Raw genomic sequence first — 144,179 nt, forward strand, 5'->3', positions numbered from 1 at the left:
TCTGGGGATTTTAACTTTCTAAGATTTCATGAATTTCTGATGGGGAATAGCCCCTACCCTATCCATTGTTCTGACAGACAAGCATCTTCCCTAGTCACCCGGACTTCACTGCATATGTGCCCATCTCCCCCTTTGTTCGATCCCTTCCCCCAGTGATCTGCAGAGAATGGACCTGTGGTTCCCTGGGGAGCATGAAGATGTAGCTTCCTGGTGAAGCTACCCAGATGACCATGCTTGTAATGTCTGGCCTCCTCTTTGCTCTCTCCCTATATTTATATTAACTAGCTAATTGTGACTATAGGAGGAAGACTGTTATTAAGATGTGTCTTATTATTAATGTATTCTTATGGACTTACTGTCAGATACTATATTTTATTATTAAGTCTTTATAATGATTTAAAAAATAACTTGTAACTGTAAAATAGGATTGTCTATGTTTCAAATCTTGTTTATTTCATAATGTTCAGGCATTCATCCTATTCACCAGTTAATTTTTCCTTATTTAAATTTAGCATATTAAACCTTCTCAGTCTCTAAAGGAGAATTCTCCTGCCTGAGAATGACCATTATTCTATTTTTGAAATGTATTGTCCTTTTCAACTACATCCAGAAATTTGCAAACCAGAAAATTTTTGCCCTAAGAGTAAACTACCTTAGTATTTTACTTACCTTGGTAGCTTACTTGGCTTGGGCTTGCTATCAAAATCTAGGTCAAGCAATCCTGACTCCTAGTTTTCTCAAACTGAACAAACTACTTCTAATAACCTTCTGCACTAGACATCTGTTTATTTTACAATTAACAGAGGTTTTAAGAGGCCTTACAGGCATTTTTGCTTCAGGTCACAGAATGCAAATCAAGTACAGTGCTGTCTTTATGCCACCTTGGTTGATGTACACTAAGGATACCCTTTAAGGAAAGAAAGTCATGAATGAAAATACTTCCTGCGATTGTCACAAAGCAAATTATAGAAATAAATTAAGTATATCTTAGAACTCTCATGGGTTACTCCCTGGTCACCAATTATTTAAAGAAAGTGACCATGATCTTTTCCCAAAGTTAGAAACCTCCTATGATTCACATAGACAGACATTCAGAGGGACTTCTCCTGAGTCCTTGAGCGATACAGCAACGTCATCAGTGATGTTGGTTCCGTGAAAGAGGCACACAGCTTAGGAGACTCAACACTGGCAATTCTTCTACTTGAATATGAACCTGAGTAGCGGTCATCAAACTTGAGAACTGAGGAACTCAGAGTGTGTTAAGGAGATCAATTCTAGGCCTTTAACTTCTATTCATACTCCCTCCTAAATCTGATTTACCCGAGAACCAGTGTAGTTGAGTGGCTTTCATGGTTCCTAATCCCCACCTTCTCTTCCTCCCACTTTAAAAGAGAAAGGTGTAGGTCTCTCCTTCTGAATGCTAAAACAATTTACTTCCCCAAAGTGTAAAAACCTGCAAGGAGCTAAAGAGACAATCTGAAATAGTGATGTTAATGTTGAAAAGCTGAGTGATACTACTGAGTAACAATCCCTTTTGAAAGTTAGATTGTTTAACATTACTAGTTTTCTAGTAAATTGAGGGAAAGCCTATTCAAATGGTCCACTAATAAATCATTGAAAATGAGATCACTAAGTGTTGTATAGCATATATTTTGGAAAGCTTTCAACTAAATAAATGACATCACTAAAACAATTCCTTTCAATTGTCATCTACTTACTTCTGGAAATAATATTCCTCAGTGTTTACAATATAAAGCAAAACCTAAGGATAAACGGATGCTGAATCTACCTCCTAGAAATAAATAAAATTCATTTATGATATACAAACCAATTTCTTCAAAGCACCATTGATATTTTCATGTTAAATGTTTGTCAATATTTTAAAATATTTAACTGATCAATTATGAATTAGGAATAATTGATGATAACTCTATTCAGAAGAATTGTTAACAGTAGTATGGTCTAAGGCAGTGGTTCTCAACCTTCCTAATGCCTCGACCCTTTAATACAGTTCTTCATGTTGTGGTGACCCCCAACCATAAAATTATTTTTGTTGCTACTTCATAACTGTAATTTTGCTACTGTTATGAATCGTAATGTAAATATCTGATATGCAGGATGTATTTTCATTGTTACAAATTGAACATAATTAAAGCATAGTGATTAATCACAAAAACAATATATAATTATATATGTCTTTTCCGATCGTCTTAGGCAACCCCTGTGAAAGGGTCATTCGACCCCCAGAGGGGTCGCGACCCACGGGTTGAGAACCATTTATCTAAGGGATTTTACATAATTTAATTTAAATTTCTATATAAAATTTGTTGCAGAAAAGTATGATTGATCAGATAGTCACACATAATGTATGTTACATTTAGATAAAAATTTGTGGCAGAAGTATGAAGAAAATTCAAGTCCAAAGAAAAAAGGGAGGGATGAAAATTTCTCACTGTAAGCGAAGAGCTTGTTTATGTTGTTAATATTTTGATGGATGATGATGAGTCTCAAATCACTATGATATTTATATTCCATTGGATGCCTTTAAGAATTCTACTTTTAAATGTTAATGTTTACATTATAAGGAAATTACTTCCTTAATAACTACTTAAGTTTATGATTCAAAAGTTTTATTCTAATTCTAAAATGTGTAAGGAGAAAAGGTTCTTCCAAATTGTTTGCTAACAAAAAAAGTTTAAAGACCCCTGTGCTAGTGGAACTTCCATACATGTGCATAAGAAAACATATATATGAATGTTCATGGCAACATTATTTTCAATAGCAAAAAGTTAGAAAGAACCTAAATGTCCATCAATATGATATATAAAAAAATGTAATATTTTCATGTGGTGGAATATTATATACCAGGTTGAAAGGAATAAATTAGATCAATTTATCCATATGGAAATATCTCAAGATTACTAGACCCTAGTTAGAAATCTCATCCTCAGAATTACAGTGAGTCCATCTTTCTCTCATATTGTATCCTCTCACAACAAAGAAACCAGTCCAGGAAGCAGGAAGTCCACAGGCTCTGTGACATCACCCATACCTTGGCCCTGAAGCAGAGAACTTTGAATGGGTGTGTAATATGATCATATCACAGTTATGATCATGAACTCTCCACAGTTGTCTGAGGCATTTTAATGACTACCCCAGCTGGGAGTAGAGGGAAGATTAAAAAGGCCAAAGGACCAACGAGAAGAAAAAGATTTCCTCATTATCTTTTTGAAGTCTCTACTTATGTAGAAAGAGCAATTAGGTATTTATTTACCTTTCTAGGAAGGATAGATAGAGGAAATAATCTAGCAAATATCCAATGCTGAGATAAGCAGAAAGTGACTCTTGGAAAGAAATTAAGTCTATGATAATAAAATCAGGATTCAGGAGTTTATTTCTATAAGAAAGCAAAATCATAAAGCCCAGTAATGACAATTAAGTTCATTGCCCATACATATGAATTTCATTCTTCTCTTTCTGTTTAGAGAAATCTACTTAAATATTTGAATACTTTGAAGATTAAATCCTATTTTCTCACTGATCCCAATATAAAAATTAGAGATAAAAAAATGGAGAGGTAATAAGAGCAATGATGTTATCATTTCTGCAATTTTCCACCTCCAGGAATTTTCTCCCTAAGTTCCCAGTATTCTGCAAGGACTTTCCCAGAAGATTCATCCCATCTGTTCACCAGACATGTCCACACAGGTCCAAACCTCCCTGGTGAAGCAGCCTTCATACAAGTACTTCCACCAAACTGGGAAAGGAAATGTTGTCCGATGGGTTGTATTCATCGACCCTCATAATGTGTATGTCAAAGGAGGATGCAGGGTGGTAGCCCTGGACATAAAATTAAACTGGATTGCTATCAGTTGATAAATATTTCCAAGTTTTTGCTTCATTTAATACTTTCCTGTTAGGCTGCGGGGCCGGCCGTGCCACCATGGCGAAAACTGCCAAAACCGGTTTGGCTCAGTGGATAGAGCGTCAGCCTGCGGACTGAAAGGTCCCAGGTTCGATTCCGGTCAAGGACATGTACCTGGGTTGCGTGCACATCCCCAGTGGGGGATGTGTAGGAGGCAGCTGATCGATGTTTCTCTCTCATCGATGTTTCTAGCTCTCTATGTCTCTCCCTTCCTCTCTGTAAAAAATCAATAAAATACATTTTTTAAAAAAATACTTTCCTGTTACTCCATTCTTCTCTTTTGAGCACACACTAAAGCATTTCTTGAGTTAATTTATAAGAAACACTTAATCTGAGTCACTTTTAACTTCTCTGTACACTACTCCCCCACTGCCTTGCCCTGAAAGAAAGGTACTTCACTATGTATATTCAAATCATAAATTCCTAGAGAGGCTATTTAGCATGGAGGCTAAAAGCACCATTTCTGGAGCCAGATTGTCTGCTTTCAAATTTTGCTCTGCCACTTACCAATTGTGAGGTCTTTAGCAAGTTATTTCATCTTTTTGTATCGGAGCGTCCCCACCTGTAAAATGAGGATAATAATAGTGCCTACCTCATGGAGTTGTAATGGGGATTGAGGATTATGTTACTTAGAACAAGCCTAGCACATAGTAAACACTTTATAGGTACAAGTTAGCTGTTTGTGAATGCAGATACTAAATCTTATTCTATTTTTTTTCCTTGTTACCATCTCTGATACCTTGCATATTGTTCGACATATGATAAGCTTTTAAATAAAAGCTGAATGAATGCTGAAGCACTATCAACAACTGCAAGATAGAAGAGGGTAGGAAAATAAGGATCTCCCAGTCCTTCAAGATGTCACCAATAAACAGTACTTTTTGAATAATTTTATGGATATAATCTTATGTCATACCAGTGTTTTCAGTTAAGCATTTTTAAAAGCTGCAATAGCCTCTGAGTCCCTCTAGACAAGACTTGGTAATGAAATGGTCCAATCACATTGACCTGCCTCATGTTTCTCTTAAGTCACATGTTCAACATTGTGACATGGGCAAGAATGCACACAACCTTCCTTTTCCACCTAGTCAAAGTTCTCTGATGGGGGCCAGGTTCAGGAGATGTCACCTCCCCCATGGACTAGATAGCTTCCTGGATAATGTCCCCTGCAAATTAGAAGGATGCTAGTCCCAACTGAACTCTGCAAAGAGCAAATCAATGCTGGCTTCTCAAGAACCAGCCTTATTCACCATTGTCAGAAGGTACAGTAACATTTGGGACCAAAACTTCATCTAGACTCTCTGAACAACTCCTAACTATATCTCAGTCTTCGCTTAGTGAAGCCACACACACTTCCCCCTGAAATTTCTTAGCGGTTAAAAACAAACAAAAAAACCCCTTTGTCCTTTGCACAATGCCTAGCAGTTTTTTACATATCAGATAAACATTCAGTTAAGTATTCATAAACTCAATGACTAAAAGACTACACAAGCTTTCAAACACATTCTTAAATATACAAAGATAACTTACCAGCTGGAAATAATACGATCCTTAGATAATATCATACATATATTACATTACATTAGCATGTCATGTTATATAATCCTTTTCTTTCTATACTTTGTTATGGGATATTATCTGGAAAGACTTTAATCACAATTTCCATCTTTTGTTTCCCCCACCCAAAAAAATCAAAAGAGGAAATGTCAGACTTAGTTCATATTTTGTGCCCTGAAGTGGGGGTTAGAGAGGTTAGGGGGTGGGGCTGGAAGAGTAAAGAGGGAGAGGGAGTTATAAGGCCTTTTTAATTACAAAGCAAAGACAGGAATGTACCTTTTCCTCAGTAGCAGCATAAATAACCAAAATTCCCCAGAATGTGGACTCCTAATTTTAGATGAGGTGAACTTTTCTTTTTTAAACAAGTTTTGATGGAATTATCATTTTCTAGTATTTCTCTTTTAATTTTCTCTAAGATGAAAATAGCCAAATCACCACTGAGGTTTAATTTCACAAATTATTCTTATTAACTCTGGAACAATATGATGCTTTAATGAAACTCTAGTGTGGGAGGGGAAATTACTTATTCTAGAATAAGTAATAACCTTTTGATTCCTAAGTGAGCCAAGCAGCATTAAGCCGTGTCTTCTGGTCAGCAGTAGCGGAGCTAAAGCACCGCTCTGAGGAGGACAATATGGAGAGGTGTCATAGAAAAGAATGAAGCAAGCACACTAGGAAAAGATGGGAGACTGTGGTCCATAAAGGGATCAGCAGCTTCTTGAAATCCTGCTCTATTGATTAACCCAAGCTCATAGATGTAAAAAAAAAAAAAAAAAAAAAAAAAAAAAAAAAAAAAAAAGTGAAGAAGAGAAAAAGAAAAGGGAATGGATGAGATGGAAAAGATTAGTGGGGGGAAAAGAGAAAAAGAAATCCATTTGGTAGAGAGCAATAGATCATAACACAAAATTGCCTTAGGTAACAAAGCTCACTGATTATTCTAGAGTCTTCAGCCCACTTGAGACAATAGCCTAGTTCTAGCCTTATTCCACTCCAATTATGAGAACTTGTCCTTTTTTTAAAGTTTCCAAGTACTCATTTATTGAAAGTATTAAAATATCTCACCTCTTATCTAAATCATTCAAATCATATAAATAAATTATTACAAGAATGCCACGCAACTTATGTGGACACAAGCTATCATATTCTAATTATTCTAGAAAAGCTATTTTAAAAAAGCAGAATGACTGCATATATTTGGCTAATAAAATAACTTATACTTTAAAACTTTAAAAATTCATAACAAACAATTTTGCAACAGGATAATTAGAGCATACTTCATGATGCTGTCATGGTAGGCTATGAAGTTAGCTTTAGGTAAAACTGCCGTACCCTTTCCTCGGCAACCTGGGCTTTTGATCTTTCAACATGTTTCTTTTGAAACAAAAACAGCTCCTTGAGTTTGCTGACACCAATAGTATCCAGATCAATCAGGTAGATGTGGGAGAACCCAGAGAGCAGGAGGATCTTGGGGTGCTGAAAGCCGATGCCGCCCAGGCCCACCACCAGCACCCAGCCCGGCCACGGTCTCAGCCAGCTCCCCACGACAGAGCCATGGCAGGATGACCACTTGTCCTTCATTTTTGGTGGTCAAGAATTACTTGTGTTTTGCTTACTTTCACATATGAATTTATTTAAAACTATTATCTGCAAAAGATAAGCTAAAGTCCTTTATTTTCCTTGGGGCAATAGTATTTACTCAGTACTACTCTCCTTTCATATATATATAGTTTGTTTGTAGATTTTTTTCCTTTAATATATTTTTATTGATTTCAGAGAAGAAGGGAGAGGGAGAGGGAGATAGAAACATCAATGATGAGAATCATTGATCAGCTGTCTCCTGCATGCCCACACTGGGGATTGAGCCTGCAACCTGGGCATATGCCCTAACCGGAAATCGAACCGTGACCTCCTGGTTCATAGGTTGATGTTCAACCACTGGGCCATGCCGGCTGGGCTCATTTCAGATATTTAGCATGCTGTAAGTGAAAGAAATACTAGACTGTGGGCTTCTAACCATGTGTTTTATGAAGTAAGCCTCTCAAAGACAAAAAAAATTTTTTAAATGGCCCAAATAGAAATTAGGTCACTTAGCCTTGAGATTTGTGCAGTGAAACATTAAGAAAATTTAGTCAAGGGGACCAAGACCAAACAATCAATTAGTAAATTAATTCAAAACATAGACATATCAAAAGATATATTGGAGGTGTCATAACTAAACATAAAAAAATTATTTGGATTACTAAAGCTACCAATCTAGTTTGGGGGAATTGTTTTTATTGTTGTTTTGGTTTGTGTATTCAGCTAGTATAATTGTTAATAAATCTTGTGGAAAATATATTCAGGTAGAACTATGGGGAAAAGTGGTGGTTGAATTGGGAATATGTAAAGTCATGAATTTTTTTCATGACTATTTTGGCAATTGTCTTTGTCTATGCCATATAATACCATAGACTAGGTGGCTTAAACATCAGAAATTTATTTTCTCATAGTTCTGTAAAGTGTGAAGTCCAAGATGAAGGTGCTGGCCTATTCAGTTCTTGGTAAGAGCTCTCTTACTGGCTTCAGATGGCCACCTTCTCATGTGTCCTCATGTGGCAAGAAGGGAGGTTGGGAGGGAGGGAGAGAGTGAGTGAGAGCTCTTGTGTCTCTCTCTCTCTCTCTTTTTTAAAATATGTTTTTATTGATTTCAGAGAGAGGAAGGGAGAGATAGAAAGGGATAGAAACATCAATGAGAGAGAATCATTGATCAGCTGCCTCTTGCACTCCCCCTACTGGGGATCCAGTCTGCAACCCTGGCATGTGCCCTGACTGGGAATCAAACCATGACCTCCTGGTTCATAGGTTGATGCTCAACCACTGAACCACACCGACTGGGCACTGTGTCTCTTTTTATAAAGGCATTAATACCACCACGAGGGCCCATCTTCATGACCTCATCTAACTCTAGTTACCTCCAAGAGGCTTCATTTCCAAATACCATCATATTAGAAGGTAGGGCTTCAACATATGAATTTTGTCCATAATAGCAATTAAGACATGACATATTATTCTAGTTCTAGGTAAGAGGATAAAAGCATACTCTACCCTGTCTTTCTCATTGAATGTAACTATAAAAGTTGAATGAAACACATGGAACAGCTGTATGAGGACTCTGGAAGGTTAATAGTAGCAGGTGGACTAGGGAAGACGAAGACAAAAACACCACTGAATCAGCAACGAGTTTTTTGTCTGTGTGTGTTTCTTCCCACCAGCAACCCCTGGTCTAGACCAATGGTCGGCACACTGCGGCTCACGAGCCACATGCGGCTCTTTGGCCCCTTGAGCGTGGCTTTTCCACAAAATACCACGTGTGGGCGCGCATGTACAGTGTGATTGAAACTTCGTGGCCCATGCACAGAAGTCGGTATTTTGTGGAAGAGCCACACTCAAGGGGCCAAAGAGCCGTATGTGGCTCGCGAGCCACAGTTTGCCTACCACTGGCTCTAGACTGAAGGTACCCTGAAACTCAGAATGGACACAAGGGCACAGACAGAGAAAGCTCCAAGAGAAGCCTTCCAGTTCTGGCTCAAGGAACAGGGAAAGCATCTCCTAATGCTCAGAGAGTATCATGGAAATCTGATAGTTTTTGTTCTTTTCAGGAGAAAAGATGCATGTGTCTCTCCTTACTCAATGTTGATTTGTTACTTCTCTGAGAGAGATTAGTTCCAAACTAACTAACTAGGCTAGCAATAGACAATGAAATTAACAGTAAGTTGGACTATGCAGAATAGAAGTGGAGTTTCTTACTCCTGAATTTACTTCCCAGAGAGTGACATATAAAAAACAAAAAAAGGAGGCAAAATGTTTTTCTCTCTCTTTTTTAAAAAAAATATATTTCTTTATTGATTTCAGAGAGGAAGGGAGAAGGAGAGAGAGAGAGAGAGAAACATCAATGATAAGAGAGAATCATTGATCAGCTGCCTCCTGCACGCCCCCTACTGGGGATCGAGCCCGAAACCCAGGCATGTGCCCTTGGCCGGAATCGAACCTGGGATCCTTCAGTCCCCAGGCTGACGCTCTATCCACTGAGCCAAGCCGGCTAGGGCAAAATGTTTTTTCTCTTAATAAAAATAGCAAATAATCACATTAGTACCTCCCCATTCTTCCTCTTTGGCTAACTCACAATTAAAAGATGATTCCTGAGAATCTATGTGAGTATTTTCAGAATTTGTTACAGTAATCTCTCACCAACTAGAAGTAGTGTCGGTTATATTCCTGAAAAGTGCTATGTTACATAAAATCTTCATTGGCAAGTTCAAGGTTTCACAGAAAATAGGGAATTTACAAGAAAATAAGACAATAAAATTGCCAATTAAGCAGAAAAGAATCATTTCCCTCAGTTGTTCATTAGCTCATGTTCTGAAAGCCATGATCTGCTGTGGAAGATGGGGCTTATCTTATATTAACCACACTTCTTTTTGTAAAGTTCTTGATGCAGCCCTTTCTGTATTGGTAAATAATGCTTTCTTGCATTTGCTTTCTCATTTGTATCATTTTTGCAAACTTTGATACATCCTTAGTAGCCATTTGGTCTTTCCAGAAGAGAAGGTCATGGTTTTTCTAGGCCTGATCTCTTACTGGTACTCTTTATTTAGAATAGCAGAACTCTACCATCTGACCATAAGATTTGGGTGGGGGTGAAGATGAGGGTAGGGATAACTGTACTTAAGTTCTCTGAGATCACAAATTTTTAAATTTAGGCGTATGAATATGAAGCCATATTGTGACAAAACTATGATTGGCAAAATGATAGTTGACAAGGGATTATTACATGTAAGTTCTTAGAAAGCTTTATACCTTTTTAATATTGTAACGTATACTCGGAAACCTAGAGTTCAAATTCAGCATTCGTTTGTAGGATTCTAAAAGGAAGGGGAAAATCGAAAGTCCTCCCATGCTCAGGTCAGAAGGAACAAATCATAGAATCATGAAATTATGAAGGTGGTAGAACTATCCCAATCTCAGAGGAGGAAACCCAAAAAGGCTACCTAACGTGACAGTCACAGAGCCGGCCTTCTCAGTTAGTACTATCTTAATTGAGAATTTCTCAAATACTGTCCTCAACTATTTTGACAGAGGCTGTTTGTTCGTCACCTACCTGGCACGCTACACTTGGCAACACTCTTCTGTGTTGGGTACAGAAACAGAATTTGGGGATGATCATTAAAATGGAGAGTCATGGACCCCACCTTCCTATGGAAGGAGGAGGAAATGTTGTCCACCAGTAGAGACTTCTAGTTTTTGTCTGTTGTTGGCCTATGAGTGTGAGTTCATGTGCTGGAAATCCTTAAGATTCACTCAACTGAAGAAATATGCTTATTCACTCTCTTCTCCCACTTCCCTCAAAACAACAATAACAACAACAACACAAAACAAAACAATTACTGTATTTCATGACTTTAGACACCATTCACTTAAACTATTCCCTTTTACTTCCAAAATTCCCAAGGAAAGAGTAGGAGAAGGCTCTTTGAATGCTAATGTGCAAAGATAACATGATAATAAAGTATAGAAAGCCAGTTTATAGCATAAGTAGGAATGAATGATAGATAGATTGGACAGTGGAAGACATAAAGCTGTCCAGCATTCTAATGCTGCTTTTATCTGGTTAAGAATCATTAGCATCTCCAGCTTTTTGCAAAACACCCTAGACCCGTGGTCGGCAAACTGCGGCTCGTGAGCCACATGACGCTCTTTGGCCCCTTGAGTGTGGCTCTTCCTAAGCCTTAGGAGTACCCTAATTAAGTTAATAACAATGTACCTACCTATATAGTTTAAGTTTAAAAAATTTGGCTCTCAAAAGAAATTTCAATCGTTGTACTGTTGATATTTGGCTCTGTTGACTAATGAGTTTGCCGACCACTGCCTAGAGAATGAAAACACCTCAACCTCTTTGTCTCCTTTTCTTTACCATCCCCTTTTCTGAACCCTCTTTTACCTGAGAACTCAGAAGACATAAAGAAATGGGTGTGGAGCATGCCTCTGGCACTGGGCCTTATGTGGCATTGAAAGCTCTCAGAATGGGTCTGCTATTTAAAGTTAATAAGCAGCAGACTAGAAAGTGGAAAGGTTTGTGAAACTCTATCACACATACTATTGTGAAGTTGAATGGAACTTTGAGCACTGCCAACTTAGTATATTTGATTTGTTTCCTGCACCTCTGTAACTCAAGTTACTAGCTTTTCTTTTTCTTTTCTTTCTTTTTCTTTTTCTTCCTTTCTCTCTACCTCCCCCTCCCCCTTTGTTTTGCTTTTCTGTTTCCTAAAAGGTAGGGAGAGTGATTTTAATGTTAGCTTGCTAGTGCACTACTTCTGGGCCTCTCTCTAAGGTGAAAGAAGGAGGTCTAGTAGATATTTCATTCTTAAAGTTCTAAAAACAGCAAGTTTTGCTCTTGCCTTTGCCTTGGAAGCCTGTACTCAGTCTCTGAATAGGATATATCATTTCTTTTGCTCAGTAAAACTCCTTCAATGTTAGGAGCATTTCCATGAGTGGCACATAGTAAATATTTTTAAAGATGTGTTGTGCTCAAATGAATTAAATCTTATATGAGGAATTGCAGTTCTGTTGTTACGATAGTCATGTGTTGTCCCCACCATCACATGGAATCTATAGGAATGGGTCCTGAAAGACCCCATTAGATATGTCAGATTGGGGGGAGACAATTAATTAAAATATTTGTTAAGCCCCTCCTATGTCCTAGGCATCATCTTTTCTCAAGAAGTTCACATCTGATAGAAGAGTAGAGAAACTTAGACCCCAATTATAATTCTGTGAGATGAGTACTATGCCAATGCTAAGAAGAGTGAGTTATGGAAGCTAACAGAATGGACACAGATTTTAGTGTGCTTAGAAAATAAAAGAGCTCTAATTTTTATTGTACATTTTAGTTTTACTTATGCTTCAAGGTTACGAGTTATTCTGGTTACTAGAGAAACAGGGAGGAAACAGGTTTTCTGCAATCTTAATTTTTAAAATGTTAAGCACCAGCACACATCATTTTCCAAATACTTTCAAGGGCATTTTTCTAGAATCAGGTAAATGAGAGCAAGCAAGTGACCTACTTACAGTAAAAAATGCTCCAGGTAATAAAGGATGGGAAGCCAAGTGCATCCTGGAAACCACAGCATCTGGTCTTGTTTTATGCTTCATCTATCAATCTGCTGTTACAAGAATTGAGAATTAATTTTTCAACTACAGTACTGTTTCTTCTATTTCAGCTGATGAATTTATATCATTGTTATTCTTACCCAATACCTCCCATCCCATCTTCTCTCCCATTAAAAAAATAACAACAAAAACAAACCATTTGTGAAGGTCCCAAACAAATCCTAGGGAGGTTACTCTTTATCTACTCCTTAAAACTTTTGATGATAAGCTACACTATAGTAAGGTTAGCAATTCCCTGTTTTGATCAATCCTGACTTTCTATAGATGTTATCATTTGAACTGTGTATTTTCAGAACTGTATTAAAGCTAAACAACAAAATGTTACAGATTTAAAATAAATATGTTCAAAAACTGTTTATTGCCCTCGCTGGCTTGGCGCAGTGGATAGAGCATCAGCTTGCGGACTGAAGGGTCCCAGGTTCCATTCCAGCCAAGGGCACATGCCTGGGTTGCGGGCTTAATCCCCAGTAGGGGGCGTGCAGGAGGCAGCCAATTAATGACTCTGTCATCATTGATGTTTCTAGCTCTCTCTCCTTCTCCCTTCCTCTCTGAAATCAATAAAGAAATATATTTTTAAAACATGTTTATTGGTAGCATTAACTGTAAAAGATATACAATTGGCAGCAGTGCCTGAGAAAAGAATTATGTAGCAATGTAAGAGTGTAAATTAGAGCTATCCAGATGACATGAGAAAATTACATACATGCTCATTTGTACATAAGCATTTTAAATTATATGTAAAGTTTAAAAACATAAAAGCATGAAAAGTAGATTTACAACAGTATGTTCTTTGAACTTTGCTGTTGCATCTCTTCGCTCTCTGTGCTTTTTATAGAATGGAGCTATAATTCATCTTTCACTACTTTCAATCTGTTGAAATTTTAATTTTCCATTATTTTTGCCTTATTTCATCTTATTTCAATGGAAGCTTCAAGCATTTAATCTTGGTCTTTCTTAATGCTTTCATGGCTTCACGTACAGCTTCATATTCTTGCTTTACTTTCTTTCTCCTCCCATTCTATTCAATAACTTGTCAAAATACTAATTAAGGTTATTCTTTTCTGATGAAATATTTTAAAAAGAACCAAGGTTACCAAGTGACTATTATACTGGCATAATTACTGCTATATAATTTTACCTATTTGTTGCAGTTCTACTCTTTCTAAATCACTGTCAAGTGAATCAGTTCTAATGAGTAATGAATAGGGTCCAAAAATTTCAGATTTGTTTTTCCTTCCAGAGATTTTATTCCCATCATGAGTCTTCCATGCTTTGATTTCCAGATGTATCCCAGCTGGCTTGATGGTTTAGCTGACCACATAGGCTTTGGAGCCTGGGGCAATAGAGATTTTTGTAAAAATACACCTGAAATCACTGACTAGGGGAGGATTATCCAAAGTGTAGTCCAAAACTATCTTTATCCAAATCATCTCAGGGGCTTATTCAAAATGTAAATCCCTAGGCCAGTGATGGCGAACCTTTTGAGCTCGGCGTGTCAGCATTTTGAAAAACCCTAACTTAACTATGGTGCCGTGTCACATATAGAAATTTTTTGATATTTGCAACCATAGTAAAAGAAAGACTTATATTTTTGATATTTATTTTATATGTTTAAATGCCATTTAACAAAGAAAAATCAACAAAAAAATGAGTTCGCATGTCACCTCTGACACGTGTGTCATAGGCTCACCATCACTGCCCTAGGCCCAAACCTAGAGTAGTTAAATGGGAACCTCTAAGGCACGGACCTGGAGATCTGCCTTTTTCCAAGTTGTCCAAGTCTGTATAGATCCATGGTGAAATGTGAGAACCCCTAAATCTAAGGAATCCTTTCCCATTCGGGGTCCAGTGCATTGAATGACCTTGGCTACAGAGCAAACTAACCACACTCTCACCCAACTAACAAAAGCAAAGAAGAATTTACTTCTGTGGGGAAATGGGGGGGGGGGGGGGTGAGGTGGGGGGAGATAATCTTCCATAAACTGTTTTAAGAGGCATTAGTTTTTTAAAAAAACTTTCTACAATAAATATAATAATTATTTTTAATATCTTGATTCTAACAATCACAGAGGGAAGGCTCAGAAAGCCTACAAAAAAAATCTGTTGTTATAATTTCCTGATTAATATTACACCTAATGAATTATTTATTGAGCCCCTACTGTGGGCCAAATATGGTGTTTTGTGCTGCCAGTGATTATATAAAGCTATCCTGGGATGAAAAGCATATGCTCACTCTGTTCTATTCTAAAAGAACCTACTTGATTTAGTGATTGCTGAAAATGAACATGTACGGTATGTGGAAAGGCAGTAATTTGATGTCTTTGGGCCTAGGCATAGGAGGCTTCCTAAGGATTTGCTAAATGAAATTTAGGTCCAAAAGGTATAGCTCTAGGCCCTTGGTTTATAACCAAGCCACTGAAAAAGGAATGAGAAGCAGCATTTATTTGGGGACAGGTAGACTATTTAGGGTCAGTTGTGATGACTTAATCCAACAATTTCCTTTCCTATGTAATCATACCCCAGTATTAGGCAGATGCAATCATATTGGAAGTTCCAACTCATTCTAGAACTCATTTAGCATGTCCCTAGTAGGGCAACCTACCCCTCATGGTTTGCCTGAAACTTTTTCTGTTTTAGCATTGAAAGTCCAATGTCTCAGAAACCCCCTTAATGTCAAACAAACTGGGTAGGTTGGTCATGTGGTCCTTAGAGCAAGACAGGTTAAGGTTCTTAGTTGACCTAGTTTCACTCAGGGTATGATTACCTTAGTGGGCCACAAAACATAATGTTCTTTCCTTCAGTAACTTCTACCTTTTAGCTCTGTCCAGGCATGTTCCCATGAGCATTCCAAGCAATGATTCAGATTGAGGATAATTTCAGGGGCCCAGATGAGAGTATCTTCTAAGACTGACTGACAAACTGGCTTATATTTTTTTGTAAACATTGTTCGGATCTCCTAATCATTCTGTTTTCCTCAAGGTTCTATCTTCCTCTGTAAGTAATCAGTTTAGTAGTACTCCAAACATAGTTTCATATCATTATAAAAATTTACACTATGATTGTAGATACCCATATAGACAAGAAGCCTGGATATAAAACATGAACCACTTACAATAAATTCCATTCTGATGGTCAGTGACGCCAATCAGTTTTTAAACTTTCACTCACCCACATGGCCGGCCAGTGTGCCTCTGTAGTTGAGCGCAGACCTATGGACCAGGAGGTCACTCTTCAATTTCCAAGTCAGAGCACATGGCTGAGTTGCAGGCCCTTCTCCAGTAGAGAATGTGCAGGGGGCAGCCTATCAATGATTCTCTCTCATCATTGATGTTTCTCTCTCTCTCTCCCCCTCTCCCTTCCTATCTGATATCAATAAAAATATACTTAAGAAAAATAAACATCCACACATCCCTATCATTCCATCCTCTCCCTTTAAAGCCTCACGATTTTGTCATTTCATTTTAACTCTTTCATCTAGATTTTAAAATTTAACTGGTATTACATTACTATCTCTAAGACAATATATAAGTGTAGGGTTTGAATTAGACAGCTCTGTTCCAAGGAAATTTTGCCCCTTTTTAGATACACAAACTTAGGAAAGTTTAAGTTTTAAAATTTGCTCAGCTATAAAAAAGAAGAAACTGATGGCTATTTTAGAGGATTGGTTTTTGTTGTTTTGTTTTTGGGGAGTTTAGATTCGGGATGTGAATATTGCCTGACACCTAGGGCTGTCATTCAATAAACTGTAGCTATTATCCTCACTACAGTATCACGAGCTTGTAACAATGGCAGCATTCACTAACTTCAACAATCAGGCTGCAGAATTTTAAGCCATCCAAGACAACGCCTAAAACAGAGGGGCACAAGCGGCCTTCCTTAGGAAGGTAGGGAGAGGAGCGGTCTCACGGCCTCTATCTGAACAAGTGATGCTTCTCATACCCGAGGACAGTGTCTCATGTCGTCTCGCCCCCTGGCAGTCTGTTGAGGAGGCTCTGGCTTTCAGGTCTGCTCCCTTGGGACCTCTGGGGTCACGCCTCTCATTCTGGAAAGGGGAAGGGGGAAAGAAAAAGGGAAGTCACCCAAATGCAAAACCTGTCACCAGATGCCCGATTCCGTCCTGACTACCGGGCCCGCCTGGGTGGGCTGCACAGTCGTTCCGCTGTCAGGTTTGCAGGCGCCACCCGCAGGTGGCAGGAGGGTGAGCTCACCCTGGAAACCGAAAGGCAGATGGCGAGGTTTGGCCGTGCGCGTCAGCGCAGGCACCGAGCAGTGGCGAGCGGGCTTGCACGGGGGTGAGGGGAGAGAAGGGCGGGAGTTGGCGTTCAGCGGGACTCAGGGAAGAACTTCTTAGAGGATGACACGGAGCATTTCTTTGCCCGCTCATGAAGGCGCCCCTATTTCTCTGTGCTGCGCCCGGAGCCCGCGAGCAGTGGAAGGTCTTTATGGGACCAGCACCTTCCCCAGTTCCACATCCGAGACTCATTGGATAAACGCAGCGCCTTGGCAGACACACCGGCTTCGCGGAAAGCCTCTGGCCGGCAGTGAGCAGGTTAAGCAGCGTCGGCGCGACCTCGCTGCGGCCCGAGCCGCGTACCATGCCTAAAACCCGGAAGCGCGTCCCTCCCGGCTGACAGCCCGGACTGCGCATGCTCGGCGCGAGGGGGCGGGCCGCGTCCTGCCGGAAGTGTTCTCTGCCAGGCGGCGTTTCCTTCCCGGGTGACACTAGCTGAGGACTCCTGCTGCCGGTGTTTTTGCACGGGAGGGAGTAGCGGGTTCCGGCGGAGCCTCGTGGTGCGGGCGCGGGATCCCAGTGAGCTCCTTCAAGGACCGGCTCGGAGCTGGGAAGCCCAGCGAGAAAGGTCAGCTCTCCTTCCTCCATGTCCCACCTCCATGTCGCCCCCTAGCCTCCCCCAACCCTGGGTCTCCAGCGGATTCACCTCCAAGGGCGTCCCCGGCCTCGCCTTGGCTTCCCGCCCGGCCTAGGCCCTCGGGTCTCGGCGAGAACTGCTCCCGAGAGTTACGCCGTTTCCTGCAGGGAATCTGTAAGGCATCGGGGTCGCTGCTTGGGCTTGGGGTCGTCCCGGGCCACCTCAGAACCGGGGTCTTCGCCAAGGCGGCCCGAGTGAACGGGGTGTGATTGTTGCAGTGGCACGGATCCCACCTAGTGCAGAAGCGGAGGTGATTCTTACGGCCGGGGCACACTTTCGCGGAGGATGATGTTAATTATAACCTGTCCTTTATGTGAAGGTTGGCAGTCTTTCATTGACGGACATAGCCTCGTGTTCATTGGACCTTGATGTCTGCGAAACTGGGACTTTGGGGTTAAGAAAAACTTTGTAAAAACACTGCCCTGAATCAGGAGAGAAATACTACAGGGTGAACACTAGACTCAGTCCTTAACCTGTCGGTACACTGGTCATTGACAAGGTAGTGCGATTTCAGAGTTTTCTGCCCTGAAATGGAGAAGAACTCTTTGAAATGAACAACTATCTGGTGTCATGTTTCTCTAACAAATAACAGCGTGACAGTGTTTTGCGGTATTTCTTAGTTGTACAGAGCACCATCTATATTGTACATAAGTGTGTGTCATGTCGTTGATCCTCATGTTTTATAAAAGGTTGAAATACATTCCCTACTGCCGTATGCATATGCAGCTTTCATTGCAAATTGTGCTGTAATGGTGGTGTTACTGTAACGACCTTACATTGCAGGCATATCAATGTCATATGAATGATAGATAAGTGTGCAATAAAGTATATACAGTTACAACCTACAAGTAGAAGTTTCAGTTTCATTTCAGGATTTTGAGGTCATTTTAAAAGATGGAGTTACTATTTTAGAAATGACCGTAGGTCTGGACTACTGTATTACAGCTAATGATTTAATTATAGGAAATAATGTAGTTAACAGAGGTCTTGCATCTTAATATTTTTTATAGAATTAAAATTGTTACTATCTTGATTGGGATGTACTCGGAATAACTGTAGTTATTCATGTAGTTCAGTGAACATCCAGTAGATGGCAGTTTTTTCACTACTAAAACTTTAAATAAATGAAAACCTTTTATTCAAACATCTCTAGTTTTCAAAGATTGTTAAGTTAAAACCCTTATTTTGCCTACCGGTTTATTTTCGTCAATGAATAGTGTCCCTCATAATGATACTACATATCCTATCCAACTGCATTTTCAAATTTACTCTGTTGGAATAAAGGCTAAAGAAGTCAAATTTTCACATCCTATGAGAAGTGGAATATTCTTAACCTATTTATAGAAATTTATGCTGATGGAAGAAAGCACACTTTGATTTATTATAAGAGGAGACATTTTAATTAGGTGGCTTCTCCCTAGCTCCATTAAAAAAAAACAATTAATATAAGACTGCGTTCCTTGTGTAAAGTAATTGTATCTTAGCCATTATTGTATGTCCAGTATATAGTAGGCATTATATACATTTAATAAGTGCTTTATGGTATGAATTAAATAAATCATTTAGTACTTCTAGGCCCCAGTTTCTTCCCCCACAATGAAGGCTTTTAATTTTTTTAGTTAAGTTTAAATGAAATAATGTCATATTGTAAAGTGAATGGCTTCTAGTAATGGAGAAGTCAAGTCAGTGGAACCTTTGACTTTTCTTTGAAGCCATTAAGAAATTGGACAGCAATTGTGTTGGAATGATTGAATGGGAGGTTTTCTGCAGTTCCAATTTATTTGTTAAATAATTATTGAATAGCCTCTTTTTTTGTATGTGACAGTTATAAAAATGGGTAAAATATAAATCTTGTTTATAAGGATTTAAACTCTAGTTGAGCAGACTCAATATCACATAAGTTAAATAATACAACCAAATGAATAATATAGAGGATTAGTGTGATCTGAAAGCCTTCATGGAGCATGTAAAGCTTTTAAAATTTGGATAGAATTTGACTAATCCTAGATGAATGGGGAGAAATGGCCCATCCAGGGCAGATAGGCTAGAGCAGTGGTCGGCAAACTGCGGCTCGCGAGCCACCACATGCGGCTCTTTGGCCCCTTGAGTGTGGCTCTTCCTAAGCCTTAGGAGTATCCTAATTAAGTTAATAACAATGTACCTACCTATATAGTTTAAGTTTAAAAAATTTGGCTCTCAAAAGAAGTTTCAATCATTGTACTGTTGATATTTGGCTCTGTTGACTAAGTTTGCCAACTACTGGGCTAGAGGGATAATACTTAAGGCATTTTCCGATCCTAGTGACACCAACTATTGAGAATTCCTACTAAGAAGTGGTGAGAAGTAAAATGCTTAAGTTACTCTTTTGGGGCTAGGTTAGAATAGTCTTTAATAGTTGGGATTCCTGTAAATAAAGGGAAAGATTTGAGGTCTTTTTATTAGGGAGGGGTATATATACTCTTGAATGGAGGGGAGGTATCTAAAAGGAATTTCAAAATTGTGGGCACTATTTTAGAGGGAGGGACATGAAGAGGATCTTTAATTGAGTAGTAATAGTGAGAAGAGAAATAATTTTTAGAGCTGGAGTGACCTGCAGTACCTAATTTTTACCTGTTGCTGAGCCATTTGTACAAATCCTGATTTGTTCCCTTTCACATTAGTGCAAAATGTATATTCTCTTTGTTTTTTTCCCCCTGGTCATATAGCACTCAACACATTTCTGTGCTATCTATACTAATAAAAGCATAATATGCTAATTAGACTGGGCAGCCAAATGACCTTCTGAACGTCCTTTCAGACAAAGCCACAGTGGCGGGGGCTGAGGCAGAGGCATTTAGGGGCGATCAGGCAGGTAGGCTGAGCGGTTAGGAGCGATCAGGCTGACAGGGGAGAGCGATTAGGGGCAATCAGGCCCGCAGGCAGAGGTGGTTAGGGATGATCAGGCAGGCAGGCAGGTGAGCAGTTAGGAGCCAGTGGTCCCGATTGCAAGAGGGATGTCCGACTGCCGGTTTAGGCCCCATCCCTGCGGGGTCCCAGATTGGAGAGGGTGCAGGCTGGGCAAAGGGGACTCGCCCCCCACCCCTCCCGTGCACAAATTTTGTGCACCGGGGCCTCTAGTGAGAGTATTAAGTGTTATTTGAAGCTGAGATTCCATCTCCCAAAATGTGATAATCACATTGTCCCTAATAAGGTTGTTATTCTGGGTAGGCATTGCCTTGGACAGGAGTGTGCATGCCTTCTGTAAGCCTAACTATGACTGATGTAGCTATTCAGAAATATATGTAAAAATAGGCTCATTGCCTTTTTTTAGCCCTCTCTCTCTTGGGTGTGGGCTGTATTTTTGTGGTTCAAAAATATTTGAAGATTCTGTTGCTTCAGATTTAGCTGGGTTGTAGGAAACAATAGTATATATAGCTCAAAAAATGACACTTATTAAGGAAATGGCATGCTTAAATTTAAGCAGGCCTTGAGGACCTTTAAAAGTAAATATTAGGAAGTAGTGAGTTCACAATTTGAATTTTACTCAAAAATTACCTGGTTTACTTTACACTTAATAGAAGAAATTCTTACCATCACATTAGTAAAGTATCTCATTGTTGGGCTGCCTTTCTTCGGTTAGATGAGTGTTAGAGTCATTATTTTTCTAGACTCTGAAATTGTAGTTATTTTAAAGCTGTTTGAAGAGTAAATAAATAGCTTAAAATGTTTTGTATTTTTCAAATAGAATTATTCTCTACTTAAATTATATGAGCTTTTAGGAAGTTCATTAAAAATTCTAGTAAATTAACCTCAGTTTCTAATTTGTCCCTTCAGTTACCAAGGGGAGCTTAAAATGTGTTTGTTTACCTGACACTTAAAAATCCATTTCTCCTCAAAATAAAACACTTTTTAAAGGTAGGTAATGTTGAATTTGACTAGCAGTTCTTGTTGCTTAATATAAGGTTCTTACCAGCCTCCCAGTTTTTATGACTAGTTATTACTTAGTGACATTTCTGTTTGTTTTTTAAGGGTTAACTGTCAAGATGGTACATGCTGAAGCCTTTTCTCGTCCCTTGAGTCGGAATGAAGTTGTTGGGTTAATTTTCCGTTTGACAATATTTGGTGCAGTAACATACTTTACAATCAAATGGATGGTAGATGCAATTGATCCAACCAGAAAGCAAAAAGTAGAAGCTCAGAAACAGGTATGAATAAAATATTTGAGGATCATTTTTCTTGTAGTTAGCAAATATTTTTCCATAAAACTAAGGATGTAGTAGAATTATAAGTTAATGAGAAATTCTGTAAGATTTACATTAAAATGTTTTTGTCATATTTCATTATTCCTAAAAATAATTGTTTCTCAAATACTTTTTGATATATAAGCAACTTTAGAATAGAAAATGATGAATAAAAACATTATAGCATTTGGTTCTGAACTTTCTCATTAGATTATTTTTTGTCAGCTATTTGTTTCTGAAGGAATCTAGGTAAAATTTTTTAACAGATTAAACAAAATTTATCTTTAATAAGGTGTACATTTTGCTTTGTTTGACATTTGAAATGTGGAAAATACTGACAGGTATTCAGTCATAAATTTACAAACTACCCGAATTTCTAATTAAGGAATTGCTTTAAAAATGTTAATATAAGTTGTAATTTTATTTTTCACCTATTGCCTCTTGTGGTCCTTTTCTCATCAGATGATATATTTGTTTTGGTTCCTGTTTTTCTTTAAAAAAACAAAGCCTTCAAGGAGTCTATCAAATTTTTCTTGCTGCTTGAGGGCAAGATGTTTTTTATTCATGGATTTTTAGATTTCTGTGAATTGTGACCCTGTTGCATTCAATAAATCTTTATTGAGCTCCTAGCAAATGCTTGGTGCCAAGAATAAAAGATGAATAAATCTTGTTCTTTCAAATGCTGTAGGCTGGTGTGAGAAATTGGGATATAAAGAAATGACTGTTTTATAGTGCTATGCATAGCTCTTAAATCAATGAAAACTATACTTTTATAATTACTGCTTATTGTATATGTCTGAAAAGCAATTTGGACACTTGTGAGTTTGTTCCTCGAATATGATTATAAACTAATTGACTCAATGTCTAGATTATATCATCATATCAGTCAACTCATAGCTCTCTAGGAAGTCTGACTAGTATGGATTTTTAAAAAAAATGAATTTGTGTATGCCCACATGTACCCACATGTCAACCTAAGTGCAGCCCCACTCCCGCCACCTGAATCATGAAAGTCAATTTAAATCTGAGGTCAAATTATTGATAACGTCATGTTATTTAAAAATTTTTAAAGAGCAGAATGTGACTTTGAACACAATTTTGTCATTTATTTTCTTGGTTTCTAAGAGTGCTGGGATACACATGTGGAAGACATGTAGAAAGCCAAATATAGATACTTAAGTAATACATGAACACATTAAGCCTTTATTGAAAACTGCGTATATAGTATTGGTCAAAATATCAGGTACGTGAAGTATCTAATACCATATTTGTCATCATCGTGCCATGTAGGGAGAAAAGACTTGTTCATGACAATATAAATTATAATCATAAGTAGATCATTCTAATTTCCTACTGAGTAGTGAAGACAGAAACTATGGCATTCACAGAAAGCATTCACTGATGACTGAGGCAATTGAGGATGACTTCATGAAAGATCTTGGCCTTGAATAGGCAAGGACAGTTTTAAGTAGAAAATCATGAACAGAATCATGATGGGGGTAGGAATAACAACACCTGTTAAAGAAACAGTAAATAGACTACATGGGTTGGAATAGAGTGTTTATGCAACTAACTAGTAGAATTTGGAGGGAAAATTAAGGGACTAAATGATGAAGGACTCTTGAGTATAAAGTTAGAGAACAGAGCTCTGCTTTTTTTTTACTCAGTCTTTTTAATATTTTGTTGGGTGAGCAGAGGCTGATAAATGCCACAGCAGTTTAGAAGTTCATCAACTAAGAAGGAGGCGTGCTTTCTGTTTGGCCAGGAGATATAGTTCTCTGTTACCCTTCCTTTTTCCCTGCCTTATCTCCCTGGCTATTGAAGTACGCTATTGACCAGTTGGAGTCTTCTGTACAGTCAGTGGTAAGCCATTAAAAACTTTCGAGTCGGTGGATGATATGGAAACAGTTCTGGCAAAGACCTAGTAGATAGAGTAAGGGAGTGAGAAAAGGAATGTAATGCGCAGAAAGAGTAATAATAATGGATGTTGGAAGGACTTTGTGATAATCTGGGAAAAGAAAAAAGACATCTTACAAATAAATTCAAGATTTCTCTGGTGTCTTCAAAGACTCATAATATCTTTTTAAAAATTTTTATTGATTTTGGAGAGAGAGAGAAACATCAATTTGTTGTTCCACTTATTTATGCATTCATTGGTTGCTGCTTGTATGTGTCCTGACCCGGGGATCCAACCCGCAACTTTCACATATTGGGATAACGCTCTAATTTTTTTTTTAATTTAAATTCTTTATTGTTTAAAGTATTATATAAGTCTCCTTTTTCCCCCATTGACCTCTCCCCGGCCGCCCCCACCCCTAGCACATACCCTCAAATGCTCTAATTTTTATTGAATTCAGAGAGGAAGGGAGAGGGAGAGAGAGATAGAAACATCAATGATGATGCGAATCATTGATCAGCTGCCTCTTGCAAGCCCCACACTTGGGATCGATCCCACAACCTGAGCAAATGCCCTGACCAGGAAATGAACCTTGAACCCCCCAGGTTCATAGGTCGATACTCATCCACTGAGCCACACTGGCTGGGTGACTCATAATATCTTTATAGAGGTTTAGAAACTGGTAGGGCAAGTTTATGGGAAGATGACATTTGATTTGGGCATTTTACCCAATAACTTTCAGAATACATATGGTAAAATCAGAAGGAAGAGATGTAAGTGCACTTTCCCTAAGATGATGGTCTTCACATATCTAGAAAAGTACATTTTCTAGAATTTTAATGTATGTTGGTGGTAAGAGCTTGCACCTAATAGATAAAGATAATTACTCAAATTCTTTGCTATTTTCTAATTAAGTACATTTTTAAAAGCTCTGTATCAGTGATTTCCTCTTTCTACACTTAAATTGGATTATGTCCTTTAGCCGTGACCTCAGTAAAAGGTGTATTTTTTAAAATATATTTTTATTTCAGAGAGGAAGAGAGAGGGAGAGATAGAAACATCAATGATGAGAAAGAATCACTGATTGGCTGCCTCCTGCATGCCCCCTACTGGGGATTGAGCCTGCAACCCAGGCATGTGCCCTTGACTAGAATCGAATCTGGGACCCTTTAGTCCGTAGTCCAGTGCTCTATCCACTGAGCCAAACCAGCTAGGGCAGTAAAAGGTTTTTAACCTACATTTAATTAGTTCATCTCTCTTTTTTATTCTTTATTTGGTAATGCTATCTCTTTCTAAAATTATTCTTCCAAAAGAACAAACAACTTTAGTGATCTTTCAGAATCTGAATGAAATGAGTGTTTCTTCTCCTTTTCTCCATTTCTTCTTTCCCTGTTTAAGGCAAAAATATTAGTTTACTATTTCCTACCCCACTTCTTAATTTTTAAAATCAGAATGTGACTTTAATGGAGAAAAAGGCAGGTTTCCCAACTCGGTAGTAATGACATTTGGGGCCAGATAATTTGGTGGGAGGGTAAGGAGACAGGCTATCCTGTGCCTTCTGAAATGTTTAGCAGCATCCCCATCTCTGCTGACTGGATACCAGTAGCACTCTTCCCTTCAAGTTGTCACAACCCAAAACTTAGCCAAATGTCCTTTCGGATGCAAAATCACCCCCCGTTGAGAACCAACTATTTTAGAGCATGGCCTAAAAAAGAACACATGTGGGATGGCTTTACATTTATAGAATCATAATGAAAAGGAAGAGTTAATATTGTTATAGATAGCACAATAGGATACCTTTCATAACTGACACATAAAAGATTTAAAGGCAGTGAAAGAGAAGATATTTATAAGAAAGAGGTAAAAGGGATCTGGGAAAGGCTGCTTTATCCATTGAGTAATTTTACAGGGGGATACAGAATAGGAATAATGATGTGGTTCATAGCACTTTTAAAAAATGCTATTATTACTAGGACATGATCAACACACATTTATACTAATCCTTTAACCACTCTATAACTAGAATGCTGTGTGATTTGAATTTCCTTGTAGAGCAGCGATACCCCTGACAAACAGCAAGATTTAATATAATCACAAGTATTTTAGGAAAATGTAACAAAAATTTAGGTAAATTCATGACTTAGCAGAGCACCTTCATTTCTAAAAATGCTAACTTATTTGAAATTTGAATGTTATTTGTAGATTATTTAAGACTCCTTAGTAATCACAAACTTTTATATAATTGGGGAAACCAAGGTAATATGTTTGGTGGTTAGAGTATGGGTTCTAGTGTTGGACTGCCAGGATTTGAATATTGCCTCTTTCATTGGCTCACTTTAACCTAAGGCAATTACTTAGTCTGAGCTAAATTTCGGTTTCTTTTTCCATTATGGAGAAAAATTGTGTCTAGCCCATAGGCTCACTCTGAAGATTCAATGAGTTAATCTATTTATGGTATTTTGACATAATATTTGGCACACTCAGTAAATGTTTATCTGGTTGCCTAGCATCAGGAATTGACTTTATGGGAGAGCATCTCAGAACAATTTGAAATTAGATAGGTATGAACACCTATTGTAAATACCTGAGTAATTTGAAGGAAGCTAGGCACCTGTTTTCAGATACTCTGTTAATTTAAATAAATTCCATTTGTCTATTTCTTGATATCTTTAATTCCTCAGTCTTTCATCTTGAGGTTTCGTCTGTACCTGTCATGATCATCCTACTAGGAAAGAGATATCAAGTTGGACCTTAGAGTCTCATTGCAGCAGTGTGAGGCCCTGTATTTATCTCTTTAAAATATGTACCCTATTTTCTCATTTCCCCTCATTTTTCACGAGCTAGTTTAAATTGCTCTTGTTTCTGTAGAGTAGACCCTCAAATTTTTCTTTACCTAAGGACTTACAACGGGCAAGGATGAAGTCAAGGGGCCTAGAATATTCTTGGAAAATTCTTGTGTTCATTGCTTTTTATATTTCACAGATGCCTCTTTTGAAGTGCCCATATCTAAATATCAAACTAAAGAAGGTTGCTTGTTCCCTTCCCCCCTAGGCGGAGAAGTTAATGAAGCAAATTGGTGTGAAAAATGTGAAGCTTTCAGAATATGAAATGAGTATTGCTGCTCATCTTGTAGACCCTCTTAACATGCATGTATGTACCTTTAATCTTATTTAATATTTTGGGGGGTCTAGAATTTTGTGTCAGTGGTCCCAAAGGCCATAACCAGGTCTGATGATTCTGTAGGAGGAATCAGAGCATTCAGCATAGGGGTCCCCACAGACATGGCTTATTACAGCCAAAGGATACAAGGCAAAATCAGCAAGGAAAGAGGGTCATGGGATAAAATGATAAAGTCTGAAGGAAATCAGGCACAAGCGTCCAAGACTCTTCTCCCAGTAAAGTCACACAGGATGCACCTGATTCCTCCTTCAACAAGTTGTGAGAACCCATGTAAAATACTATCCATGGGGAAACTCATTAGAGACTTCATGCCCAGGGTTTTAATCGGTACTGGCTATGTAGACTTTGTTTTTCTCACATATACCAAAGTTCTAAAGGAAAATAGGTATTTGCCATAAACCAAATTGTGTGTACAAATAGTTTAGGCACAGTGAACTGTTCTTACCAGGGAGTGATGGGAACACTCTTAAAACCTAAGTTCCCATACTCCAGCCAAGGGCTTGCCTTGCAAGCATAAGGATAATAATTCCAGTCCTGCTTTGTTAACTTATTTTTGTGCACATTTGTTGAGTTAAATTTGTGCTTTTTTATATTTACCTTTGTGGCATATAAAATATATTGCTTTAAGTCATGTGGATATTTGATGTGGAATTTAAACTTAGATTTTTAAAATGAAGTATGGTAGGCAACACAAGATTCTGAATCCCGGTTTTCCATTCATGGCCTTGGCAAATTATGTCCTCTTTGAGTCTCAGTTCCCTCATGTATAACCCAGGGAATTGTTCTGGATTATACATGTATAATACCTGCTCTATCTACTTAAAAAGGGTTATTTTGAGGACCAGAGTAATGTAAACTCTAAAAATCTTATGTGAATATTTTGTAAGAAGAGGTTTAAGTACATTTTGTAACAAGAGGTTATAAATAAATAGAATGAAATTTGATATCCTATTCCCAAATCTAGAAAATAAAAATCTACAATGTCTGTTATTATCTGTGTGCACAAAGACATACATACCCCCAGAATTAATCCTCTATTTGAATTTGATTTTTAAATTTAAAATAGTACTTTTTTTTAAGTTTTAAAGAAAGTAAGTTTGTTGTAAATACCGCTTCTGACTGGCACCAAATTCAGCCTCTTTACTCAGTTATATTAGAGTTAGGTTGATTTTTTTTTTTTAATGGTCTTTTCAGTTTATTAAAAAAACGTCAGAAGGCTTTAAAATACACAAACTGTGTCTGTTTTATTTTATTTTTTAAAAATATATTTCAGAGAGGAAGAGAGAGGGAGAGAGAGAGATAGAAACATCAATGATGAAAGAGAATCATGGATCGGCTGCCTCCTGCACACCTCACACTGGGGACCGAGCCCACAACCCAGGCATGTGCCCTGACTGGGATTCGAACTGTGACCTCCTGGTTCATAGGTCGATACTCAACCACTGAGCCACACCAGCTGGGCAAACTGTCTATTTTGAAAGTATTTGTCCCCTATTTACTATTTATAAAGATAAGTTTTAATACTATTTTACTTTTGGTTAATAAAATTCAGAAGTCCATTTGGGTGGTATAGGCCTTTTTTCTAAAATTCACTCCTATTATGCTTGACAGCATCATATATGAATTAGGTACACTTCTGGTGAGCTCTTCCAGATCAACAGTGCTGAATTAACTGAGCTGGTTGTCAATCTTCTCGGCTGAGTGAATTCAGCTTTTAAAGTCCCTGCAGTTTTAAGTGCCAGACCTAGTGCTTTTTTCTTTTTTTAATGGTAGGTATTTGACTATTAAATTTCCTTTTTGCAGTGTCATAGTGCTTTAATTTCATTATTACTATGAAATGTCTTTACTCTCAGTAATATATAATTTTAATCTTTTACTGTTTATGTATACTTATCAGAATAAATGTTACCATTTGGGGGAAATTTTTAAAAAAAATATATTTTTATTGCCCTGGCTGGTTTGACTCAGTGGATAGAGCGTCAGCCTGCGGACTGGAGGGTCCCAGGTTCGATTCCAGCCAAGGGCACATGCCCAGGTTGTGGGCTCGATCACCAGTGGGGGGCACGTAGGAGGCAGCCGATCAATGATTCGCTCTCATTATTGATGTTTCTATCTCTATCTCCCTCTCCCTTCCTCCCTGAAATCAACAAAAAATATATATATGTATATGTATATATATTTTTAAAAATATTTTTATTGTTTTTATTGAGGGAGATAGAGCTAGAAACATCAATGATGAAAGAATCATTGATCGGCTGCCTCCTGCATGCCCCCCTCTGGGGATCGAGCCCACAACCTGGGCATGTGCACTTGACTGGAATCGAACCAGGGACCCTTTGGTTTGCAGGCCGACATTCTATCCACTGAGCCAAACCAGCTGGGGCTGGTGGAATTTTTTTTACTTTAGTGAGTATACATCCGTTGTAAAATTCATGTTGACCTTACCTTTTACCAGGTTACTTGGAGTGATATAGCAGGTTTAGATGATGTCATTACGGATCTGAAAGACACTGTCATCTTACCTATCAAAAAGAAGCATTTGTTTGAAAATTCTAGGCTTCTACAGCCTCCAAAAGGTAAAGTATATTTGCTACAGCATTAAAAATCTTAGAACCACTGAAACTTTGTCATTATAGAACTGATGGATTTGAAGTTAGATTTTCTAGAGAATGCTGAGATCCAGTTAACTAACAGTTTTCAAATAATTGCTCATTCTTTTTGTGTGTTTTTTCTTCAGGTATTTAACATATTTATTCTGTCAGTGGGATGTTCTCTCATTCTCCTAAAGTACAGTTAAAGATTAGAGCTCTGGGATATCATACTTCCCTTTGTGCTTCTCAGATAATTTCCTTAGCTCCTCCATGTAGGTCTGATGCAACTTCTCTATCTGCTCCAGGGATTCAGAGTGATGAATCGGAATTGGATGGCCAACAACAGTGTGAATAGGTTTCCAATATAATCGCTCATTCTTTAGCTTCCCAAATTTAGATGAAGTTAACATTGCAAAATAATCCTTTTATTTCAAACTCATTTATTACGTCCAAATAAATGGAAATTGGGAAAATCAAGGTTAAAAAAAACGTCCAAAGTCACAATGTGGTTTTTTTGTTTTGTTTTCGAGATAAGACTTTTTTTAAAAAATTAAATTTATTGGGGCAACATTGGTTAATAGGATTATATAGGTTTCAAGTGTACAATAAGACTTTTTTGTTGTTTCACAATTCTAGTGACTTTTTCCCTTTTAATTATTTCCAATTAATTACTAAATACACATTATTTTTAAGGGAAATGTTTCCTTGTCCTTAGTAATTACTTTGAAAGTCTTGGAATTCAAGAATTGAAAGATGCCCAGCCGTGTCGTGGCTCAGTGGTTGAGCGTTAACCTATGAACCAGGAGGTCATGGTTCAATTCCTAGTCAGTTCACATGCCCACATTTCGGGCTCCATTCCCCAGTAGGGGGCTTATAACTGCATCCTTAAATGTAATGCCTACTGGGGATTGGGCCTGCAATCGGGCATGTGCCCTGACCTGGAATCGAACTGTAACCTCCTGGTTCATAGGTCAATGCTCAACTACTGAGCCATACTGGCAGGCAAAAAAAAAAGTGCCACTTTTAAATAATATTGCTAGAGTCACTGATAACATGTCAGGTGAGAAAACATGAATCTTAGTGAAATTTAACATATATAAGGAAATGGGAATAAAATAGTTGAATGGGTAATTATAACACTAACACTTATGTAATTATCACCCAGGTCAAAAAGTGAACGTTACCTGGCCGGACATTTTTATTGAAGGGAGGAGGCACAAGATTCCATAATCCCAAATACTTGTCATCACTGACACTGAATATAGAATATGGCTTCTTCCTTTTCTACTATTAAAAAATGTGAATAAAAACAAGTGAATATTGGGAAAAATTATACTGTGGCTAGAATTAATATGTTGATTATCACAAACTAAAGCAAGTATCTTGTTCTCTTAAAGGAAATAATAAAAACATGTTTATTTCCAGGTGTTCTTCTCTATGGGCCTCCAGGCTGTGGTAAAACATTGATTGCCAAGGCTACAGCCAAAGAAGCAGGCTGTCGATTTATTAACCTTCAGCCTTCAACACTGACAGATAAGTGGTATGGAGAATCTCAGAAATTAGCTGCTGCTGTTTTTTCTCTTGCCATAAAGCTGCAGCCTTCCATCATCTTTATAGATGAAATAGGTATGCTATGTTTTCTATTGGAGCATTTTAAAATGCCATATTTAAGGTTGGTATTTAGATGACCAAATTGAGTTTTGTTTTTTTAATATATTTTTATTGATTTCAGAGAGGAAGGGAGAAGGAGAGAGAGATAGAAACATCAATGATGAGAGAGAATCAGTGATTGGCTGCCTTCTACACGCCCCCCACTGGGTATCGAGCCCGCAACCCAAGCATGCACCCTGACTGGAATCGAACCATGATCTCCTGGTTCAAAGTGATGCTCAACCACTGAGCCATGCCGGCTGGGCCAAGTTGAGTTTTTAACAATTTTTAGGCCAAATTATTAAAAACAAAAGTGATAACCACCATCCTAATATGCTCTGCATAATTTCTGTGTTGCTGAATGAGTCTGTTCATTATCCTATTGGATAGCTTTTTCTGTTTTCCCTCTTACAAACCGAATGCAGTAGACATCCATTTGCATGTTTCCTTAAGCACATGTTTGTCCAGGGTAGATATCAACTAGTAGTTGAACCATTAGACTGTGTGTTGTGTTCATCTTCAACCGAATGAGGACTACCAGTTCTTCAGAGTGGTTATACCTGTTTTCACTTTCATTGTGTAGTTTGTATCCCTAGAAACTCCCTAAAATTTTTTTTGTCAGATATTATCATTACTTTTTGCCAGTTTAAATAGCATAAATTATCTCATTGTTTTAATTTGGGTTTTCCAGCTTACTATTAAATTCAGGCATCTTTTAACATGTTGATTAGTCATTTGGATTTCCTTGCTTGTATTGTTGGTTTTTTGGGGTGATTTTTTTTTGTTTTGTAATTTTTTAATATATTTTTATTGATTTCAGAGAGGATGGGAGAGGGAGAGAGAGATAGAAACATCAGTGATGAAAGAGAATCATTGACCGGCTGCCTCCTGCACACCCAACATTGGGGATCAAGCCTGCAACCCGGGCATGTGCCCTTCCCCGGAATTGAACCTGGGACCCTTCAGGCCACAGGTTACGCTCTAACTAGCTAGGGCTTTTTGGTAATTCTTGTTGATGTTCATTATGATTGCTGGATCTTATGGTAAAACGATATTTAGCTTTGTAAGAAACTAGCAAACTATCTTCCAAAATGGCTATACCATTTTGCAGTTTCATCAGCAATAAATAAAAGGAATCTGTTGTTCTGCATCTTCTTCAACAGTTTATTGGATTTTATTATAAGTTTTTTTTTATTTTAGCTATTCTAATAAGCTTGTAGCGGTGTCTTATTGTTATATTAATTTGCAATTCCCTAGTGACGTGTTATTGAGCATCTTTTCATACGCTTATTTGCATCTGTATATCTTCTCTGGAGAGGTGAGGTGGGTATCTGTTTAGATCTTTTTGGGTTTTTCTATTGTTGAATTTTAAGAGTTCATTGTATATTTTGGATACAAATCCTTTGTCAAATATATGTTTCGTAAATACTTTTCCCTAGTCTGTGCTTTGGCTTTTCTCTAACAATGTCTTCCACAAGGAAGGACTTTTAATTTTAATGGACTCCAACTCCACTATTTTTTCTTTGATGGATTGTTTTTGGTGTTGTTTGTAAAAACTCATCATCATACCCTGTATGGATTTTCTCCTGTATTCTGGCTTTATAGTTTTGTGTTTTACATTTAGATCTGTGATGCATTTTGAGTTAATTTTTTGTGAAAGGTATAAGGTTTGTGTCTAGATTTTTTTTTTTAGTATATAAAAAATGTTCTAGCAACATTTATCAGATATGTATTAAGTTTTTATAAAAATACTTTATCCAACCTTTCAAATAGTATTTACATGTCGTTTGCCATCCTTTTCACTGTTCTGAGCCCTTATATTTAAGTGTGTCTCTTGTAAGCACTACTACACAGTGGTGGTTAAGTAGGCAGCTGAACTTAATTTATCTTCAAAAAATAAATAATTTTAAATGATTAGATTTTCTTTATCTTTGTCTTTTTTTTTTTTTTTTTTTTGGTGAGTTAGTTTGATACATAGTCCAATAATGGATAGATTGTACAAAATTGGAACTGTATAAGAAAATCCAGGATTTATTTTTACTGTCTTATTTTATTCTTAGGATGTATGACCTTTTAGTTTTTTCATTCTAAAAGGAAAATGCTTCCCCGCTTCTTAAAAGCATTTGATGTTCATTGTAGATAATTTGGAAAACAAAATAATTCAAAACAGGAAATTAAAGTTGTTCTTAAGTATTTCACTGAGCAATAACCAAAGTTATTTGCATTTTGTTTGCTTTTTTACATGTATGCTAGCTTGTAAGTTTTGAACCATTTTCTGTCCTACATTTTCCCACCTAATAGTGTTTTGACATTTTTCTTATGTCATTTTATTTATTACCAAGGAAAGTGAGGAAAAGGTTGTGACCCCATAATTAAGAGCACAAAGGATACAGATAATCTGGAAAGTTAGGGCCAAACTACACAGATTTTCCTCGAAGACACTCCTTGATCTTTTTCTAGCCTCTCAGTACCAGATCCTTTACTTCTTTTATATATGTTAGCATAAATGTATTTTTAGGAAAGAAATGAAGTTTTTGAATTGATTGTGTGTGTGTTTTTCAGTTTGCCCAATAATTTGCCAAAATTGTTATATCAGAATAATGTGTGAAAAGGCATAGTAACCCTTTTTCTTGTAATCTTTCAGGAAGTTATTGGCTTTTGGTTAAATGATTTAAGATTATATAAAGAGTAAATAATTTGTTAATTTCTAACATTAAGGACCTTTTCCTTCTAGACTCCTTTCTACGAAACCGTTCAAGTTCTGACCATGAAGCTACAGCCATGATGAAAGCTCAGTTTATGAGTCTCTGGGATGGATTGGATACTGATCACAGTTGCCAGGTATTTGAAAGAAATGTGCCTTAAACTTGTAGTGTTGAAAAGAAAAATCCAGGGTGAAACCTCTCCTTGGAATTTTTAGGATCATTATGCCAAGAAAGAGGAAGTGACTAGTGGCTCTGGGTCTGTTTTTACCCTTGCTTACCTCCCTAATGCACTGTCTTCATACTGGCCTCAGCTTAATTTCTTTAGTTTTTTTGCAGTTTGTCGATTAATTTATCTGAGTTTTGTAGATACTTTATTATTTGTGTATGTTTTGTAGCCAGAGGGGTAAAGAACCTCCTTTATCCACCATGTTACCATAAATCAAAAGAAAGAGAAGAAAGCACAACAGGTGAATTTAGGTGACATTAATAGAAACGATTTTTATTAATAATTGGTTCTGATAAAGCTCTTCAGTGGGAGTAGTTTACAGGTTTCCCAAACTAGTATTCTCCTAAGCAACAGAATTTAAAATACTTAGATAATTGAGTAGTTTAGGCCAGGTAAAAGGAAATAGCTTAATATGATATTCTATCCTATCATATTATAGTTTCAAAAGCCAAGGAAAGAATGATAATTGGATGAATTTTATACTCCAGAGCCACTTCATTCAGAGCTCCACAGCATGGTTCTGATATACACAACTGAAACAGTTTTCAGAACCAGGATTTCTTATCATGCTAATAGTGCTTACTGTTTTCCTTGACAGATTTTTATTTGAGGGAGCAAATAAAGATGTTACTTTTTAATATAACTCCAGCAACATTTTATTTAACCTTTTTAGTGTTGAGGGTGTTAAAATTGACATTAATTTAAATAACAATTTTAGACATACTCTTCTTTGATCTGAACCAGTTAGCTTTTCTCTAAAATTGTCTGTTCTCTGACTATGGATGGAATCCAGTACCCCAGCTAGCTTTCTTATATGTCTGATATGGCCACAAATGAAACAAAAATAGTAGAATGACACAATTAAATCTGTCACCACTACCAAAAATCCAAGTTAACTGATGACGTTCTTCACCTTGAGATACATGGGACATAAAAGACCATAGTGTTTTTAGGATAGTCATTGACCTAAAGTTTTGAGGAATAAATTTAGATCTGATTATTTTAAATGTGAAATGATAAAAAATGTATCTTGATATTTTGTCTAAAGATTTTTAAAAGTCTTAACTAAATACCTAAAGGTGCATTAATTTTGTTGCTTAAATGCTAAAAAATTACTGTTGCTTTCCATTTTTTATTTTAGTTCATTTACAGTAAATAAAGATAAGTGTAAAGGTCCCCTACCAGTTTTTGCCCCCTAAAATTGCTCCTTAAAATTTGCTGCTTGAAGTGAAACTACAAGTGGTTTCATTCACTCTTGCTTTTTCATCATGAATATTTATTATTATCTTATCGGTATTCTTTAGTCCATGTTATGTTAGATTTATTTGGATTCCTTGATCCTAATTTTTATCATTCCATCTTCCATGGGTTTTTTTTTTTTTTAAATATATTTTATTGATTTTTTACAGAGAGGAAGGGAGAGAGATAGAGAGTCAGAAACATCGATGAGAGAGAAACATCGATCAGCTGCCTCCTGCACATCTCCCACTGGGGATGTGCCCGCAACCCAGGTACATGCCCTTCACCGGAATCGAACCTGGGACCTTTCAGTCCGCAGGCCGACGCTCAATCCACTGAGCCAAACCGATTTCGGCCTTCCATGGGTTTTTTTGTTTCGTATCTCTCTTTTAACACTTAATACTCTATCTTAAAATGTACTTTCTTATATTCATCCTTTATCTTATGCAATTAGTTCATTTGATCACTCTAAGACTTTTTTTTGTTTTAAATGTAGTAAGAAATTTTCCTTTCTTATTAATTTATAAAATTGTAGATAGTCAGTAAAACAAACAAACCACAAAATAAGAGCATTAATATTTTGATTTTTTAAGACCTCTTAACCAAATGCAAAATTGCATTGTAGAACTAACATTTCTCAAATTTGTATTTGTACTTTTTTCCCTCTAGGTGGCAACCTTTCACAGTTAATTGAAAGTAATTTGGCTCATAAATATCATTGAATGTAAAATATAAGATTTAATGGATTTTTCAACATGTTCTGGAGTTAAACTTGTAATTATTTCAGAAATCTAAAACTTCTTAGGCTGAAATAAAATAATATTAAATAAAACTTTCCATTAAAATACCAATAAATTTCATTTTGGATAGCTAATGTGTGCTGTTATTAGGTTATACTGAAATATCAACAGTAATGGTAATATTGAAGCCCTTCAGAAATTAACTTTTGTATATCTTTGTCTTTATTCATGTTGATTTTTCATCTCTACATCCTTTATAAATCAATGACATTGACACAGAGGTTGGCAGGGTCACCAGCATTTTAAAAAAAATTCTACCCAGAATTTTGATGTTTATTTTTATTCTGTTGCCCTTGTTTAAGGTTGAGTTGCTTGAGGTATTACCAGCATTGAAAAGATGTCGCCTGTAGTGCTGACACATGCCATGAGATAATGATGTGAAATGTCGAGGAAAATGTACATATCTATTACTTTTACCAGTATCCTTAGACTTAGGGGAAATGATTCTTTCCTTATTACTATAATATCCCACATATACTCCCAAGCTATAACATAAATGGCTTTTAGTTATTCAACATGTAGCCATTGAGTAACCATATTTTGTAAAATACAGTAATTTTTTTTTAAAAAAAAATCTTACCAGGATTGCTATCACTATTAGGATTAACTTTAATTTGTATGTATAAATATTTGAGTAATACATACTGGATTAATGTCAGATTTCTTATAGAAGATTTAGTTTAAATGCCACTTAATTTTCTATATTTTCTAAGCCCCTTTAATAACAACTTAAAAGCATTATTATTGGTGGATTTAATACCTTTGCTTTCTTTATATATTTAGGTCATAGTGATGGGAGCGACTAATCGTCCTCAGGATCTTGACTCAGCTATAATGAGAAGAATGCCTACAAGATTTCATATCAACCAGCCAGTAGGTGGTTTTGATTGATGTTATGAACAGTTAAATACTCACTTTCTAAAGGTCTTTACCTGTGATTTCAAGAAAGGAATGATTTTTTTAAAATAGCACTTATTTATGACAGGCAGGGGGGGAATAGGGCAAAAATCCACATAATTGTTTCTTTGTTCTTTCTATTCTTGCTTTTCTCTTCTTTCTTTCCTAAGATCCATATGATTTGCTTCTCCTCAATGTATGTAATTACCTTAACTTTGCCTACATACTTTAGTGGTTTTCTTTAGATTGTTGCAAGTTATTTATGGAAGATACATACAAGAATCTAAATTGTAGTTTTAGGATAGGGGTTGGGGTTGAAGATCTGTTCTGTTCAGAAGTCCTGACAGGATAACAGCCGGGATTTATTTGATTAATTATTAGCAGCTGTAATAAGTGCTTTCCTTTGACAGGATTAATGGTTAACCAGTAGTTAAGATATTAGACTTTAACTTAATGGGAATGTGTTGAAACAGTACTATTTGCTTTCCAGCATTCTTTTGTTAAGAAGTACCCTCCAGTAGATAATAATAATTTATTGATACTCTGATTTTTGCACAGAATACTCAGACCCTGAATTTTCTCTGACTTTAGATCAAAGAAAAAAACACCTGTTAGTAACAGAAGATATGTACTATACAATCAGCATGTTACATGTACAGCTATGTAGAGGAACTTTTAGGTTGTTCCTTTCAAATTTTGAAGTAAATAATAATTCACTTACAATCTCTGGCTAAAAGTTCTTTGTCCCACTTAACATTCTGAACTTACCAGGTCAGTTTGTGGCAGTAAACCTGTTTCCTAAAGATTGATGGTTGTAGCCTCTATAAATTTACGCTGATTTGCTACAGCTACAACCTCTGGTTCCTCTGAGAGTATGCATATATTTATCAACTCTTTTAGGAAATTTACCTGATAAATCAGTGAAGAGAATTTTTTTAACCTGATATAGGAGACTATACAATTTATTTTGTATGACCAGTATTCATTGAGCATTAATATGTGTCAAACCCCCGCAAGGCTCTGGTGAAGGGAACATAGCCCCTGTCCTCAAAGAACTCTGTTGCAGTGTAGTCAGACATGTAAATAAATAATGCAAAGTATACTGTACACAGGTATGTTTAAAGAACTGTGAGAACCTGAGATGATGAAGAATACTAATAATTCTGTCTGGGGAGTTGATGAAATGTACAGACTTAGCCCTGGCCAGTAGCTCATTTGGTTAGGCAGCGGTCGCCAACTGGTGGTCCATGAGGTCCGAAAGGTTGGCAACAACTGGGTTAGAGCATCGTCCCGATATGCCATGGTTGTGATTTGGATCTTCCATCAGGGCACATACAAGAAGTAACCAATGAGTGCCTTAGTAAGTGGAACAACAAAGCAATGTTTCTTTCTCCCTCTCTCTCTAAAAAAAATTAATAAGAATTAAAATGTACAGAATCCAGCTGGGCATTGAAGGGTGGTAGGAAATTGTGAGGTAAGAGAAGGCTTTCCTGCCCAAATGAACAAAGGCAAGAAATTTCTGTGTGGAAGCTGTGACTTCTGGGGTACTTCTGTTAGAGCATCAAGGAAAATAGATCATGAGACTGCTGCCAGGTTTGATGAACTTTGTATGCCACACAGAAGAATTTCTGTTTTATTTTGTTAGCTGGACATCCAAACAATTTTATGGAAAATTAGTCTACCTCAGTGGTTTGAAGACAAAGATTATATTGATAGAGTATCTGCTTGTAGTCCAATAGAAAACAAAGTAGAATACAGTAGAATAGAACATAGGATACATAGCATGGGAAGTAGACTCTACTAAAGTTATATTTGTTTTCCCCCCCAAGATTTTTGTATTTTTTATTGATCTTAGAATGGGGGCTGGGGGGGTAGAGAGAAAGAGAGAGAGAGAGAGAGAGAGAGAGAAAGAGCTAGAGAGACAGAGAGAAAGAAACATCATTCGGTTGCCTTCTGTAGGCACCCTGCCTGGGGATCGACTCTGAGACCTTCAGATGCACAGGATGATGCTCCAACCAACTGAGCCATACTGACCAGGGATAAAGTTATACGTTTAATATATTAATTTTTGTGAGTTACCAAAATGAATTGTAATAGATTTACAAATTTGTTATAAATTCAAAGACGGTTAATGTACAAACTGGGATTTTATAACCCTCTTTTCATTCTGTTTTGAGAGAATAGGGTAATTTTTTTTAATTGCGTAACTATGACATCAAAGTGTATGATTAATCTTACCTTAAAACTCCTCTCCAAGTTAAATGTTTATTTTAAAATAAAAAAGTAGTTTTTGGAGATCACCTGACACACCAAATTAACCCTCATACGTAACATCCTTGAATTATAGAAACAGCAGGGTTTGTTGTGTTTTTCGGGTCATTTGATTTTACATTTGTCATCAGGTCTGATTTCTTTCAATGGTTATGGAAATAGGGATGAGTTCAGCCATAATGATTCTTAAAAGCATTTATACTTTCTATATATAAGGCATTTTATACCAGCTTCTTTTCTCTGGTGTAATAGTAAGATGCATCATTGGGGGGAGCATGCAGGCATATGAACAAATGTGCTATCAGCACTAAATAAAATTCACTCATGTAAATTAGTGAACATGGAAGTTATATGTTGAAATGGAGGAACTGAAGGGGTTTTGTTTGCCATCTCTCCAATTACTGGTAAAAATGTTATGGCAGTGGTGTTTTCAGAAGTTTTCTAAATGAAGAAAAGGAGATTTACAGAGTAATAGAGGAAAGTCATTGGTAGTCATAGGTCGTCTACTCAAGAAATATTTAAGGGCATGTTTTCTGCCAGACATTGTGCTAGGCATTGGGGATTCAGAATAAGAAGATATAGTTGAGTAGGACAACCAAGACCTTGTTTTAGTCAGTAGCTTCCATGACCTCTGTCAGAGTTTCTGTCATTTCCTATAGGGATTGTCAGGTAATTTACAGGGAAGAAAGAAATATTAGGAAAACTAGTTGATTTCCCCGCCCCCCCCCCCCCCTTTTTTTAAAGCTAACTGGAAATTATCCTGTTTTAGGCTCTAAAACAAAGAGAAGCAATCCTGAAACTCATTTTGAAAAATGAAAATGTAAGTAAAAAATTACAATTTTTCCCTATCCTATAAATATGTTTATGTCCTTACATCATTTTAGAGAGAAATGAAAAAGAAAGCTGAGAATAGTGTAGCTTTGAACTTGACATAAATTACTCTATAAAACTCTTGGCTGATCATATAACTCAATAATTATGGTATACTTGAACTACAGATTAAAATCCTCAGATATTTTTTACTGTTTTCCAAGTATACAAGATATGTTTATCTTTGTACAGAAAGAAATGTGGGGGGTTTGTTTTTTATTTAATTGTAATGTATTTTATATATATATATTAGAGAGAGGGAGAGGAAGATAGGGATAGAAACATCAGTGATGAGAGAGAATTATTGATCGGCCATCTCTTACACGCCCCCCCAGTGGGGATCTAACCTGCATCCTGGGCACTCGCCCTGACCTGGAATTGAACCGTGACCTCCTGGTTCATGGGTCAGTGCTCAACCACTGAGCCACACCAGGCTACACTTTTTTTTTGTGTGTGCAGTCTAATCTTGTCTTTTGCCAGTCTGGTTTAGTCTGTTTGTATTATGAATACTCATAAATTTAGATTCATTCTTTCTTTCCATGTATCATGCTTTTTCTTTGCTTTCTCTCCACGTACCACACCCCACCCTGTGCTCTTTTACTGTTGCCTTTATATTCTTTATTCCTCTTTTCCCCTTTCCTCTGCTGCTTTAGAAGTGACACATTCTCTTTTAGTGGCACCCTTCAATTTTTTTTTTACATGTATACATAAAGTACAAGTTAATAGGTGTGCCCTCTTTTCAATACTATAATTTTAAGACTTTAAAATGCCTTAACGTAGGTGTCCCTTGTGTATTATATTTTCTTATTATCTAGCATATTAGTTCTACGTGGCTTCTTTACCCCAAATTATTATTAGTTTATGTAGTAAAATTTATATAGATTTATCTATGTGCTTACTTTTTTCTTTGCTTACCATTACTGTTTGCCTCCCACCTACCTTCTGAGTTCACTTTTTTTTTAAATCAAAGAATATGTGATTTCTCTTTAACCCCCACCTTTAGGAATTAGAACACTGTCATGTGAGGTCACAGTTGCAGGGCTGACAGTAGACCCCATGCCCTCTCAACTCCAAGTCTCTCGGCCTTGTGTAAATTTGCTCTTCTTACTTAACACATTGCGGGCGATCACGAGCATTCTCATGTTTTCATATTACACAGTGTTTTACATAAATGTTAAAGGCACGCCTTAAAATTAAATACCCATTGATTTTGAAGTTATTTGTAACATGTTCTTACAAGCTAATATCTTTTTAAAGTATGATATTTTGTAAAACGTTTTTTGTACTCGTTCAGTAGAAACTTATCTGGCCACTGGGTAAAGCTAGCACTAAAACTACTGGTGCGCAATGTGTTAACCTTAGGTCTTCCACAAAAACAAATGGGAACTTAGTAACTAGTAAATGTAGCATTTCAAGTCAATGGGGAAAAGTAAACATTAAGACAAATGGTTAGCTCTGTGGGGGAAAAATATAGCTGGATCTCTGCTACATTGTGTTCAAATCTGGCTTTGGCAATGGTGTGACCTTGGGCAATTTATTTAACCTTTCCAGGTCTCACTATTCTCTGAAAATGAATATGAGAATACTTACCTGACAGGATTAAATGAGAATAATACATGTAAAGTGAATGACACATAATCATTTAATAGATGGTAATTATTATAACTTTCCTTGCTTTTTTTTCTCTTCATCTATGTATACATTTGATATGATTATATTAACCCAAGTCTATTATGTGCCAATACAGTCACTTAATTGGTTTGACTATATAAACTTATGTTGGAGAGCAAAGACTGTAAGTGTTGAATTAATGGTGAGGTAATAGAATACCAAAGGATGTGAGAGTATTTCAATGGAATATATTTTTTGTAATGGACTTGGGACTTAAATAATGTAGGCTGTTTGCTAAATATGTTGACTATAGAAAAGTATTAACTTGGGACCCTTCTAAGAGCTACTGAAGTGATTCCAACATTGTTTGAATGTTTTTTTCACTATCACACCATGATATATCTACTAAGACTTATTGGTCATAATGACACTTAATAAAATTAGATTTCAAATTTTAAGCTTTTATAGTTAAAACTGAAAATACTTTTTAATGATTCTCTTTCCATGCTGTTCCAATATGCTTACCATTCTTTATTTCTAAGATGAGTATTTGGATATATCCTTTGCAGTATATTTTATGTTTGTTTTTAAAGTGTGTTTTATACCTATTTGTTTAAGGTGGACAGGCATGTGGACCTGCTAGAAGTTGCCCAGGAAACTGATGGGTTTTCAGGAAGTGACCTGAAAGAGATGTGTAGAGATGCTGCCCTCCTCTGTGTCAGGGAATATGTTAATTCTACATCAGAGGAAAGGTATGTGTGTATAGAGTTGATCTCTAATATTTACCAAATCCTTTTAGAGCTTTTAGGTTAGTTTCTCTTATTTTGCTTTGTAATATGAACTCTGCGTATGGAATAAAAGGTAAGTTGGAATTAACAATCTCCCCAACTATATTTATTGTCTTTTTTTAAAGGTGAGTTCTGAAGATGATTGTGGGGGAGGGGTGTTTTGAGGAGAGTCTAAAATGAAGAGGTAGAGATAAAAAGCTAAATTTATACTGAAAATCCATGGACTGGTCACAGAAAGCTGACAGAAACTTAGGTTTGCCCATCTTCACTAAGAAAACAGGGTCCTCTAGTGTTCCTGGATTGCTTTGTATCTTAAATTCCTAAATTTCATTTTATATGATAATAGTACCTTGTGTTCCAGAAATTTAATGTGTAAATGGGTGGGCCTTGCTGTGGACTAGATTTCAACTTCTTAATAATAATATATTTACTAAACAAATAAACCATTTGTCATTGCAGCAAATTGCACTTGAAACCAGTTTCAAAGTATGAGCTTGAGAAACCAGTTTTGTACCAACCTTATTCCAGCAAAGATACTGCTGAACTGGAAGCTCAGCTCTCATGAACTATGTCCCTTGGGAAGTTTTCCAAAAGGCTACTTGCCCTGAGCCAGTATAACTCTGCATTCTAAACCCCTGTTCAAAGTATCAAACTTCCTTTTTTTCAATCCTCACCCAAGGATATCTTTCCATTGACTTTTAGAGAGAGTGGAAGGGAGGGGGAGAGACAGAGAGAGAGAAACATCGATGTGAGAGAGAGAGACACATCAGTTGGCTGCCTCCCACACATGCCCTGACCAGGGCCAGGGATTGAGCCTGCAACTGAGGTACGCGTCCTTGATTGGAATGGGACCTGGGACCCTTCAGTCCACAGGCCGATGCTCTACCCACTGAGCCAAACTGGCCAGAGCCAAGTATCAACCTCCTCTTAACGAAGAATTTCTATGACTCTGGCAAGCTAGTGGACTTTGGGGCTTGTGTTGAATGAGTTCTCCAGCTCTTACCCTCTGTTTCTGTCTTTTTTCCTCATGCCCCTGAGGCTTTCACTCCAAGTGACCTGGATTTACCTCTTGTATTGTGTTTAATTATAGTGCATTGCCATAGAAGAAAAAGCTGCTCTTGGTATAGAAAGGTTTGCATGAAAGCTACCCTGTTAACCCTAGCTAGGTATGCACTAGTCCTGGACCTTTCTTCCGTGTTCCCTTGATCCCTGTCATGCAGAGAGCAACTCCCATTTATTTATTGCTCCAGCTGCTCTAGCGCTAAAGTTGGGAATACTTTTGACCGCTGTAGCCAATCTACATGCCAAAGCTTTTTATTCTTATAAATAAGATTAAGAGGAGAAAAAGAAAATAACTTACAAATTTTGCTTAAATAAAATTACATTAATAATGAAAGTTTCTCTGCTGTCCTCAAAGCCATGAAAATTTTAATATTTCAATGTGAAAAATCTGACCAATAGACTTGGATTATCTTAAAATTTTTTCCCAAATGGTTTTTCCTAAGTGTCCGTAAGTTACAAAGGAGACATTATATACTGTGTTTTTCTTATGATTGAAGTTGGGAGGACCTTGATAAGTTGGTTTTTATTAATAGCAAAGAATTTATTTTAGTTTGTCAAAAGCTAAACATACACATGAATTATATCTGTAGGAAAGCTACTTTTTAATTCCAATTTTGATGGGAGTATGTTTGACTCCTTGATTGGAATTAACATTTCACTTTGGTAAATTGGCACACCTTTATAGAACATTTTCACCATATGGTAATATTCTGTACTCATATTCTTAGTGTGAAGTATTTGCTTTTAGTTACCACAGCTATAATGTTTATAGCCAGCCATTTTAGCTTTCTACCTTTTAGCAGTCAGTACTTTTTAAAAATCTCAGCCTAAGACTTGTAATGCATAGATAGCTCCTGAAAAAGTTCGCATGAAGCTTTTAATTGTGGTTGTCTTTGGGGTCTTGGTTGGGAAAGAGATTATTTTTTAATCATGGTAAAAATCTTTTAGGAAGGTATATTCTAAAGTTTTTTAATATCTGGTGGTTTTGTATTTGCATTTTAGTCATGATGAAGATGAAATTCGGCCTGTGCAACAACAGGACCTGCATCGGGCGATTGAAAAGATGAAGAAGTCGAAGGATGCAGCGTTTCAGAATGTTTTAACACATGTTTGTCTAGATTAAGAGTAAACGTCATTTGTGCAGGTCAGTGCAGCCTGGTTGGGTGTGCCCTGTTATCATTAGTGGAAATAGGATGGAAGGAATGGTGTTCTTACACAGTGAGGGAGTTGAATGACACTGGTTTTATACTCTGAATTCTAAGTTATTGAGACATGGTTGTTCTATAAATGGTATTGCCACTTGTCAAAAATCATGAGGAGGAACAATTTAACCCAGCCTGCGTGTGGGTGCTTGTGTTTGGCCTCTTTAGCCATATGTTGCAGCCTTATTACATCTAAGCTTGTCTTAAAGTGACAGGTGAGTCATTGAGTCATTAGTGAGAAATGGAGATGTGGTTAAGTGCTGCTTTCTAGATATGTGAGCGTGTGTGTGTGTATTGAATGTATATAGTCACACATTTTATATTGACATTCTGTAGATATGTTTGAATACAGAAACTTTTTTTTACCCCCAACTACTGAATCAAAAAGTACTAAATGCTATATAGCGAAACTAAGATTGATGGTTCTGTCTATAAGATACAGCGATTCAGCCATTTTCAGTTGTCACTTGTTTCAGCTTTTTTTAAAGTTGAGCATTCTCTGAAGTTGAACAGTTGGAGTCAGCCACATATGAATACTTAGATGTGGCTTAGTTATTATGGTTGTCGGGGTAACCGTATAATACTTGTTCAGAGATCAGCATTGAATGGTTTTCAGACAGTTGCGTGATCAAGACCAATTTCACCTTTCCACAGCACACTGAGTAGAGACATTTATAAATTGATATACGTAAAGGTGATTGAAAGACATTCAAAAGAATAGCTTAGAAAAACCTCAGTGCCATACAACAAACACATGTATGTGACTTCCCCTTTCTTCATCTAATGTTGCCTAGTTCTGTTGTAATTATGATTTTTTAATGTTATTTTATAGTTATGTGTTCTTTATTTATGGTCAAATATAATTTGGTCATCAAAAATAAAATGATAATTTGAAACAAGTAGCTGTTACTAAATATACTTAAAAATACTCATTTTGTAACTGAAATTTAAAGTTTTCTTAGCATATTATAAATTGTGCCCCAGTTAGTACAAATATACACACATCAAAATTCCCATATTGTATCTATAGTCACTTGAGGCTGTGTGTGCTAACATGTCAGCGAAACATTTTTTTTGTCCACAATTTCACTAATTAGAATTCTGTTACGGCACTTAAACACACAGCATGAGGAGCGTGGCACACTGTGACACAGGAACCTTCTGAATCATCAGGAAGATTAAATTATGCTCTTTATGTTTTTGTTTTTATTGTATTTCTTTGAAAACTTTCAATCTTTATTTGTGCATTATTGGAGTAACTTTTTGAGTCTCATTAGAACCTGCTAAATAGTTGGTTCTTCAGTTGTGCTTTGGTGGGTGGGGTATAGGTTCTGGGATAACACTTTGGATAACAAAAATCAAGTTTTGAAAAATTGTGAAGATGATTGAAAAATTGAATGCAAAACACAAGATACCAAAAAAATATAGTCTCCATTTTTAATAATTATACTATTATTTTATAAATGTGTAATAAAGAGGTCCCTCTTAATTGATTTTTCTCTACTTATGGCTTGGTCTTTTTCAGTTATGTAAAATTTTCTGGGTGGTTTTGGTTTATAAAACTTGCCCTCGGACTGGTTTTATCTTGCTGTGCAGCATTCACACTTCTGTAGCTTATATACTAGTATCTAATCATTATTTTTGTTTTAGTAAGAATTTCAGTAATCATTAATTTTAATCTTATGACTTATGATAAAAAATAAGGTGTGATATATTCCTTCTCAGGTCCTTTCTATTTATCTTCTTTTAAATTCAGAATATCCAGTAGTAGTTATTAAATTTATCATAGTTTTAATCATCAAATGAAGTTAGAGAAATACACTAATCCCAGCAATTATGACTCCTTGAAGCATCTTTTTTTTTTTTTTTTTTCCTTGAAGCATCTTAATGCCTTAAAGTAATTGAGGAAACTTTATTATTATTTTGCTTAGAGTTTCTGACTTGAGAAAATGCTTTTTACCTAAGTAATAAACATTGGGAAAGGCCTTTTTTTTTATTAAAGTTTAGTTGAGATGCAATATTATGAATTTCAGGTGTACAACACAGTTATTTAACATTTATATATGTTACGAATTAATCACCATGACAAATCTAGTAACCATCTGTCACTGTACAGTTATTGCAATAGTCTGTATTCCCTTGTGCTGTACATTACATCCCCATAACTTATTTATTTATAACTGGGAGTTTGTACCTCTTATTCCCCTTCACATTTTCCTTCCCTCCCCTCAAGTTAAAGCTTTCCTTACGTGTGTAGGTGAAAATTCTAAGACATGTTCATGAAATTGTATTAAGATGTATAGCAACTAGAAACAAATGAGATCAAAGCTACAAGAAACCATTTAACAATGAAAGTAAAACAAAATATCCTCAGTAACACTGGTGTAAAATTTACACTATTATAACTCAACTAGAGGCCTGATGCACGAAATTCGTGGAAGGGGCTCAGCCCTCACAGCCGCAGTTCCCGGCTTTGTCCTGAAGGTCGTCCGGGCGGTCGTTCTGCTGTTTGGCCATCAGGTCTAATTAGCATATTATGCTTTTATTATTATAGATAGCTCATAAAGGTCTCATTACTGAAACACTGAACTGGGAATGTTTTTGTGATTGTCTAATATTTAGTTATAAATCTGCTTGAGCACACTTTAGTTGTAAGCTTTTGTGCTTTGAAATACAATTGCAATGAATGTGAATTCTGGTGTGGGCACCAAGGACACAGATTTGTGAAGTAGGGCAGCTCGGTTTTAAAACCCAAGCCAAGCATACTGAAGTAATTACTGGCATGCAAAACTTGGAACTGAAATGGAACACAATGGTGTGTGCCTCACTAGCTAATGCTGCGCTATTGTTCCTTCAAACCTTCAGATATAAGAACTGTTGATTGATCTGGTGACCATCTCATTTCCTGATGACCTACCTGTGCTTGACCTAAAAGTTAGTTGATAGAAAGGAGGAAGATGAGGAAAAAGCGAACTCTGCTGTTCTCACGTAGCCAAGAGTTGTTTCTTCTTACAAGGAATATGGTTGGAAAGAAATCTTGTGGCCTGATTCAAGTGTTGATAATATTTATAAGTCCACCAATATCTGACTGAATGGTTTATACACGCCTTCCCAGGACTTTTTCACACTGCCTGTACAGTTTGGCATACTCCCTTGGCACCACTTGCATCTTCATGAACTTACACATTTCCTGCCCTACTTTGTCCTGCTAATTGTCACTAGGGGCCAACAAGTAGGGATCTGGGGAGGGGTAGGGAGGGGGGACAAGTGACACCAGTTTTATTGTAGTGAGGACCAGCAGCAGTCATTTTCATTAAGCCTTCAGGACAGAAAGGAGGCTGGGGGCTCAAGGAGGAAGAGAACCAAAATGCAAGCCTTCCTGGAGGCCCCTGAAAGTACGCGTGGGAACAGGTATCCTTTTTGCATACAGAAGTAGCAATTGCTGAGGTTAGTGGAGGTATGGGAGTTACTGCAGACGAACACAACTGCTTCCAACCCCACTGGTAAAACTCTTTGCGAGCACTTTGAGAAAAAGGGAGCAAGTTAAAAAAAAAGTTTCATTTCGGATCCTCCCAATGAAATCCTGGGGAGAGGTCCCTAAGAAACCCGGTCACCTCTGAAAACATCACTAGTGCTTGTGTCACTCCCGTCTAGAGCAGTTCTTGAAATGACGTGGGTAAGGGCCACCAGCCTCGTAATTATGGTCTGAAAGAGTTGCTGCTGTTTCCAGTTATTTGAAGTCACCGAGCCCTCAACAGTCATGTGGTCAACCCACACTCAGTGTTACAGGCAGAGAAGCCCCGACGTTTATTTTGAGAAATTTATTAACATGAGGACAAGCATCAGTTGTACATACAAATAGTCATTTGCACTGTGTGGTATTAGAGCAGAAGAACAGTTATAAATATATTTAAAAATCACAAACTGTATGGGTTAAGGCACTATATCCTGTCTCATGTTTTCAATAAATATGCTGTTTTTTTAAAAAGGCAATTATGAGTACCTCCAATTAGGTGAATATAGGCACTCTATTATTTTTTTTTTTTTAAATATATTTTTATTGATTTTTTACAGAGAGAAAGGGAGAGAGATAGAGAGTCAGAAACATCGATGAGAGAGAAACATCGACCAGCTGCCTCCTGCACACCTCCCACTGGGGATGTGCCTGCAACCAAGGTACATGCCCTTGACCGGAATCGAACCTGGGACCTTTCAGTCCGCAGGCCGACGCTCTATCCACTGAGCCAAACCGGTCTTGGCAGGCACTCTATTATTAAAGACAGTCAGTTACACTTTGCTGTGACGATTGTATATTATTCTCAAAAGAACTTTCATTAGCTAAGATTAGCATTTAAGAAATCAACACAGAATATTTAAAAAATCACAGTTTTCTCTTTCCAGTTTAAGTCTCTTCCAGAGAGACCCATGTACAAAAGGTACTGTTTCTTCATATATCCCTTAGCACAAGGAATTACACATAAAGTATAAAAAGATTGCCTCCCAGGAAGTAAAGCCATCAGAGGGGCTGGATGTCTCAGAACCAGCAATAAATCTTTGGAAAAAGTTTTTCCTTTTTTTTTTTTTAACTGCAATAAAATCAGCTGAGTTTCAAAAACTCGACCTTTCAGCATCCAAGAAGGCTGCTTTGGAAGTGCCCTCTATTTAAGGAGCTTTACTAAGCAGTTGAGGGGAATCAGACCTGATTATGCCCATTTTCTGTTTTTGCTGCCATGCCCAGCAGCTCACCAAGCATGTGCTCACGCTTTGTCTTAGTTTGGTCACCTGTCAGGGGACAGGGTTGCATTCGATGGTTTCTGTTGTCTTTTCCAGTTTTAGCAGCTCAGTAATCTGATGGCACGAATGGTTTTCAGTTATAGCAGCTGCTGCTGCAGTGTAAAGGCATAGCCTCTTCATAGAGGAGAAAAAGTAACTTTCCACAGTATTTCCTGGGTGGAAATCTCATCAAAGCACTCTATGCTATTTAATGACAAGACACGGTTTCACTGGAGTTATATTATTCACGGAAGTGCATTAAGACTTCTCTTATTAGTTAATAGAACTTTCATGGCAGAAGTAGGTTGCATAGATCTCTGAGAGTAAATTCACATTTTCACACATTCTCCAGTCAGATCATACTTCAGCACCTAAGAGATTGGGTAGTAGGGCTGTATACTACGTGAGGAGAAATATTAGGAAGAATCTTGATGTGAGTCACACCTCATTCAGGGTGAGAAATTATTTTGTTGTATAGAAGAGGCTGCCCATCTGATTTATTCTTGTGTGTAACATTGGTAGAGGGTAGGTTGGTAAAACTTAAGCTGGAAAATGTGTTTTCCTTTTTGGCAAGTAAACTAGACACATGGTCAGAGCTTTAAGAAATCTAGGACCTACCTGTTCAGATGCAGTAGACAATACAATTAATTTCATTCTAAAATGATAATATTGCTGTTAACCTGCTAAGATTTGGTCTTCAGTTTGACTTTTATATATTGAGGTTGACTCTAAATTTTAGACAGAATTATTACCTCATTATAAACCACTAAAACCAGTCATTGAGAAACAATTGGATTCAAAGCATCTAATCACAAAAATAGGAAAGGGAATCAAAAAGCACTTGAGAAAGAAGCTGGAGCCGAGGGCATTTAACTGCTCTTCTCCAGGGACCTATAGTAATCTGTCAGGACTTTCCACGCTTTGGGGGCCATGAAGCCGTCTGGGGGGTTCTCTCCTTCCCGGGCCAGCTTCCTCATGCGGGTTCCCGAGATGAAGTCAAACTCGTTGTGCCTGTCACAGGATAGGAACAAAGAACTCTGCGTAGGTAAATAACATCTTCCTTAAAGATTCTTGGAGTAGCTTATGGGTTCTGAGAACACATTTTTTTTTTTCCTTCTGTAAAATGCTGCACCTTCTAAAATGGCAATTCGTTAATTCTTCAGTTCAGTAAAGGAACTTGCAGAAGAAGGGGACATAATGCAGCTATCCATTCAATATGTACTGTGTCTACTCTGTTCACGGAAGTGTCTTGTATTGCTCTGCCTCCTTCTGTGTGCTCTGAGTATGATTAGTGCCTCATAATGCTCATTAAAAAGATTTTTCTGCCCCAGCCGGCATGGTTCAGTGGTTGAGCATCCACCTATGGACCAGGAGGTCATGGTTCAATTCCCATTCAGGGCACATGCCTGGGTTGCAGGCTCGATCCCCAGTGTGGGGCTTGCAGGAGGCGGCTGATCAATGATTCTTTCTCATCATTAATGTTTCTCTCTCCCTCTTCCTTCCTCTCTGAAATCAATAAAAAAAAAAAAAAAAAAAAGATTTTTCTGGCCCAGCAGGTATGGCTCAGTGGTTGAGCGTCGCCCTATGAACCAAGAGATCCCTGGTTTGATTCCTGATCAAGGGCACATGCCTGAGTTGCAGGCTCGATCCCCTGTGGGGGGCATGCAGGGGGCAGCCAATCAGTGATTCTCATCATTGATGTTTCTATTTCTCTCTCCCTCTCCTTTCCTCTCTGAAATCAATAAAAATATATTTAAAAATATAAAATAAAATTTTAAAGAAAAAGAATTGAGGGTCAGATAAAGAGCTTCACAGACAAGAAAAAGCTAAAGGAGTTCACCACCACCAAACCAATATTACATGAAATGTTGAAAGGTATTCTTTAAGAAAAGGAAAAAGAAGAAGATATAAAAAAATATGAATAACGCCCTGGCCGGTTTGGCTCAGTGGATAGAGCGTCAGCCTGCGGACTGAAGGGTCCCGGGTTCGATTCCGGTCAAGGGCATGTGCCTTGGTTGCGGGCACGTCCCCGGTGGGGAGTGTGCAGGAGGCAGCTGATTGATGTTTCTAACTCTCTATCCCTCTCCCTTCCTCTCTGTAAAAAAATCAATAAAAATATATTTTTTAAAAAATATGAACAACAAAATGGCAATAAATACATATCTATCAATAATTGAATCTAAAAATCAAAATAAATGAACAAGCAATCTAATGAACAAAATAAACTGGTGAATAACAGAATCAGAGGCATGGAAGAATGGAACACACTGACCAATCTAAGAGGTAAGTGGGGAGGGGATGCAGGAAGAGATTAACCAAAGATCTTACCTATGGACATAAACAGGATGGTAAAGGCCGGGGGCAGGGTGGGAACGGGGCGGAGGGGAGTGGGGGGTCAAAAGGGGGACATTTGAAATACTCTCAACAATAAAGATTAAAAACAAAAAACGAATTTTCCTTTGAAAACCTACCTTTTGGGATCATAGAAGTCCATGGCTTTTTTGGCTTTGTTGTAGGCAGCCACTCGGAACGGAATGATTTCCACAGAGGTGAGGCCAGGGGCCATGCTCAGTACCTTGCCCCCGTGAGTGGGCTCATACAGGTCTTTCTTGGTCTCGGGGTGGGGCATTCCTGCAGGGTCCCGGCCCACAATGTAGAAGTTGGCCCCCGCAACCATCCGGGCCCTGCAGTGCCACTGGACCTAGGAAACATCAGGTAAGGGACTTGCTGGTTATCCTTGGCCAATTCTTTACATGCCTTTATTCTGCTTTAAAGGTAATTCAGTAATGTTGGCCAACTAATAATTGCAAGAAAGTCAGTGAGGTATCTAAGACTGCACCCTCTCTTCTTCATCTGCTTGGTTATGTTGGGTGGGACAGCAGTTTTAAAGATAAGAATCCCCCTCTTAGAAGCTGAGGTTATATTTCCTCATCTCTCCAAGGCTAGCAGACCAGGAACACTCAGATCTCACTGCTTTACAGAACTGTGGATTTTACCCTCCAGTCCTCCTCTATTCAGAATAAATCACAGTTAAGGAAATTACAAGCTCCAGTGTCTCTTTCCTGACTGTCAAGAATGAGCCAATTACCTTTCATATGCATTGACTCCAGTTCAACACAGCAATGGGATTTCAAAATGAACTGTCTTCTTTAAAGCTCAGATAGAAACAGAGAGGGTGGAGAGGAGAATTAGGAGGCCTGGAACTTTGATCTGGTTAAAGAGATTTGATTTGTTAAACTCTGGGACATTCCAAAGGGTTGAGATCCTTTCAATTCATCACACTTCCTGCAAACTTGGTTCAAATCCACTACACCGGTGGTGCCGTGGGACAGAGGTCTCTGATAGGCTCGCTGTGTGTTGAGAGGGACATTCTCCATGCGCTTCTAACGTAGCTCACAGAGATTGGAGACTCAGAGTCACTGGAACTTCAGAAACTGAATATTGGGTTAGACACAACTTGCCCTATAACCCAGCTAAGTGGTACGATCTACCTCATTTACATGCCAACTTCATATTCTCAAAGGTGGTGTCTGACAGGTTTGATTTGATGTTTCTAGCACTTTTATATGCACTACATGGAAACATAGGTCAATTGGATAAAAAAGAGAGATCAGAAGATTTTAGAATCTGCTCATGACAAAGGAAGATCACAAAGACTCATTTGCTCTTTAAGTCAAGTTTGAGCCTGCATTTCTGAGTCCCATGGCCCAGCTCAGGGTACCGCTCACCTCTGTGGGGCCAGCATACAGCATGGGAGATGGGAAGATGGCGACGATGGTTGACTTGGGATCCAGGACCCCTTCCTCGAGCACAGCTGCGTGCTGCTTCATCCGCCAGTCCAGGGGCACGTCGTCATCCTTGGTCCAGCCGCCCAGAGGGTGGAGCAGGAGGACCGGGTGTTTGTAGTCCCTCTGTAGGAGGCGACGGCGGGTGTCCTGCATCAACAGAGCGTGGCCATTGTGCACAGGATTGCGCAACTGGAAGGCAAACACCGCATCTGGGCAAGACAACAGGCCAAGGTCAGAGAAATGCAGTGTGGCTTGTCTGCAGGTACAGAAAGATGCAGCTGTGTGTATTGTTCAGTGCATTCACTATAGCTACTTGTTTTTGATAATCAGCTGGAGAATCCACCTGGGCCTCTAGGGGTGTTACTCCAAAGGTGCCAAGGTCAGACTATTTACACAGGGACAGGGTGCAAAGGCAGGAAGCCCAAGAGGGAGAGCCTGATGCAGAAATGAAAGCGTTTGTTGGCAGGACCTTTGCAGCAAACCAGGCTGGGGCAGGTGCCCACGGCAGTCATCAGTTCCTGCTCCGGTCTCACTTCCCCGGAGTGGGGGGGGGGGGGGGGGGGGGAGATAATGAGGGACATTTCCTGGGGCCCCTGCAAGGTATCAACAATCTATTGATATAATTTCAAATCTTCTCTTTAAGGGAAACTTCAAAACTATTTGACTTAGTGATGGATACCTGAGAGCCTTTTTCTTTCTGGTTATGAAATAATATATAGCCATTATGGAAAAGTTGGGAGATACAAAAAAGTCAAAAATATAATATAAAAATCACCCATAACCTTATTGTTTTTTCTCCATCTTTTTCAAAATATGTGATGTGAAAATCTTCCCTCCCGTTGGTCCAATTCCACCCCCAGAGGCAGCTGCTGTTGTCAGCAGGCAGCCTGGTGCTCGCTGCCAGACTGCTGCTTCCAGACACAGAGCTTTGGGTTTTAAAAACAATCATCATATTTTATTTTGTTTTTCAGAATTGTTATATGGTTCTGCAGGTTGCTTTTTCGCTTAATAAATACACTTTGGGTATCTTTCCGTGTCGGTGCATATTTTTAACTGCTGGATAGTGTTCCAGTGTATGGATGTAGTTCAACTTTGTAAACTGTTTCTGTATCAATAGACATACCAGTAGATGTTTCCAGCTTTTTTAAACTATAAACGTGCTGTTGCTGATACCCTTAATTCGGTCATCAGAGGGTGGTAAGGGGTAGAAATGCATCCGAGCCAGCCTACGTACCAGCATTCATCTCTTTACATTTCTGCTTGAGCTCCAGAGGTGTCAGGCGATACTGGTCCAGCCCATCGTTCCACTTTATTCTCTCCAGCACCTGAAGGTCTCCACCAACCAGCCAATCCCCACTTTCCATCACCATCTAGAAAGACAATTATTAGAATTAGTCATTAATATGGACTTCTGTTTACCTGAAAATTTTTCTCTTCGTGGACCAATCTTGGGTTAGCATTGACTACCTTGAACGCTTCAGCAATTCTTGCATGGTATTTATCAAACTTTTGGGTCTCTCAATCCCTTTCCACTCTGAAAATTTATTGAGAACCCCCAAAGGGCTTTTGTTTATTCGCGTTATATCTAGCATTACTTTCCATGTTAGAAATTCAAACAGAAACAAAACAGACAGACCCAGAGGGCCATGATGACATGGGACAAGGCCAAGCACAGAAGAGACGGACCGCTCAGCTCCAGGCCAAGAGCCGGCTCTCTACACGACCATATTCCAGCAGAATCAAGGTGCCTGAATTTGAACCTGGCCTTCCAGATTGTTATCAAAGCATAGCTGTCAAGGTAGAAAGATAAAAATATTTAAATTTATTGAATATATAACTTTTAAAGATGATATGTGGGCTTCTTTTGTATTTCTACTGTGGGACCCACAAATGTGAGGTGTGAGAGTGGTGTGAGGAATGGTCAAAGTAATGAAAAAGGCAACCATGATAGTGTTGGATGAAAGGAGCGAAGGTTAGCACTCCCTTCGACAGGGATGGACAGATGAGGCCCTTGGGCCTGACAACAGGCATGGCTAGGCATCACCACTTGCTTTGTGGCATCTAACCATGGTTTTTACATTGTATATCTTTTTTTAAAAATATATAATTTTTTATTGATTTTTTACAGAGAGGAAGGGAGGGGGATAGAGAGTTAGAAATATCTATGAGAGAGAAACATCAATCAGATGCCTCCTGCACACCCCCCACTGGGGATGTGCCTGCAACCAAGGTACATGCCCTTGACCGGAATCGAACCTGGGACTCTTCAGTCCACAGGCCGACGCTCTAGCCACTGAGCCAAACTGGTCAGGGCTATATTGTATATCTTAAACTTACACAGTGTTATATGTCAATTACATCTCAATAAACTCACAAAAAAAGAAAAACATGACAAACTTTGTTGTTTCAATAAACAAGTATACTGCAATAAAACCAGTGCCAACTTAGAGCCAGTGTCCATCCTCAAGCATTGAGGGGGGGGGAGTCGTTCAGGGACTGTGGGGTTAGAATAGAACCATGATTTTCAACAATGAGTGGTTTTGACAACATCTGAAGACCATTTTAACTGTCACAACCGGGATGGGGAAGTTGTGCTATTGGCATCTAGTATGTAGAGGCCAGAGGTGCTACTCAGTATCCTACATTGCACAGGACAGCCCCACAACAAATAATTCCCAGCCCAAATGTCAATAGTGCTGTGGCTGAGAAGCCCTAGGTAGAGAGAGGGGGGTTGTGCAAGGGATTTGGTTATGTTTTCATGGCCCCTAAACTCTGTGCTCAGGAAAATCACTTAGGAATATTTTCAAATGCCTATACCTATACATTTACTTTCTCTTCATTGCTTAAGTTAGACTGTAGATAAACTTTTGAAAGATTTAAGACCCCCAAATCCCTGGCAGTGTAGTAATTCATTTTGGACGCTAGGGGTCCACCCTATACTGATTCTATTCATAAGGGGGCATTGAACCAATGGTCACTCCCCAGGGTGATTCAATGGTCCCCAAAACTGGCTCTGCCTAATTTTCTATAAGTCCCCACCTCTTGCCAAAGACAGGCCTGGAACCACACAGAGCTAGAGATTTGCAGAACTGCACACACAGAGGAATGAGTAACAGGCTTTAAGAAAGGCTAGTGAAGTAGTGAAAGGGTAATTGGTCTCAGAATCCAGAGAGCAGGAATGCAAAAAGGAGAAGAGGATGACCTCAAACACTAGGATGAAGATTGCGAAAGGTGAATCGGCTCAAAGAGGGCAAGTAGAGGAAGACTTGAAAGAAACAACCTGGAGAGGAAGAGGGAATATGCAAATCAGGAGAGGAGCAGCTGAGGACAGGAAGGTGCAGAGGTCAGAATGAAAAAGGGAAAGGAGAGAAGAGAAAGAAAGCAGAAGGGGAGAAATGGAGAGTTCAGAACAAAGGGTTCAGAGAACAGAATTGAGAAGAAAAAATAACATGTGACACAAGTGGAGAATATATACTCATTTTTGTGATATCTATTGTCATGGAATTCTGGGGCTGTAAGGAACCTGTAAATCACACGGACTCAATGTCCACATTTCCAGAGAAGGCAGTTTCACAGAGAGGAACTGGCGGAGTTCAAGTGAAAAGAGCTGTCAGCTAGGACCCATATCTAGGACTCCTCCAAACCAGGCTCTTCCCACTGCACCACTGCCCCTCATCAGTGGTCTCCATGCTGCTATTTCCACACTGCCTTCAGAGGCATCCTCCATCCATCCTCCACCCAGTCAGCACTTCTCTGGGCCAGGGCCTGGGCTTGCTGCTAGGGAGTTGATGGTGAATAAGATAAATCAAGATGTGGTCCCCCATCTCATGGTTTGGCAGTCTGAGTGGATTGCCAGAAGAGTAAATGGGCAACAATACTGTGGAACAGGACACGGGCAAAGGACTCTGGAGCACAAAGTGATCTGGGAGGACAAAGAAGGGACACCCAGTCAGGCTCATGGGTCATGGGAGTAAGGCCAACTTCTTAAAGGAGAAAGGAGTAACAAATATGGTGAGGAGGCAGGGGTCAAGGAACAGTGTCCTAGGTTGAGGGACTAGCATATGCTAAAGTAAAAGAGAGGATGTTGAGTGGTGAGGATGACTGGAGGAGATAATATGTTGAGTGGTGGTGGTAAGAGATAGTATGAAGTCATATGATCTTTATGAAGAATTCCCAAATAAAGCTTGAATAGTTTGCTGTACCCAAAAAATGGAGAAAGAATCAGAGACGAGTAAGGCAAGAGATAGGGAAAAAATGAAATGTCCTGGCACAGGCTGAAACAGAAGTTCAAGCAATACAAGAGGCAGAAACATTAGGATTGGTGATTGCATGAACAAGGGAGAAGATAGAAAAATGACACCCAGGTTTGGGACATGGTGGAGCTCCCCCCTGAGCTGGGGGGCCGGGGTGGGGGGGACACAGGAAAGGGAACAGGTTTGGGGAGATGTTGCAAATGTTGAATGTGAGGTGCTTGCAGGAAATCTCCACGGGGAGCCATACAGGACAGAGCTCTGGATAATTATCTAATGCAGTGGTTCTCAACCTTCATAGTACATTAGAATCACAGGCAACTTTTACCCCCAACACCCAGAACGGACCCCAAGGCAACCAAAATCTGTGAGGGTGGGATCCAGTCATGGGTAATTTTTTAAGCTCCCCAGGTGATTCTGTTGGTCGAATTGACCATATGATCTTCACTGCAAAGCTAAAGGGAAGTCATACTCTGTTCTCCTGGTTTCCACATCTATAAAAGGGGTCTACTTCACAAGAGCATTGTGGGAAATAATTACTGTCTAGAGAAGCTTTGAGAGTCATGGTGAAAGGCAACAGTGCTCCTCCCAGCACTATTTTATAAGTTTCACCTGCTCCTCCTCATGATTTCATCTGAGATCATGTCACATGGACCCATGTTAGTGACTTGAGAGAGAGGGTGGAGATGACTTGAATGGAAGGTCAAGGTGACTTCAATGAGGAGCAATGCAATAGAGGCAGACCATTTCCTTGGTGACTGTGACCATTTTCCGTGTAACTATCACTCCCAGTGCCACATGGAAATATAAGAAGACCTATGACTACTTTTAGACGAAATTACTTTTGGGAGATTTGGTGTGTGGTTTTTTAAAAAACACATGAGATTAAGTATTACTGTGAATTTCAAGGTGCTAAAAAATACAACTCGAAGAGTTTCTTTCCCAATAAAACCCATGTGTTGTGTGTCTGATAAACACACCTTCAGCATTCCAAGTGTAGTATTTACAGGGTGAGTGTCTTTCTCTGTCTGGTTATCCATGGCCCATTTCTCACCATTAGCTAGCTCACTGGGAATGTTTGCAGAGTTCCTCTAATAACCTAATGGTACAAAGTCACTGACTATAATGTCAAGGTCACAGTTTCATCACCACTCTCCCTGGCTTCTAAGAAATTCTGAGCTCCAACTGCCAACACAGGTAGCAAGATAAGATGAAAAGAAATAATTCCTTAGATTTTGTTTGTTTGGTTGGTTGGTGTGCTGTTGTTGTTTTTTTCCTTTTAATGCTAATCATGTGTATGTGGATGTCAGGCCCAAAGAGTAGAACTACCTGAACTGGCCTGAGAACAAACAACTATTCCTTAGGTCACTGAGTGAAGATGAGATCACAGATCTATATGATTACTATCAGCATAATGAAGGCCCACAACAGAATTCCCCAAATAGCTCTCAGTCTAGCAATTTACAGGACAGTCTGCCAGCCTCTGGGAGAGAAACTGTTTGGATGGCTCTGAGATGGATGTGCATGAAGTTTCCTAGTAAAGAGGATTGCCCTGGCTTGATGTGGCTCAGTGTCCTCCCATGCACCGAGGTTGCCAGTTCAATTTCCCGTCAGGGCACATGCCCAGGTTTCAGGTTCAATCCCTAGCCAGGGTGTGTGTGCGAGGCAACCAATCGATGTTTCTCTCTCCCTCTCTCTCTCTCTTCTCTCTCTCTCTCTCTCCCTCTCTCTCCCTTCCCCCTCTCTCCATCCCTCTCCCTTTCTCTCTCTCTCTCTCTCTCTCTCCTCTCTCTCCTCTCTTTCCTCTCTCTCTCTCCCCCCCATCCCTCTCCCTTTCTCTCTCTCAAATCAATAAAAACATATTTTTAAAAAGATGAAAAGTCAAAACTATTTTTAAAAAAGATTAAAGATGCTTATCTGCAGGGTGGAGAGTTTGGTCCAACAAATGAAAAACTGCTTTGCAGCCGACTGACCTTGTCCATCAGAGGCTGCCACCAGCGGCCTTGGAAAAGCCCTTCCTATCTTGCAACATTTCAGGTAAAAAAATAAAAACATGTTTTCCCAACAGATTGGAACAGATTTATTTAAACATTTTGCAGGGTCTTGGTGCTGAAAAAGATCTTGGAGTTATTTTGAGTCTGGATCCCTCCTTTTATAAATGAAGAAACTGAGGCCCAGAGAGAAGATGTGCTTTTTAAAGTCTCCTGGGCCTCAAATTGCTCTCTATTCTGTAACTTTCTGAAAAGTAGTTACCTCGGCTCCAGAATTGGACAAGTCCAATCTTTTAAAATGTCAACCCTAATGTTTTAACATTGGATGGAGGAATGCTTTTTGTATTCAATTTCACATATTTTTCCTTTATGGGAAATGAACCACCTCTAGCAATTCCATAATACCCTCCACTCCCACCCATCAAACGGAAGTTGTGAGGGAATCTGAGGAGGTTTAGTCTGTTTTGCCTTTAGGCGGGAGAAACTTGAAATGATCCTAATCAGATGAATACATTTTTCAATCTAAAAAATATCCGGTGATGAAAATGTGGTATGTTCCCTCCGGAAACTCTGCCAATATCTGCACTGATTTTTGTTTACTGAAAGGATGTCCCTGACCTCTGCCCTGGCCACAGAGCACGAACTCTGAGTCTCTTCCCAGTGACTGGCTGGACCCATTCTGTAGGAAGAAATTGACTTCCCTTGTGAATGTCGGTTTGGTGCATAGCTACAGTTGCTTATGACGCTAGACCAGCGATGGCGAACCTTTTGAGCTCAGCGTGTCAGCATTTTGAAAAACCCTAACTTAACTCTGGTGCCGTGTCACATATAGAAATTTTTTGATATTTGCAACCATAGTAAAACAAAGACTTATATTTTTGATATTTATTTTATATATTTAAATGCCATTTAACAAAGAAAAATCAACCAAAAAAATGAGTTCGCGTGTCACCTCTGACACGCGTGTCTTAGGTTCGCCATCACTGCTTTAGACTAAACTATCTCCCGGCCCAGTTGTTTCCCATTCAGCTGAGGGACCCAGACATCACAGGAGCCAAGGACACAAGAGCTCATTTAGACCAGCCCTCCAAATAAAAGACATTTCTCTGCCCCTTTCTAAAAAGACTTCCAAGGCAAAGCCTGAAAAACCTGCCTTGGAAATGCATTCTTCCATCTAACTCCAGTTTTTCCAAGTCCTTCGGGACGGTTTGGCAACTTACCTTGATATGGGGATGTTTTGCACATGTTGTCCCCCACACCCGGGAGCAGCGCTCCTCTTTTCTATGTTCATAGAATTCAGGGTCTTGTAAGATAGCCACCCTCCGTCCTCCGTGTGTGAGGACAATCTTGCTGCACCCTTCCAGCCGCGTCTTGTCGTCCGCAGAGACAGGCAGCACAATGGGAATGCTCAGGTTGATCACGCCATCTGCAGAGAGAGCCACGTGGTGCGTGAATGGGGACTCACTGTGTGCTCTCCTGTACGGACACGGTTGTGCCAGCTGCACCAGCTTCTCCAGAGTCTAGATGAGACGTCCTCGAGGGGCTTCTCAAAGCAGGAGGTGGGCACTTGTGAAAAGTGGGCTGAGATTCAGACTGTGGAGGTTGTCTCCGTAATTTAAGAGACCAGGGAGGGGTGTCACCCGTCTGGGTCCCCGTTTTAAAGCTCAGGCCTGACCTCAACGCACTAGGGAGCTTCAAGTCCTTGACACCCCAATTAAACAAATAAAAAACACACACACTAAAAGACCCCTCTAGTCTTCCTTGGAGATGAACCTTGTCACAACATCTGGCAAGTCTCATTATCTATTTAGACTTTAATTGCACTGCTAACACATTGAATTGAAAAAAAAAAAGAAAAAAAAACAAAACACCAGACATTTAATATTAGTGAGCAGAACCCCCCAAACAAGCAGTCCTCTTGATGTTGATTGTTTACTGTGGCCCAGGGGCAGCATCGCCCTTAAACAGTTTTTTTAAAAAATATATATTTTATTGATTTTTTACAAAGAGGAAGGGAGAGGGATACAGAGTTAGAAACATCGATTCAGCTGCCTCTTGCACGCCCCCTATTGGGGATGTGCCCGCAACCCAGGTACATGCCCTCGACCGGAATCGAACCTGGGACCCTTCAGTCCGCAGGCCGACGCTCTATCCCCTGAGCCAAACGGTTAGGGCATTAAACAGTTTTGAAAAGACTCACCGGGGAACCAACCACCAGTCTTGCTGGCTCAACCACAATTGAGAACCATCAGTCAAAAAAACAGGGAGGGGTGAAAAACAACATGCAGTTTATTTACTAAAGCTCATGCCCTTTGTTTGGAGAGTGAGCGCCTCTCATCTTGATGAGTCTCTTCCTTTAAAAGGTAATTAAGAAACCTGGGCTACTGGCTTCTTAGCATATGACACAGCAAAGTGGAAGGTGTGGAATGTGGTGTTCAGAAAATTTACATTTTCAGCTGCAAGAAATGTCATATGATAGCTTGACCATTAAGGAAGAGACAGGAAAACTATATAAAAACAGATAGAAATGGTGACAGTTAATTTTATGTGTTAACTTGGCTAGGCCACAGTATCCAGATATTTGGGCAAACACTCTTCTAGATTTCAAAAACATTTCTCTAAAGGTATTTTTAGATGAGATGAACATTTTAAGTCAGTAGACTTTGAGTAAAGCAGATTACCCTCCATAATGTGGTGGGCCTCATCCAATCAGTTGAAGGCTTTAATAGAAAAAGTTAGACCTCCTAAGAAGAGGAAATTCTGCCAGCAGACTGCCTTTTTTTAAAATTGAATTTATTGGGGTGACATTGGTTAATAAAATTATATAGTTTTCAGGTATACAATTCTATAATGCAGACAGACTGCCTTTGGACTTGAACTGTAACTCTTCCCTGGGTCTACCGCCTGCCAGCCTACCCTGCAGATTTTGGACTAGCCAAACCGCCACAGCTGCCATAATTGATTCCTTAAAACAGTGATTCTCAACCTTGGCTGCACATTAGAATCACCTGGGAATCTTTTTAAAATCCTGATTTCTGGGCCTCATCCTCCAGAAATTCTGTTTCTTTGTTACTAATGTTGTGGCCCCATCCCATAACAAAGAAACAGAATTTCCGGAGGATGAGGCCCAGAAATCAGGATTTTAAAAAGATTCCCAAGTGATTCTAATGTGCAGCCAAGGTTGAGAACCATTGCCTTAAAATAAATCTCTGTCTCTTCCTCTCCCCGATTCCTGTCCTCCCTTCTCCCTCCCTCCTCTTTCTCTGGAAAAACCAAATTTATACAGAAACAAAAAATACAGAGTCATGGGGGGGAGGGGGGCGGGGGTTCCTTTAATGTGAGGCCAACAATCCTAATGGTCTCCCAGTCCTCAGGGCACCATTACATTAGAACTCAGCATAATAACCGCATAACTAATGATGATGGAGTCACTTTTTAAAGTTTCGTTATGTTTAACACATTCTGTTATTTTTACTGTTTATTGATTTTTGAGAGAGAGAGGAAGGGAGGGGGGGAGAGAGAGAGAGAAACATTGATGTTTCTCAGTTTGGGGCTTTTTAAAAGGACACTGTTTGGCGCCCTGAAAACATCTGTTTTAATGAAGCCAGCTAATTAATGCAAGAGAAATCACACAACCGTTTTTCTCCATTTGTAATGGTGCTCAAACATCCTAGCGAATGTGTCAGTCTCTCTGTTGTACTTACAGGGAAGAAAATGGAGCCATGAAAGAACATTAGGGAGATTTGTGGGGAGTTCCAAAGTTAAAGACTCAGAAGGAAAGGATAGGAAGGTAAATAAAGAAAACACTGAACTCCAGAGAAAACAAATGCAGTTACTTATGGATTTGAGGAAATGCACCGTAGATGAATGAAGTCTTTTGAACCTAACTTTCAAAAGCCAACATTCAGAATGCCTCCGACAGAGTGAAAGATCTGAGATCTGAGTTCTGTTTTGAGGAGCCAAACAATCCCTCTAGCAGCTATGAAACCAGTCTCCAGGCATCTCACTTTACTCCTATTAAATTCTCTCCAGAAGTTACTAGAATGTAAAGAATGTCACAGAATATAGACAGCAACTGCCAGCAATAAAGAAACCCTATCATAAAATCCTGTAACCTGCTCTTCGAACCCTTGAAAACCAAAAAGAAGACACTGTGCAGAGAAAGTAATGGGTTTTGTCATTCAAATAACTCCCCTGTTTCAAAGTTCAGAGGCAATAAGAGCAGGCCAAGCCCTCCCTGTGCAGAGAACACTAAACTCAGTTATGCGTATTCCCCTTGACTACCTGTGCCATTCACCTCTGTGCTCAATTTCCTCACTTGAAAATTGGGATAATAAATAATATGTTTTTCCCTGGGTTGCTGGGAGGAGGCATATTGTAAAGCACTGTGTCAGCAACAGAGGTTTATGGTGAAAGACAGTTAAACCCACTGCATAGTCTAATTGAGAAAACAAGAGAGAGGTTAACACCTTCAAGGTTACTGATGACCTCGTCAGAAACCTTCTGTGGAATGTGGATGACTGACCACACTGCTTATAAAGAGGGACTTGATCAAAATGAAGTAAAACAAAATGCAAAGCAAAAGATGGGCAGGATGCTGGAGGAAGCCCAGTTCTGAGGTGGTGTCTCCCCTCTATTATTCTGGGTTGAAATCCAAGGAATACTCTGCTTTCCTGTTGCCATCTCCTCCTTAGGTCCATGAGGTTCCTGCCCAGTGTAGCCTCTGGCCCACCTGTCTCTTGGCTTTGAGTGAAAATCCAAACCGAAGAATCAGCACTCCCGGACAAGAGTGCCAGGATAAAGGGAGCTCATCTGTGGGATGTCACGGGGAGAAGTTCTACCGAGTAAAATGCCAACTGGTCTCATACACCGCGGCGACAACCCCACACAGGCGCAGGCAGATTGACGGTGGTTTCCCTATCATCCCCTCTATCTGCTTTGCTAATACAAAAACGTAGCCAACAATGGAACTCTGTGCGGAAACGTCCCCCATCGTTTTAAATATTGATTCGGGCTTTCAGCCTCTATCCTTCTTGTCCAGTGGGGACTGCTTTGGGCATTTTATTGAGATATACATCACTTTAGAAAAGAGTCTTGTGGTTTTGTAGCCACAAACATCACTTCATGTTCAGTGGAATGATTTTGCTTTTGCTTTAAATAATTTGCAAGCCTTTTGTTTTAACCTTGCAGGTCTTTCGTTTTAACAACCTTTTGTTTGTTTGGGGCTGTTTCTAAGGGAAAGAAACTAAATTACTTTTTATTGCTTACCTAGGCTTTTTATTAAAATGTCCATACACCCAAAGCAATCTATAAATTCAATGCACTTCCCATTAAAATACCAACGGCATACTTCACAGATCTAGAACGAACTCGCCAAAAATTCATCTGGAATAAAAAAAGACCCCGAATAGCTGCAGCAATCCTGAGAAAGAACAAAGTAGGTGGGATCTCAATACCAGATATCAAGCTGTATTACAAAGCCACTGTTCTCAAAACTGCCTGCTACTGGCACAAGAACAGGCATATAGATCAATGGAATAGAATAGAAAGTCCAGAAATCGGCCCGAACCAATATGCTCAATTAATATTTGACAAAGGAGGCAAGAACATACAATGGAGCCAAGATAGTCTCTTCAATAAATGGTGTTGGGAAAATTGGACAGATATATGCAAGAAAATGAAACTAGACCACCAACTTACACCATACACAAAAATAAACTCAAAATGGATAAAGGACTTAAATGTAACACGGGAAGCCATAAAAATTCTAGAAGAATCCAAAGGAAACAAAATCTCAGACATATGCCGAAGCAATTTCTTCACTGATACAGCTCCTAGGGCACTTGAAACTAAAGAGAAAATGAACAAATGGGACTACTTCAAAATAAAAAGCTTCTGCACAGCAAAAGAAACCATCAACAAAACAACAAGAAAACCCACCGCGTGAGAAAACATATTTGCCAACGTCATATCTGATAAGGGCCTAATCTCCAAAATTTATAGGGAACTCATACAACTTAACAAAAGGAAGATAAACAATCCAATAAAAAAATGGGCAAAGGACCTAAATAGACACCTTTCAAAAGAGGACATTCAGAAAGCCAAGAGACATATGAAAACATGCTCAAAGTCACTAATCATCCGAGAGATGCAAATCAAAACAACAATGAGGTACCATCTCACACCTATCAGACTGGCTATCATCAACAAATCAACAAACGACAAGTGCTGGAGAGGATGTGGAGAAAAAGGAACACTTGTGCACTGCTGGTGGGAATGCAGACTGGTGCAGCCACTATGGAAGACAGTATGGAGTTTCCTCAAAAAACTAAAAATGGAAATCCCATTTGACCCTGTGATCCCACTACTAGGAATATATCCCAAGAAACCAGAAACACCAATCAGAAAGGATATATGCACCCATATGTTCATAGCAGCACAATTCACCATAGCTAAGATCTGGAAACAGCCTAAGTGCCCATCAGTAGATGAATGGATTAGAAAACTGTGGTACATCTACACGATGGAATACTATGCTGCTGTTAAAAAGAAGGAACTCTTACCATTTGCAATAGCATGGATGGAACTGGAGAGCATTATGCTAAGTGAAACAAGCCAGTCAATGAAGGAAAAATACCACATGATCTCATTCTTTCATGGATAATTAAGAACATTACAAACTTTTGAACAATAATAAATACAGTGGCAGAGCTGCCTCAAACCGATTGTCGGACTTCAGTGGTAAGGCCAGGGAGGGTTGGGGGACAGGAGGAAGGGGAGTAAGAGATCAACCGAAGGACTTGTATGCATCCATATAACCATAACTAATGGACATAAGACACTGGGGGGTAAGGGAGGGCAGGGGCTTGTCAAGGGTGGGGGGGAAAAAAGGACACATATGTAATACCCTTTGTAATGCTTTAAGCAATAAAAAAAAAAAAAAAAAAAAAAAAGATCTGGAAACAGCCTAAGTGCCCATCAGTAGATGAATGGATTAGAAAACTGTGGTACATCTACACGATGGAATACTATGCTGCTGTAAAAAAGAAGGAACTCTTACCATTTGCAACAGCATGGATGGAGCTGGAGAGCATTATGCTAAGTGAAATAAGCCAGTCAATGAAGGAAAAATACCACATGATCTCACTCATTCATGGATAATAGAGACCATTATAAACTTTTGAACAATAATAGATACAGAGGCAGAGCTGCCTCACACAGATTGTCAAACTGCAGCAGGAAGGCCGGGGAGGGTTGGGGGGCAGGTGGGAGGGGGGTAAGAGATCAACCGAAGGACTTGTATGCATGCATATGAGCATAACCAATGGACATAAGACACTGGGGGGTAGGGGAAGCCAGGGGATTGTCAAGGGCGGGGGAAAAAAAGGACACATATGTAATACCCTTTGTAATACTTTAAGCAATAAAAGTAAATAAATAAATAAATAAGAAAGAAAAAAAAACAGTGATGGAAAACAATGCCAAAGATAAAGGACATTTTCAGAATTTTACCTTTCCATTCTGGAACAGCGCAGATGCTTACAGCAAGTGTGTGTTTATTCCCAGTTCTATACCTGTCAATCATCAGCTTGCCATTGAATTTATGCATAATCACACATCACAAACAAGTGAAGTACGAGCATTCACAATCCAACCAGGTGCATCCACTTTAAATGGCATCTAGAATTGATTTATCCTTCAGCAATTACAAATGTTTTGTAAATGCTATTCCCAGATTTGTGAAACTAAATAGAGGACCAACCTTCAGTAGAAGTAACTAGCGGAAAGGATCATAAAATCTTTTAAAATGGCAGGAACAAAATGTGCAACAATTTAGAAATGAGTTTACTTTTGTCAGCCAACTACAACATTATAAACAACAGCTGCATCTGATCCAGAACTTTCCTGTTCTTTGGACTCCAGTCAACAGAAGAATGTAGTGTTATTCTATTATAACTGGTTCGATCCTGAACCGTTAGCAATTCCAACTGGTTCATTTGGATTTTTTTTTTTTAGTTAGGTTCTCAACCACTTCTAATCAATATAATAAATCTACATATAATAATTTAACTACTTGGAAAGTTAAAGTGCATACCAGAAAGGACCATGCCTAGAAAGATATAAACACACTTAAGAAACATGTTTTTAGCTCTGCACCAAAGTAACCTTAAAACAATAAGGAACAAATTCCTATTAAAACTTCACACATAGCCCTAACTGGTCTGGCTCAGTGGATAGAGCGTCAGCCTGAGGACTGAAGGGTCCCAGGTTCGATTCCAGTCAAGGGCATGTACCTTGGTTGCAGGCACATCCCCAGTGGGGGGTGTGCAGGAGGCAGCTGATCGATGTTTCTCTCTCATCGATGTTTCTAACTCTCTATCCCTCTCCCTTCCTCTCTGTAAAAAAATCAATAAAATATATTTAAAAAAAAAACTTCACACATATAACATACAAATATACTTTGCTATTCCTGTTTTAAAATATAGAGACTGTAATGTCAGCAAAAACCTGGTGAAACCAGATTTGTACTGGATATTATTCAATAAATTCAAAAGCATTATTTTAGATGATTACCTGTTTTAAAATAATCTTAACATGTCAATGGCTCCTCCAACTTCAGAATGAAGTTGTCTCTTGCAAATATGTGATGGTGTAACTATTGCATATGGTTCCAAACCAGGCTTTGGGAGAACCTACAGAAGCAAACGGCTCTAGAGCGTCCTAGAATCCTAGATGGTTAGAGCACATGAAAACATGCTCTGTGGAATAAGCACAAATGCTCGGGCCCGGATAACCTGGGTTTGAATTGAGACTTCAAGTGAGTTGACCTTTCCAATACCCATTTCCTCATGTGCACATCTTTACAGCGCTGTTACCTGGATTAAGTGTGATGTCTTATGTCAAAAGCCACAGTCAGACCACATTAAGTGCTGAATAAATACTGACAGGTTAAAGGAAAGCCCTTAAGCCCTGCCTTGGAAACTCAGAGTCCCGGAAGACTTACTTTTAAATGATTGAGTCTCACAAAGCTGCCATGATTTGACCCAACCCAAGGTCGCCAGTCAAGAACACAAACTTGTAATGCCATTTTTAAATTTAGACTTGACAACCCCCAAACTTTATATATCCAGTGAGAAATAAAATGATATAATACAATGACATGAAAGTAGATCTTTGAGGATAATAGGGAGTAACTCACTATATAATTATTAGAAACACTAAAAAAATTAGACTGAGCTATTTTTTTTAATTTAGGGAAAAATGTGAATCTTTGAGAAAATTAAAACTGACAAAATGTTTTTAGGAGATATGGTCAGAATAAAAGAATTATTGCCTACAGACTGTAGTCGATTAAGAATGTTGTAATTCTTTGTCTATAGAAATTATTTTTGATGGTGGTGACTCAAATTTTCATGAATTGGTTAAAATTAAATGATATCTATATGAATCATATCTTGCCCAACCTTATAACATGTAAATGTTAACCACTTTTTGGAATTTGATTCTGTCTACTTAGTCCAGAAGCCATCAAGCCAGGCTCTGACAGGAGACTGTCTCGATGTGGTACAGGGCAGGGTAGCAACTGGCTTCCTCAGACGCCTCCAGGCGGCTATCCAGGTAGAAGGGTGGCTGAGTCTGCCCCTCCCAAAGGAGCAGCTCTATTTTCATCTGTTATATAGATTGCCTCAAATTTCACTGAAATACAGTTATCTGGTTTTTCAAAAAAATATTTTTATTGATTTCAGAGAGGGAGAGGGAAAGAGAAACATCATTGATGAGATAGAAGCACTGATAGGCTGCCTCCCACACACCACCCTACACTGGGGATCAAGCCTACAACCCTGGCACATGCCCTGTCCGGGAATCAAACCGTGACCTCCTGGTTCATAGGTGGACGCTCAACCACTGCGCCAGGCCAGCTGGGCTGGTTATCTGGGTTTTTGTGTGTGTTTTTTTAAGGTTTGACAACCACTCATGTGAAGGGAAGAACCTGCTGGACCAGGTTCGGACAATGAGCTGTACTGTCTGTCCCGCCTAGCTCATACCTGTCTTCATTAACACTCTGTCTCCAGCAGCCAGACCAAACCTTGGCATATGAGAACACTTAATACATATTTGTTGGATAGCTGATGAACTTTTTTGTGTGCTACTTCAAACGGACACACCTAGAGATAAGCCTTGTTCTCTTCAAGAGTTCGAGTTCCTTTACTTGCACGCTATGGAGGTTTGTTGATGTATAAAAACATTTACTACTAGACCAGGCATTCCTTTAAACTTTCAACATCCCATGAGGTAGGTACTGATATTAGTATCTGTTTTACAGATGAGGATACTGAGACCCAGAGAGTCTAAGTAATTTTCCCAGGTTCATAGCGAATCAAGGGCATATGAACCCAGACAGTTTGGCTCCACAGCTTACACTCTTATCCACTATGATATTCCATCTCTACTTTGGTAGAAGTGGGCATCACATGATATCCCTGGTCTCTGTTTTTATTATTTGATATCCATAGGCGTTGAGGAGACTCCTGAGGGGCATGAGGCATTTTGAACCCTGATTATACTCGGGGTATGTCCACTGGTTTCGGGTTGCAGGGGTAAATGGTGGAGCCAGCAGAGAATTCCCATGGGGCAGAAAGGAGTCTTGTGGAGAGTCCCAGAAATAGGCCCTACAGACTGGAAGCAGGTAAGGATTATGGAAACAGCATGACACCTGGTCTTATCCCCTTACCCAATATAGCCTTACTGGCAGCCACAGGAGTATTAAGGGAGGTGTAAGATCACAAGAGTCATCTCACTCAGTTCTCTAACACTGTGGGTCTCAAGCAACCTTCTAGAGCGTCCTCAAGTGAGGTCAACACAGGGGAAGGGAACATTCTCTTTCCCACTTGGGTACAAGGACAGCAGTGGCTGGAGTGAATGGGAGGATCTGCACCTTTGTGGGTGCAGAGAGACACACAGACCCACATGGCAACTGGCGGATGGCTGGGGGCCTGACTCTGGAGCACAGGCAACACCCTTTGAGAATTTCCACAAACACTGGGGGAGGCTTTGCAAAGAACCTGTATTTCTCTATGAGCAGGGAGGAGTCGAGAACTAGTGGGATTCAAGTATTAATGGGAGAGTGACCTCTTTTGTCTCCCCAGACTGGTGAGCTTGGAGGAGGGGAGAGATAGGCACCTGTACTACCTGGGAAGTGAGAGCAACAGGTGCTTCACTCACCTTGTGGTAGTAAGAACCAAATAAGAAAAAGAAAAGCAACGTGTTTTGCAGATTGAAGAGCACCATGAAAGGAAACTGAAATGGTGTGAGAGGGAGGGAGAGAGATCTGGCTGAAATTATCCAGACGGATTTTCTGCATTAGCTGTTCTTCATCTTTCTGGATCATAGCCTCCTTTAAGAATCTGTCAACATCTAGGAAGCCCAGGAAAAATGCCCCCTCCTCCCCTTCTTAAAACACAAACTATTTTGCCTACTCCAGGATTCGTTTTGTCCCCACACCCTGAAGTCCTCGACCCCAAGTTACCCTGATTTCCATGAACACTGGCCTTGCAACCACACCCATCACCCTGGTATTTTTCTTTAAAGAACAAATCTTAGTCAAAGGTTACGGACTATGTCTGCAATAAGGTCCTCACTTCCAAGGTGGCTCACTTTCCTTCTGGCCACAGCTCTGGTTTATATGCTCACGGTCAGCCTCTCGTTCGTGGCTGGCGGCCGAGTCCAGTGGCAGTTACTCGATGCAGCCTGCACTCAGCATGTGTTGAAATTAAGACATGGAGGCAAATGTCAGCCTGTAAATGTTTGCTGTACAAACTTCCTGAGCTACTAGCTTCTACAGGAAAGGGCCTCAGAAGAGCAGCGGGGACGGAAAGGCAGCGGGCCAGGTATCAGGACATTCTGGTCTCTGGTCTTGGGCCCCTCATTACCAATGTATGAACTTCAGTAAGTACTTAACCTGAGGTCTGTCTCCTCATCTGTAAAGTAGCATGAAAACAGTTGCCTGTTGCTGAAACCGGTTTGGCTCAGTGGATAGAGCGTCGGCCTGCGGACTGAAAGGTCCCAGGTTCGATTCCGGTCAAGGGCATGTACCTGGATTTCGGGCACATCCCCAGTGGGAGATGTGCAGGAGGCAGCTGATCGATGTTTCTCTCTAACTCTCTATTTCTCTCCCTTCCTCTCTGTAAAAAATCAATAAAATATATTTAAAAAAAAAATAGTTGCCTGTCTTCCAGGGCTTTCAAGAGGATCAAATAAAATAATGCCTGAGAAAATGCTTTGCAAACAGTGAAATGCACGGATATGCATTATTATTATTATTAAGGCAAGCTATACGTAAATCAAGTGCTCTTGGAATGTTATTGAATCTAAGAAATGAAGGTCTCAGGTTTGGGGGCATTATCAGCCACAGCTTATAATGGAACAGCTGATAAGAGAAGTGAGGGGTGAGGGCCCATGTTGACCAGAGTCTTTTTTGGCTCTGATTCTGGCTTTTAGGCCCCATTCCCCAGGCAGAGGCACAAGCCCAGAACAGGAACATCTTTCTCAAGAAATAACATCTGATTTGAGTTTTCTTCCTAAAAGGTTTGAGCCCTGCTCAGTATTACAAATTCAGGGTGACTCTACCACCACCCCTCCCACTGAATCAGCCATTCCCCAGAGTCTTGAAACAGATAAGTACCATTTGATAAGCTCAGGCAGTTTGAGGAAGGAAATGATCATAGAAAGGTCCGGAAGTTTTCTGAATTACACTTGCTTCTGACCTTGGCCAGATCAGTACTCTAAAAGCCACCAGCGTGTGCCCAGAAAGCTGCCTCCATGCGCCCTTGTTAGCATTTCGTGGGTGAAGCCATCCTAGTGTAGTTCATGCATATTGACCCTTTAGCACACACCAAGGAGAGCAGCTGTTGGAAGGAGGCTTGACTGAGCACCTGGAGGATGAGTGGTGCCCTGCAGGTCAGCAATGTGTGCTGAGTGCATCCTGGTTGCCCAGAGCGTCCTAGCATCTGGCGACAATGCTTCTGCCTGTCTGCTGCCCTCTGAGTATCCGGGCCAACAAAGGGCGGTGGAGGTGAAATAGCCTTAACCACCCCTTGGCTTTGTGTGCAAGGAAAACCTTCAGTTCCGTGGTTTTAAACAACCAATAATCCTTTGAGGATAACCAGAAAAATCCTTAAAACAGAGCTTCTACATGATAGAACTGGACACACCATAAGTGATCTGTTTTCACAATAAGATTTACAAACCAAGGACTAGCACCTCTTGCTCCTATGAAGACTCTGAGAAAGATGTTCTCTTTGATAATAAAGAGTGGAAAGAAAAGGAGTTCAGAGGCTTGGCATTGTGTTCTGAAAAAGCTCTGGGAACCACGTGGAGATGGAAAGTTGACAGAAATGGGAGGAAAGGAGCAAAATCAGTGTTCAGAATGGTACAGAATCTAGAAATCTATTTAGAGAATCAATCTGTATTTATAGAATGGAGGGTAATGATGATGCAAAACTAAAGTTTCAACAAGTGACTTTTCCAAAGCCAAGAATACGTGGCAGAAGTAGGTCATGAACGGTAGGATTTCTGAGTCCAGCGCAAGTCCCCTTTCCTAATATCTGTGCATCAGCTGTTGTATTGAATACACGTATCAAGAAGATTTGTTCCGATTTGGGGAATTTCACTGTATTGGCCAAATAACAACAATATCAAATAATAATAATAATAATAATAATAATGAAACAAAAAACCATACCATCTAGCAGGGTGCCGAAGTGTATAACCTGCAAGTACTCCTTCTCTCGCATAAAACCTTTGAGGGGAGTGGCCCAGCCTTCACTCAAAACTTGGACCCACTGAAGATCCAGCTGCAAAACAGGAAAAGCAGGTGAACATTTCCATAAGCTCTGCTGTTCAGCCATCTGGCCCCAGGGCAGCCCTTTCTTATTCAGTTGACAGGAAGATGAAGGCAGAACCTTTTATGTTTTTAGTGTTCCCATGTGTTATGCTGACCCATAATCTTGGGGCCAGATATATTTGAATCTAGAACTCTCCTACAGAAGAGTGGTGAAAAGAGTTCAAATTGAGATGATTTATTTGAACACTTTAGGCTGCATCTATCCTTATGGTGTGCAACTGTGTGGAACATTGACAATTCATTATCTTCTCCACCCCCCCCCCCACCCCCCAACCACACGCACAAATTCTGGCTTGGCTATATTTTTTTCACCAAATGCACTATTTAGGTGACTGAACTGGTCAAACCATTGACTCTAAAATAAAATTCCAAAATTCTTAGCATGATAATGAAAGCCCTTTAAGCTCCAGCCCAAGGGGCTCATGCAGGCACTTCCACCTCTTCCCATTGCCTGCTTGGGAGCCAATTCACTAACAACACCAGCCAATGTATAAACACATATGTGTTTTCCGGCTTAGCCTCCTTTCCACCTGAAAACTCCTATTCATCCTTTAAAACCCAGCTCCTGGATCACTTCTCTGAAACCTTTCCTGTCATTCTTCAGACTAAAAAAAGTAATCATTAGATTGTTTGAAGTTCTTTATGTTTTTTTTTACCTTGAAGCCCATTTTGTTATTGGAACTATGATTTTACACTGTAATTATAATTATGTTTCTAATCTGCCTGAAACATTAGAGTGTTCAGAATTTATCTTGTAGACTAAGGGGTTCTGTGTATAAATTTGTCATGAGTTATCAGAGTATAGAGCAGTGATGGCGAACCTATGACACGCGTGTCAGAGGTGACACGCGAACTCATTTTTTGGTTGATTTTTCTTTGTTAAATGGCATTTAAATATATAAAATAAATATCAAAAATATAAGTCTTTGTTTTACTATGGTTGCAAATACCAAAAAATTGCTATATGTGACACGGCACCAGAGTTAAGTTAGGGTTTTTCAAAATGCTGACACGCCGAGCTCAAAAGGTTCGCCATCACTGGTATAGAGTCTTCATGAGCTGAAATAGGTTCCCAATGTATTCTGTCTCTGACAAAAATATACAAGGTTTTAATAGACAACAAAAAGATACCAATGAATACATGGTCACCTTGTATGGACCAACTAACACTGATCCATAAAAAGGCCAAGTCTGTGCAGAAAAGTCTACAGGGGTTGCATCTGTATCTTCCAGGCAGCAGAATAAATGCAACTAAAGCTGCTTCCCTCTCTCCTCAGACCAGATGCTCCCAGATGAGGAAAGAGTAGAATTTGCAGAGTAGAAAAAGATTGAGGCATTCATATCACTTCAGTTCAGGGTTGTTTTTTGTTTTCCCCAAATTCTTTCTCGATTGCCCAAGAAGCACTTGTGTTCCTGACAAGCAATCTTCCAGCAGCTGCCAACAATTATTGCCTATTGCACACACTTTGGCATAACTGAAGGGATGAAGACAACCAAGCAAAACTGTCCTATGGAAATACAGTTACCTTCCTGGCCTGCCTCTGTGCTCAGCTGCCCTGTGGCATTTCTTGGCAACAGATTTGATTGGAGAAGAGGTTAAAAGACATTTGACAAGATGAAACGTTTTTCTTTATGAACACCGCATTTCCCTTATTCATACCGTGAATATTAAGAAGAGTAACTGTACATGAATTATCATGATATTAAGCGTAATTCCCCTTGGCCAGCCTGCACCCTCTTACCTTGGTAATTGGCAGGGATGGGAGAGCTTCCGCCTCAGCTCGGACTTGGTCCAGTTTGTTTTCCGGCACAAAGAGCTCGTGGATGCCATTGATTACAGTATGAGGTACAATGTTCTGAAATGAAGCAGCATGGGGGACAATTTGGAATGAAAACTATAAAGAGAATGCTTCAGTAAGTAGATGATCTTTCCTGATCTTATTCAATTTAAAAGCAAAGAAAAGACAAGCAGGCCACTCACCTGCTCTTGCAGAAGTTCCACCACCTGCTGGACACAGTCGCTCACGGAGGACGAGTCGGTTTTAAGCACCAGCTCGGGCGTCTCGGGTTTCTCATAATCAGAATCAATGCCTGTAAATCCTGCGAAGCAGAGGGTGGAAATCACATCTGCCCCAGCAGAACCATCTTCTTAATCAATAAGACATAACACATGTCGGAATAATGTGCTAAGCTGAGAATTCAGATTATAACAGGAAAGGTCACCCAGCCATTCTGGACCGCTACCCGTACGTGAGAAAATACACAGCTGCATTTTCAATAGAGAAAGTCCCAAATGAGCCACAAAATCTGGCTGTCCGAGCCCCCTGCAGCTGATCAGAATGAAAAGAAGATGGAAAAACCCAGGCGCACTCCTACGCACACGCTCACACGGACTCATCCATGTTAGTTCCCTGAACTTTACCGCTCATCGCTGAGGTGACAGTTCTTAAAAAATATGAACCCATAGCCCTTGGAGTGTGGTTAGAGTGTCGGCCCTCGGACTGAAGGGTCCTGGGTTTGATTCCAGTCAAGGGCACGTACCTCGGTTGCAGGCTCGATCCTCCAGCCCCCAAGGCCTGTGTGGGAGGAAACCAATGGATGTGTCTTTCTCACATTGATGTTGCTCTCTCTCTGTCTCTCCCCCTCCCTTCCACTTTCTCTAAAAAAAAAAAAAAATCAATGGAGAAATATCCTCAAGTGAAGATTAACAAAAAACCAACCAGACAAACAAAAAGATTAGTTGCAATGTGGAATCTAAAAGATAAAAAAATATAAAATAAAAAAACTATGTAAAAATATGAACCCACATTTTAATAAGCCCATGGGCATACTGAAGAAATGAGGGTGGGACAGAAGTTGTGTATGCTATATGCAATTTTAGAAAACAGCTTCTGAAACTTCCGACAGGTTTCTGGAGACAGACCAGGAGGAATCGGTGACAGACTCAAGAGGCAAAGGTGCGGCTGAGCTGGTTCTCCTACCTTTGATCTCCCCAGCTCGGGCTTTTTTGTAGAGGCCTTTGACGTCTCGGCTTTCACAAATGTTTAGAGGCGCATCTATAAATATTTCAAAGAAGGGCAGTCCCGCCAATTCATGGATTTTGCGGGCATTCTCGCGATCCTGGAAAGAAAATTTCACTTAAGAACATAAGAAGAGGTTTCCCCATGAAATTCTTCATCCGAAAACATCATGGGAAGATAACAGTGGGGTCTGTGCTCAGCAGAGGTGGCGGGAGTCTTCTCCTTCAGAGAAAGCCCAGAAAGGTCACTCCAGCGAACATAGCTCTCTTGAGGACTTTCCGAGCACAGCCCGGGGAAGAATCTCTGCTAAAGTTCAGGGCTGGCCACGTGGGAGCACTTCATTCAAAGGACGTGTTCCAAGTACAGAGCGTCCTATTGGAAGCTCACAGACAAGCCGGGAGAGGGCCACTCCCCCTCCGTGATTTCAATGAAACACACAGAACCTGAGGCTTGGGGAGAAACTGCTGTTTCCTTTAAGCGAGCTAAGCCCTCGGAGTTTGGGGAGAAATGAGATTATAGAGCCTTAGAGTTTTTCTTGGTTAATGTTTTCTTCCTTTCAGCTCCGGCCAAGTGTGCCTTACAATTGTGTGTGTGGAAGGCTTTCTGTGGTCTGGTGCCCTGGCATCTGGAAATGAAGGACTTCTCTTTATCACCAATATTAAATAGAGGAAATGAGGAAGCAAGTGAGGGGAGCAAGGAACGGGGGGGGGGGGGGGGGGGGGGGGGGGGGGGGCGGGGGGGATTGGAACTTCAACATTCCTCCAGGCCCTCCCCGCTCCCAACTCCTGTTCCTGGCAGTGAGAACGCGGGGCTGGAGGTGTGTGGGAACCAAATCAGTTTACCTTTGTGAAAGGAGAAATGAAGCTGGTAATGCAGACCAGACCGGCGTCGGCAAACAGCTTGGCCACCTCGGCAATCCGGCGGATATTTTCCTCTCTGTCTCCCGCGGAGAATCCAAGGTTTTTGTTAAGGCCATGACGGACGTTGTCCCCATCGAGGGAGTAGCAGGGGATGGCGTGGGAGACCAGGTACTCCTCCAGAGCAAAACTGATGGTCGTCTTCCCAGCACCGGAGAGACCTGTTCAGAGCAGGCAAGACAAGACAGGCATTGACCCTGATTGTTCAATATGACAGATTGGAACCTGATCCTAATCGTGACCTGATCCTAACTTTTACCTACTTTAAGTGTACATTATACCCTTATTGCAATCATTTGACTGACCTCAAATCAAAGCCCTTAAAATCTAGAAAAAGTCTAGTTTGCTACAAGTCCAATACTTGCATTTCTTTCAGATCTTGAGATGACTATTTGTCCCTTACTAGGACAATAGCCTCTCAAAGCCAGGAAGGTTCATACATGGGGAGACCTTGTGGGGGCTGCATTTGGTTCTTGCTATGTTCTGCTTGGCCGGCAGAGTGTTTTAAAGATTAGAAAGTTGCACATAAAAATCCAGATTTGAGCTTCTCTTGATAAAAACAAGCAGACAAAAAACCAAGATCTGGTGAGAGTGTTCTCGCAGCCTCTTGTGACAGCAATCAGCTAGAGTGGAGGGGACAGCCAGCCCTCGGAGGCTGGGAGGCCACCTCCCTTGTCCATGCCCCTAAACAAGCATCTGACCACAGAGCCCATATACTGTCCTTTATTTTAAAAAACTTTTTCAACGATGACTCTTGAAACATCAAGAGTGGGAAGCGTCCTGAGCAAGGCTGTGGATGTACTGAGAGCTGCCACACACTCTTGGCTGTCTGGAGTCTTTACATGAGAACAGTTACCATGTACTTTCACCATGGTTTCAAAGCACAATGGCTGGGAACACACTTTATAATTTCAATATGAAGGAAAACATAAGCAGAAAGGGAATTTTATAAGTAATTCGAAAATTACTTAAAATCCTGGAAAAGTAGCACTTTACACATTCAATAATCCTACAGATCTTGGAATCTGAAGAATATTCCACTGTGCAAAGCTACCATCAGACATGGAAGAGGAAAAGTTAGGGGCAAAGAAAAGAAGGTCAATAGGTCACTACAAAGACAAAGGGTGGAAAGAAGGAAAAGACAAAAAGTACAAGAAAAGCAGAGATGAAAGACAAAGAGCAAAGGAGACTTGATAAGAAAGGTATTACATGGCCCTAGCTGGTGTGGCTCAGTGGATAGAACATTGGCCTGTGGACTGAAGGGTCCTGGGTTTGATTGCGGTCAAGGGCACATGCCCAGGTTGTAGGCTCAATCCCCCGTAGGGGGCATGCAGGAGGAAGCCAATCAATGATTCTCTCTCATCATTGATGTTTCTATCACTCTCTCCCTCTCCTTTCTGCTCTGAAATCAATAAAATATATTTTTTTTAAAAAGAAAGGTATTACATGAAAGGTAAACATATAATTTCCATATTTTGGTTATGGTTTATCATGCACCTGGCCTTGAGATAGGATCATTAGGACAAGTGGCTATCTGAAGAATGTGTTGGCAATCTCTGCAAATCACTGCTGACGACATTGTCTATTATGTAACTTTGTCTGTTATGTAACTTATTGCCTATTAGAATTTGTCTGGTTGTAGGGTAGGAGAAATGGAATTCCTGAATCTCTGGTACGCTCTCTCCCAACAGAAAATGAGAGAAATGATGGAACTTTCCTTTGATTTTGTTTCAGCTCTCAGGAAACTAAGAGCTAAAATCACAGTAACACTATTTTTTAAACAACTGAATTTATTATAGAATTTGGATATTAATACATCAAATAAGTGATATTACTCTCATTTGTATAAGATTAGGTCATTCATTCAAGTAAAGTATCTTGTCTTTGCTACTTTTATTGTAGAGCCATATCACAATTTATATCAGAAAGTAGATTCTTCATGTAGCCTATTTCAAAGAACAATGTTTTTTCCTGTGGAACAAGCATGGGTCTTACTAAATGAATCTTTTTATATAATCACCAGGTTTATCCAGTTGATTGGACTTATTCCAAACTTCTACTCTAAAGTGAGATTAACTTTGTATTTGACTTTCCGAATCATCTGCTCAACTACCATTCTGTCATTTCAAATCAGGGCTCAAAAATGGATGGCCTGGAAAAAGAACTGAGCAATTTGAATCATGAATTTGACTTGCATTTCTTTCAAACCTTGAGATAACTATTTGTCCCCAAGAAAAAGTAATGTATTAGGTCAATAATATTAACTTTTTTTTTTTTTAGCTATCATTATTCGTTTTAAGACATTTTTAAAAATTATTTCTTAAAGAGAAAGAGAGAGGGAGGAAGGGAGGGAGAGAAACATCAATGTGAGAGCAAAATATGATCACCTCCCACTGGGGATGGAGCCCCCAACCTCGGCATTTGACCTGACTGGAAATCAACCGACAACCTTTTAGTGCACAGGCCGACGCCCAACCAACTGAGCCACACCAGCCAAGTCCATCATTATTATTTTTATTACTATTATATTACTGTGAAGTTTCCCAAGGAGTGGCTATTGAGACAATATGTGAAAGTATTTGTTTTCTTCAGAGGTTAAAAGTAGGGAGAAGTTGTTCTGTTTTTGCACTCCTGTGCTTCCTAAACACTTTTACAAACTACAGGAAGCTGAAATCTTGTAAACCAGCTACTGCTTTTTCAGATGATTGCCTTCAAGTGGCTTTTAAATTCTGAACAATACCATGCATAATGTATTATGCTTATGTCAGAATTAATTTTTTTCCATTGATTTTCCTCTTGCGTCCACCAAGGGTTTTGTTGGACCATGGTACTATATCAAACTAAATGGCTGCCATATTTGTTTTAATACATTGGAGTAACACTAATTACATCTACCGAGAGCTTTACCATGGACGAGGCACTGCTAAGTGTATATCCCCTCTCTTTCACTTAGTTCTACCTACACCTCTATGAGGCAGGTACTATGTTTCTTCCTTAGAGAGGTTAATTGACTTGTTCAAAGTCACATGGTTAACATAGGCTCAAACCCAAATCTCTGGATTAGAAGTGTTTGGTTTCTTTGGGTTGCCTGGTCAATATCTTACCCCTGCAATATCAGAATAAAAAATAAATTTTGTCCCCTCTTCTACCAGTTCTGTTTCCTTTTTCAAGGGTATTCCATATCAGAAAAAATGGACTCTGTGTGGATGTCCTAATTTAAAAGTTGGGCAAATCCACAAAGGCAAACACACAACATAAAGACAAGCACACAACAAGGAAGAAACAACTGGGACACAGCTGTGCTTTATCTATTGCTGCCCTCATGTCGCTCAGAGGGATTTGGGGGAAACATTTCAGGAATCAATCCAGGCGAATCCTGCCTTTTGGAATATAGCAGGCTCCTTGCCCGCTGTCTCTCATCACCCTGGAAGCTGGAAAAAGTTGTTGGTCCAGGGATGAATAAAATCAGGAAACCAAAAGCAAGTGCCACAGTCGCTGGAAAAACAACAAAACTTGAAAAAGAAGAAGGAGGCTGATGTAGACAAAAATGGGAAAGACTCAGGATGTCAAGAAAAGAGGCAAGGCACGTCTCTACCTGCCACATTCATTTAGAATTATTCCCAGGTAAGACCACATCAGCATTTGTGAATGGATAGTAATACCTAAATGATTTCCTAATCTGTATCAACATATCTGTTTATATGAGGTCATCTCTTTTTGAAATAGTATGTCTGTAAAATGACCTTGGTTTGTCCTTTTAAGTCCAGGCTATGTCAGACTTTTCCCAAGAATCAACTTTCTCTACATTGTACTCAGAATATAAGGTGATAGCCCAGGAGTAGCTCTAGTTCTGTTACTAACTCCGCTTTGACGTTCTGTGGCTATCAAAACACAAGATATGGGAGATTCATTTGGTTACCTCAGTGGGAGTAAGTTATTTCTATATGTAAGGGCAACAATCCTCTGCTAAATAGAAATCACAAGTTTTCCTTCTTCCACACAGTTTAATTTTTTTACACAATGAAAAAGTCTCATCAAATGCTAAAATATCAGAAAACATAAAGAATATCTCTAAACATCCAGAACTCTGGCTTGATGCCAAATGCTTGATGTCATGTTAGAAAAGCCACATTCATGACTGCCAGTAAATGTGTTTAGGCACAGAATTGAGAATTCTGAAATTCCTTAGGCCGAATGAGAATGTCATCATCAATTTGTCCCATCTTTTCCTGACAAAGAGGAGAAAACTGAGAACTGGAGACATTCCACGACGTGACCCAAGTCCTAGTTCTTACTGAGGTGGAGCTAGGAGGCAGCTCTCAGCCTCCTTCAGTGCTTCTCAACCTTCTGGCCCTTTAAATACAGTTCCTCATGTTGTGACCCAACCATAAAATTATTTTCGTTGCTACTTCATAACTGTAATGTTGCTACTGTTATGAATCGTAATGTAAATCTCTGATATGCAGGATGGTCTTAGGCGACCCCTGTGAAAGGGTCGTTCGACCGCCAAAGGGGTCTCGACCCACAGGTTGAGAACCACTGTCTAATGTTAAAATAAACACGTAATTATGTTACACTGATTTCCTTAACATTGTGTGTCACACATCAATTTTTTATTAAAATATATCAACAGGCCCTAGCTGGTTTGGCTCAGTGGATAGAGCCTGGGCTTACGGACTGAAGGGTCTCAGGTTCAATTCCGGTCAAGGGCTCATGCCCAGATTGCAGGCTCGATCCCCAGTAGGCAGCATGCAGGAGGCTGCCGATCAATGATTCTCTCTCATCATTGATGTTTCTGTCTATCTCTCTCCCTCTCCCTTCCTTTCTGAAATCAATAAAGACATGTTTAAATATATATATATCTCAACATGGCATACCTGTCAGCCACACCGTACATCCTCGGAATCCGGCCCTTGTTCCAACGACCTGCCCTCTCTTATTCCTGCTCACATGGTGGGCCTGATAGATGACGTTGGTGGATTTGTGCTGGTTCTCCTATAAAGAAAGACAAGATCAAGTACAATAGTTAATAAGCTAATAAACATAATATGTATAAATATAATAAAGTAACCGATTACATTAATAGTCTTCCCCTAAGGAAACTCCTCTTTTATCACTGGCATACAGAGCACATTAATTAATTCTACTACAGACACAGCCTTTAGAATACCCATCATGACTTTGAAAGTACAATTTGAATGAGATAATTATTGATCCAATGTAAAAGTTCTGGTTCCATGACATTTTAAAATGTAGTTTTTGCCCTGGCCGGTGTTGCTCAGTGGTTGTAGCGTCATCCTGTGCACCACAGGGTTTCAGGTTCAATCCCTGGTCAGGGCATGTGGGTGAGGCAGCCGATCAATGTTTCTCTCTCACATCAGTGTGCCTCTCTCTCTCTCTCTCTCTCTCTCTCTCCCTCCCTCCACCCCTCCCTCCCTCTCCCCCTCTTCCTTCCTCTTTCTCTAGAATCAATGAAAAACATATCCTCGGGTGAGGATTAAAAAAAAATACATAAAATGTGCAGTTTTTTGGTGAAAAGAAATTTTAATGATGGGATCCAAAGATGGTGGGGTAGAAGTAAAAAGGTTGGGAACTACCCACGTGTATTTTTGGTGTGGAATTGAATTTCTTATGACATGTAATCCAAGTTGCTTAACTATAAAAATCTATGGAGCCTTTTAAACACCACACATGTACATCCATCAGAGCTAAAAAAAAAAAAAAAGCACCAATATTCTTTGAGCAAGACCCAGAGAAGCTTAGAAAACTCTGGGCCACATAAGGGCAACTATTAAATTCTGGAGCACATTAAATCACCTCTTTATGCCACCTCCTTGGGGAAAAACAAAGAAGGATACGAATAGGACGATTTGGAGGCTACATGAGATAAAGGATGTGAACATGCCCTTACCGGCAGCATCCTCTATAAATGTGGATGCTCCTGCTCATTCCTCAGTGTATACCCACCCCTAATAGGAAAAGCGGGAGCCAGCTGGACAAGGACCAGGGAAATCGCTTCAAGACCAAAGGGAGAGAGCCCCCTGCTGGCCTTGAACAGTGCAACCAGTGGGGGCAGGCCTGCTGGTGAGGCACAGAGCCCCCAGTAAAGGGGCCAGTCAAGCAGGGAATGGACAGTCAGAGGGAGCCAGGAGGAAGATGCTGAAAGCTGGGATCAGCTGGGTTATCTGAAACCCTCCCCGGCTAGATGCTCGGATCACCCGTCAAGTAAGATATAGTCCAGAATGCAGCAGCTCAGACAGCAGTGGCTTTCACTTGTGGGTTCATAAATGGGGACAAATTAGTCTAGTCCATGAGACATTCTAGCAGTATTTCCCCTGGCGAGCAAATCCCCTGAAGGTATCTGAGTCTTCTGTGCCAAGTGTACTTTATAGCTTAAGGACAACATTAATGTCTTTTTCTCTAGTTGCTTGTTAATCACTACCATTAAATTCAAGAACATTGAGTCTGGATATCAGGCCCAAAAGCCAGTTCACCTGTTCATTTACTGATTCTTTCAGTAGATTTTTATGTAAATGAGCTCTAACAAGAAAAAATTCCGAGATGTCCTAAGTTAAATTATAGCAGGTCAGAGGGTAGGAGGAAGAAGTAAGAGATTAATCAGTTAAGAGCCTCAGGCCAAAATCAACAAAAGATGGCTCACATTCCTGATTATATGTTGAAATTTTGAATCAACTTCCAGGATGCTATGTAAAAAAAAGGCCAGCTACCCTAGCCGGTTTGGCTCAATGGATAGAGCGTTAGGCCGAGGACTGAAGGATCCCGGGTTCGAATCCAGTCAAGTACATCAGTTGCAGTTCGATCCCGGGCCCTGGTCAGGACATGTGTGGGAGGCAACCACTCGATGTGCCTCTCCCTTCCACTCTCTCTAAAAATCAATGGAAAAATATCCTCAGGTGAGGATTAACAAAAAACAAAAATTAAAAAAATTTAAAAAGGCCAATTGCCAGATGCCACCACATCCTGTTTATGTATGAACTTTCTCACAACCAATTGCCCATAACCAATCCCGAAGTAGGAACGATTTCTTCCTTAGGGACTATGCACCTACCCTGGAACTGCCCCCACTTCACCTTTTCCCACCCTCCTGCAGCCAATGTAAATTCTTTCAAAACAATTTACATCTTTCATCCCCAAACCCAGTGTATAAAAGAGCCCGTCAGCTCCAGGACAGAGGACATGCTCATCTTCTCCATCTAGCCCTGCTGCTGATGGTTTCCCGAGATCGCCAACCTTTCGGACCTCACGGACCACCGGTTGGCGACGGCTGGTTAGACAGTATGTCCCGGCACCTGGTCCTTTTTCTGGCTAGCATATGGCTCAATAAACTCTTTTTTTCTGAAAAGCTTTCGGCCTCGAAGCTACAACTATAGGCACTGGGAATATGGGACTGTACTGAACAAAGCAGAGTCCCTGGCATCATTTTGGGGGCAAATACAGCTAAGAAGATAAGTAACAGGGACCCCACTCCCGGGGGGAGGGGGAGGGTCTCATACATATATCTGTATACTATGTGGAGATATAGAAACACCTACAACTCAATTATATAAAGACAACCCCATCTTTAACATGTTAAGTGCCCAGCCTGTTTTGTCTTCCGGACGGAAAGGACAGTGTCAGTCACTGGTGACTGACTGGGCGCTTAATGTGTTAAAATGGGTAAAAGATCTGAACAACCACTTCTCAAGGGAAGACGCACAAATGGTCAGCAGCACAGGAAGAAGCACTCAGAGTTATCAGTCACGAGAGGAACGCAAATTAAAACCCAAATGGGATGTGACTGCTACCATCTAACGGCAGCAAGTGTTCTCAGATGCTGACAGCGGAGGTAAAATGGCCCACGTCTCAGGAAAAAATCTGGCCGTTTCTTATAAAACGAAATATCTACCAGCCCCATGACTCAGCAATGTCATAGATATTTACTCAAGAGAAATGAAAACATGTATCCTCAAAAAGACTTGTACAAGAATATTCTCAGCAACTTCATTTGGACAAAAACGGGAAATAACCAAGTATCTATCCATCAATAGGAAAAACAGATAACAAACACAAAACCCACAGGGGGAAAAAACCAAGAAAAATCTTACAAAAACCCCAAACTGTAGAATACTTTCATAGCGGAACACTACTCGGCAATAAAAAGGAATGGACTACTGATACATGCGACGTGAATGATAAATGAAAACATTATGCTGAGTTGAAGAAGTCTTATACACAAAAGAACTACACGTGACTCCATTTATATGAAGTCCCCAAATAAGGAAAACTAGTGCACTAACTCAGAACAGCCGTTGCTTTGGGGTGACAGTGTTGTATGCCTTGACAAGGGTTTGTACACAGGTGTTTGCACTCTTGCTGGAACTCACTGAATGTACACACGAGATGGGTATTTCATTATATGTAAATTTTGCCACATGCAAAAACAAAACCGCAGAGAGCCATTTAAAAAAGTAGGCAAGCCAGAAAACATATAATAAGATTCAGATGGTGGAATTGTATTGTTCAGCACTGTTGCCTTTATGGAAAAGGGCTCTGATCCCAGTCATAGCATATTAGACTTAAGGAGCTCCTGCCCACCTGTGCACATGAATGCCCACCAGAGCTTAATTTGTCCACAGAGATGTGTTCTCTCCCCCTCTCTCTCTCATTCTCTCTCTCTCTCTCTCTCTCTCTCTCTCTCTCTCTCTCTCTGCTGTTTCTTCTCCCTATAGAGGTCCAGAATAAACTCCAGGCTTTCTTGGTCTTCTGTGGAAACGTTGCTATGATCTTGTTAAATTGCCTCCCAAACAACTGCTTGGTTTTCAACAACAGTTCAGAAATCACCAGAAAGAACTACTCTAAAAGTGTCTAACAGTTAATCTCTGAACTTTTGGGTTTTATTCGCTGAATCTTTTTTTTTTAATCCTCGCCCAAGAAGATGTTTCTATTGATTTTTAGAGCGAGAGAAAGAGGAAGGGGAAAGAGAGAAAGAGAGGGGGAGAGAGAGAGAGAGAGAAAGAGAAAGAGAGAGAGAGAGAGAGAGAGAGAGAGAGAGAGAGAGAAACATTAATGTGGCAGAGAAACATCAACTGGTTGCCTCCTGCATGTGCCCCGACCTACACTCACAACCCAGGCTATCAATAAACCCGACCTACACTCACACTGGCCAGGGCTATTAGCAGAATCTTAATCGTGGGTATTTGCACAGATTTTCTGTCACTTCTGTAATGTTTAAACAAACAAACGAAGTTTTTTCAGATGGCCAAGTATGGGGCTTTTTTGGTTTAGGAAGATATTTTATCTCAAATTTACCCCTGATTTTCTTCAACAGGCAAACAAATAAAATAGAAGCAGATGTTTTGAATGATATTTAAACTGCAAAGGGACCGGGCAGCTGAAAACTTTTCTTTGCTGAAACCTTTACTTCCTTCTAAAGAGCACATGGTGTTCTAAGCTTTGGGAGGAAAGTGACTGTCAGAAAAAGGATTTCTCCATGGAAAACAAAACACATGGTAAAGAAAATCCTTGCCTCCCTGAATGCAGAAACAGCACACAGACATCCCTGGCACCTCATCTAACAGTGTCACTTAGCGGGAAGTGGCCCAGAAACCACAAAGTTGAAGGTATACTTCCATTCCGTGTCCCTAAGAACAATTTTGCAAAAATCCCTATCTTCTTCCAGCTCACTGGCCCAGGAAAACTCCCTGAACATGCATAGCAGTAGGATGAGTATGAGCTTTGTAGTCAAGCAAACCTGAGTTTAAAATCTGCTTTGCAGCCTACCTGCTCTGTGACCCTGAGCAAATATTTAACACTAGAGGCCCAATGCATGACATTTGTGTGGGGAAGGGGGGGCGGGGGGGGGGGGAGTTTCCACAGCCCGGCCTGCACCCTCCCACAATCCGGGACCACTGGCTCCTAACAACTTGCTTGCCTACCTGCCTCATCACCCCCAACCACTCTGCCTGCCTGATTGCCCCAACCACACGCCTGCCTGCCTGATAGCCGCCAACCACTCTGCTTGCCTGCCTGGTCACCCCTAACTGCTCGCCTGCCTGCCTGATCACCCCTAACCACCTCTGCTTCGGCCCCCGCCACTGTGGCTTCATCTGGAAGGAGATTCGGCTGTCCAGTCAATTAGCACATTACGCTTTCATTATTATAGATTGCTGAACTTCTTGTTTCCTGCTCTGTAAAATGGGGCTGTGGATGAAAAAGGGGCCACATGCTAACTGGAACAAGCTCAGGGGAGGCCTGCATGTTGGGCCCTACAAACTCAGAGACCACAAGTAACCACACAGGATGTTCTAAACATAAAAATTCCTAATTAGAAGTGAGTCATGGCAGGTAGTCACATCCTAGGCCCGGAGGTTCCCTGACAAAGGCCAACCTTTACCTTAGGTGAGCCTGTCTAATGTCTTTTTGCAACTAGGATGACATACCTTTGAAATGTCAGAGTAGCCCTGGCCGGTGTTGCTCGGTAGTTAGAGTGATGGCCCACACACCTAAGGGTTGTGGGTTCATATATCGGTCAAGGGCATGTACCTGGGTTACAGGTTCCATCCCTGGCCCCAAGGAGCTTGTGCAGGGTGGGAGGCAACCAATCCATGAGTCTCTCTCATAACCATGTTTCTCTCTCTCTCTCCCTCCCTCCCTTCCACTTTCTCTAAAAATCAATGGAAAAAATATCCTCCCGTGAGTACTAACAACAACAATAAAATGTCAGAGTAATGCCCCCCCGCACACACACACACACCACACACACACACACACACACACACACACACACACATTGCTCAGGGCACACTCACCTCACCAGAACAAACTCCTCATTGTTATCTTGTTCCCTGAGTACCAGCCCTATGTGCTGTAAATGTTCATTGTTAACTATTCTACACCCACCAATGTAAAAGAAGTATATGTGTCTCTCCGTTTTACTTTTTATCCACTCTCAGGGATTTGCCTGCTTTTCTTTCTCCTGCCTCCCTGATCTACCACCAATGAATTTCATGCAGCCTCCTTTTGTCTCCTCCTTTGATTTTAATGTATACAATAAGCTGCAAAACTGCCATTCTCCGGAGCATTTTCTCAATCCTGACAATTATCGTCAGTTTAGCTCATAAATTTTTTTACAGGTTTGGATGTTTCTTAGGTCGACAGGACTAAGAATAGTTTCCTCACAGGGTTGCTGTTAGGGTGAAGTGAAATGATCTTCTATATAAAGTATCAAAGAAAATATAAGACACACAGTATGATGCTGAATCTGATGAGGCCCAGGCAGCATTTGATCTACTCTAGAGAAATCACGGTAGTTTGAGGTCTAAGTCGCCCAGATTTAGAAGTGTTCTAGGAATGTGGGTCCACTCTAAGGCAAGTTTGGGGAGGTGGGCTCATGATCAATCAGACAATGTATAGGATAGCATTTGGTGTGGGTGACAATTCACACACACACACACACACACACACGTACACACACATTGTTGTGGTTGCTACTCCAATTATCATTATCTTTTTTAAAAAATATATTTTTATTGATTTCAGAGAGGAAGGGAGAGGGAGAGAGAGAGATAGAAACATCAATGATGAGACAGAATTATTGATCGGCTGACTCCTGCATATGCCCTGACTGGGAATCGAACCTCCTGATTCATAGGTTGGCGCTCAACCACTGAGTCATGCTGGGCCAGCCGGATTATCATTATCTTTGGCCCAAAGCCAGCCAGTATGTATGTGCAACTCAGATGCACTAGTCTGAAGCCTCTTCATTCTACCCCAAACTTACTGCCCTCCTGCTGTCTCAATCATAACCCTGAGTTACCAGTTCTTGGATGGCCTTTCCCCCAGGTGAGCCTCAAGAGCTATTAGAGTTGAGACCTCAGCACACAGCCCAGGGTGGCAGTGTCTCTCGGCCAGGCCCACCCCTTCCCTATGAGTGATGCAGACAGGGGGAGAGCTGGAGGAGCTTCAGGAACTCAGGATGGGGGAGGCCTCGTCAGGGTAGACACCCTGGACTTGATTTTGCAGGACTAGAAGAAAAGAATCGACATGGGAAAAAAAACTTCAGATGATTTCATGGCGGGGTGGGGCATCCCCAGAGCCAAATGCCAAATGTGAGCATATGTCACAGTGAGCAGTATTATGAGAAAGAGGAAACTGGAAGCCGGAAACCATGTGTCAGGCTGAGTCTCCCAATGCTCCAAGTTTTTGTGTGTGTGTTTTTTACATGTGTATAACGTCTTCAATAAAAAATGAACAAACAAATTTGAATTTACACTCTCTGGCTCCTATGCAGTGCAAACAAATCCTCTTCCTTACTTATAACTCCACTCTGTCCCCTTTGAACTTGGCCCTTACCGCTGTTGGACTGTGGTTTTATTGCTCTCTTGCTATTAAAAGTGTTCCAAACCTCCATGGCTTCAGTGTGCAGTCTGAAGATTCATTGAAAGATTCATTTTCAGAAAGCAGCAACTTCAATAATTGCTCCACTTTCACATGCATTATCTTGCCTATTGTTCAAAACCTGGGAGCTAAGAAGGCTGGGCATTGTGACCCATTTACAGATCCGAATGCTACTGGCTGAAGTCCCACACTTGGAAGGTGCAGGACATGAAGCCAGGGTTCCTGACTTAAGTGCTGGTCTTACTCCTGCCTGGGCACAGCTCCTGGCCTCCAACCCCAGCTGGTGACCTGTGTCACATCTTCCTCATTGTGGACTGAGTAAAATCATGTATATGAGATGTAAACCAAAGAAAAAATGTATAAAAATGTAAACCAAAAATCATTATCCATTTTCATTAACATGAGTAGCTTACAATACTCTTACAATGATCAATCTTTTTTTAAAAAATATATTTTATTGATTTTATACAGAGAGGAAGGGAGAGAGACAGAGAGTTAGAAACATCGATGAGAGAGAAACATCGATCAGCTGCCTCCTGCACATCTCCCACTGGGAATGTGCCCGCAACCAAGATACATGCCCTTGACCGGAATCGAACCTGGGACCCTTCAGTCCGCAGGCCGACGCTCTATCCACTGAGCCAAACCGGTTTCGGCTTGATCAATCTTTCTTTATATTTCTTTCCTTTCAGAGTATTTTCTTGGGTATATAACCCTAAGTGAAATAATTGAGCATTAAAAGTTATAAACTATTTAAAAGATCTCATTGTGTATCTCTAGTTCATTTTCCAAGTTACCAATTATACCAATCAAAATGCCCATCAATTAAATAGACTATGGCACACCCATATGATAAATATGCACATCTATATTTATTGACCTAAAAATATATCATGATATATACCCCAACGAGAAAACAGGTAACAGAGTAAATTAACGTTAATTCCATTTTAAAAACATATGTGTTTATATGTACAAAGATGTGTATTTATATCTATAAGGCTACAAAGATATGTATAAGACAATTATTTTTCCTCTTGTCTCTATATTCTGATTTTTCTACATAAACTTGGAAATAAATATATATTTTTAAATATGAAGAATTTCTCAACCAGAAAAGTGAGGCCAAAGGGTTTGATGCTCAAAGGGTAACAGATGTGTGAACATAAGCGAGTCAGGAGGTACATTACAACCAACAGAACAATAACCAGACTATACAAACAAATTTAAAAACTATTAACCCTGATATCTTGAGAATAAATCTTTGAGACTACTAGTCCCTCTATATTACATCATGGACTACAGGAAACTCTAGCAAACAACCTTTAAAGTACAGCCCCTGTCACTTGATCACAGTGGTTGTTGTTTTGGCATTTAGTTATTTCATGCAGAGAAAAATTGCCCGTGGAGAAGCTATTGTGGCTTTGAAAGTAGGTATCACACCTGGGAACCTCTGTTCGCTCTCCCATATATTCTATTTAGGAAACTAGTCTGAGTCAGCTGGAGTCACCGCATAGGAACCGCTTAGAGAAAGTGTCCTAACGATCTGAGTACAATCTGTAAACAGCCAAACAACAGGAAGGGCATGGTACTCAACTTTAATTCAATCCCTGCCCACTGGACATTTCAGGTCCAACTCCAATCCTGTGGTTATTCCTTTTCCTGTATCCCAATGTTGAAGAAGTGTCACTTCGGTTAAAAGTTAAGCTCCCCACACCTCCCTAAAGATTGTCAGCTTCAGGGATATACTTTGGCTAAACTACTCTTGAGTTGTAAGGGAAATAACCATCTCAAGTAGCCAGTAACAAAATACCAGTTGTGAGAATTGAGACAAATGAGTTGGCAAATTTCTGAAAAGAGCAAATTAAATAGTTTGTCAGAAACAGTTATTGGACAAAACAGAAATGACCCAAATCTGGAATTTATAAATTAAATGTGATATCATGAAAAAAGTTTTAGGATGGATGCAAAATTTCTTTAAGACTAAAAATGAGCATTTTCACCCATTCCTACCACAGAAAGATTTATTAAATAGGCTAAAACTGCAAATAAGAAAATAATTCAAGTTGATTTGACTTTTGGAATTCACCACTACAAAATAAACTACAGACTGATGTCACACGGACAAGAATTTGAATGCTGTGAAAAAATGACAACCAAAAAATACAAGGGAGGGGCATAGTTAAGGCATCTTTAAAAATTCCACATGGCTCTGCTTATTAAAATATTTTATAGTATTTAATTGTTTTTCAAAGCATCTGAAAAATGTGCAAATTGCTGAAAAATCTTGGATGGCAAATTCAGATAGTTTGCACGCATCATTCCAATGTTTGCCAAGGAAAATAAAGAAGCCCCTCTCCTGGGATTGGGTCCTCTAGGCTCCGTGATGTGGAGCAGGATGGTGGGAGATTTCAACACACCACTCAGAACTGTGTCCAATTAAAAAATGTATGAATTGCTCGGCTGGTGTGACTCAGTGGTTGAGCGTCAACCAATGAACCGGGACGTCATGGTTCAGTTCCCATTTGGGGACTTTTCAGACTGTGGTAACTGAAACCACGAAAGCTACATTTCACTCACAGCGACATTTCACTCCTCCGACCCTCCTGATGCTAATGAGCAGCTTCTAAGCTCTGGCCTTTGCTTGTCTTCTTGCCCATGGTTTGGAGTCTCCTGGCTGCACTGCCCTCTGCTGCTCTCGGTACATTTCCCCCTGGCCTGGCTTTTTGGACCTGATTCCTGAGCACAGTTCCCCATGAACTCTGCTCTAGATTGTAAAGCATCTGTCAAATGTTACCTCCCCCTTGGCTCAGAACTCCGCCAATGACCTCCCGTTTTATCACTTCTTCCCACTGACAATCAGATTACTTTTATATTCAAAACTTTCAGTGGCTTCCTATTAACTACAGAATAAAGTCCGAATTCTTAGGATATCCTTAAACAACCTCTGGTCCTCTTCAGCACATATGCTTTAGTATCAGTACTCAGGAAAATAGCATATTCCCAACTTCGTTTACAGGCACCTTTGTGTTATGTGCTAAAGTCTTCTTAAAGTGAGACCTGCTGCATCCGAAGTCTTCTCACAGGTGCCACTACAGAACACAGCCGAAGCAGTCCGATCATTAAAATAAACAGAGCTCCCATTCACAGGTGCATTTGTAAACGGTTCTCTGAAATCTGCATCAAGGAACTATGTATATAACAATTTGTGATTATAGTTTCTAATGAGTTCCCCATATTTTTGGGGGAATCAAGTAAGCTGATGTGACCCAATGCATTTCAATTAGTGCTGAAATCCAAGTCATCGTTTATTTTTTAAACCGGCCACTTATATAATACGCTGCTTGAATAAGTTACTAATGAGCCACATACTCTCGGAGCACATCCTCACATGAATTATTCCATGGCTTTTTCCTTCACAAATATGACATAAATGATCCAAAGAGAGTCAACTAATATGTAGAGCATTGTGAACGAAGAGTCCTTCAGCTCGGAAGAGTCTGAAATCACCATTCTGAAATGTTTACATCAAAAAGCTGGCACATGCGAGCTTCCTGTTCTAGCACAACCAAATTAAAATGTATCTGCTACGCTGCCTACGCTCCATGCACACTGAGACATTTTCCTAAAGCAAGAAAGGGCACTAAAGCCATCATGCTCTGGAATACACAGATTCATAGCACTTTTGTGTGGGCATTCCTGCCCAGTTCAAAGACCGCCTTCTATGTGTAATATTTTAGTGATTCAATTAGGAGAAGTCAAGAAATGAAAATGGGAGGAGCAGGCACAGTGTCCCATTCAATCAAAAGTGGACCCAGAGAGGCTTCTACCCCTGTGAGGAGGAACAAAGTCAAAGGCATTTGTGAAAGAGCCAGATTAACACCTTTCTCGAGACTCCCCATTATTATTGGGAGTAGAAGACTCTAATTCATTGCAATATGACTTCTATGCCCACCATAGGTTCAAACAGAGTAAGTAAATTAATTGCATGTAAAGTATTAAAACAGTGCCTTTAGATGTCAGGGCTCTCATACTTCGTCCTCTAGCACCCTTTTGCTTTCCTCCTGCACACACCCTAGTGACTCTTGTCTGCTCCCAAGGCTTTGTCTACCATCAATATGTTGTGGGTTGCCAAAGCTTTATCTTCAGCTATCCAAATGCCGAGCACATATGGTCCCCCAGAGCCCCTGAAAATCAGCATGATCAGGACAGAATTCACCTTGCCATCAGCCCTTGCTCCTCTTCCAATATTCCTCATCACTTGCAATGGCTCATACTTCTCTCCATTATCTAAAATAGGAGTCATCCCACTGCCCCTCCCTCATTTAAAAAGAAAAGTCAATTTATCACCAAGTCCTATCAATTTTAGCTAAGAGACACCTCTCAAACCATCCCACTATTGCTAGTTAACTAATTGCTCATGAGCACTTCTGTGACAGTCTTCAAACTGGACTCCCCTTGTCTCTCTTCCCAGCGGGCCATTCTCCCCTTTGCCAACACAGTCAAAATCTCCTGCTTAAAATCCATGTGGCTTCTGTAAAGTCCACAGACCTCATGTTGGGGGCCATGACGTCCCTTTTCAGATTTCCCTTCTTCTCTTTTTGGCCTTAAATTCCATGAACCCATCACACAAATCCCATTTACCATCCAGAACAAACTGTTTCACCCACAGTCCCTTCAGTTGGACTCTCCTCTCCACTTTATCTCCTTACTCATGAAGGTGTGATTTACATATTGTTGTGGCGCTTTGGCTAATTTTCACAACTGCAGACAGACTTAGCTTCTTCCTCTGACCCCACAGGATCCTGTTTTTTCCTGATTCAAAAGTCAGAAAATAAGGCCTAGCCTCACATTCATTACACACATAAGCCATTGGAACACTGAAGATGTTGATCTCTGCAACTCTTTTTTATACTCCACTTAAAAAAAAATTCTCTCTTTAGAAATCCCTTTCAAAGAAATGCCTTTAGGTGTCATCTCAAGAGACTAAAGTTTTACAACCAGTTCTGAAATTTCAGACACAATAACTCTTCAAAGTTTAGGTAATTTTCCCAGCAAGACCTAATACCCTAAATTAAGAACATGCAGCTTTCACACGTTCCCTTGAAACCAGTGGTGAGGGGGTGGCTGAGATGGAGTACAGAATCAGGGCGTGGGGGTGGGCAGGGGTGCGCGGTGGGGCAGGAGGACCATATGAAGATGTTGGGGGGGAAGAGAAGGCAATTTCAGAATCAAAGAAGACTGAACACAGACATTCCTACATGGCTAGCCGCACCCTCCCCCTCTATCCACCAATGAGTTAAATAGCCTTTTTGTTGGAAAACTGCCACTCTCCTGGCTGGCAAGTCTCACAGATTCCACAGTGGAAAGAGTGTCTGGAAAAAAGGGATGAAGTTCTGCAGAGGGCAGCCTGCACATTTAACTTTTCTAAAATGCCTGTAGAAAAAACAGTTTTAACCTCTCTGCCCATATGTACACAACCAACTTTGTCATTAAAAAAAAAATCTCCCATTCAGATTTGAAGACTTCTAGTTTTCCAGAGCAGGAAACAAAGTGTGTGACTTGCCTTCCAGCGGAGGGCGTCGCTGCCTCTGAGAGGAGATGTAGCTCCTAGATACTCTCTCTTGCCATCACAACAGAGACCCCCAGGCTTCTGCGCTGTTCTAAGACGCTCAGGGAAACATGCAGGGGAGGATACCTCATTCCCTCAGAGAAGAGATTGGGATGGGCGGCCCTCTTTCCAACTCCTCCACTTCCATTGGGAGAGGCCAGAACTGACCCCCCTTGACTTCCTGGTATTGGATTGCTGACACAAGGCTAGGAAATTGATTTCTTTTTTAAAAAATATATATATATTATTGTTTTTTTACAGAGAGGAAGAGAGAGGGATAGAGAGTTAGAAACATCGATGAGAGAGAAACATCAATCAGCTGCTTCTCGCACACCCCCTACTGGGCATGTGCCCGCAACCAAGGTACATGCCCTTGACCCGAATCAAACCTGGGACCTTTCAGTCTACAGGCTGACGCTCTATCTACTGAGCCAAACTGGTTAGGGCTGATTTCTTTTTCGTGTTAATCTGTAGCCTCTACTTGTATAGCTTTCAGGAAGCAATAGGCAGAAAACTGCATTCATGAACATTTTCTAAAAAACAGCATGTGAGTATTTCTTTTCTTACAGACAGTCCAGAAAGGCTCCAATATAGGGAAAAGAATTCCTCAGTATAGGAAAAATAAAAAAGCAAAAAACTCCAAATAGTCCTCAGGTGTCTTCATGTTCCATGTGACAAAAGTAGCAGCTACCCAGTTAAAGCCAAAGCTGTACTAACAAAATCACTCTCCTCTCAAGAGTCAATTTAGCTTTTAAGCATGCTTTTGAAATGCCCCCCCCCCCCCCCTTAAGCCTATGCAGGATTTACCAGGGATTCAGACATGTCAGGTGAACTAAGGGGACCACCTGGCAGAGTCCTTACTCCAAGCACAGTAAACCTGACCTAGGAACAAAGCTAGGGGGAGGGACGAGTCCATATACAGCCTGGTGACAGAGATGCTTGTCTCATGGTCCAGTTCCCACAGCCTCACTATGGAATCCTTTAAAGGGATAGAAGAAAGGCAGAAACAGATCAAAGAGCTCAGTCAGGCACTGGATCATAATAGAGTGAGGGTGGAAAGCAGGAGCTCTCGAGTCAGGCTACTTGGGCTCAAAGCCTGGCTAGACCACAATGACCTGTGTGACTTGAGGTAAATGAATTCTAAAGCTGCACAAAGCCTCAGTCTGCTCACCTACAAAATGGACAAAATAATGCCATCTACCTCATGGGATTGTTATAATTATTGAAAGACACCCAACTGCCATTCAACAGTAGTCTGGTAATCATGGTGTCTATACACAAAGGAATATGACTCAGCAATGAGAATAAACAAATTAACACAACACACAACTAGAATAGGTCTTACACACACAATGTAGAAAGAGGCCAGACATGAAAGGCATACATACTGTATGATTCTATTAATCTAAAACTCAAAAACAGGCAAGCAAATAATCTATAGTGTTCAAAGACAGGACAAACATCCTGAGTTAGCTGACTGTGTGTTTGGCATGTCACCATGAATTGGACCTTTTTCCTGAGGACTTCACGAGGCATCAGAAGGCTGGGAGGAACGCCTGGGACACATGGCTTACCTTTGAACTACAGCTGGAATGACAACAGGATCTACATTTAGTCACATACCCCTTGAATGCTTTCACGCAATTATCTATCTAGTCAAGTAAAACCTCCAGGTTCTGCTGGGCAAGACTAGGATGTTCTTTTGTTTTTTTTTAAACAGTCTGGTCTTATCTTCATTGATCATGCACTGCAATCAACGTGCAACTTTATCTTGCTGCATTTTGTAGTCAACATGTATTGACACAAAGCGACTATAAATAGATTTAAAAATGGCTGGGCAGGTGGCATATTAATTCTCTACCTTTTCGTATACTATGTAGTATTTGCAAGACGTTTCCTCTGATTTAAGTGGAAGAAGCTCAAAACAGCTATTAGTGAGCCTGATACTTGAACCATGAGTTTAACCCTTCATGAATCTACATGAAGACAAACTATTTCCGACCACCGTATGCAGGACGGTCCTGGAGCAACCTGGCACACCACCGAGCTCTGTTTGGTTCTTGTCAGGTGACGGGAACAGGGTGAACATAGGCACATACCCTCAGCCACTCACAAGGCTCACATTGTGGAAGTCACTTGGTTCTGGGCCCAAGATCTATGGGGAAAGTACAAACTGCACCTCAGGGCTCAAAGCCACAAGCCTCACCTTGATTCTCGGCACTGCCAACGGGCTCAGCTCTACCTCCAAACCCCTCGATCTGACGACGATTCCCTCTGTGCTCCTCTTTTTGATGGTACCTAGTTCCCCTAATTCACCTCTGTAGAGGAGGCTAAAGGGGGAGCATTGCAGCCTCCCCACTTTAGTGTTCTGCATGTCTTCTGATATCTACACTGTCGGAAATAGCTTCACTTGACGCAGATGACTTGACATTGATGGTGGGACTATTCTTTATCATTTCATGCCTGTTTTTTGTGAGTATTTCCTTTCTTTTTCAAACATCTTTTAAATGCTGTGCTTCATAACTTTTCTCAACCACAAAGACTCTGTGTGTGACTATTATACATGTGCTTTCCATCTTAAGGACTTAATCTTAAAACTCTAACTCAAGAATGGAGAACAACTCCCATTGACTGAAGGTGGTTTTATGGCCTAGGAAGCCCTCTCAGAGTGTACATTATAAAAATGTATTGTTTGAATGTTAGTTATTAAATCTGCCCCAAAAAAAGTCTTCTTGGCTCAACTGGATAAAAAAGCCTCAAGGCCATGCCAACTGGATCCTGTGTAGCCTCCTAACAAGCTGTCGCTTTGTTGACTTGTGCCAGCAAGACTAGGGGAGGGAGGTGGAGGGTCATGCTTTGCTCTTCTATAGACCTGCAGGAAGAGCTAACCTAGTAAACTGCAAGCAAACAGATCATTTATGGACATGACTATCAAAAGGGAAGCCTGGATCCGGTTTCCCCTCCCTTCCCCTCTCATCCAACTCTCTCCTTTCTCCTCTCCTCTCTCTCTCTCTCTCTCTCACTCTCGCTCTCGCTCTTGCTCTCTCCCTCTCCCTCTCTCCCTCCCTCCCTTCCTTTTCTGTATAGGACATGTGTTGAACTTGGATAGAAATGTAAACTTGAATTTCTTTGAATTGACATGACAAAAATATGGTTTTAAAAACATGGATGTCATTTACATTTTCCAATACTATACTTTAATATTTGTTGTTATTTACATAATTTCATGTTTTTTGGCAACCAGAGTGCCAGATAAAGTCTGAAGACACACTAACATCAAAAACTATTTCTTCAACTATTTGGTTAGGCAATTCAAATGTTGAAGATAAGACTTCATGACGAATAATTCATTCGGGTGCAGCAATGTGGGCTGGGGAGTTGTGCCAGATGCCATGTTAGTTATGATCAGAGATAGAGCCAACCAGCCTCGCTGAGGCACTATACAAATCTGATGGTTTGTTGAACAGGAATGAAGTGCCACTCAGTTTCTCATGTAGAATAACCAATTTGACTCATATGGAGGTCAGTCTATAATGGGAATAAGGAGGTAACCATAAATGAGGAAATTTGTCTGTATCAACATTTCATAGACTGTGTTCTTCAGACTGTCCCTTGATATAATATGGTTTTCTGGTGGGGGGGGGGGGGGGAAGGTGGGGGGAGCATCAGCCAGATAAGCTTGGAAAGCACTAAAAAGGTTGCCAACAATGTGGACTTGACCTTCTGGTAAAGTTTAGTTTCCTTTCCAGTAGAATGAAAAAAAAAAAACCCCACAAAAACATCATAATAGAAAAATTGTTTATGTTAGCTTTTAAAACAGTTCAGCTTCATTTTGCGTACTGAGAATATGTAATACATGTAATACTATACAAAGAAATCCTTGAAAAGGGTATCTTTTTGTAATGTGAAAATTCCTTTTTCTTGCTGATTCTATTGCAAAAAAAGAGATTTAGGTTTGTTTGTTTTTTAATTATATAAAAAGGTTATCCTTTAGAATAAAGAAGTGAGAAGAAGGGGAAGAAAGGACAGTCAGTATAAAAAGTTTTGACCCTCTCCATTCTCCCCCAGCTCCTCATACCCACACCTACAACATAATTATTCTGACCTAATGAAATGGAAAACTTTCATTCCATGAAGCCCCATGGTCCCACGTTGCTAGAGAATAGGTTCGCACTCTTTGAACATCCTCGCTAAAAGGTGAGAAAGGCTGAGTCTGGGGTTCACTGCTTTTGGGGCATCCCCTTCCACCAGTATTTGGCACAAGTTCACTTCCTGTGGAGGCAATTCTGCCTCTGGGTAACTCCTTCGGCTCTCAGTGTCCAATTCCCATAGGAGAGGCCTCAGGACCTTCTTTGTTTAGTAACAGTAGCCCTTACATCCGCCTAGAATGCCTCGTGCTTTAAAGAGTGTGTACTTTCCTGCTACGCCTGCATTCGATCTTCCCCATCCTATGGGGGAGGAGCCCTGACTTCTACCTGAGCGCTCCTTTCTCTACATCTTCCTTTAGTAAATGGATGTATTGGTTCCATATGTGTCTGTTCTTGCACAGTCTGTCCTTTTTGAGTTACTAATTATTTTATCATATGATTACTAACATGCGGCACGTTTAATGGCTTCTCTTAGTGCAACCAAACAATAATCTACTATCCTCCCCTTCAAGGCAGAGCTTTGCTACCCTAGAGCTTAGCCTTCTTGGTTATAAAATGCCTTCAGAGGTGCGAGGATCCAGATGGGTAAATATCAGACGTCTCCTTTCCCTATAAGTCTAATATGCCTTATGTCACTCTCTAGTCTTTTCCCTTTCCTATTCTTTTTTTTTTTAAGTGACTCAAATTACCCTTGAAAATGAGATAGATCATCTGACCCAGAATCACATCCCTTCTTCAAAAGCCTACTTGTGTTTGCCATTTACCTAGCTGTGCTTCAAATCCACATGTTCATTTTTCATAACATCCCCAAACAGGAAACAATGTAAATATCATCAGTTTGCGAATGGATAAATAAAATGTGAGATATCCATATAATGGAATAGTATTCAGCTATAAAAAAGAATGAAGTAATGATACCTGCTACAACATGGATGAACCTTGAAAACATTATGCTACTGAAAGAAGTCAGTCACAAAAGATCACATATTTTGTGATTCCATTTGTAGGAAACATCCAGGAAAAAAAAAATTTAGAGATAGAAAGTAAGCTGCTCGTTTCTTGGGACTCGGGGTAGGAACAGGAGTGATTGCACAAGGAGTCTTTTTGGTGTGATGGAAATGTTCTAAAATTAGCCGAAACCGGTTTGGCTCAGTGGATAGAGCGTCAGCCTGCGGACTGGAGGGTCCCAGGTTCGATTCCGGTCAAGGGCATGTACCTGGGTTGCGGGCACATCCCCAGTGGGAGATGTGCAGGAGGCAGCTGATCGATGTTTCTCTCTCATCGATGTTTCTAACTCTCTATCTCTCTTCCTTCCTCTCTGTAAAAAATCAATAAAATATATTTAAAAAATAAAATAAAATAAAATTAGAGTTTGGTGATAGTTGCACAACTCTAAATTTACTAGGAATCTTTGAATTGTACAGTAAATTGGGTAAATTTTATGATATGCAAATTATGCTTCAATGAAGCTGTTTTTAAGAATAGTCCTTCACGTATTTATTCTTTGATGAAAACCTTGAGTTAGCCCATTTCATTCTCTCATTCAGAATCTCTTCAAATTCTTGTAGTGGTTCTAAAATATATAATTTTTGTCTATGACCACAGCTGTACACAATAATTCATTTTACCTCTAACACTTATCTTAAATGTAAAAACATCCCTTGTTTGCTAGTTTCTTTATTTTCATGAGACTGTGGTAAGCATGGATTCAAGAATTTCAAAGCTATGGCTGAGCTGTGTAACGCTAACAAATGCCAAAGTTAAGTTGAGGCTCTAAGGAAAATGTGAGTAAATAAATTGTGGAATATTCACACAGTGGAATACTACTATACAGCAGGGTTTCTCAACCTCTGCATGGCGGGTAGGATGGTTAGCAGCAACTTTCCCCCCACCTCCTTGTGGCAACCAGAAAAGTCTCTAGACATTACCAAATGTCCCCTGAGGGGCAAAATGACCCCTGGCTGGCAATCACTGCCATGCAGCAATGAGAATGAACAACTTCTAGCCAAACACAAACACTACGGACACATTGATGACCCTCACAAATATAAGTGTGGCAAAAGCAGCCAGACAGAAGAGTGTATGCTAGTCAATGGCATTCATGTAACATTCAAAACCAGGCAAGAGGCTTCATAGCTCAGGAGTTAGAGCACTGGTCTCGCAAAACCAGGCAAAACTAATCAGACAGTTTCCTAGGGAGAGAGTGTCAGTGACTAGAAGGGGCTTCTAGGATTCAGGTATGATTCTGTTTCTTAATGAGGGTGCTGGTTACATAAGTGTATTCAGTTTATGAAAATTCATTGGGCCGCCCATGAAGATTTATATATTTTTATATGTGTATATTATACTCTAATAAACATGCTCCGCTGCTGCTGCTGCTGCAGAAAGAGGGCATTCAAGGTGATTCGGGAGCGGCTCAGCACCTTTCTAACAGGATGCTCATTCATCCCTCCACAGACCCACCGGGGCCCCTCTGGCCCACCCTGAACTGCAAGACAGAATCCAGTGTGTTCCAATGATGAATGGCAGCTTGTTCCTGAGGAACTTTGTTATCCAGGTGCCAAAGCCAAGAAACCCCCCACCCAGCCCATTTTCAATTCACACTTGCCAAGCACAGGCCTAAAATTGATTTCAGTGTGAAACTGAACTAAATGAAGCCCAATAAAAGTAAAGCTCATTCCAGGGCTAAAGAAAATATGGATCTAGTTCCCTAATCTGAGAGCACTACAAGTGCCCAACGTGGCAACGACTGGTGTTAGTAACGGTAGTGGAGAATGAATTGTGCTGGTTCATTCATGTTCTCACTCTCTTGGGGCCCCTCCCGCCTAATAACTTGCCCTTGCAGATAGTGGACTGGGTGCCAGAGGGGAGGTTGGGGCCATCATGACCTCTGATCTAGGCAGAGTTAGGCGACTTCAGACCTGGGCCTAATCATCTAATGACCAATGAGTTCATGTTCCAAACAACTTAGCTGAAAGCTCAAAGTATCAGGAGTTACTATTAACCTTCAAACCTTGTGTGTGTATGTGTGTGTGTGTGTGTATTTGCAGATAAATAAATAAGAGAGACAATTTTCCATGAGTCCTTTCTGAGTCGGGTACTAACTGCCATTTATTATTCCACACTATCTTTCAAGGATTTTTGTATAGTGAACAGCATTGGACAAAAGAGATAATGTTTCCCTCCAGAGTAAAGGGCCAGCCTGAACTGTAAAAGATTTTAAAAGATTTGTGTTCCCTAAGCTTAGAGTTCCTCTCCTGTAATGTAACTCACTGCTTGTGTGGGTATCGTCACGGGAGATGGGGTGTGGGCAAGAGGAACAAACACATACGAACGCTCTTACTGCTTTCTGTGCTATAAGTAATAAAGTCCTTTGTCTCTGACCCAGGAGCCTCATGTTTTCTGCCAGCACCCATGAAACTATGGCAAGCTAATTTATTAGATTGCAAGTAGAATAAAATCAAGACCCTTCACAGTTCTTGACTATATAATTGATTGATAAGAGTTTTCTGTTTTTGAAAAGTAAATCTCCTACCCAGCCACACAGTTCTCTTAGTTTACCATGTATACTTCCAGAGATAGTCTATGCATTAATAAATATATCTTTTTTTTCTTTTCTCCCAAATATTACCAGGTTATAGACACTGTTTTGCACCTTGTCTTTTTTCACTTAACAAATGCTTGGAGTTCTTTCCATATTGGTATATTTCGGAGATACCTCATCCTTTTTTAACAGTTGCAAATTAGTCCTTACTATGGCTATATTATAATAACAAAATAGTACAGAGTATGTACTTAAGCAAGTTTCCTATTGATTAATATTTAGGTTGTCTCCAAGCCTTTGTTTCAAAATGCTGCCAAGAATAACTTTGCACATACATTCATCTTACCATTTACAAGATTTGCGTAGAAAAAAGCTCTAGAATTTGAATTGTTAGCTCAAAGAATATGCTCATTTTAATTTTGATATTTCCAAACATCTCTATGGAGATGGTAGCAATATACATATCCACTAGCAATGTGTGAGTGCTTGTTCTCTCATGTTGAGCACAACATGTTGGTTTATGTTTTTACCTATGCCAATCGATAGGTGAAAAATTGAACCTTATACTTTTAATTTGCATATCTTACAATACATCAGACTGAGCATTTTTCGTATGTTTAAGAGTCATTTGTATTTTCTTTTCTGTGAACTACATATTCCTTCCCCACATGTTTTTGCTATTAGAGTGCTGATTTTTTATATTGATTTGTATAGAAGCTCTATATATTTTGGAAAGCAGCCCTATATCTTCTATAAGTTATAAAATTTCCCCCAGGTTGTTGTTTGTCTTTTGTTTTAATTAAAAGGAGATATTTTTCCCTGGCTGCTGTGGCTAGGTTGGCTGGGTGTCATCCTGGGCATGGAAAGGTTGCCAGTTCAATTCCTGGTCAGGGCATATGTCCGGATTGTGGGCTCCATCCCCAGTAGGGGCGTGCAGGAGGCACCCAATTGATGTTCTGCTCTCATATTGACGTTTCTCTCTCCCTCTCCCTCTCCCTTCCTCTCTCCCTTCCTCTCTCTCTCTCTCTCTCTCTCTATATATATATATATATATATATGATATTTGGCATGCAATTTAAAAAGTGATTTTGTACTGAACTGTATTTTCTTTGTGTGTGGTGCCTGAGTTTGTGTGACACTTAGAAAGGTGGTCTTCCTGATTGATTCTGAGATTATAAAAGATGCATGTTTTCTTCTTGAAGTTTTTTTTTAAATATATTTTATTGATTTTTTACAGAGAGGAAGGGAGAGGGATAGAGAGTTAGAAACATCGATGAGAGAGAAACATCGATCAGCTGCCTCCTGCACATCCCCCACTGGGGGGATGTGCCCGCAACCCAGGTATATGCCCTTGACCGGAATCGAACCCGGGACCCCTCAGTCCGAAGGCCGACGCTCTATCCACTGAGCCAAACCAGTTTCGGCTCTTCTTGTAGTTTTATGGTGTACTTTTTACAGCTTAATTTTTTGCTCCATCAAACCTCTTCTTTTCAAAATCAATTATTAAAATATACATTAAAATGCTTATCATTATTCATAAGGCTAAGCATAGCTTTTTTTAAAGGATGGTTTTCTGAACTCCATAATCACTTTTTTTTTAATCCCCACCCTGTGACAGGTATGGACCTAGATATAGATATAGAGTGGTTCAAAGTACAATCCACTGAATATACATAATAATGAATCTTATATAGTTAATGCTATTATCCTATAAAGAGATAGTGGATAGAGTTCTTCAGTAGTAACTTGGTAAAGGAATTTTTACTCTACAAAATTTTGCAATTATATTGCCTAGGAAAATGAAGACAGCCCAGAAGAGGCACACAGTGCTTCCTTGGGAAGGCAGTTTACTTGACAGGTCTCTGTGCTGGTTCTGCACTGGGCTGGAGAAAGGACTTGGCAAGAATTCCCTTTTCTTATCCGCCTGGTTACTAGAGACCAAGCCGTTTTCTCTCCGACATTTTCGGCCCCAAGGTATCCTGACCTGCTGTAGGTGATATTTATTTTCCACCCTAACAGCCGGATAGAATTATAGGAAAGAAAAAAACTTAATTTATTTTAGATTTAATATATACAGTCACATTGTTTTCAAAATAGCTGTAACCAAATTCACTTCAAAAAAGGCAGAAGGAACAAGAAAGTAAAAGAAAGCTGCTGTCCAAAAGAAATCAATGTTAAATCAGAAAACCTGCTGCTAATTTAAGAACTGTCATTAGCTTGAGTCAGCTAATCTTTTTAAGCTTAAATATCTGCACTACATGTCTGCCTTTTCTTTAAAAAAAAAAATATTTTATTGATTTTTTACAGAGAGGAAGGGAGAGGGATAGAGAGTTAGAAATATCGATGAGAGAGAAACATCGATCAGCTGCCTCCTGCACGCCCCCTACTGGGGATATGCCCACAACCAAGGTACATGCCCTTGACAGGAATCGAACCTGGGACCCTTGAGTCCGCAGGCCGATGCTCTATTCACTGAGCCAAACCGGTTAGGGCTGCCTTTTCTTTTACTTACTACATTAATAATGAATAATCTCTGTGAATATAAGACAACATATTATTTTAAAAATCCAAATGAGATCAAAGTTAATCAGAACTCATAATCAGATAAACCACAGCAAGAAATCTATTAGCTTGGGTAGAAGAGGCATGATTATTTAATTTGATTCATTCTTAGTAATTTTAGATGATAGTTATGAAATATATATAAATGGACAGCATTTTTGCCCAGGAGGTACTTACATATTTTCCTCAGAAATGCTAGAATTACAGCGACAATGTACCAGGAAAAGAAAGGCCCATTTTTGGAGGGCTCTTCCAATGTGGGTTCTTCATACCCACAGCCGTCAATGTGACAAAGGAATCCTTTTAAATTTATTCCCATTGGAACATACCAGGTTCAGTAGTGAGGTCTGGAGAATTACATTATCCAGAATCACAAGCTACTTTTTAAAAAAATCGTGCTTCTCTCTTGATTGTGATTGGAAGCGGGGCAAATTTCCAGGAATAAATAGTCACCACAGCCAAGAACAGCTGACTAAGAAAGAATAATCTCCAGATTTTTCCAGAAAGCTGTCTGCTCATTAGGTAATGGTAAAACAGCACAAGAATGGCAAGCTTTAAAATATTCCAGCTGGAATATTTCATTTTAAATATTCCATGAGGAATGCAACCATCACAGAAGTCTGCATTAACTGGTAAACAGCCTAACATTTTTGAGAAGAAAAAAAATCTGAAAAGGGCAAACAGCATCCTGAAGTAGAGAAAATCATCTGTTACTAGCTACCGGGCAGCCCGGGGGCATGGCACAGTGCTCCATTTTGTGCGGTGAAGGAATCAGGGTAGGCCATGGTTCTCAAGCCACACGGAAGTGAAGCACCTCCTACCTAGCCAGCTTTTAAAGAACCCAACACAGACCAACTCAATCACATTTTCAGGGAATGGGATCTAGGCATCAATATTGCGTGAAACTTAGCAAGAGAGAAAAATAGGCTCAATAATCTCTAAGGTCCCACTGAGATCTCAGTAATTAAGGGAAGCATTCAGGACACGTGTGATGTATGGAAAACAAGAAAGCATAATGCCCACACAGGTGTAAAGAGCATCCTAAGTAGGAACTCTGAGATATCAGCAGAGAATGGTATTCTCAAATGAGCCGTGAGTCCCTACACATGAATAATAAATATTCTTGATTAATAAAAACAACAACAGCCTGGATGGCATCGCTCAGTGGTTGAGCATCAACCTATGAACCAGGAGGTCGAGGTTCCATACCTGGTCAGGGCACAAGCCTGCGTTTCAGACTCAATCCCCAGTGTGGGGCGTGCAGGAGGCAGCCGATTAATGACTCTCTCTTATCATTGATGTTTCTATCTCTCTCTCCCTTTCCCTTCCTCTCTGAAATCAATAAAAAATATTTTAAAAATTATAGCACAGTAATAAATATGCTTCTTTATCAATACATTGAATAACAAGATCTAGCTACTTAGGTAGACAGTTATAATAACTACCTTAATTTTGTTGTAATAAAGAACACAGATATTGTTGATATCAAGCTCTGTCTATATCAACTTTTTAAGGTAATGACTATTTCTACATTTTTTAAAAAGAAAAACTTTTATAAAATCCCCAAAGACAGCTTTTATTGAATTTAGAGAGAGGAAAGAAGAGAGAGAGAGAGAAATATGGATGTGAGAGTGAAACATCATTAGGTTGCCTCCCACACTATCCCCAACCTGGGATAGAATCCACAACCTTTCAGTGTATGGGATCAGGCTTCAAACAACTGAGCCACACCAGCCAGGGCCTACTTCTACATTTTCTATGCAACTATACACAAAGCCAATCAGGATGAGATCATGAAGACTGACATGGCTTCAGAATCGTTTGTTCCATGGAAATAAGGTAATCAGGATGAATTAGCAGCAAAGAATTAATTTAGTTCCCAGTCTCCTCATTAAAATAAATGTACACCCACAAGAGAAAAATTTGAAAGTACAGCCTTTTCTATATCAAAGCTCAAGTGTTCATTTTTAGAAGCATAAAAAAATATGTATAATTAGCTGAATCACTTAATTCATAGGTTATAGCATTTATAGTTCTAGAACTCCCACTGAAAAGGAAGCCACGTGTGTTTTGCAGCACACAGTTAACTTGGTATAGGCCCAGAAAGAAACCCTTCATTCCAAACATCATTCAGGTGTCGTTGAGTTTCTGCCTGAGACAACACGAAGTACTAGGCCACTGAAACGGGCCAACTTGGGTTGCCTCTACTATTATATTAGCTCCCAAGAAGGCCCTAGAAATTTTACCTCATCTCTCTATGTTAGTGTCCTTGTCTATGAGTTGTAATACTTATAACTACCCATCCTGGGGAGCTGCTAGGATAGTTAAGAAGAATTTCTCAATAAGCTTTGATGAGCATGATGAGATAAAGGGAATGTGCATGCCAGAGGAACCCCACTATAATTCAGGGAGGTGGCAATTACCCTCAAGGACACACCACCCATATCAAGCCGAGTCTCCTAGAAGTGTGTTAACTACATCCAGAAGATGCTCTAAACCACAGTGCTCAACATGGGTCTCAGCCACCCTTCTGAATGTAGCCCTGTATGTGGCCCACTGAAGGCTGTATTTTGTTACCTCTGTGTATTTTCTTACACATTTGCAACTCATTCTACAAACGAGGCTGTATGTGACACAGGCTTCTTGAACCATGAAAGATTAAAATTCTATGCTGACCCGTGGAAATGCCAATGAAACCTCTAGTCCATCCAGAGAACAGGCCTGTAGCTTGTGGGGCTTCGGGAACTTGTAACTCATGAATGCCCAACTGTGCAGCGCTCGCATAATGAACAAGGCAAGGTCTAGAGTTACATGTAAGTCACTGCAATTATTTCTAAGGACACTTATTCTTGAGTGTATGCATTCACCCACGAGAACACTGAAGCTTTGTATTATTAAGGTGAAATGTTGGGTTCGATTCTAAACACGACTGTTCCTGAAACTGGCCACAGAGCCTCATCCAAACTAACATTTATTGCCTTTTCACGGCATTTGCTAAAATCCACACCTTCTAAAGATTATGCGACATTCCAAAAAGCCGCTGAGGAAAATTCCTTTCAAAACAACATCATCTTTTTTGATTCTTCACTGTGTTAATCTGCAACAACTAAAATTAAATTTAAATGTATATTGCAGTGATCAGAATACTCTTTACTCTGACAGTCTTCATAACAATTATATCTGTTACATGCATGGAAGGAAAAGACGAATCATTGAAAACCTGGCATTCACACTTAGGAGGCAGTCACTTCCAACTCTGCCACTAAGGGTGGCTTCTTAAGGTGTTATTTAACCTCAATAAGCCTTCCAGTTCTCAACCATAACATGGGGATAAGAACATCAACTACTTCATAGGATGGGATTAGACACTGTATGGAAAGTCCTGGAATACATACTTGCTCCTTTCCCTTGGGGAACCCAGTTGGATCAACAAGGTACCTTTCTGAAAGCCACGGCAGGCTTACAATGTCACCAAGAACTAATACTGTGTGATGTTTAAAAGGCTTATTAGCTCTGGCTGGTGGGGCTGAGTTGATTGGGCGTTGTCCCATGCACCTAAAGGTTGCTGGTTCAATTCCCAGTCAGGGCACATCCCTGGTAGGAGGCAGCTGATTGATGTTTTGATTTCACATCAATGTATCTCTCTCTCTCTCTCTCTCTCTCTCTCAAAAATGATTTAAAAAATCTTTTTTAAGAAAAGGTTTATTAAATAAAAGTCTCAACCCTGAGAAGAAAATGGAAGAAACCAGGTATTTATGATGACCCAGATTTTTCCATTCAATAAATGTGGCTAGACAACATATTCTTGCTGTCTGTGCTGAGACTTTGACATTATTTTGTTTCCGAGGTGTCTTGCACTGTGAAGACATGGATTCTGTCATTTAATCTCTTTTTTAATTGATTTCAGAGAGGAAGGGAGAGGGAGACAGAGACAGAAACATCAATGACGAGAGAAATTCATTGATCGGCTGCCTCCTGCATGCCCCCTACTGAGGACGGAGCCCACAACCTGGGCATATGCCCTGAACGGGAACTGAACCGTGACCTCCTTATTCACAGATCCACACTCAACCATTAGCCAAGGTTCTGTGATTTAACTTATATACTTGGCACACTCCTCTCTTCATTCAAATAATGTAACCCCTCCCCAGCAAAGGACTTCAACCTCATGTCCTGCAATTACACCCAGCAGTACTAGGCTCCTCCATGTGAGCATGGGCTCCAGCCTCTTATACAGAATCGGAGTCCAGGCCTTCGAGGTGCCTAACATTGAGGCTATGGCCCAGGGCCGCTGAAAACGTGGACTTCCTGACCTACATCGGTAGCATGAGACAACTCCCCAAAATGCTTCTTCCAAACTCCATGGAAGGTGCCTTTTACAACCTCAGAATTTGCAGGCACTCCTCACTGGTCCCCAGTGTAAGGGAGGCATTATCTGGTTGCCGACATCCTTTAGCCTTGATCTCCAGTTGGGTCAAATTTTTATTGTGTGAAAACTACATTGGTGGCCTGGTTTCCTTTTATCATCTACAAATCAACAGTTAAAACTTGGCTCAAGTATTAGCAGCTTTAGTGGAAACAAATCATTCCAATTATGCTGCGGAATCCTGACATGATTGTAAGGTTAAGCAATAAAAACTATTACCCATACTTGTTGCGTCTGAGAACAAAGAAAATTTATTTTCCAATTACATACTTTATGTCACCACAAGGAATGAAATGTGTGTGATGGTGAGGGTAACATGCATCTGCTAGTGAATATACCATTTACTCTTTTTTAAAAAGTGCTGGGGAATGTCTCTAAATAGAATTCATTATTATCATCTTGAGATATATTAACAGTAGGCAGCTGCCAAAATATTTTACAAATGAAGCAGTAATACTTTAGTAGTTACCTAAGTCAGCTGTGTTTGCTACTTGGCATTAAGTCTCATTCCCTCTGTGAAATCAACAACTTATAACCACAGAGGAGCTGATAAGGTTTTAGCTTCTCCCGTGGGTAACTCTCTAAAGACAGTTCAGTTACATGAGTTCCCTTCTGAGTTCACAAATTTGCTTCATGAGATGGGGGAGGCCTGCCTGAGTGACTGCACAGGAAACCCCGGGACAGCGCCTGCCACATAGGAAGTGCTCAGGGCTGGTCATGAGCAAGTCCCAACAGAGTAGGAACATTCTCACAAAACATACCTTGAAAAGGAAAACTCCTGATAAATACGCAAATTCCATAGGTGGGATATTAATGCATAAGTTTGATTAGATGTCTTCTTATTCATATGGCTAACTTAAACACGGTGGAAGAATACAAATTTTTATTTTTTAATAACTACTGAAAACGTCTTATTAGTGACTCGATGGGCCAAGAATAGTAATTACTCATATAATTTAGGAAAAGACTCTCTATTGCAGTGGTTCTCAACCCTGGCTGCACATTAGAATCACCTGGGAATCTTTTTAAAATCCTGATTTCTGGGCCTCATCCTCCGGAAATTCTGTTTCTTTGTTCTGTTTCGAATTTCCGGAGGATGAGGCCCAGAAATCAGGATTTTAAAAAGATTCCCAGGTGATTCTAATGTGCAGCCAAGGTTGAGAACCACTGCTCTACTGGGATTCAGCAGTGTAGTGTAGACTCACCTGGCAGGACCACGTAGTTATTCGGAAACAATGGAAATGGGTGGATTTAGGGGTAAAGCTGGGAATTCTCAGACCTACAGCAGGACTGAGAGGCTTTAGTGTGTAACTGAACTTGGTCTAACTTTCGCCTCGTATAGTTTTATCTGTATTGCACACTCTGCAATCACTGGCATCTTTTTTTAAAATATATTTTTATTGATTTCAGAGAGGAGGGGAGAGGGAGAGAAAGGTAGAATCATCAATGATGAGAGAGGATCATTGGTCAGTTGCTTCCTGCACACCCTCTACTGGGGATCGAGCCCGAAACTCAGGTATGTGCCCTGACCAGGAATCCAACCGTGACCTCCTGGATCATAGGTCGATGCTCAACCACTGAGCCACACCAGCAGGGCTTTCTAAAAAATTTTATTTATTTAATAAAATGACTAAACCGTTTGAGAAGGCTTAAGGAAGAATAAGAGAGGTTAGGGGTGGGGTTTGAATTTTCTAAAGAGAAACTGGCTAGTGGCTAACTCATTAGTCAACAGAGCCAAATATCAACAGTACAACGATTGAAATTTCTTTTGAGAGCCAAATTTTTTAAACTTAAACTATATAGGTAGGTACATTGTTATTAACTTAATTAGGGTACTCCTAAGGCTTAGGAAGAGCCACACTCAAGGGGCCAAAGAGCTGCATGTGGCTCGCGAGCTGCAGTTTGCCAACCACTGGCTAGCCGCTAGTCACAAAATATTTCAAAATAGTAAAGTTGCATTTTCCAAACACTGTCCTTTGGTCCGTATTTCTGTCTCCAGAATGTCAAAACAAAATGCTAAAGCTAAATCACTGATAACCAACCTGGAAGTGTTTTTGGTGTTTTTTTTTTCTTGTTTAGCTTTTAGTTTTTGTTTTTAGTGGAGGGGAAATATTTCCCAGTTAAAAAATAAAAAAGGAAACAGCCCTAGCTGGTTTGGCTCAGTGGATAGAGCGTCAGCCTGCAGACTGAAGGGTCCCAGGTTCGATTCCGGTCAAGGGCACATGCCTGGTTGCGGGCTTGATCCCCATTAGGGGACATGCAAGAGGCAGCCAATCAATGATTCTCTCTCATCATTGATGTTTCTATCTCTCTTTCCTTCTCCCTTCTCTCTGAAATCAATAAAGATATTAAAAAAGAAAAAGAAAAAAGGAAACAAAGCTGTAGTAGAAAATGGGCATGTGGTCAAGAGAAAAGCGCGGGGAGAGCAGTTAGGTGATGGTCCTCTGGCTTAGTGGCAGCATCACCAACTAGCTAGCCAGAAAGACGGCCATCAGCTTTAGCAAAGCTCTTAAATGCTGTGTATCAACTGTAATATAAAGAGCTTGAAGATGAGCTCTTAGTTTTCCTTCCAGAAATTAAACGATAAAAATACATTTTAAAGAGGGAGCAGCCTAACTAAAAAGTAAATAATTTAACATTTTAACTTAGTAGCTTTAAAAAGTCAGTTGGGAATTTTATTGCTTTGGGCCCAAGGCCACTGTAAGACTGACTGGGCAGAAAGTTGAAAGACTATCAAGGTTTTGGGTAGGGTGGTGCCATTAGAAAAAGTAAATGCTGTGTTTAGAACAGATTTAAAGACAGAGTTTGAAAGAACTAAAAAACTATAATTAAAGAATATAAGGCTTTAGTAGCTATAGTTAATTATGGCAAGCACAGTTCCTGGTTGGGCTATTCAATAAATATATGTCGAGTAGATGAAGTGAACAAACACATAAGTGAGACCTGACAGAAACTAAAAAGGGAAAGGATTTTAGAGACTTTAGGAAAACAAAATACACAATGGGACCACCACCAAAGGACCAAAAAGTTAATTCAGGATTTTAGCAGTAAAAAAAAAAATGCAAATAAAAATCATCACCAATGTTTTGAATTGCCGATTCTGCTAGAAGTTGGGAAGGCATGAATTATCCATAAGTAATGATTGGGGAAAGGTGGAGATGAATGAGGTAATGGGGAGAAACCTCAGACTTTATTGTAGGCAGTTTGACTTGCTAAGTAAAGTCTGCAAATGATTTTTAAAGCACATATGGGGCATAAATTAAAAAGAAAAAGTAATTGTAGTAAAATTAGAGTGGATGTAGAAGCTTGATGGGAGAATACCTTTCTATTTAATAGATGGGATGCTGCCTGACTTATGAATCATTCAATAAAGCCAATTAGATCTTTAATAAAAAAACTTCGTGGATAAAAAAGAATGTTTTAAATAACAAAACATATAAAGCAGATGTTAACTAGATATTTAAAGCAAATATAAACCTAACCTAGAAATGATCAAGTTTAATGATGCAGCTTTTGATATATTTATGTAAGTGTTTTATGGAAGCTTACTTTTATTGCCAAAATTTAATATTTAGTGCTCAACAGAGCTTGTCATGTTTATGTTACAGTTGTGTTTCCACAGTACCAGTTAGAGCAAAACCAACTTCAGTAGTAAGTTTGACATGCAGAAAGAGTTGCTGATAAGATGTTAAAGGAAGTCACACCAGCCAACTGATGGAAGTCATTTTATCCACAATGTGTTATCAAAGGCAAGTTATATTTCAAGTTTTAACCCAGTGGCTCTTTTGCAGAGAGAAAAAGTATTTCCATCTTGTGCACCAATTTGTTCTAAATTTAAAAAAATATTTGGTCATCAAAAAGGCAGAAGAAAATAAAACCCAAATTTTTAATAAACCCCGTATTTATGATCAACCAATGAACCTTCATGAAAAGCTTTATTTAATTTTTATCCAAAGAGAAGCAAAGGGAGCTTAGACACTGGTGTGAGTTTGAGGAAGGAATTGCCCCTATACCTGGTGCTGGGCTTGGGTAGAGAGGGACCAGATAGCATTAGGGGCTCTGAAAGCCAAGGGCACTGGGTGTGCTTCTGAGTTCAAATAGACCCCAGGGGAGAGGAGGCATTAGACTCCCGCAGCCCACAGAGCCCCTAAAGTCCCAGCACAGTCCCAGCAGTGTGCTGGGAGTATGGAGGAAGTATCAAGCCTCACTGCCACCCGCCCCCCCCCCCGCGCCCCCCCCCCCCCCCCCCCCCCCGGCCCCAGTTGTGCAGGAGCAGCACAAGGACCTCCGGATCCCCAAAGAGAGCATGGAAGAAGCAAGGAGAGGTGCCAAAGCGGAAGGGCCTTTCAGACAGGAATATGCTTGTACTGCACCAGCACTGAGGCAGGACAATGAGCATCTCAAGGACCCTGCACAGGCAGAGGCCACCGAGATGCGGGGAGCATGCCCCAGCCCAGGCCTTTACAACTTTGTAGGAGAAGGGATTACATTAAATATATCTGGCTGAAGCTTACTATTCTTAAAGTGTCTCCTTAATAAGAATGATGTAGGTATGATATGAAACATGAATGGTACATAGGAATTGAGATGAGGCTGAGATTCCTGTCTAGTTTATACACACCGATCCTTCCATAAAAACAAATAAAAAAATGTGTGGTTATAATATAAAATCATCTCATGAAAAACATCAAAGAGCTGAGGGAGGAGGAGAGGAGTCCTAAAGTTAAAATGCCACAACGGTGCTGCTTTTACAGGGAAGCTTATTTTTTTAAAACATTGAAAAGTTGTGGTCAAATCAGTTAATTTGTATGCAGCAGTGTACACTTTCACATACAATTACTGGCCTATGCTTTAAAACACAATGCTTTGTAACAGACCCAATCTGTCCACTTCTCTGATGGGTCTGAATACGGTATTCCTGTCTTAAAAAACAAATTCCAAGAGCTGACAAGATAGCAAGAAACTGCCAGGCCAAATGCTGCAGAAAAGCAGGAACCTGAGAGGTAAGCAAGCAGGGAGGCACTTGTATCCTGGTAGGGGGCGGATCCGAGCTGATTGACAGCCTCACGGGGAGGTGGAACTAATCAGAGCCCAGAACCCACCAAGTGGGGCGAATAAAAAGGCCTTCCTTACACGGAAGGTCCTAAGAGTCACTCCCTACAAATAAGAGTGAACCAGAATAAACCCACGGCCCACTCTGAAAGGCTGCAAGGGCAGGTGCCTTGGCAATGAAAGTATACGTGGGGAGGTGGGGTCCCCCAGGTGTTGTATACAAGGGCTGGCCCTTGTGTGCAACATTGCACGTCAAATTTACGTCACCTGGGTGGTCTAAAAAACTTGCAGTGGGTTAAAGTGGTCCCAGACTAGTAATGCCACCAGGCACCTGGCAGAAACAAAAGCAAATGGGGGAGGGGGGCGCAGGAGGCCATTCATCCTAAGCCTCGAAGAATCCCTGAGTAATTTTTCAGTGGTAATGACAAATACCCAGGCAATAATAAGCAAGCCCACAAGAACAGACAGATAACAGGGGTGCGGGAGAGGTCGGGGGGAGGGGGATCGAAGAAAAATCTAGATCCTAAAGCAAATTCATTCTCTAATGAATTCTGTAGCCATTTATGCACCTAATATTTATTGAGCACCTACTCTGTGCCAGGCTCTAGGCCAGGCTGCTGGGCGTATATGCCATGTCAGCTGTCATATGAACAAATCACCCAGGGATGAAAGGTTAGTTGAACTGCCATTATGTTTATGTTTATGTATTTACTGTTCCTTTCTGTGTTTTCCTAAGACTTCCAAACTCAAGAACCCGTGAGTGTCCATTATTTAGTGATAGATTTTGAAACGCACAGTAATCTCCAAGGACTGAGATTGACACTGTTGATTCCTTTCCCAGACTTTCAGTCCCTAAAGGTTCCATGTTCACGTTAAGCCTAATTATCCCCTAAGCAAACCACAGAGCCACGTGCAGAAGCAAAAAAAGTGATGAAAGACAAGGAAAACTACCTCAGAGACATTGAACTCAGAGTTAAGTGCATCTATCTTTACCTGTAAAAGTCCAAACAGATGATCTTAAGAGAAAAGGATGAATTGGACATTAATTTTAAGGTAGAATTGGAAACAGCTGAAGGCACAGGAAGGGTGGAAAGAATTTAGTCCATAATTTACTTATACATAGATTGCCTTTCTTGGCCAAGGTGGTTGGCAAACTCTTGCTAATATTTGGGTTACTCTGGTGCATTTTTACACTAATTGTCAACCTTTGTCTCCTGTCTAGCTTTTCACAATAAGGATTTAAATAGCCTCTACACTTCAACATTTCCTTACTCTTATTATATACTAGAGGCCCAGTGCATGAAATTCGTGCACGGGTAAGGGTCCCTAGCACCTGTCCACTGCTGGCCAGGGCCTCCCTTCCTGCGGTTGGGCAGCTGGCCCTGCCCCCAACTGGGGGAACGGCTGATCGAGGGTGGAGCCAGCTGGGAGGAGGGGCCGAGGACGGTTGGTGGCCTTACCCTCTGGTCAAACTTCTGGTCTAACTCCTGGTCAAGGGGACAATTTGCATATTAGGCTTTTATTATATAAGATTATATAAATATTCTGGTGGCTGTCATTTACTGAGCCTTCAGAATGGTATGACCTGTGCTTTCTTCTCCTTGTTTGCCAGACCACAGCAGTGTAATAATAACAATAGCTACTTACTCTGGGCCTGGAACTGTACAAGACATTTTTTAGGAGTTATTTACTCCTGAGAACAATTGTAAGGGGTAAGTCATTGTTACTCCCATTCTGTGCTCCAACTTGGACAGATCTGAATTCAAATCCTGTCCTGCTTTTGTCATTTCTCCTCCCTAAAAGATAAGGCTCAGTTTCCTGGGTGAAGGCTGCTCTGGGGATGAAATGAAATACAGTGTGGCTGAGTACCTGGCCTCTAGGAAGCTGCAATGGTTACTCATCATGAAATTCATGTCTTGCCTTAGGCAGCATCTTCACCTAGCTAGACCAGTGGTCGGCAAACTGCAGCTCACGAGCCACATGCGGCTCTTTGGCCCCTTGAGTGTGGCTCTTCCTAAGCCTTAGGAGTACCCTAATTAAGTTAACAACAATGTACCTACCTATATAGTTTAAGTTTTAAAAATTTGGCTCTCAAAAGAAATTTCAATCATTGTACTGTTGATATTTGGCTCTGTTGACTAATGAGTTTGCCGACCACTGAGCTAGACAATCTGTTGCATTTATGAAGACTGTTACACTGTCAATACCCCTTCACTTCCTTCCCAACCACTGGCTTGTTTGATCCTTTGGAAAATATTTTAATACCTTATTGACCTTTTGAGTAACTGTCTGTCAGCCTTGGAAAATACTAATCCAGGAAATGATGCAAGAAGAAAGGACCAGGACTTTGCCTTTCTTTCCAGTCCTCTGTAAGTAGTCTGCCTCCTTCCTTCTCCTAGGTTTATGTGTGCGTGAAAGGGGTGTGGGGGTAGCCAGTGTTGGAGGTAAGTCAAGGGGGGTAGGGATGTGACATGTAGGTGTCCTAGGTTTCCAAAAAAGGAATGTGCCACCTTCCCTTATAAAAAATCATGTCTCTTTTTCTTTTTCTCAAGCTTGTGAGAAAATCATCCTACTTTCTCTTATTTAAACCAAAACTACGTACTTACTCTTCTCACAGTGGTCTGGATTGAAAGGCTATATTCATCAACGTGACAGAAAATCCTGGGAAAGATGTATTCACCCCAGTGTACTGCCTAGCACACAGTAGGGACTCAACAAATATTTGAAGTTACTGCAGTGACTGTAGTGTGTCCTCTGCTGGTAATGCAGAAAATAATGCAAAGCTTCCTCACTTTTAAGATAGCCTCCTATATCAGCAAGATTCACCTGTCAAATAATTAATTAGTTGAGAAGTCACACAGGTGGACAGATTTGTGTTTGGCCTACAAGGTTTCAAAATACATTTTGAATGAACATTTAAAGCTTCAGAGATTTCATAGACATTTATAGCTGGCTTGCTCTACCCAATAGTGTCTACCTGGTCCTTCTGGGAACTTGTGCTGGTGCCTGGATTATAACTGTGTTCTCGAAATCAAAGTTCACAAGTCCTGTTAGCTATATCAGGTGTTAATTTGATGCCAGAAAGACCCCCCCCCCCCCCCACATACACACACACCACCAAAACAAAAGCTAGAAGGCTCTAAATGTGTAAATACACAACCCAAACCCTCCAGCCCTCAAATTCTCTCTGAAAACTTGACTCTGCAGTTCCCACTATCAGCTTGTAAAGCCCCGTTCTCAAACCCTCCACTTCACGGGTTCTTGCTAACCAGAGGCATGAAGAGGAAAGACCAGGGCCCCTTCACTCCTAATGCTTGAAAAAGCCCTCCCACCCCCAGCAGAACTGGGAAGGAATTCTTGATGCAAGCAGGGAGGAAGCTTTAAAACTCCACTGACATAAAAAGGCTACTAAATGCCACAGTAGCTTGTCATTTAGAAGGTACCATTTAGAATGTTATAGAAGTTAATCAAATTAAATAGGCCTAAAACACAAGTGATTTTCACTTGACACTATTTTAAAATATATACAATACTGAGAGTCTCCCCACTTTAAAATAAAAATCATTCCTATAAAGGCAGATAGATCCTGACCATTCTCCCTTTTCACATGGATGCCACCTCCCTCCTGGACCCTCCTTTGCTGGCCCAGTGTGGTCCCTTGAAACCACAGGGCCCCCTTTACCTTACTGCTCAAGCCCACACTTCTAGCCCCTGCATGGCCCCTTCACTCTCCTTTCCCAATTCTTGATTTTCCATTGCTCCTCCAACCCATCACAAATACTCCTTAAAGATATTTCAGTAATAAGCATTATATAATACTAACTAGAGGCCTGGTGCACGAAATTTGTGCACTGAGGAAGAGGTCCCTTAGGCTGGTCTGTGCCCTCTCACAGTCTGGGAGCCCTCGGGGAATGCCCGACTGACAACTTAGGCTGGCTCCCCACCGGAGTCGGACAGCCTTAGCACTGCCACAGAGGCAGAAGAGGCTCCCACCACCGCCACTGCGATCGCCAGCAGTGAGCAGCACTCCCCCTGTGGGAGCGTACAAACCACCAGGGAGCAGCTCCTGCGTTGAGCATCTGCCCCCTGGTGGTCAGTGCACATCATAGTGACCGGTGGTTCCGCCATCAGGCAAAAACCGGCTCTCCGAAATCCCCCGAGGGGTCCTGGATTGCGAGAGGGCACAGGCCAGGCCAAGAGACCCCACCAATGCACGATCGCAGCTGGGGAGGGTTATGGGAGCTTGGCCAGCCGGACGAACTGTGGGAGGGCTCCAGGGTGTATCCGGCCCATCTCACTCAGTCCTGATCGGCTGGATCTCAGCAGCAAGCTAACCTACTGGTTAGAGTGTCTACCCCCTGGTGGTCAGTGCATGTCATAGCAAACGGTTGAGCAGCCTTAGCATATCATTTGCATATTACACTTTGGTTGAACGGCCAACCGGATGACTGGACACTTAGCATATTAGGCTTTTGTTGTATAGGATAGTAATGATACGATTATACATTACTGATATATTACATTAATGATACGTTACTACTACTTACAGTAATGAATATTTATTGAGCACCTACTATGTGCCAAGCACAAGTTTAACTATTTAAGAGAAGTCAGTCCATTGAGCTACCCCCACCATCACCTGAGGCTTGCAGTGTGGTAGTTAAAGATGAGTGCCCAGCAGTCAGACTGCTGGCTGGGATCTTAAGGCTTGCCGACCACCTCGGGTGTGGTCCAAACGCTGTCTACAGGGCTCCTTGAGTCTATGATTACTGCTGCCATATTTAAGGATGTGAAATTTACAGAAGTCCCTATCGCTAAGTGGAAAAGGAACCTTTGTCTTTGGCGAGCCCTCTGTTTCCCATAAAAGCGATGTCCTGGATTAATTCTGGATAAAACGGAGCATCCTCAAGACAATCCCCTCATCTTACTCCAAGGCGAGGAGTCTCCCATGACTGAACTTGAGGTGCCACCAGAGCCAACAGGGAGCTGACTTAAGCTAAGGGTTAAATCCTGCCAGTGTAGAGGAGCAATTTCCTCCAGCAAGTCTAGATAATTGCCGCTTCCTCTATGAAAGTCCGTCATTGGAGTCCAAGAAGGGTCAATGGACAAAGTTCCAATGACCGTCGCTGGCGTGCACCCAGAGGCCAGACCTGGCAGAAGCCGGGCCAGCTCGGCCCTCCACCCGCTCGGTATCCTACAGAAGAAAAGGCGGGTCTGGAGAAGCTCTTGGGAAGAAAGGACATGTCCCAGCTGTGGTCCTTCCTCTTGATGGGGACCTACTCTGCAGGCTCCGGAGGTCTGGCCGGGGCGTGACCACTCCGGAGCGCGGAGGTTCCTAGAGGCGCCGGGCGGAGGGGCGCCGGCGGGCGAGGGCTGCCCCGGGAATCCCGGCCGAGCCCGCTCTCCAGCCTCCCTCCTCCCCGCCCTCCTCCTCCTCCTCCCCCTGGCGCCCCAGCCTCCGCGCCGCGGCTGCCTCCTCCCGGAGAGGGTGGGATCCCAGTGCCCCGGAGGGTTCGGCGCCCCCCGGATGGAGGGGAGCGGGAGGCGGGCGACTCGAAGCCTACCGTCCTCGGCTTCTTGACCCCCGACATGCTGGCTGCGGCGGCGCGCGGCGCGCTGGACTCGGAGCCCGGTTCCTGGGAGCGGAGACGGAGGACGCACGGGTGGCGGTGGCGGCGGCGGCGGCACTGCTGCCCGACTCCCGGGAAGGAGGTATAAAAAGGCTGGCTCCGCAGACACGTCGCACTTCCCTTGACCAGCCCCCTCCTCCTACTCCTCCTCCCGCCGCGCTCCTCTCCGCCCCGTCGGCTCCGCCGTCAGCGCCCAGCCCAGGGGACCCGGCCGCCGCCTGGGCGGGGTCGGGCCGGGCTCCCTGCTTGCGGGAGCGGCGGGGCCAGCTCGGGTCCGAAGCAGGACCTGGCAGCCCGAGGGGCAGACCCACAGGCCGGGCGCGGAGCCCGGGGTCAAGTTCGGCCTTTCCTTTCCCACTCCCAGCTGGTCCCAGGGCACCCCCCAACCCCCGCCCCCACCCCCTCAGCTCCCCACTCTCCCTACCCCTTACCCTCCCCGCCCCACCCCCGAGCCTCTTCCAGGAAGTCTTCCTGCCTCTGGGACCCAGAGCTTATTTGGTTAAGGACAAGGATGCTTGAACCCGCCGGACTCGTGGGCATGGGCCTCGGGGGCACGGACGCCCAGCTCGCCGTCACCCGTCACCCGTCACTGGCAGTTCTAGCAGCGACGGCCAGCTTTACTGATCCTCACTCTGCTGAGCTCCGCCTCAGTCTCACGCGCCCCCGCACCAGGCATTGCGCCCTACATCCTCCTCATTTTACAAATGAAGCGGTTGAGGTTTTCAGACTTTCTCGAGGTGATATTCCAAGTGAGGGGATTCAAAGCCGAGCTGTCGGCCTGGACAGCCCAGGTTCTCTACGCCCGTATCATCACCTACGATGATGATAACATCATTTAGTCGAGTTGCTTGCCCGTGCATTAAGTGCCAGGCGTGGTGCTAAGGGGGTTACATGCATGCACTCCTTTGGAGCTCACGTTTTCCTGTGGTACACACGGGCCAGCTGACGCCCTGCTCCTTCTCACTAAGTCAAGTAAGGAGGCCAGCCCCAGAAGATGGCCAATGGTAGCGCAGGGACTCGTTTCAGTCCACATCCCCCCCCCCCCGCCCCCCCATACTAGTATTCCTATAGTGTTTCTGTGTGTTTGGCAACCGGGATGGGCCCGGTGGGAAAGAGCAGAAGGATGTCCAAGGTGAGGAGGCTTAAGGCTAGACCCCAGGGCTCCAAGGTTTTATCAGAGGACAGCATGAGGCAACTCTACTAAAGAGCCCAAATGTGAGGACAAGCTGAGGTAAGGAGGAGAGGAGCTGGGATTAGTGACAGGCACCTTGAGGACAACCACTGGGTATCCTAACCCCTTTGTATCCTAACTCCTTGCATAATGCCACAAACAGAATAGGACAGCCGGGGAAAGGACCATGAAGATACACAAGAGCCACGCGGCTCATTCCAACTTTGGCCGTCCTTCTGTGAGAGGACTGGAGACGTTTACTCTAAAGGGGTGAGGGATGGAACTTTTCTTTCATACCTAATTGTATTTCTGGAAGACGGCCAGCTCTCCAGACAGACACCTGAAGATCTGAGTGTTCACTGACTGCCCTTCTCCATGGGAAGATGGGGAAGAGACATAAATCAGGAGTCAAAAACTTAAAAGGCAGCCTACATGTTTTCACAGTGTCAAAATGTCAGTATATTTATGTTCTTACTCATTTTGAGTAAGCTGCCACCACTCCCTTCAACTGCTAGAGGGCAAATACTGGGTTTGAGTTTCTGTATTGGACACAAACGAGTACATTTTGAACTCATGTGATTTAAACAGTAATATCCCATTGTAATTTCATTGGAGAAAAAAATCTTTTGTATCAATTCCAACCATGACTTGAACCCTGCCAGATCCTGCCCTAGGAGAAAAGGTAAATTAAGTACCGATGGAGAAATAGTAATTTGCATAACTGTTGTATATTTTTTTCACATTGCCTTTAAAAAACCCCATGCTCCTGAAACAGAAGAAAGTTAAAGGCAAACCCATATTCTTGAAACAGAAGGAAGTTAAAGGCAAATTCCTAGGGCTACTCCCCTGTAATTTATAGGCAATGTAACCTGCGGTGCTGAGAGAAGGGGGGGAATCTGAACTTAGTGTTGAGACTAAGAGTTGAGACTCAAAGCCCAAATGCTCTGTGCATAGCACAACAGCCTTTAAGTCAACTACTTCAAGACCCATGATAATTGTAAGTTACCTTGTTTTAGGTTTGATTAATTCTCAAATAGTACTTTCGAACAGATATTATTTTACTGCTTCCAAAGACTTGTGAAATAGGAGGCCTGAGCTCCGTTGGGCCTAAGCCGCAGGTTGTTTAAGATCCTTTAACATCACACATCGTCAGTTTAGTTGTAATGCAACAATGGCAACTCACTAAGAGGCAAAATATTCACTCTTTTTTTTTTTTTTTTTTTAACCATCCCGCGGTTTTTCTCTTAAAGGGATTGTCTTGAAATCTTTTTCATCTCACTACCTTAGGAGAGGACATTCCTTCTGAAGCCATATGAGCAACTAGCAGCTTAATTTTTGGAGTCTATGATTCCAGAACATCAGAAGTGAGAGAAGACTCATTCAGGAGAAAGGAGGAAGGGTTGGGCTTGTCCTTTCACATGGACACACTCTGCATAACTTTCTCAGTAATGTTCCCTCCCAGACTCCACTGTAAAACACTGTGGCCTACCCTGATTGTACCGACTCATAATCCTTGAGACTACTCACAACATTTAACTCATAATCCTTGAAACCAGTCATAACATTTGCATGAGGTTTTTGTTTTTTGTTCTTCCTTCCAGGAACTCAATGGGCTTTAATAATTAACTTAATGAGGTGGTGATTATGACTTTGTCCTTTTTGTTTAGAAAAGATGGCATAAGTCAGCTCACCCAAATAAGCAAGGGAAACACATATATAAAGAATGCCAGTGCTGGTGAGACATTTATGCCATAGGTTCTCCAACACATCTGGGGGTGGGGGTGGGGGGACTCATCACATTTTAGGGGACAAGCTAGGCGCCCCTCCATGATCATTCCAAAGAAATGCAGCTACATTGCCCCCTAGTGGCTATAATGCACCGGGACCTAATGATTGAAACCCACTGTACAAAAATAAGTTCATCAGTTCCCTTGCGTCAAGAAGCCCTTACAGTGGTTCTCAACTTTGGCTGCACAGAAAGTGGGCTAGGATCCACTCTTCCCAAGCACAGGTACTACCAAGACCAGCAAGATGGGGTCCCTGTCTTCAAGGAACTCACTATCTAGTGAAGGAGACAGACAGTGTTCCCCCATCCTGACCCCAATCATTTCAACTCAATACATGATTTGGACAGGGAAAAATGACATTTTATTTTGATGTAAAACACATGCACTTCACTAATCTTTGATGTAGGGCTAAGGGCTCCTATTGTGGTATTGGGTATGCTGGTGGGAGTTCCAAAAATCACTCATAAGGTGTCTTCAACAATTTCCAGTTTGGGATTTTATAAGGTGGAGTTAAAAATCAAGAGCACTTAAATAATCTGAGAGGAGATTCCAAGATTTTTATAAACCCCTTCCCCATCTTTGTCTGTTCTCTCGCCTATACCTAATTCACCAGTACAATTTTTAGCAGCTTATCTTTCCAAAGGACCCATTTGTCTTCACAGAAAACACAACTCTTTTTTTTCCACTTGTATACTATTTACTTAAGTCACATCTACTAAATGACTTATTTACAGTAACAGACACAACTGGCATACATAGCTTTGGGAACCAACGCAATGGATCCTGGTGAGCACCCAGCTTAGGGAGGGGAGTACAGAAGTATGTGGGCATTCCAGTGCACTCTATTGTCAAAGAGCATTCATATGCTGTGGGCACCAGTCATTATCTCTTCCAGAAGAAACTGAGAGCATAGATTAAACTGGTCAGTAAAAAGAAACAATTACTTTGGGAGCACAGAGGAGAGACATTCAGTCAATTAATATAATCTCTGGGACTTTGGAAAGAGGGGCAATGGAGAGTGATGTCAGACTTTCTTGGGGAAGAGAATGATACATGAACTGAGACTTGAAAGAAGGCTTGGTTTTGCCAGTCCGCTTCCCAAAGTGAGGGTGTGTGTGAATTAGAAAATTTAAAGACAGAGAGCTGCATGAAATCACCTGGTATGTTCAGAAAATTATAAGTATCTGTATTGCTGAGTTTAGGAGATATAATAGAAGTGGGGGAGTTGTTATAGAGGACGTGTCATATACAATCAGGCGGCTACATGATTTTGTGTGCTCTCTTCTTCATGCCCATCAGAATGCATTAGCCGTATGGCTGGCCTCCCATCTGTCATTAGTCATGGGACACTTCCCATGTCCAAGGATGAGAAGCCACTGTCCATGGTCTGGTGAGGCAGATGGATATGTACACAAATAATTCCAAGGGAATGTGATAAGTGCCTGAATATAGATATATTTGAAAGTACACACACAAAGGCAATGACTTAATTATGAAGAAATTCCAATGGATGGTGATCATTTAACCTGAGTTTCCATGATAAAAGAAAGGTAGATAGGAGGGTGATCTGCCACGCTACTAATGGCCCAGGCTGTCTGGGCTGTTGTTCTTGGCTACGTGAATCATTCATTTCCTACGCTGCCATTCCCTACGCCACCTTCTGGAATTGCCCGAGCCTGTCACTAAAGACCCAGGCAGAGCAGAGAGAAGCTGCTGACCCCCGGCCTGCACAGCATCACTGACCCTGTCACCAAAAGGCTGCCACAGAGCTTCGGCAGCCAGAGGCAGAGCCCACACGCCCAGGCAAAAGTAATGCTCTTTTCCCACTTCGTGGGTGGAATCCAGTCCAAATTTTGGTCAACTCTTTGTGTTAGTTTAAAAAGAAGTGCAAGTATTAGTATAAGCACACGTTATTCAAAGTAGAAACAGTTAGGATATTTAGGGAAATTCACTCCAAAACTCAACAAACCTCAGTGAAAACAAGTCAGGCAAATCATATACTTCAGTCAATTAATTGCCTCAATTTTCAGCCTTCGATAGGTTCTTTTAAGGGATGTTTAGCGAAGTGGAAGATAACTTAATCCATGTCTCTTAGAGGCTTTAAATTATTAGGAAAAGACCAAACTATAAACTTAGCTAGATTTTAAGACATTTTATAGGAAGGAAAGAAGGAAGGACAAAAGAAGAAAGAAGAAAGAAGTGGACATTGTGATATCTGGCCTAAAATATCCAAAACATGATATTTTCAGAGAAATTAGAGTTATTAGAGAAATTTGTCTCCAATGATAGGACAGAAATATTCCATTTAGGAATGACTTACATGGGGTTACATGGTAAGTATTCTCTTTTCCAACATAACTGAGATATGTGGTGATATATATTAATATTATAATTATTAGAGAATCATAGAACTATAAATGGATGTTGAATTTGCTAAAAAAGAATATAATATGTTGAGCATAATTTAATTTATTAGTGAGTACCAAACCTGGAAGGATTGTATAAATTTGGACAGTTACTTCATGGAATGATAAGCAGTAAAAAAAAGCAATATAATTATTCTCCCTCCTTCTCTCTCTCTCCCTTTTTGATAAAAGTAAAAAAATCCTCAGGCATCTTGAAAGTATTGTTAGACTATTTTTATGGGTACTAAACATTTTCTAAAAAAGTAATAGCTCTACATATATATTACTATTTTTCAAATGTATTTAGTTGAAGCAGTAATGAATCAAATGCATACTCATTTAAAATGTTAGTCAAACTCATTTTCTAATCTTCATATAATATTTTTAATCATTAAATACAAAAATACAACTACAATCATAGGGGCTATCTTGGTCTCCTAAAGATAAATGAGGCAATAAAAATCATAATATTGGCCAAAGTTACATGCACTACCAAAACAAACATTCTGAACCTTGAAATCCAACTATTTTAAAAACATTGTCTGTTCCCCATTTACCTTACCCTCAAACACACACACCTGTTTTTCTTTTCTTCACTTAAAAACATTTTTTAAATTGATTTTTAGAGAGAGAGGAAGGGAGAGAGAAAAACTTCAATGTAAACATCAATCAGCTGCCTCCTACATGTCCTTTACCCAGATTGAGCCCACAACCTGGGCATGTGCCCTGAGTGGGGATCAAACCCTCGACTATTGGTGCATGGGACAATGCCCAACCAACCAAGCACACGGGCCAGGGCTCTTTTCCTCACTTTTTGTTTAGAAAGACAGTTCTGCTCTGGACAGGGGGAAGTTCTACTGAAACTTTAAAAGAATCATACACCTGGCTAATTAAATCAAAATCTGGGGGGTGGGTCCCAGGTATCAGTTCTGAAAGTTTCTCTTCAAGAGACTCATTGCCTCTCAAAAGTGAAGAATCATCAAGATGACCTGTTAAATGTGTAGATTGCTAGCCCTCCTCTACACCCAGAATTCCTCCTGCAGGAGGTCTAGCGTAGGACACAGAATTTGCATTTCTAACAAATTCCCAAGTGATGCTGATGCTGCTGTTCCAGGGACCACGTTCGGCAGATCACTGCCTTAGATACAGGACTGCCAACTCACCCACACCTTTCAATTTTTTTAATAGGAAATTTAGAAAGTAAGGAAACTAGATGTTTGCAGAGACAACCAACCTTGGATAGTCTTTTAAAATCACCCACATTGTGAAAATAATGTCTTACAGGGCTAATGGGGAAGGAAATAAGACTTTATCAGGAGTTCCCAACTCGGACTAATCATTAAAATCACATTGGCAGTTTGAAAAAAAAATGCAGCTGCCTGGGCTTCCCACCCACCCTCTCAATCTATTCGCCTCTGGGTGTGATTCTACTTTGCAGCCGGTGGGGAACCTGTTCTAGCCCAATGGTTCTCCCACTTCACCAGGCACAAATCCGGGGTGCTCGTGAAAACACACATTCCTGAATCCCACTCTTGAAATTCCTTTCTGAGATCACTTCGCCCTGATTCTGGCTGAGGGTTTTTAATGAGGCCTTGGTATTTTTGCTCCCGGATGCTTTGTTTCTTCAGAACTCTTTCTTTTTCTATAAGGGCTTTCGGCTTTAAATCCAGAAGTCTCTAGTTACATTTTCTACTTTGTATCCTGAGCCCAGAATGGTCTCGTTTGAATGGTAGAGGACCAGGATGGGGAAATATTGTCCCACAGTACTATTTTTTCTAACATTACTTATCGAATAATTTATCCACTTTTCTATCAGTTTGTGGTCCTTCCTCCAAGATGCATAACCTTAGCTGGCAGGGGTCTCCCCCCAGCAATTGTTAATAGTAATAAATCCTTATGACTATGAGCCCCTATGAAAAGCGATTTAGTTACAGGTAACTTGGAACTTTTTTGCCCATTTGCTTTTCTAGACTAATTACTGAATTATTTTATTAAGCTCCCTACCCTGCTTCCTAAAATTGTATAGGGCCAATACTAAATTATTAATAAAGAAATTACATACTAATTTGGGGAGAATTGATATAATGCTTAAGTTTATTCTTTAGCAAATGATATCTTTATTCTTGAATCTCATACATGCAGTAAAGTAACTCCTATGGAATTACAAATGAAATTCCTACCCTATCCCCCTTTATATCATTCTTGTTTTAGAAGAATGCTAAGGATGATTATATTTGATTAATTTCGTTTTGATAGTTGCACCAAAATTATATAAGATAGTAACATTATGGGAAGCTGGAGGAGGAGTATACACGAACTATCTGTACTACTTCTGCAATTTTTTCTGTAACTCTAAATTTATTTCAAAATAAAAAATTTAATAAAATGCATCACCAGCAATATTCCGTGCTATCACAGTCTTAGTAAGGATCATATTTTATTTTATTTTGAATCTAAAAGGAAAAGAAGAGGTAGAGAGAGACAAAAGAAGAGGAAAAAGGACTGATTAAAAAGCATGTGTCCATTTTTATATGAAAATGATATGAGTTGGAATTAGCTGTGCTGTGAGTGATGAGAGAGGGTAAGGCCCACCCTTAGCTTTGTCCACACTCACTCTGAGTGCAATGGAAAGGACGACATGGAAGCTTTAGATTTGATGTGTCTGTACACTCAGAACTAATGTTTTCACCAGCCCAGGACAGGTTGCTAGGAAGAGGACCAGGCAATGGCTCCCAATTTGGAGAAGGCAGAAATTTAAATGTGAGACAGGGAGGAACTCAGTATTGGCAGCAGAAGCTAAAACATGACCAATCCAGAAAAGCCATTTATCAGATGTCATGAGGCAATGAAATCCATGAGTAAGCAGAGCTTTGAGGTAAAGGGGAGAAGCACAGACACCACAGAAGCAGAGGCCTGGAAAAGCCGTGTCAGAGACGGTGGGTTCCCTGCAGCAGGGAGCAAAGGACGCCTGGTGCTGGGCCAGGAGAGCTGCTGGGATCCAAAGTGCTACCAGTGTTCCTCTCAAACAAATCCAAGTAGACTTTTCCATCACAGTGAAGGCTCCTCAGGTCAGAAACTCTGGTTTGTCAGCAAGATGTCCTTTCACATCAGCCCCACAAAACACAACAGCACCTTGGGAAGCTGCCTGCCCCATGTCACTGCCAGTTCTGTGGCACTGCACCAGCGGACTTGGCTGGGTTCACACTTTAGCCGTAGGCCCTGGGCTGGGGCTGCTTGGGAAATAAGCCTTTGGCTATGGAACTCATCAAATTCCATTTGAAGGTGCGTGGGGGAGTTTGGGCAATAGTTCATCTCTCCGAGGGCTGGTGCTTGTTGAAGGACTGAACGTCCTGGGACTTCTCTGCTCACATCTTTCAGCACCACTAGAACTTCAGAACTTCCCTCACTAGTGCTCCAGAGTTTCCACCAATTATTGTTACCTTTAGCTTCTTACCGTATCCTATGCAGACTTGGAAATGAGTGGGGGTAAACTGAGACCTATGCCTTCAAGCAGGAGGTCACAATTCACAAGTAATAGCAACTATCCATACTCTCTACAGTAAATTCCATGGAGATGATTGATTCTCGCAGAATGTGTTCTTAATTTTTGCCAAATTCTTGAATTCGTAGCCAATCTATGGGAATAATTCAAGCATGATTTTTCAAATAGGATTGCATCCTAATCTGTGCTTTTCCCAATAAATTTATTGTCATTAGCTCTGATATGTGATCCACTGTGAAATTATTCAAATTAGACATATAAGTCAGCGCTACTATGCTGAACTTCACTTGTTCATCAATGACAGAGCAGCTTCTTTGCTGAATAACAGCTTCTGAGGAGCAGAAAAGTATCTCCTTTCTTTTTATTTTTGTACTATTCACAATGTCACACCTGCAAACATGACTCAATTTCAGTTTAATCTTCATTTACTATTTTAAGTCTAGACCAGAGATCAGTAAAAGAAAATATGGCCAAGCTAAGAATGGTTTTAACATTTTTAAATGGCTGAAAATATTCAAAAGAGGAATATTTCATGACACATGGAAATTATATGAAAGCTAACTTTTGCATAAATGAAGTTGTGGTGGACCCAGCTGGGGTCCTGGCTTCACGTATGGTCCAGAGCTGCTTGTGTGCCATAGCAGGGTCTGGCATAGTGGGAAAAGAGACTGCATGTCCCACAAAGCCTGAAATATTTAGTCTCTGGCACTTGACAGAAAAAGGCTCCTGACTTCTGCTCTGGACAATCAACAGAAAAATAAAGCAAGCCTTGATTTGTAGTATTTGCCTATTTCTATAGTGAAAACACACCGACCAGCTTTAGCTGGGATTCCAATCTGGGTTTGTGCTTCCATTTTCATTCTACCTATCATTCCAGAGTGGCCTGAAATGGTCACACATTACAGTTCTAATGGTAACATATTACAATTCTAATGGGCCCCTTCTACGCCCCTTAGACCATTTTAGACATGATTAGCAATGTATCAGTTCTCAGACGTCAGATCCATGAAATCAGACACAAGTTACTCCTCTTTGCCTCTTGCACAAGGTGTTAATTCAGTTCTATCTACACACCTGCATACTTTCCAATGTTATGGGCATGGTCCTTCCAGAAGAATAACAGTTTTTTCAAAGGTGAGGATTAAAACATTGAATTTTTTTCTTTTTAAGAGGAATGTATCACACTTACCTATTCTAAATTATGAACCGAAGATATTTCCATATTTTTAAATGATAGTATTTCAAACTGGCAGCATAAACAACTGACCCACCCCATATTCAGTCTGAGCAAACCTTACAGAACAAACAGAGAAGTAAGAGCACTGGTGGGAGTTGTAATATTAACAATATTCCTTCCATCCTGAAATATTACTGCATTGTGAAGTGCAAAGAGGGCTTTAAACAAAATGAGACCCTGGGATTCCTACCTAAATCAATTATCAAATGCTTTCTGTCCATACTCATTACTCACTTCTCTGTTCACGTTGGTATGTGAAATATTTACTTCCAAATGAGTCAGCCAACTTGAGAATGTTTTCTCAGCAGATCTAAAATAAAATGCTAATATGTTGAACATGTATGAACTTGCATCATACAAAAGCACTGTGTCTAATAGAAGTTGTAAAAGTATATAGTATGTAAAACCTTAAAAAGCTATTCTAACAGGAAGCAGTCTGCCAACGTTGACTTAGGTAGTAGATTCACACACAAGTTACAAACTTTCTAAAAAATGATGGCGGTATGAGGGTTTCTCGAACTAATACACAGTGCTCTTTTCAAGTAAGTTTGGGGGTGGAAAAATCACCTCTGGAAATTCTGTAAACTCTTCCCTGCCTAAAAAACTATTCTCAAGTTTAGTCCTGATGATCCATTCCATTCCTTAATCCACTTGGCCATAGACACCTTTTTTTCATATTAGAATTTGGCTGAGAAAGCATTAGCTTAACCCATCCATGGCCTAATGATCGGGTTCTTTTACAAATATAAATTCCCAAGGTAGTGCAACAAAGTGAGGGTGAGCTAAGAGTAATTGGTTGTTTTAGGCCCAATGCCTAGCTGGCTAAGTCAGGACAATAAAGATAATGCACATAGCACTTGATATTATTCTAAGTGCCTTACATATATCAACTTACATAACCTTCACCGTCACCTATAAAGCAGCTAATACTGCGTGCTCATTACATAGAAGAGGAAATGAGGCACAAACAGGCTAAGTACCTAAGTAAATGGCAAAGCTGGGATTCAGACCAGAGAGGCTGGTTCCACAGCCCATGCTTATAACAACTATGCATGTAACCCCTCCTGTGCCTGTGCATGCGATATATTTAAAAAACAACAACAGACGTTCTGAACAGAATAATGTTCATTAACCTGGGGTTTTTAGTAGAAAAGTCATTCTGCATAAGTGAAAAGAGGAGCTTAAATGGTTTTAGAGATCATGTCAACTTTTATTATAATGCTTTAAGATAAATTGTTTTATAATTTTAAAAAAATTCTCCCAAGAACTAACTCCCAACTCCTGAACTATGTTGCCAGTCAAGACCTTGCTAAGGAAGGAGCAGTTGTATTGACTAGTTTTGTTCATGCATGTTCATCTGGTGAACTTTAATACAGCTTGTTTTCTTAAGTCGGGTTAATGAGTCCATGAAAATGTATTCATAATGTCAAGTTGCTTAGCAAACCCTTTATTGAGATAATGTTTCTGCAGTTATATCTTGAGCCCTGCCCAGGTTGAATAATCAGAAATTTCATATCACTTGAGTCCAAAGAAAGGAGCTTGAATCCTATATTTAAAAAGCAGACATCAGAGAGTTTTATTGACCAGGCTTCTTTCCTTGCTAGCTTCTAGGGCAAAGGAATAGACTAAACATTATTTTAAAATTATAAATAAACTCTTATTATTGAATGGGATAGAGCTCTTTAAATAAATTCCTAAAGATCTAACCAAATTTTTGAAAAATGGTAAACGCTCAGCAACACAAGTCCTTTTTAGCCTTGCCACTGCCTGTGATAGGAGGATGGGTGATCCTGTCACTTACTTTTACTCCACAGAAAAGCAAATGTCAAATCCTGTACCCTCCCTAGCTGATGTGGAGGGAGGGGCTGACAAGATGGGGACTTGCTGAGCTTGAGTCTGATGTAATCTCGTGGAGTCAGGAGGTTTGCAGTGTGGCTTTGGTTGTGCCATGAGACAGAAGTAAGGCTTAGAACAATCCCCTCTTTCTCTTCTTCTTTCTTTTCTTTTTTCCCAATAAGAGGCTTCATTGAAATATAATTCACATACCATAAAATTCACCCAAAGTGTACCGTTTGGTGGGTTTTAGTATATTCACTGAGTTGTGCTGTACATCTTTCCCCCAAATAAAATTTAGAATATTTTCATTACCTCTTTTGGCCATCACCCCACAATTCCCCATCCTCCAGCCCCTGGCAACCACTAATCTACTTTCTGTCTCTATCAATTTGCCTATTCTGAATACTTCATATGAATGGACTCACACAATATGTGGCCTTTTGTCTCTGGCTTCTTTCAGTTAGCATATTTCAAGGTTCATCCATGTTATTGCACACAACAGTACTTTATTTCTTTCTATGGCCAATAATATTCTATTGTATGGAAATACCACATTTTCTCTATTCATTTTTGGTGGACATTTGGGCTGCTTCCACATTTTGGCTGTTACAAATAGTGTTGCTATGAACATTTATGTGTGAGTTTTTGTGTAGACATATGTATCCATTTCTCTTGGGTATCCTATATAATAAGAGCCTAATATGCAAATTGACCAAATGGCAGAATGACCGGTCGCTATGACATGCACTGACCACCAGGGGGCAGATGCTTAATGCAGGAGCTGCCCCCAGCCTGCAGGCTCCAGGCTGGCCAAGGTGGGTGCCAGTGGGGGCCTCCCGATTACCCCACCGGTCAACCCACAGATTGACCCTGGTCACCAGCCAGGCCTAGGGACCCTACCATACACAAATTTTGTGCACCGAGCCTATAGTATACTAGAAATAGAAATGCTGGTTCATATGCTAACTCTATGTTTAACAATTTGAGGAGTTGCCAGACTGTTTTCTGAAGTGGCTGCCTTGTTTTACATTCCCACCAGCAACATATGAAGGTTCCAATTTCTCCACATCCTTGCCAACACTTGTTATTGTACAACTTTTTAATTATAGCCTTCCTAATGGGTGTGAAGTGGTATCTCATTGGGCTTTTGCTTTGCATTTTCCCAATGTGCTCATTAGCCATTTGTATAACTTCTTGGATAACTTCCTACCCATCACATTCCTTATCTGCTTAAGTTTCCCCTTTCATGGGGAAAAGTATCGCAACACGACATACTATCTCTGGCTTTGTTCACCTTGTTACCCTATGCAACCTCTAGCAGATCATGAAAACACCGGCCAGTGATTACTTGTATTATCAAAGTATTGATTTTAATAGAGTACAAGATTCCAATTCTCACAGAGAAAGCTCAAAGTCCATTGCCAATGGACTTCTCTTAGGTCTAATAGTCTTACCTTATCAAAAGGCCCCATTTTAACTTTCAAGGCATTATTCTTGAGCCTATCACTTAAAACAAGGTCCAGTCACAGAATATCAGAAGAAGCATTCCAAATAGAGAGATCAATGAAATAGGGTGGTCACTTCAGAGCCTTTCAAATCCCAAATAGGGTAACCAGCCACAATTTACTTGGAACAGTCCTAATTTTAAAAGTGAAAGTCCAGGGAAACTCTTTAGTCCTGGGTAAGCTCTGTTGGTTAGTCACCCCAGAGCCATTCTCATTCTCCCAGTTATATAGGCAATCCTATATAATAAAAGCCTAATATGCTAAGGGTCCGGTTGACCAGTGGGCTGTTCAACCAATCAAAACGTAATATGCTAATGATATGCTAAGGCTGCTCAACTGCTTGCTATGATGTGCACTGGCCACCAGGGGGAAGACGCTCTGACCGGTAGATGAGCTTGCTGCTGGGGTCTGGCCGATTGGGACTGAGTGAGATGGGCCGGACACACCCTGGAGCCCTCCTGCGGTCCCTCCCTGGCCCCAATTATGCACAGTGGGGTCCCTCGGCCTGGCCTGCACCCTCTCCCAATCCAGGACTCCTCAGGGGATGTCGGAGAGCTGGTTTCCGTCCGATCCCATAGGCCAGGCCAAGGGACTCCACTGGTGCACGAATTTGTAGACTGGGCCTCTAGTAGCATTATAAATGAAGATGCAATAAAGAGCAGATACTACATCTTTAGGCCTTGCTGGCAGCACAGATTTGAATTCTGGCCCTGACACTTACTTATTGGGTTATGAATTTTGGCATGTTACTTTAACTCCGTGAGCCTCGGGGAAGTTCAGGTGAGAAATGGTGGGATGATATCTAACATGGTTTAAGTCCAACCACATTAAGGGTGCAATTCATGTGTACTCAACAGTAACCTTGAAAATCCTTCAAGTACAAAACCAAGTACAGTTCCTATACATGGTTTGTTGTGATCAATATTGAAGATAATTTTACCAGATTCTTTAATTCTTCACTAATTACTCATATGAATTACTCACTTTCTCCTATCACCACTTTTATACCTGCCACCAGGAACAACAGTTTTACTCACAGTCTTTCCTAAGTTTTCAGCTGGCACGCATTGCTGGTTTCAGGCACAACCGTGCCGTCTGGCATTTCTGGGTGTGTGCTCATCGGGTAGACTAGTGGGGCATTCCCTGCATTATTTGAATTCTCTTCCTCTTTTTCCTGAGGACACATGATAGAATTATTGCAAGGTAAATGTGTATATCATGTGGCTCCACTGTAAAGTATATAAACCACCTAAGCCCTCAGGAGAAAGACCCTCAGACACATCCAAGAAGTCAAAGCCCCAACATCCTTTTGTGTTTGAGGTGGCAGCTCCCAAGTTTTTCCTCCCAAGAGAACCCCAGCGTTCAGAACTCTGGAAGTGGTGCCATTTTGATGACTCTCCTGCGGCCACTGTTCTGGAAGCCTGCCCAGGTCTGCCCCCCTGGCCTATCGTTTCATACACAAACCACGTTTGCACACCAGAGGTCGGCTGGGTGCCCGGAAGTGCAGTTCAGTTTAATCTGTTTGGATTTAGAGTGTTAGGGTCTGCTCTGGGGGAATAGCAGGGTTCCAGAACTTAAGGTTGATGATGACGTATACCATTATATCCCTCCTCGTATCATCCAACAGCAGTAGGTAGGAATAGAGAGTGAGGACAGAGGTATCATTTTCTGGGAAAACCATTCAGAACTTTACCTGGCACTCAAAGTGGTACCTTGCCAATGCCGTGGCTTTAGTTTTTCTTTTTGTTATTTTAATTTTAATTTATTCTTTAGGATGTTCCCCAGTGATGCTTCTTATTAAAACTTTATGTCAGCTGAAGCAGAAATCCGTTACTGGTGAGGTAGCAAAAACTATAAAACTTAAATGCCCATTAGTAAAGGAGTGGTTACGAAAATGATGATATATCCTTATATTGGAATACTATGCAGTCATTAAAAAGTCCAAAGTGGAGGTGTCTGTTCTAATATGGAACTCCCTTTGAGACATTACGTGGGAAAGAAAACCAAGGAGCATAACAAGAACATTAATCCTACCATTTGTACAAAGGGAAAAGTACATATAGATAGGCTTGTATTTGTATGGCATATCTCTAGAATGATACATAAAAAACTATTAGCAATGGTTGCCTCCATGAAGAGGAATCAGGGAGAGAAGGAAGACTTGCTTTTCACTGCATGTTCCCTTGTACTGTTTGAATATTTTTTACACAAGCTTGTATTAAATTTTTTAAAAAATTATATGAGAGTCCAATTGCCAGGAAACAGAAAACAACAACACCAACAAAACAACCACCGCCCCCCGCCCCTCCAAAAACCAACAAAAAAATCCAGAATGGCACCTGTATTAAAGCAGAGTGGTGAGTAATAGAATTTCTACTGCTCTTTGTTTTTTCTTTTCTTTTCTGGCAAAAGGACTTTGCAATCATTAAGTAAAGTAGTCCATATCTGAGTTGGACTATTTCCAATGGTCTTTCAAAGACAAAGTGTAAATCTGTTCATGACAGTTCCTGGACTGTTAAGAGTTACAATGGCCATGCTCATTTAATTATTAATTTGTACTTGACTCTAAGAAAATGAATGTGTAATAAAAGCTGAAGAGGAAAATAAGTTCATAAAAACAGTGCCAAATTTCTATGAGTAGCTAAGATTAAGTCAATTGTTTGAAAAACTGTGGGATCAAGAATTTACAGTCAGAGAAAACATGAGTCAGGAGTATACCTGGGTGATCAGAACTGGGTGAGATTTAAGTTTCTCTGTGTGTGTGTGGGGGCGGGGGGGGCGGGGAGAGGGAAGAAGTAGCAGTTTACATTGGCCTTTCATTCATTCTACAAGCTTTATTGAGTCCTTAATCAGTTGATGGCAGGCAGAGGGCAAGGTGCTAGAGGTATGAATGGAGGTACAGCTGTCATTGTTCCTTGCCCAGAATCCATTTCCCCCTTTCCTGGTGACATCTTGATTTCCTTTGGGAAACCACTCATTTCCTACTCTTGCTTCATTTATCTCCTTCAAAAGAGGCTGGCCTTGCGCCCTGTCCCCCAGGAACATCACCAAGCACAAGTACCAAAGAGGTATTTGGCATATTCTAAATTCCAGGCCACAGTGATGTGCATGGGACTAAAAGAAAAGCAATCTGGGACTCGTGTGGAACCACCAAGAAGATGAAGATCTCCCTCCAATGGAGGCTGAAGCTGTGAGAATGTGAGGCTATCAGTAACCTGATGAGGAGGCCAAAAGAAACAAAAGTAGAGCTGAGAGACCGATTCTGGGTACCATCATTTGAATATTGGATCCAGCTACATCGGAAATAGATCTACCCCTGACTTTTTAAGTGCTAGGAAAGTATTAATTCCTTTTGTTATTGCTGTTGAAGTCAGTTTGAATAATATATTTGTCACTTGAAGCCAGAATGCTCCTGATAAAGGAGATAAGAGATTGCTCCTTCCTCTAAGGTGCTCCAGTCCCTTGGGGAGAGGAAGACACATAACTGAGGATTAGTTACTTTATGATGGGTGCTTTGACAAGTGTGTACCTGGTGTGGTGGGAAAAGGAAAGGCGAAGATAATGTGATAAGACATCTTAGAATTGTGAAGAATCTGAGTTTATCTGAACTAATCCCCTCATTCAAACAGAGACTTTGAAGCCCAGACTCATTCAAGAGATGCAAAGTAGCTAAGAATAGTTCCGAACTGTACTCCACCCTCTAGCATGAAAGCAATTCTTAAACAGCATTTTTCTTGTAACCAAAGACTATGCATACTCATTGTAGAAAATTTAGAAATATATAAGAAAGGCCAAATAATAAATAGGTATCACCCATAACGCTCACCCATCAAACAAAAATATCCACTGTTACAATTTTGGTTAATACCCTTCCAATATTTCTTCATAAATTCCTTCACTTTTTTTTTAAGTGAAAAAAAGGAATCATACTGTTTTGAAATATGCTTCTTAAACTCAACACTACATTGTAACATCTACTCATATTATTAGACATTGTTCAAAAATATTTACTTGGCTGCATAACTTATTTACCCAATCTGCTCTTGCATGCTTAGGTTGCTTCCAATTTTTTATTATTATATGCAATACAGAGATGAATTCCTTACAGATAAATCTCTGTGGCCATTACTTCTTTAGAATAAATTCCCATTCATGAAATTGCTAGATCAAAGAGTTTTACATATCTACACTAATAAAAGAGAAACATGGTAATTAGCGTACGACCGCTACCCTTCCCATTGGCTAATCAGCATATCCTTATGCAAATTAACTGTCAGCCAAGATGGCGGCGGGTAGCCATGCACTGAAGAGAACAGGGAAGCTTGCTTGCTCCAGTGATGGCGAACTCCAACATTCCCCGCCTGACTTGCCGGCCTCTCAGCTGCAACTCTAAGCAACTATGTTGCAAATATAGAAGCTAAACAAAACCCCAGAAACCAGCTTTCAATCAGCCGGGCTTCAGCCAGCCAGACCCCAACATTGTATCAAATACAGAAGGTAAAGGCCAGAAACCTGCTTTCAGCAGCCGAGGCCTCAGAGCTAAAGCTGGCCCAGAATAGAAAAAGAAAAAAGAAAAAAAGAAGCAGTTGGGAGCTTCAGTCACCTGCCAGCCTGAAAATGGCCCTCAGCCCCTCACCCAGACTGGCCAGGCACCCCAGTGGGGACCCCCACCCTGATCCAGGATACCCTTCAGGGCAAACCAGCCGGCCCCCACCCATGCACCAGGCCTCTATTCTATATAGTAAAAGGGTAATATGCCTCCCGGCACCGGGATCAGCATGACAGGGGGCAGTGCCCAAACCCCCTGATCGCCCTGTGGCTCTGTGAGTGACAGGGGGCGGGGCCACAACCTCCCTATCCGCCCTGCTCTGTTCATGACAGGGGAAGGCGCCCCAACCCCCTGATCAGCCCTGCTCTGTGCCTGATAGGGGGGAGCTCCCCAACCCCCTGATCGCCCTGTGGCTCTGTGTTTGACAGGGTGCGGCGCACCAACCCCCTGATCGGCCCTGCTCTGTGTGTGACAGGGTGCGGCACCCCAACCCCCCCCCCCCCACGGGCCCTGCTCTGTGTGTGACAGGGTAGAGCCATAACCTCTCCATCGGCCCTGCCCTGAGTGTGACAGTGGCGGCACCCCAACCCCCTGATCGGCCCTGCTCTGTGGGTGATAGAGGGTGGTGCCCCAACCCCCCTCCACGGGCCTTGCTCTGTGTTTGACAGGGTAGAGCCATAACCTCCCCATTGGCCCTGCCCTGAGTGTGACAGGGTGCAGCGCCCCAACCCCCTGATCCGCCCTGCTCTGTGTGTGACAGGGGGCGGTGCCCCAACTGCCCTATCGGCCCTACTCTGTGAGTGACAGGGGGGAGCTCCTCAACCCCCTGATCGGCCCTGCTCTGTGCATGACAGGGGGGAGCTCCTCAACCCCCTGATGGGCCCTGCTCTGTGCGTGACAGGGGGGAGCTCCCCAACCCCCTGATCGACCCTGCTCTGTGTGTGACAGGGTACGGAGCCCCAACCTCCCTGATGGGCCCTGCTCTGTGAGTGACAGGGGGCAGCGCCCCAACCCCCTGATCAGCCCTGCTCTGTGAGTGACAGGGGGCAGCGCCCCAACCCCCTGATCAGCCCTGCTCTGTGCGTGACAGGGGGTGGCGCCGCAACCTCCCCATCGACCCTGCCTTGAGTGTGACAGGGGGCGGTGCCCCAACCCCCCAATTGGCCCTACCCTGAGCATGACTGAGGGTGGCATCGCAACCTCCCAATCCGCCCTGCTCTGTGCATGACGGGGTGGCACCCCAACTCCCCAATTGGCCCTGCTCTGAGCCTGACCAGGGGCTGAACCTAGGGATTAGGCGTGCCCTCTGCCACCCAGGAGCAGGCCTAAGCCAGCAGGTCGTTATCTCCCGAGGGGTCCCAGACTGCGAGAGGGCACAGGCCAGGCTGGGGGACTCCCCCTCCCCCCCGAGTGCACAAATTTTTGTGCACCGGGCCTCTAGTCTATAATAATAAAAGCATAATATGCTAATTAGACTGGACAGCCAAATGACCTTCCGGACATCATTCCAGACGTCCTTCCGGATGAAGCTACGGTAGCGGGGACCAAGGCAGAGGCAGTTAGGGGTGATCAGGCTGGCAGGGGGGGTGGTGGTGGTTAGGGGCGATCAGGCAGGCAGGCAGGTGAGTGGTTAGGAGCCAGCAATCCCGGATTGTGAGAGGGTGCAGGCTGAGCTGAGGGACCCCACTGGTGCACGAATTCATGCACTGGGCCTCTAGTTTTAAAATAAAAGCCCACATTTCAATTTTAACGAAAATAGGTAAATATTTTACAGGACAAAAATCTCAAGTCACTTGAATGCAATAAGCTATATATGTTATAATTGTAGGGATTCTCTTTATAATGAGAGGGGGAGGGAATAATTTCACTGGGATAGGAAGTCTGTCTTCTGAGAGGAGACAGGCATGTTAATATGCTTCATGCCGTAAACCTAAGCCAAATGGTATTAAGAAGAAAAGTTATAAACATGAGGAGAGTTCTTCAACCTTTCTTTCTTTAAACCCACCCATTATACTTCAGTGCCCCAGTCACTGACCTCAAGCACAAATGAGATCATGCCAAGTCCTTGCCCAAATCTTCTTATGGCTCCTGACAGCTTCCTGACTACAATTCTTTGTGTGTTTTTAAATATATATTTTTAATGATTTCAGAGAGGAAGGGAGAAGGAGAGATAGAAATATCAATGATGAGAGAGAATCATTGATTGCCTGCCTCCTGCATGCTCCCCACTGGGGATGGAGCATGCAAACCAGGCATGTGTCCTGACCAGGAATCGTACTGTGACCTTCTGATTCATAGGTCGACACTTAACCACTGAGCCACGATGGTTGGGTTTGACTACAATTCTTTATGGAGGTATTCAAGTCCCTTAAGATATGGCTCTCTATATAAAAAGGTTTTATATATAATATATCAAACCTTATCTCCCCCTGGCCACCTGTCCCAATGCATCTAATGCTATAGATGTGGCCACCATACACTGAGGGAACCTCATACATGATGCACTCTATGCTTTCGCCCACACTGTTCCCATTTTCAAGAATGACATTCTCCCCCATCTCTACCTGTTGAAACCCTCCCACTTCTCAAGGCTCAAATGCCACTCCCTCTGCAAAGCTTTTGAAGCTTATTCCGGCAAAGCTCTCTGGTGTAAGTTACAGTTGACTGTGAGGTGCCAGATGCCCCTGTGAGCTCCTCGAGGGCAGAAGCACATCTAGTGCTCTCATCAGCAGCACATGTACCAAAACTGGATGATCCAGAGACTAGCATGGCCCAGTGCAGGGATGACATGCAAATTCCTGAAGCAGGAACATGTCTCACTGGGCTTCCTCTCATCAGCCAGCCCTGTGCCTTGCGTATGTACATCACCAAGTCAATCTTTGTGGAATAGTATTTTTCGTACATTAAATTTATGTGGACTGGCACAAAGTTTACTCATTTAGCAGGACCATGTTTAATTGGATCTCATTAATTATGTTATTATACAGTAACTCCTCTTTCTGATATTTCACTTTCTGAAGTTTCAGTTACCCATAGTCAACTACAGTTAAAAAAATATTAAATGGGGAACTCCAGAAATAGACAATGCATACGTTTTGAATTGCATGCTGCTGCGAAGAGTGTGATGAAATCTTGAGCCATCCTGCTCCGTCTTGCCGGGAATATGAATCATCCCTTTGTCACTGTATCCACGCCATAGACGCTGCCTGCCTGTTAGTCCCCTACTTGCTGCCTCTGTTATCAGACTGACTATCATGGTGCTGCAGTGCTTGTGTTCCAGTAACTTTTATTTTACTTAATAATGTCTCATTCATCCCACTTCATCTCTTCACGCAGACAATGTATCATCTCACATCACCGCACGAAGAAGGGTGAGTACTGCACAGTCAACTATTTTGAGAGACCACTTCCCATAACTTTTCTTACAGCATACGGTTATAACAGTCCTTTTTTAGTATTAGTTGTTGTTAATCTCTTACGGTGCCTAAATCATGAATGGAACTTTATCATAGGTACATATGTATAGGGAAAAACATAGCATAGATAGGGCCTGGTACTCTCCCAGGTTTCAGGCAACCACTGGGGGTCCTGGAATGCAGCCCCTGTGGAAAAGGGGGGAGCCCTGCATTAGCCATTCTCTTCTTGTTCCCAGCCTTCCCAAGCCAGCAAAGAGAGGCTCTTGGTGGGTGGCATGGCATCTGCAATGAACTTCCGTGTGAAACACAGCATTTACTGACAAGTAACGAATTCCATGTTATGCTTAGGGAAATTCTGGATACTGATATGAAAGTGAACATTACAGTTTATTTCCAGGAAACATGAATAAGGGCTGTGCTAAAGAAACTGGATTCCTTAAACGGGTTTATGGTTTCCCCTCACGCTGCCCCAACACACAAGCGCAGTCCTTCCCTCCACAGACCTCCGTGAAATGAATCTCTAGTGTGTGACTGACAAAACAATCTTGAAAAGGGCTTTAGAGCAGCTTGACTTGGTGCTGGGACCTCAGGACGAGATGAACCGAGAGAGCCTTGTCCAACGGTTAAATTGCTTTTCACGCACTTCACTCTGCCAGACGCAGCCAGAGAATGTGGCTCTGTGTGCTTCACCCCACACTGCGGCGAGTCGGTCTGAGGCTGACATCAGAGACTCGCCAATAAATAAATCTGCACTGCTTTTCCGAGCCTGTCTCAAAATGTTGGATGCACAGAAATGCAGGTACATTCAGAATCTTTTTGAAAAAATGGAGGGCTGTCATTTGCAACTGTCCTAAGTAGAGGGCCCATCTGCATGTCAATGAGAAGCCCAGGAGCCTCCTTCACGGGTCACTTGTGCCCAGCACTCTCGCCGCCAGCTGTGAGCTGGATGCTGGGATATGGAGAAGGATCACACCCATCACTGTCCCCATGGCGCTGACGGTGCAGCGGCGAAGACAAACCTCTATAACAAACACTTTAATTCTGTGTAATCAGTGAATTCTGCGTAGCGCGCGGAGGTGACCGAAAAGAAAGCTGGGGGGATTCTGGGGCTGAGCAAATAGAAGAGACTTCACAGACTTCATAAGGTGTGTGGCACGTGTGCTGGATTCGGCAGGATAAGCAAGACCTTGAATGTGGACGAGGGACAAAGGGCAGCCCCGGCAGATGGAGAGGTGTGTACAGAGGCACAGCAGCATGAAAAGGCCTGCGTGGTGCAGGGAATTACAGGTGCTGCAGGGGATTACCACGGAAACCTGAAGTGGATGGCAGGGGAGACGCAAGAGGTGAAGCTGGTTCAGAAAGGGGGGGCTGAGCTTACACAGGATGCGGCCAGCCGAGTGGGCCAGAAGCTTCAGTGTTGCTCCAGCAATGATGGGGAGCCAGTGGAAGGTCTTAAGCCATTAGCATCACAGCCAGATTTGTGCTTTAACGCGCCTCTCTATGGGAAAGTAATTGTTGCTGTTGGATAGTTTTGAATTGACCTTCCAGATCCCCCCCTCTGCTCCCTGCTCTGTGCCCAGAAGTCTGACCTCTGCAGACAGCATCCATGGGTCTCCATTCCCCCAGCTTGCTTGCATTTGGCAGGCACTGATAGGAAACCAAAGGGTAGGAGGAGCATTCAGGGTTCATCAGAGAGACAGAACCAATAAGATAATGTAGTTATATACACATATATGTATGCATGTATGTAATTATATATGCACATATATGTATATATGTATGAGAGAGAGATTTTAAGGAATAGCCTCATTTAATTGTAGGCTGACAAGTCCAGCGGGTCTAGAGACCAGGGAGAGTTGCTGCAATCTTGTGTCCAAAGGCAGGCAGTCTGGAGGCAGAATTCCTTCCTCCTCAGGAGACCTCAATCTTTTTTTC

At 40.9% G+C, this 144,179-nt stretch overlaps 2 protein-coding genes, 1 long non-coding RNA gene and 1 other non-coding gene across 4 annotated transcripts; 2 read left to right on the forward strand and 2 right to left on the reverse strand.

The window, feature by feature from the left end:
* Positions 1-3,429: 3,429 nt before the first annotated feature.
* On the reverse strand, positions 3,430-17,344 carry LOC139021919 (uncharacterized). The gene is made up of 4 exons (XR_011473567.1): positions 17,144-17,344; positions 16,628-16,730; positions 12,587-12,681; positions 3,430-4,487 (listed from the first exon to the last, which is right to left on the reverse strand). It is a non-coding gene; the product is annotated as an uncharacterized lncRNA (long non-coding RNA).
* A 70-nt stretch (positions 17,345-17,414) lies between these two features.
* On the forward strand, positions 17,415-46,328 carry ATAD1 (ATPase family AAA domain containing 1). Its single transcript, XM_070432771.1, has 10 exons — positions 17,415-17,547; positions 21,625-21,800; positions 26,785-26,883; positions 29,369-29,489; positions 30,930-31,130; positions 33,889-33,995; positions 36,908-36,997; positions 40,062-40,112; positions 42,392-42,525; positions 44,626-46,328. Exons 2-10 carry the CDS (start codon positions 21,639-21,641, stop codon positions 44,744-44,746), a joined length of 1,086 nt encoding a protein of 361 aa, XP_070288872.1. The 5' UTR covers positions 17,415-17,547; positions 21,625-21,638; the 3' UTR covers positions 44,747-46,328.
* Positions 46,329-46,804: 476 nt separating this feature from the next.
* On the reverse strand, positions 46,805-120,912 carry PAPSS2 (3'-phosphoadenosine 5'-phosphosulfate synthase 2). The gene is made up of 12 exons (XM_070432759.1): positions 120,771-120,912; positions 82,345-82,462; positions 77,393-77,628; positions 76,512-76,650; positions 75,512-75,630; positions 75,273-75,386; positions 73,369-73,480; positions 60,848-61,053; positions 54,621-54,756; positions 53,327-53,595; positions 52,070-52,299; positions 46,805-50,609 (listed from the first exon to the last, which is right to left on the reverse strand). The coding sequence occupies exons 1-12, from the start codon at positions 120,795-120,797 to the stop codon at positions 50,468-50,470; spliced, it is 1,848 nt and encodes a 615-aa protein (XP_070288860.1). The 5' UTR covers positions 120,798-120,912; the 3' UTR covers positions 46,805-50,467.
* LOC139022244 (U6atac minor spliceosomal RNA) lies at positions 55,337-55,463 on the forward strand. The gene has a single exon (XR_011473629.1). It is a non-coding gene; the product is annotated as a U6atac minor spliceosomal RNA (small nuclear RNA).
* Positions 120,913-144,179: the final 23,267 nt, after the last annotated feature.

Source organism: Myotis yumanensis, unplaced genomic scaffold (assembly GCF_028538775.1).
Source record: "Myotis yumanensis isolate MYYU_CA2020_CCGP unplaced genomic scaffold, mMyoYum1.0.hap1 SCAF_13, whole genome shotgun sequence".
NCBI classification, from domain to species: Eukaryota; Metazoa; Chordata; class Mammalia; order Chiroptera; family Vespertilionidae; genus Myotis; species Myotis yumanensis.

What these genes read in the sequence shown, in the direction of transcription:
- ATAD1 (XM_070432771.1), top strand. Translation starts at nt 21,639, where the DNA reads ATGGTACATGCTGAAGCCTTTTCTCGTCCCTTGAGTCGGAATGAAGTT. An exon ending in TAGACCCTCTTAACATGCAT is followed by an intron (nt 26,884 to 29,368) that starts GTATGTACCTTT and finishes ACCTTTTACCAG; the next exon opens with GTTACTTGGAGTGATATAGC. An exon ending in GATTTCATATCAACCAGCCA is followed by an intron (nt 36,998 to 40,061) that starts GTAGGTGGTTTT and finishes ATCCTGTTTTAG; the next exon opens with GCTCTAAAACAAAGAGAAGC.
- PAPSS2 (XM_070432759.1), bottom strand. Translation starts at nt 120,797, where the DNA reads ATGTCGGGGGTCAAGAAGCCGAGGACG. An exon ending in ATGTACGGTGTGGCTGACAG is followed by an intron (nt 77,629 to 82,344) that starts GTATGCCATGTT and finishes TGCTCTGAACAG; the next exon opens with GTCTCTCCGGTGCTGGGAAG. An exon ending in CCGAGCTGGGGAGATCAAAG is followed by an intron (nt 75,631 to 76,511) that starts GTAGGAGAACCA and finishes TCTGCTTCGCAG; the next exon opens with GATTTACAGGCATTGATTCT.